The sequence below is a fragment of the Helianthus annuus genome, chromosome 14, assembly GCF_002127325.2.
Source record: "Helianthus annuus cultivar XRQ/B chromosome 14, HanXRQr2.0-SUNRISE, whole genome shotgun sequence".
Classification (NCBI taxonomy): domain Eukaryota; kingdom Viridiplantae; phylum Streptophyta; class Magnoliopsida; order Asterales; family Asteraceae; genus Helianthus; species Helianthus annuus.
The window spans coordinates 89,547,346-89,691,524 of NC_035446.2; the positions used below are offsets into that span (position 1 = coordinate 89,547,346).

The following is a 144,179-nucleotide window of genomic DNA, read 5'->3' on the forward strand; positions in this document are numbered from 1 at the left end:
AAAACATGAAGGTGTAAGTAGATCAGGATATGTAACTTGTGTCATAATCCCACCGTTTAATAATGTAACTTGTGTTACGAGTTTCAAATGTAACTTGTGTTACATTTAACTTTCTAATATAACACATAAACAGATGGAAAAGGAAATTTTATAAGGGTGCAAACACTTCAAATGTAACTTATGTTACGTGTAGCTTCCTAATATAACACCATGAGGTTAAAAACACATTAGCACGTGTATACTCAGGTTGTAGGCCAGAGTCTCTAACATAAGGGTGTAATGTGTATATTATGAGTATACATACGTTACCACTTATGTAAGACATGTAACTCCATGTATGTAAACGTATGTTACATATGTAATTTTACTAATATTACTTGTTTGTTTACTGATATGACATTTTGGATGATGTAATGTTGTTACATATGTAATTTTACTAAGTTTAAATTGACACCAAACGGGTTGACATATGTAACACATGTTTATAACATATGTTACACTATGGGGTAACATATGTAACACGTGTATAACCATCTTACACATGTTACATATAGGTTTTACATGTGTTACAACGTCACTGTTACACATGTTACATATAGTTGTTGCATAAAAAAAATTGTCTTCCCAACAACATCCGTATTCATACTAACAATGAAAATAAAAATGAATTTATCAATAGTTGTAATGCTTCTAAAAATGGTCATCACAGCAACATCCATCTTTACAACACATAGCAGCCAACCAAAAAACACACCATCGTCACCACGAAAACCTGATGATGCGTTGTAATGCTTCGGCGGGCTTCGCTTCTTGATAACCATCTTCATCTTGAACACAAAACATCTTTTCACCTATGAACAAAACAAGTACATCAATATTAAATCTTCTATAGTTAAAACTTATTAATCTCCTATGTAACATGTGTAACGTGGCTATACATGTGTTACCTCTCTAGTGTAACACATGTTACAAACATGTATTACATATGTGCAACCCCCTTTGTGTCTAAAAAAATGGTTGGGGTAACTATAAGTAACTTGTGTAACGTTGTTACTACATATGTAGCTAATTATCTCACAAAAAAACATGACTTTTTATTTGTAAAATAAACGAGATATTCCGAATAAATTATGAAGTTTATACATTTTGTATCATTTTTATATATTACCTTTTAATGATGTTATAGGTAACATTTAATGTTATATTACCCTTTTCTGACATTATAGTTTACGTGTTTCATTGAATGGTTTACAACAACATTTTTATGGTTTACTTTTAATGATGTTATGTGGTACATGTAATGTTATATTACGTTCAACAATACTCCTCTTTACGAGATGTAATACTTCTTCAGATTTTAAGAGAATCTACTTATGTTAACATATGTAACATCTTCAGTTGGTTCCTGGAAGTTGTAATGTAATACATAAGGTAACAAAAGTTGCAAAAGTGTTTTATGTGAACTTAAATATATAAAAATGATCCAAAAACTATTATAAGTTAAAATCTAGCTATGCTTTGCTTCTTGATAGCCATCTTCATTTTGAACACAAAACAACCATTCACCTATGAACAAAACAAGTACATCAGTATAAATCTCCTATATGTTATAATTCGATTAAAATAAGACAGGTTTAACACATGTTACTCTAATATGTTTACCTAATAAGACAGGTTTAACACATGTTACCCTAAAAAAGACAGGTTTACCTAATATGTTTTTGATAAAAATAATGCAGGTTTAATACATGTTACCTAATTTGATAAAAATAAGACAGGTTTAACACATGTTACCTAATCTGTTTTTCTGAGTTGAAATTGCACAGACTCCTACACAGTTTATGGCCATTATTCTCAACATGTTTTCAACAAAAAAAAAAAAAACAAAAACAAACCAATAGTTCATCAAACAACCTTTCGTCCCCTAGAATATTAAGTCAACATCCTTAGCATATAACAAAACTCGAATTCAACATTATTTCAGCCAAGTGAATATCTCAATCCTAACTTTTATAAAACCAACTCTCTAATAAACCAATTAAGCACATAACAGTTGTCATGGGATCCTACTTGAAATCTTATAAAAAATCACAACATCAGTTATGAACAAGAAGACACATATTTCTACTCTCATTCAAAACAACTAACAATTTTGTAGCAGATTAAAAGTCGCAAAAACACGAGACATTCGAAGCTAAACACCTACCGATCGACGAGCGATGAGACAGGTGGTTGTCTGTTCCGTCAATCATCGAAAAAAACCCGTAATAACTACATTTCCGGCGACATTTATCGGAAAAAACGGAGGAAACTTACTTGGTTCTGCACTTGCTTCTTGATTTCTTTCATTTCTGGTGACATTTACCGGATGATAACAACCGAAATGTGGCTCTCATATCTAGGGTTTTCCTCCAAACGAAAAGAAGCGTCGTTTTTTCTTGTTTCTCCAATGATCGTCGTACAATTTTGTGCTCAAATGATCGTCGGCAATGTTTGGATCTGCAGTGCTTTCTTCTTCTTCTCCGGTGGGTTTTGGGGTTTTGAATGTTGAGAGAGAAACAATTGAGGTAGAAAGAAAATGGGGGTTTAAAATGTGGGGTCGAGTTTTGACTAAAAAGGTGATGGATTGATGCCTGAAAATCAGCCATGAAAGATGGGAGAAAGCAAAGGAATTAGGGTTTTTGAAGAAGAAAGTAATGGGGGATAAAGAAGGAAGAAAGAGATGCAAGTTCTGTATATATTGTTTGGTTTAAAAAAGTGATGAGATGATGGGTAATAAATGACTTGATGGGATGTGGAAGAGGGTGAAATGATGGCTTGAACAAATGACTAATTTGCCCTTTTAACATGTGTTTAAAGATATGATGTGGATCAATCTTGACCACACAATTCAGGTTTGCCTAGTTTTCTAGATTAAATGAGTTTTTCATAGATACTTACATTATATATATATATATATATATATATATATATATATATATATATATATAGGGGAATGTTCAAATGAAAACCACTAGTTATTGTGAAAACTCGAAAACTAACTAAAAAAGCCAAAAAAACATACCAAATTTTTTTTTTGCATAATAATTTTCGTAGGTTTTTTTATATAAAAAAAAATTTTCAAAAAAAAAATTTGTGTAGTGTACATGTGTAATAAATACTACACATGTGTACTACAATTTTTTTTTTTTTGAAATTTTTTTTCATATATAAAAACCAGCGATTTTTTTAAAAAAAATTGACAAAAAAAAAATTTGTGTTTTTTTTAGGTTTTTTTAGTTAGTTTTCGAGTTTTCACAATAAAAGTGGTTTTCATTTGAACCATCCCCATATATATATATATATATATATATATATATATATATATATATATATATAACCTGATCGCGACAAGTACTCGACGTTTTAAAGTTACGATAGAATTGTACATATATATTTTTACCTTCTTGTTGTGTTTTGAAAACTTTATCGACAACTTGCATTGTGGGGATCGTCAAAAAACAGAGGAAACTCCGCCCGTTTATATGTAAAAATCCATAATACTATACGTATTTATATTCTAAAAACACGGGGTTCAAGTATCTTTATAAAAATAAATATATTTGGCGACTCTTTAACTCACAACAACGAGTTTATAATGTTTCAACTAATGCAGTTTACAAGATAACGGAACGCAGAAACGTATATCGTATAAACATAATTTCTTATATTTAATTCAAACGTCTGTTCTTCGACAATTATGTAAATAGTATAATTGTTTATATTTATTTACAACGTCTAAAACTCCATAAATTTTATAAAATAAGTATAATTATTTATATTTATTTCGAACGCCTCAATGGTATACGCTATATTACCGAACGATCTCAAGATGTATTGTTAATCTTGTTCTTTGATAACAAATAAGCAAGTCGATTATAACAAGCATACAACCATATATAATTATTTCGATAAATATATACGAGACGTGGGATTATCATTTCGGCTAAGCGATGTTTATATACATACATATATGCGTTTACACACACACACATATATATATGTCAACATCTTACGAAACACTATGACGAGCCGTAATACTATCCGCCAACGGGTAAGGTAATTATACGGGAAAAGGTGTGGATAATATTATACGAGTTTACAATGTATTATTTTCATATCAATATCCTTTACAAGCACGTACGACCATTCGGGATGACTAAAATGATTCTACAAATATATATATATATATATATATATATATATATATATATATATATATATATATATATATATATATAGAGTAGGAGTTGGGTGAAAAGTCTATTCTTCCTAGAAAGTCTAGGAAACAATGAGAATTGGACATGTGACATTGAGTTATTTTAACTAAAAGGGCAACTATGTAATTGCATATTTTAATTTTATTTTTTGAATTTATATTTCATTAACTAACATTCCATGATTTTCAGAATTTTTGTTGTTTTCAAATTCAAATCTGGAGGTCAATGTGTTTATCTGGAAAACTATCAGCATGTCTTGGTGATGTGTTTTACCAGTCAGAGAGGTTGAAGTCAGTGTGTTTTAACACTCTGAAGTCAATATATAATCAGGTTGTGTTTTAACAGTTCTTTTACATTTTTAACACTCTGAATGTGTTTTATGTTGTTGTCTATGTCACATTACATTACATCACATTGTGTTTTTTGATGATTAAATTACATCATAATGTGTTTTACAACAGGTTGTTTTGTACTGAAGTTTAACAAATCTGATTGTGTTTTAAGTCAGCAGGTTTGCTGGAGAATTCTTGATATTGTGTTTTAAAAGCAAGCAGATTTCTTGACATTGTGTTTTAACGTCAAGCAGATTTCTTGACGCTGTGTTTTACCAGCAAGCAGATTGTTGGCCATTGTGTTTTAACAGCAAGCATATTTCTTGACGCTGTATTTTAACAGCAAGCAGATTTCTTGACGCTGTGTTTTAACAGCAAGCAGATTGCAGGAGGATTCTTGACATTGTGTTTTAACAGCAAGCAGATTTCTTGACATTGTGTTTTAACAGCAAGCAGATTTCCTTGACGCTGTGTTTTAACAACAAGCAGATTGCTGGACATTGTGTTTTAACAGCAAGCAGATTTCTTGATGCTGTGTTTTAACAGCAAGCAGATTTCTTGACGCCGTGTTTTACCATCCATGCTAGTAATCCTACCATTTATCAAGAACGGCTCAGAAACCACGGTACAAGCCTCTCTACAATCATCAATTAAAACAGCAAAAACGCAGCCAAGTTACAAGCAGATTAAGACCGAAAACGTATATGCACTTCAAGAACTTTAATCACAACACAAGATATGAATACCTAGTGAAGAAAAGGGGTATGAACAAGCTTTGGAACCGAAATCTGAATGCTTTTTGGGGTCCTGTTTTGCGTCGCCAGCAGCAAGGGGAAAGAGATCAGTTTAGAGAGGGAGAGGGAGAGAGATAGAGAAAGAAGGGGAAATCGCATGATTTTAGGGATTTGGTTATTGATATGGCAGTTTCTTAACTTATTTAAAACACTTCCAATTACCATAATACCCTCACAATATTAAAAGTCTATAATTATATAACTCAGATATTACGAAAATGCCATCCATTTGATCTAAGCCATTAAACACACCAATCGGATGGCCCAGATCGCTTCCTAGACTTTCTAGGAAAAACACACTTTCCACAGGAACCCTACTATATATATATATATATATGTATATATATATATATATATATATATATATATATATATAGGGGAAGGATGTATAGAAAACCCACTTTAATTTAGAAAACCCGGGAAACTCAAAGCTCCCGATGTTTTTTTTTTTTTTTTTTGAAAAAACTTACACATGTTATATACATGTTTTTAAGGGTTTTGGGCAAAAAAAATCAAAAAAGCGCCGAGTAGATATTTAAAAAAAAATAAACAAGTTTTGGTGTAACACATGTTATGTAACGCCTCGCCTTTTGAAAATTACCTTAAATTAGAAAGATTATTCATGTACCCATTCTGGGAAACTTACATCCGTATCGTATTCGTATTTCGTTTCCGTTTTAGTGATTCGTAACTTCGATCATTATAAAAATTGAGTATTTCAATCAAATTATACGTTGTTTATTTATTCATGCCTGTACATTTAAATTCGTTTATACATTTGATACGTACAATTGTTCGGTACACATTCATGCTTCTCTTAAAGAAATACATAATCTTAGACGTTTATTTCATTCCCACACTTGATTCTGTGTTCACAATACACAACCTATACTTTTTTTATATATAAACTTAATACTAAATTTCTTATAAATTAAACATTAATATATATATATATATATATATATATATATAAGCTTAGTAAATCACTTATCTAGTATTAATAGTAGAATATGTTATTTAGTGTATGATTAGAATCAACATAGTGTATGTAATGCATACTTAATAGCATTAATATGTACATGTACTTATCTCACAAAATGTACACTTTTATATCAACAAAGTGAAAAAAATAATAATAATAAACAAAAGAAAGTATGAGGGCATCACATGGCCGACCAACTGTTAAGTTTTCCTTATTTCACTTATGATTCTCCATGCACAAATTATACTATATAACATTTTGGGTATGTTCTTAAGAACAGTTCCCGTTTTTCGGTTTTCATGACCTACATTTGCCGGTCATAGTTCTTGGCTCATAGCGGAGACGAGTGGGGGCTAGAGAGAGAGAAAGAGCAGAAAGTTCCCGTCGCCGACGTTATGTTGGTCCGTAGGCTAGAGAGCCACCGTCACCGGCGGTGTTTGTCAGTCCAAGGGATCCTATGGCGTTCTCTAGAATCCCCAATTCTGGCATAGCAACTGGATTTTAGGGCACCGTCGGAGCTCAAGATCATCGCATGCCTTATGGATTTTGGGGGTTTTCACTGTGGCCAGTCAATAATGGTTAGGCTTTCTTGGCCTGAGATGTTGGTTGTTGCCGACGTCCGTTCAAGGGCACTTATGGTAGCGACTATTATTTCCTCTCTCTGATCACCTTCTTTGTTTTCTGTTGTTGACCGTAGCTATTTTGGCTTTTCGTTGTTAGGTGTCGATGATGGCTAGGGTTTCCTATGCTGAGACTCTAACCGACTTTGATGGGTGGTGATTGCTTTTATCTACGATTATTGATGACTATGGGTGCCTTCATCTGCGATGTTCTTGATTTGAATTTTGAAACCGTGAGTTCGCTTATGTGTTTTCTTTGTTGGCTAGGATTTCTGAAGACCACGTATATTGTATATATATAAATTTGTGATTTGTAGAGTTCCTTTGATAATAATGGAGCTACATCATTTGATCTATGATTCTATTTTTGGCATTGATTTTATGTAACCATTGTTTGGCGTTTTGGTTATTAAGTTAGGCAATGATGATTGCGCGGGTGTAAACCGAGATGAGGATTTACCCATGGCGTGGCGTGGCATGTTTGAGAGATGGTAGATATTCATCTGTAACCTCCAATGCAGCCACAGTTATCTCCTTCGTTTACACCCTCTGAGTCTATCCAACTTGATGGTCTGTAGTGTTCTTTTCGTAATGGAACTGGTTGCATTATATATGTATTAGACGATGATGATTGTGTGGGTGTAAACCGAGATGAGGATTTAACTGTGGCGTGGCGTGTTTGAGAGACGTCAGATGCAGCCACGGTTATATATATACCTTCATTTATGCCCTTTGAGCCTCTGAACAAAGGGTATTTGCAGTTTTTTATATGTTGATGTTTTTGGTCATTATGTTATGCACTAGAGGTGACAATCTCAACCGGTTTGTATGGAAAAAAGGTCTATTATGGTTGTATTACATGGGTAATCTGTCAAAAAAGTAAAATAAAAATCTCAAACAAAACGGGTCAAAAGCTACTGCTTTCACTCAAACCCATTTGACCTATTGCTTAACCTGCCAAATTTCCAACTCTGTTATGCATAGTACTTTTTTTTAAAAAATATTTCTTCAATATGGTTATTTCAGCAATATATATTTAGTTGTTTGATTTAATGGATCTTTATTAGACTGTTGATGGACGGGTTGTCAAAGTTAATGAAGTCCAGACTAGAGGTGGGAGAACAAACTTTGGCCGTCATAATTTTCGTCGCAATAATAACATAGATATGGAGTTTGAGGGGTAGAGATAGAGACTATGGTCGTGAACGTGATCGTTCTAGGGACCAAAATAAGGAATAGTCTCAAGATCATGATTAAGGTAAAGACAGAGGATATGATTGGGCACGTGATGTTAACCGGTCTCGGGACATGGATCAAGAAAAGGAGATAAGAAGTGGGAATAAGTATAAAGATCAATTTGCGGAATTGACCAACTGGTAAGATTAGAATTTAATATAACCTCATACCTACTATATTGTGTTGATTTTAAATACTCATTCTTGATGTTTTTCAACTGTTTCGTATTTTTGTCCTTCAGATGCTTGGAGTTTGAGAAGGCGAAAGAAGAACTTACTAACAAGGTAAACATTAGCCCATAATTTGGTATATATACTCGTGCCAATTTTGGTAAAATGAGTAATATCACAAAAGGGAAATGGGTTGAAGGTGGTTTATCATATAACTAAGTCATAAAACAGATTAATGTAGCCGTATGTTGTTTTTTTTAAGCGTAATCGACGAATTAACTGATTAATATTTTTTTATAACATGTACTTAAAAAAATAAATGTTCATGTCAACCCAAAATGTTTTGACATGTATTAAAAGGTTGCACCTATTGACCGATTATATGTTTCCTTACGCCGACTAGGGATTCAAGATATGTTTGACTTTATAACCAATGAAAATCTGAGAATTTTGTTTGATGGTTCACGTTATGAATTTATATCAGGTGGCACAAGGATAATATTGGCTGAATTGCAGGATGTGGTGAAAGTGGAAACTAACTAGCTAGATGTTAATGTAACATTATGTCATTGTGTGTATATTATTAGTTTGAATTTGAATTAGGCCCTAACTTTTGGAAACCACTTTGTTATAATAGGATTCCTTTTGAACTGTTGGAACTTGTGGCATGCTGAAGGTTTGCCACTGCATAACATTTGTAAACAAACATAGGTTTAACTATGATGGGTTTCATTGTCGCTTTGACCATTTTCCAGCTAGATGATGTGGTAACTGGTAAGGATGGCAAATCAAGTGTTCACTACTTGCAACATGTTTTGTAGCCACGGAAAACCGAGTACTTAATCTGAGCCAATACATTTTTCGAAAGAAAGTGAGAAAAAAAAAACCCCGGGGCAACGCCCCGGTTCAAATACTAGTTACATTCTATGTGCTTTATGTCAAACTTAGGGACTTAAGATTAAAAAAAAAAAGAAATAAAAATATAAAAATAAATAAGCTGTTTACACAGCCAGCGATTTGAAACATATGGCTGCCTTTAATTCCTTTTTGTTGTTCAATTAGCCACCTAACTTACATTAATTCCTCACATATAAATATTAGGGTGAACGGGGCGTACTCGGGGAGTGCCCTCGGTGAGCGATTTCCCCGATCGGGAACACCGCCGCCATCAACGCGGGGTCCCGAATCGGGGGTGATTTTGTTTGTGTGTTCACCGCTTGAATTTGGCACAATCATCGAGATTTGACCGTTGACAACGGTCGGATTTTAAAAAAAAAAAAAAAATCAATTTTTTTTAAACTAATATAAATACTCAACTCATTTTCACCCTTTTTTTATCCACAACCATCTTATTCTCTATATTTTTTATACCAAACTCTCCAACCACAACCATTTCACTCTTTATTTTTTATACTATCCAACCAAACCCCATCCACTTTTTATTTTTATACACCGAGCAATGGAGAACCGACCCCGCGAGGCCAAGAAAAAAAATAAGGGGCGGGTATCGAAACCGTCTCGAGATGGTTCGAGCGGTGCAAATGCTCAACCACAACCCCCTTACGGCTACACTTCACAACCCCCGTTTTATTTCCAACAACCTCCACACCCCTCGTTTTACAACACCCAACAACCCAATTTCGGCTATTTTCAAAATTTGCTATCAATGGACGCTCCTCCTCAATCCCCCGCCTTCGACCCATATGCTTATCGTTCTCCACAAGTTCCTTCTACAAGAGGAAGTGTCGAACGTTCTCTACCTATTGACGAGGACGACGAGGACGATGAGGTAGTGCCCGAAACTCAAAATTTGGGCGACGACGACGAGGAAGATGAATATAATGTGGACGAAGAAGCGGGCAACGAAGAAGACGAGGCTCGAGAAAAAAAAGGGAAAACGGTGAGCGAAAAATGGACAAAAAAACAAGAAGAGGCGTTGGCGAAGGCGTGGGTACATTGTTCTACCAACAAAAAAAAGGGCAATCAACAAAGTCGCGAAAGTTTTTGGGGTAAAATTTTAGAGCACTATAACAAAAGTGTCGGTGGAAGTAACCGGACCGTTCATCAAGTACGGTCTAAATGGAACCCGATGCATTCGAAAATAAACTTTTTCAACGGCCTATACCAACAAGCGGTAAAAATTATATTTTTTTTAACATTGCATATTTTTTATTTTTTTTCTAAGTTCATACTTTTTTAACACTTTCTAATTTTTTTTTATTTTATAACATGTAGGATCGCACACGAGCAAGTGGATGTCAAGATCTCGACGTGATGAAAGTCGCGTTAAAAGAATTTAAAGAAAGATTTCCAAGCGGTTTTCAACACCTCGAGGCGTGGGAGGTCGTTCGAAAACACGAGAAATGGGCACAAGTGCCATTGATGGGCGAGGAAGGTGAAGGTTCGGCACCTAAAAGAAAGCCCGTTGACGTAGACTTTTCAATCCCGGATATGAACGAAGATCCCTCGCCACAAAGACTACAAAGGCGAGACAAGCGTCAAGCTACATCGTCCGAGGGAAGCTCGGCCGAGTTGGCGGCACAATTCAAAGTGTACACCGCCATGAAAGAAGCGAAGCAAGCGGTAGAATTGGAGGCGATCGAAATGAGGAAAAAAAGAGATTCGGAGGCTCGCGAGCTCATATCGGCACAACTCGAGACGATGAAAAACTACAATTTCGATCGAGATATGAAAACCTTCCTTAAGCCGCACGACGATGTTCCGCCAAGTATGTTGCCGATCATCCTCGCCCGAAAGCGAGAAATCGCTAACAAGTACGGGTGGCCATGCGATTTCTAGTTTGAACGTATTTTTTTTTTCTAGTTTGAATGTATTTTTTTTTTCTAGTTTGAATGTGTTTTTTTTTTTCTAGTTTGAATGTGTTTTTTTTTTTCTAGTTTGAATGTGTTTTTTTTTTTTCTAGTTTGAATGTATTTTTTTTTTAAATTTAATGAAATGTCTTTTATATAAATTTTTAAACATCAACAAAAAAAAAAAATAATAATTTCGAACTCACCTAATAGGTGAGTGCCGCCATCAAAAAGGGGAATTAGGGGAGTGTATTAGGTGAGTTGACGTGGCACCATGTGATTGGTTAGGTGTAAGATGGGGGACTCACCTATTAGGTGAGCACCCCTTACACCCTTATACATATTATACATTACATGGCACATAAGTCAATGTTCTAAAACAAAGAAAATAACAATATTTCGGCTGATTAAAGCCAGCCAGTCGCAGCCTTCAAGGCTGATGAAATTGTCTTTTTTTTATTATTTTAATCACCTAACTACCATTAATACTCAACCAACCCAACCCTAAACTCATCCCCTATAAATACACATCTCTCCAAGCCCTTAGACACTTTCACAACTCTTAAATCTCTCCAAAATCACTCTCAAGTTCTTGCAAAATTCTGAAATTCGGACAGATTCATACCTTCATACAAAAGTGAGCATAACTTGCTCAAAACTCAACCAAATCACTTGATTCTTCTTTCTAATTGCTTGGATAATCTTTGGGTTTGATTCCTTGATCTCTCCTTGGAGAAATCAAACCTGGAATTGCCCTAAAAATGTCCATAAACTTTCTGTTGTGTTTTAAACTCTTTCAAAGCTTGTTTAAACTTATCGAACTTGAGTCTAGCTCATCTCAAACCTATGTCCTAATGCTTACAACCTATCTTATGGTTGGTTAAGCTTAAAAACAAGGTTGAGACATACAACATCAGAGGTTAAACCTCAAATAATTTCTGTTTTGTTTAGGGTTTTTAACCCACAAGTCATGTTTAAGCTTCAAACTTGATATAGGAGTGATTATGGAACAACTTGGGTTGTCCAACACAAAATCCCCACATGACTTGATGATATCTCATAGCTTAGATTGTTTACATTCTTGTACTAATCCTAGTTCATGACCCTCCTTGTTTGTTGTTACAACAAGAGTAGTGGTGAACATATACGAGGTGCCTAAATGGAAGCTTGTTCTTCCTACCTCTTACATGACTTCTATGACACATTTTCAGGTACCTAAATGAAGATGTAATCTTCTATCTCATGCTTGAAATACTTGAACATTTGGACTTAATAATATATACGATACAACCTAAATAATATCTATGTACATTCGAACTTTTGTTGTTGAATTCATGTTCATTTGTCAAAGTAGTAGAACATCATCTAACGACCTAAACCTTGTTATGATTCTTATGGGTGTTCAACTCATGAAATCATTATAACCCTTGTGGTTACCAAGTGTCATACAAGTGTTATGTGTTGAAGATGATTATTTTCACATGTTATTCTCATATGTTATTTTCATGATGTTTAATTCCGAATTTCGACTCTAAACATACTTGAACTTTAACCCTTACACATTCAACCTTCTAACTTCATCAACTTCGTCACAATGGATAATCGGAAAGAATATACAATATTGTGAGTATACTTGAACCCCTTTTTCGTTTGCCACTTTTTGGGGTGTAACATGTTGTTTATAAACTTACACACAAACTTTTTCATAATACATAAACATTCCTATTACACGCATGCTTATTTGATTACTTGATACTTTAAACTTGGGTTGAGGACATTATGTGTTAGACTTATCATTAACTTCGTACGAGCCAAACCATGACATATGTAGCGCTATAGGATTAACGACCCGCCCGAGACTTGTGGTTATGTCATGAGCATATTGCGTTTCATTATTGGTTTGATATGTTTGACACATGCCAATTTTATAGTGCACATACACATGTGTAGTATTACACATGTGTAATACAATTTTTTTTTTTAAGTTTTTTTATATACAAAAACCTGCGATCTTTTATAAAAAAAATTGAAAAAAAAAATTTGGTGTGTTTTTTAGACTTTTTTTAGTTAGTTTTTGAGTTTTCACAATAAAAGTGGTTTTCATTTGAACCATCCCCTATATATATATATATATATATATATATATATATATATATATATATATATATAGGGATCGGTTCAAATGAAAACCACCATGAGTTATTAGAACTTTTTGATCCCGCGTGAGTTGGGTAATAAAAAATTTTCACAAACATAGAAGAAAACATTATAAAAACTTATGTAAAAAAAGTAAAAATAAAATTGTCAAGATGGTAGTTTTGATTGATGCATGTTTTTTTAAACAACCTAATACTGACCTAGGCTTACCCTATTTATAACACATAGGGTGACCTAGTTACAAGTTGGGCCAGGCCCACATGCACACTATTGACTAAATAAGCCCAAATCACTTAAATAGCCCACATGGCTTATCCCAATATTATCTAACCGACTACAAGGCTAAGCCCATTAGCATATAATTGTGTTTGATAAAGATAAGCGTAAACCTACTAAATTATATGGCCTTACAATACCCCCCTAGGTTTATGCTGTCTTTATCAAACTCCAGTCTTCATCATGTTTCTGTAGGAGGATTCTTCATCTTTTAATCTTCAAACTTGGGCTTTTAGTTCTTCTTAATCACGATCAGCTTTGCTTGAAAAATCTTGTTGAAAAGAATGCAAGAGGAGGATTCTAAGCAACTCCTTTCTTTTTCAATGTCTTCTCTTTCAAGTAGGTTCACGGGTACTTCTTCAAATGTACTATCACTGTCAGATGATGACTCGTATCTGGTTCTTCTGACTCGGGCACATCTTGTTGTTGTGATGCTTCATGCTTTGTTAGCAGCCAATAGCATCTCAATCCTTAACAACCCCTTTTTCTTGATATAAATCAATTTTCTACACATGCTCAGAAATTCATAAGCAAAATTTCTAAACAACAAAGGAAAATACCACATGAACACTTGGCACATCCAAGTATTTGTACTCGGATTTCACAATTCAAATTTCTTTCGACTTATGACGATCAATCAAATCTTCAAGAACGGTTAAAATTTTTAATAAAACATATAAGCACTCTATTTTTGGATTTTTGATTTTTTTTAAATCTAACAGTATAAACTGAAACAAAAATAAACAAAGAACCTAATATACAATTTACAATTGCAATGGGATCAAATCACAGTGTTTCAGGCCAGACTACACTTATCAACACTGATTTACTTTGGTTGATCCAAGTGATTGCCAATATGTTTGTTCACTTAAACTTATCTCCTTAGGCCTTTTTCATGTATCAGTCTGCAACTGATTTATCATAATTTTTTTTAATTTAATTTATATGAACACTCAATTCAATCACAATCAAAATCCTAGAATTTTAATCAGAACACGCTATCATACATGCAGTTTCCCTACCACATATTTCACAAGCCCGTTCTAGGATTCTGAAACCTTGACTGGGACTGGATTGAGAAGAGAACAGAATAGATCATTTGAAGAGATGGATATAATATACAGATCAAATGAATTTTTCTTTCAATTTGATATAGGTTTTACGGGTTTTTTGGGCACTAGAGGGCCTCTTTCGGGTGTAATTGATCTATAGCGCAACAACGTACAGCTAGGTCTTTGCTCACGCAAAACAGAAGCTGACGTTGCCTAGCACATCCAGGTCTTTGCTCACGCAAAACAAAGGAGATACACGAGTTGGTCAGAAAAGATTTCAGAACTAGAACGAAATTGTGTGTATCGAGACGTCACACACGCATTCAAATAGCCATGTCCTAATTCCAAGTGACGTTTTTTTCCTGAGGTCATTGAATAATATTAGTGTTCTGCACAGAACCAGTCAAAGAATCCAGCCAGCAGGATAAAGGCTACCAACATATCGCTATAGAGTTAGACCATTTCAATATTGGTCTTACATGAGTGAGCCTTAATCCACATAGTGAAGGTTTATTTCATTTCCCATTTATGCAACAAAATATTTGATTTTTCTGTTTTTCGAATGTTTTTTTGTATTTTTCTCATTTTCTCTACTTACAGACATATGTCTCTAGATATCCCCCTAAATTTGTGCGTAAATCTTATGCACAAATTTACCTAAGAACGAAAACGTATGTACAAAGAAAAACACAAAAGAAAATGAAAATATTTTTGTTGTTTTTGTTTAATCGTTCCATCATAAGATTTAAGACTAATCAAATATCAAAATTTAGAACATGAAATTCAAATTTGTACCTCTTCGCTGATCCTGCCTTACCTCTCTTACCTCCTTCAAACGAAACATATCAACTGTAAAGAAATATACATTTTGCAACAGTGAAATGTTACTCGTTATGTTTCTGGAACAACCGCTATCAACATCCAAGGATTGTCAACAGCTCCTCCTTGGTTGTCCCTGAAAAGTAAGGAGATAAGTAAGTCATTGGTACCCAGGCCATCGTGGTCCTGGGTATTCCTGAAGCATCAATATAAGACACTTCTCGAAAGCACATGCCCCCTTTTGATTCAAGGACTGGTGATGTTGCTGAATTATATTTTGCCTTCCAAACTAGTTTAGACTTCTCTAATTTCTTAGGGGCCTTGGGCAAAACATTTTGCTTTTCAACCTTTTTGTTTTCAAAACTTGTTTTGGTTTTAAAGGTTGCTTTCTTTTAGCTTTAGCAGCATTCCAGTCCCCATCAAATGGTTTAACCTGGGGAAGCTTATTTATCATTGCCTTAGGTTTTTCACCCTTCATTGGTTTAGAATAAGATCTATCCCTACATGTAACCTTCTGATGCTGTGTTGTAAGGCCCTATAATTGAGTAGGTTTACGCTTATCTTTATCAAACACAAATATAGGCTATTGGGCTTAGCCGTGTAGTGGGTTAGATAATATTAGAATAAGCCATGTGAGCTAATTAGATGTTTTGGGCCTGTTTGGTTACTATTTGTGCATGTGGGCCTGGCCCAGTCTGTAACTAGGTCACCCTATGTAACTATAAATAGGGTGAGCCTAGGTAATTATTAGGTTGGCTGTTCTATTGTTCTTCTTAGTCATTTTCGAGAGAGTGTAATCGTGTACGAGACGATCCTTTGTGATCGTGTGCCCGTTGAGATTCAATCAATAAAATCATTCTTGTTCATCACTTTCATTAGTATTCCGCGCTTTTCATTGTGATTTTGATATCCGGTTGTAGTCCTGGGACTTACATGTGCATATTATGGCACGTCAGGACGATGTGTGCAATTCCTTGCAATGTGACCGGGTATGCCGCACTTGTAGCATGTTTGCTTCTTAACGTAAGTAGCATAACCCGGTCCATTCGATCCAACTGATGCTGAGTATGAGTTATAACACTTGTTGGATGATTTGTTTGCAGTCTGTTCAACCTTTTCTGCCCTGCTCCATATGTCCCTGTTTACAACAGTTAGTACATTTACTGGATTTAGCATTTTCATTTCTAACTGTTTGCTTTAGAGGCACATATTTAATTGAAGGGCCTCTCAAAGCTGGCTCAGAAACAGCATTTCTCACATATGGATGAGCATTAGCAGATAAATTTGATGTTTTTAAACAAACATCGTCATCTTTTTGACAAACAATATCATCCCCCTCAACCCAATCCTCAATTATTACCTCATCTGCACATGAAGCAGAAGCATCAGTTACGTTCACTTGTTCACAAACGGTGTCAGGCGATGCCGTAGTAGTGCTTATAGTTTCGAGTGACACCGTTGGTTCAGAAGTTCCAGAATCATTATCATTCGAAAGTGCAGCAGGAGCTTTTGTAGTCGTTTTACCATTAGACTCAACAGAAGCTCCTGAAGTCGATTCTGATTCTTTGTTGGTCAGTTCTGATTCAGCTGTTTCAGATGATTCGTTGCTAGATTCTAGAGAATTAACTAACTCCTGAAGTCGATTCTGATTCTTAGAGTCTCGATGTGTTTTGAAGTATCAGCAGATTTCACGAAAGTTTTATTAAATGCCTATTTTTCTAGAACAATTTCGGTTTTATTTGGCCTAGTGATTTTAACTTTCTTTGGCTTAACAGGCTCAACCTTCCTATCCCCGGGCTTCCAATATTTCATTTCAGGTAGATTATCTATCTCCTCTTCAGTCATGGGAAATGAGGTGTAATTGTGATTGTATGGTGGAGGTATGCATACAAATCCCAATCCTTTGTTCCTCACTTCCTTTTTGCTGTATTTTAACTGTTGATTAATCATTTTTTCCACTTTCGCACTTGACACGTCAAACTTTTTAAAGTTAAATTCCGTGTTTTCAAAAGTTGATTTTAAATTTTCAAGTTCAACAGTTAATTTTTCAGACAATTCTTTGAAGTGGAGATATCTACAATTTGCCTCACTCAGATCGTTATGCAACTTACGGATATCACGCTTTTGCGCCTCCACCATATCCTTCAGTTTCTTTTTAATTTTGTAACTATTAGATCTTGTATATTAAAGTTGCATAACGAGCGAGTTTGCCTGCTCCTTGAACCCTTTTACCGTTTCCCTACATTTAGGAGTACAACAAATATCATCTACACATACCTCAGTGGGAATAAGAGTGAAGTCGTGAATTTGAATCGACATTTCTAAGTAGCAAAACTGTGATCCCCCAAAGATGTGATCCCCCGAATATTTGATCCCCCGAAAATGTGTGTTTTAACTATTTCTTCAACACAAGCCCAAAGCAAGAACCCGTGTACTCGCTAACTCAAGCCCTGTGCCACATGCACGAACCAGCTTTTCTATACCGCGCCTCCAAACCTGTTAAAACTTATCACCAGAACAATGACAAACCCCCTCTTTTTATTTTCAAATTATAATATTTTTAACTTTTATTATTTTATATAATAACTTTTATATATATACAGGTCAAGATTTAGAGATAATGGTGAAAAGTGTGAGAACGAAGAGAACGGTTATGGATCGTCCGATCAAAACAATCTATGGACTAGATGACGCGGTGGCGTTTTCGTAAATAACATAACTTTTATTGCTGTAGCGCGCTTCATTAAGGGTAAAAACGTCTTTTGACTTCTCTACACAAAACGCCATTACATGAAATAAAACGCCATTAAGTTACCACCTTAACCTACAATAGCACACACCATCATAATCTAAAAAACGCCAAAATTAATTATAATAAAATCCCGCCTAAAAAAAACCGCCAAAAAACATCCTATATATACAACATCTCAGACCTTCCATTAAAACACACAAAAACCCAAACGTCATATTAAATATATACCATTCGTCTTAGAAACGCCAAAAGCCCAAACATCAAATATCCTCTAAACCAAAACTTTTATTTGAAATTCAATTTGGTTGTTGGTAAGGTTTCGCTCAATGTAATGTACAAAATCCTTAAGTGAGGATATTGTCCATTTCATTGAGTAAAATCTTATTAACTTTATCCTCAACTTCCATCCAATTTATAATGCCAAAATATACAAAAACATTATTGAGGTTTGTTGTCAATAAAGTTTAGTTGTATGGGATGGACAACATTGTTAGACATCTTTCTTAACTGAGGAATAACAATGTTGTCCATCACCAAACAGCAAAACATTATTGATTTAGCATGACCAAATTTAGAGTTTTAAGGTTCTTTTATTTGGTGGCGTTCTTCTTCTCGGTAAAACGCTAAAAAGTTAAAAAAAAATCAAACATCATTCATTGGAAATTCAAAGATTGTTGGCTGAATGGGGTAAACTCAATAACATTTTGCTGCATGAGATGGACAAATATTCAAGAAAAAGAGGCTGATTTCAGAATTTTGAGCTTCCACACGGCGACCAAAAAAACTACTTCAAAAAACAAAAATAAAAAAATCATACGAAAGTCGAAACAGCCAGTGAAGATGCTTCAAAAGAAGAAAGAGACTGGTGACAGTGAAGATTTGGAAGATCAATTGTTTATATATATATATATATATATAGATATATTTTAATTTTCTTTTTCAGTTGATTGTTATATAATAACAATGCCATTATTTTTTCAGTTGATTGTTATATAATAACAATGCCATATGTAATAAAAACGCCACATAGCCAAATGCTTGTCAAAACGCCAACATGCCATAAAACGCCCCAAAAACTACCAAAACATAATGAAATTACTTTGGACAAGTATTATAAAAAAACTCGAAAAATAAAAATAAAATAAAATAAAATAAAAAATAAAAACCAAACTTGAAAATGTAACTAGAAACAGTAACTACAAAACAGTAACACTGAAGAGACAGAAATTTTATTATATTAGAATCTAAAACGTCAAACTTGAAAGATGGGCCGTGTTACAGACTTCAGAGATAAAAGCTTATGAAAAACAATAATTACAAAACAGTAACTGAAACGACGATTACTTTATTATAATAATGCACCGCCTAACCTACGCGCCAAAAAGACATCCTTATAAAATGATACGTCTTAGCAACTTCCATTTGATCAAACCAAAAAAACAAACGCCAATACTACTAAATACCACTCATTGTAAATCGCCAAAAAATAAAAAAAAAATCAAAGATGGCTAATATGGTTTATTGGATTTTCAGCATTGTTCTTCGTGAAGTTTCACTGAATGGATTGTTAGCTGAGTGGAGTAACTCAGTAAGATTTTGCTGCATAAGATGGACAAATATTCAAGAAAAAGATATTGATGATAGTCATATGTCATTTTGTGTTCTTTGTTCTTGAAGAAGGCTTGGATGAGAAGAAGAGATCAATGACACTGAAGAGTGGGATGATTATAAAGATGAAGATCAAGTTAAAGAACAAAGCGAAAAAACCCACCCACACGTCATACATCTATGTCCCCAAACATACACAAAAAGCCAGCTCAACAGACGAGCAGACAAAATAATCAAACCGATGGGTTTGTTAAGTTTTACATAAAACGCCATATATTTGGTGACAGTTCTTGTAGTATTAAAGAAGAGAGAGACTGATGACAGTGAAGATTGTGAAGAGAGATCCGATTAAGATTTTTAATTTATTTTTTTCGCTTCTATTTTTTTTCCCTGTGGTTGTAATATAATTTTAGAATTGTAAAACGCCAAGATAGCACAAACGCCAGAATGTATATAAAAAGTAATAGAATAATGGTCCATCTTGTATAAAACGCCTTGGAAAACGTCATTCAGAGAGATTTGAAAAAACGTCATAAACGCCAAAATGTTAATACAATGAAACCATTAAAACGCCATATAATTATTGAATTTGGTTAACGCCAAAAATCTTAAACCCCAAAAGTAAATCAATATTGTGAAAAACGGAATTGGAAAAGCGGAAGATAAAAGGAAAAAAAAAAAGTCCCTACGCCCTTCTCTATGTCGCGTGACACGTTTTGGGCCAGGATGCGCTCTCACCGTTCTCACACTTTTGGGCGTTTTCTCCTGATCCCGTTTCTATATATACATATATATATATACTAAAAAGTTAATAATAAATTTTTAATTATTAAATATAATTAATATAACTATTGTTAATAATAGAAAGATATTATATTATATTACTAATAAAGATTGTGTAATGATTATCAAATGATCATTATTATTATTATCTATTAATTAGGAATATTATGATTAAAAGAAAACCTAATTATTAGCACGTCTTCTTCATCGCTATGTTCCCGAGTCTCATTTAACAGGGGAGGGGAAAGAAAATTTTCTCTCCTAATCTCTCTAATTTGGGTGGATGAATATATGGTCATATTTATATTATGATTAAAAGAAAACCTAATTATTAGCACTTCTTCTTCATCGCTATGTTCCCGAGTCTCATTTAACAGGGGAGGGGAAAGAAAATTTTCTCTCCTAATCTCTCTAATTTGGGTGGATGAATATATGGTCATATTTTCTTCCCTTTTCCCTCCCCTCCCCATATTAAATGAAACTCAGAAACATGGTTTTTTCATATTTTCATCTCTTTTCCCTCACTTCCCTCTGTTAAATGAGACTCGGGAACAGAGGGCTCGTTGAGGACACAGTACTTCCAAAACCAAAACCCTAATTCAAAATTTCAGCCGCCAAGAACAAAACTGAGGTGATGATGGACTAGATGATGAAAAACGGTGCTGGTGGCAGGTTAACAGAGGTTTACTTGTGACGATGAAAGATGGTAGGTGTCCGGAGGTGGTGGCTGTCGGAGTAAAAAGGTGGTGATGAATGGTTGTATAGTGGATGTCGGGTGGTAATGAAGATTGTGGAAGTGGTGATGGTCGAAGATGGTGAAGTGATGACCAGAGACTAAGAAGGTTTCTGTTTCTAGAGTGACCGGAGATGGTGACAGTTATACGGTGAGCGGTGATGGCAGGTGTTATGGATCGGTGTTGATCGGAGAAGACGGTGAACTCGAAACGGTGTACGGGTTCGGAGAGGTGTGCGAGGTCGGTGTACGGTTCCGGTGTGCGGGATCGAATGGAAGATGATGAACTGTGGTGTCTCAAGGTGAATGATGATGATCAAGATTATTGTTGATGAAGATGTGCGATGATAGTTGATGAAGATGGAGGTGTAATGGTGGAAGACGATGGTTAATGGTGATCAGAAACGAGCTCGTTGAACAGTGGTGGTTGGAGATGGTTTTTGAGAATGCAACTGTGGAAGGAGATGACGATGGAGTTTGATAGAGTCGTATACTATGAAGATGAACTGTACTCGCACACTAAGAAGTTGACGATGATTATAATGTCGCACACTTAAAATTTCCGCACACTTAGACGGGAAGGTATGGGGGCCGGCTTGGCCCGGCGCCGGACCCCCACACCGCCCCCCTGGCCCGGCTTCCATCTCAAACGGCTACCCAATGCCAGGTCCGCCGAGCCTCTTTTCAAAATTTTGACCGTTAATCAACGGCATTTTCCATAAAAAAAAAAATTCATTTCCCTTTTAAATATATACCACTATCTAATCCATTTTTATACCATTTTCTTTCATTCTACTCCCATTCTTCTCCTATTCTCATCCTTTTTTATAAAAATACTCTATAATTTTTATACCATTCTCTCCCAAACATGAATCCATTCAACCCAAACAACCCCAACCCAAACAACCCCAACCCGAATAATCCCAATCCGAACCAACCTAATTTTTTTTCGAGTCCCGCTTACACTCCGACTATGGATCCTTCGTGGGGGGCTTCGCAATTTCCGTTTTCGGGTTTCCAACAAACACCCAACGCCTTCTCACAAATGTCTCAACTACAACAAGTTCAACAATATCAAGCGCTCCAACAAATCATGCAACGCAACACGTTTGAACAACTCCAATCGCAATCGCAACCCCCGGTTCAACTTGAAGATGATGATGAAGAAGTCATCCCCGAATCACCACCGCAAGAGCTCACGCGCAAAAAAAGAAGGGGAAGGGAAAGAATGTTGAACCCGAAACCGCGCAAAAACCGAGAGCAAAGGGGAGACAATGGACGAAAGTAGAAGAGGAGGCGCTAGCTATGGCGTATGCTAAGGCCTCTACTTGCCCGATAGTCGGTATAATTTTTTTTATTTTTATTTTCGGTTTGCTATTTTTTTTATGAAATTTAATTTTTTTTTTACTAATGCACTATTTTTTAAATTTTAGGAAACAACCAATCGGGTAGTAGTTTTTGGAAGAAGACAACGGATAGGTTTAACGCGATTATGGAGCATGGTCCGGCTCTTGATGTCGAATCCGTCTCGGGCAAGTGGCGAAAAATGATCAAGGTTGTCAACGCCTTTAATCAAATTTATAACCAAATTTACCTTTCTCCTCCAAGCGGGAGTAACGAGCAAGATATTCTTAACCTTGCTATCGCCAAGTAGGACTCCCAAAATTCAACGCCTTTCCCGCACTTCCGAGCATGGAACGTTATAAGGAAAGAACAAAAATGGAAGCCGGTTCCAAATGAGGTCGCAACGGCCAAACGCACTAAAACTTCCGAGTCCGGAAGCTATAGTGCGGGAGGCTCCACCGCTCGATGTCAAATCGACATAAACGACGACCCGGAAGATGACGAGGATGTGTTGCCCGTTCACGAGTCGGAACGTCCCCCCGGGAGGGACAAAGCAAAAAAAGAAGCGGCCGGAAAGCGAAAAGTGTCCGGCTCGAGTGGAGGTGGCGGCTCGAATGGAGGTAGAGGCGAGAAGGCATCGTCAAAAATGGACGACTTGATAAACGAATTCCGTTCGTTCAAAGAGTTCGCGACCGAAAAGTATACTCACAAGAAAACCGTGTCGTCCGACTATGCTCAAGCGGAAGATTTTAGGATTATGCGGTTGGATCTCGACTCGGTTCCGGAGGATGAACGCGAGGTTTATCGGAGGATGAAGGAAGAGGTGAAAAAAAAATGGACGTCGTAGGTTTTAGGAAACGTAATTTTTTTTATTTTTTATTTTCGGTTTCTTTTTTTTTTTTAGGAAATGTAATTTTTTTTTTATTTTCGGTTTCTTTTTTTTTAGGGAATGTAATTTTTTTTTATGTTATGAAATGAAATTATTTATGTTGTTTTATGTGGTGTTCTTTAAATTTTATAAAGTTTTTATTAATTTGGTTATTAAATTAAACAATAGGAAATTATAAAATAATGAGGTGGGGCCCCATCCTCCATCCCCCTCCATCCCTCATTTGGCTCATCCCCCACGAGCCGTCTACGTGGCGCCTACGTGGAGGCTCATCCCCGTGGGGATGAGCCGAACCATACCCACTAGTCTTAAAATTTCCGCACACTATATCCTTAGTCGCACACTTTCCAATGATGTTGTTGAGATAAGGAGTTTGACTTATCGTACACTTAATCAATCAAACTCCCACAGTCGCACACTTGAGTTTGCACTTTCCCAGGTCACTTCAGTCGCACACTACCCAAACAATTTAATTGTTGTCGCACACTTTGAATTCTTTGTAGATAAATCAGCCAATCAAATCCCAATAATTAAGGAAACACATCAAAATATTCGAAATTTAAAATTCCTTTATTCTTTCCACCAATAAGCTCCTAAAAATATGCAAACACAACTTTTACCTTTCCAAAGCAGATCAAATACAAAATTTCTAACTGTTCTTGATGTCAGCAAAAATTTATTCGTGTTCTTCGAATCTGAAAATAATTTTCTTGTTCTTCGAATGATATCCAACACAACTGAGCCTTTGAAAGACTTCTTAGGCTCTGATACCAATTGTAAGTCCCAAAATTACCAATCGGATATCAAAATCACAATCAAAAGTGCAGAATACTGATAAAAGTTATAAGAACAAGAACGAAATCAATTGAATAACCAAAGTGCACACGGTTTCTGAGAACCGTCTGGTACACAGAATTCGAAATATGTCAAGAAGAACAGAAATATGAACAACAACCTAATACTGACCTAGGCTTACCCTATAGTGACCTAATTACAAGTTGGGCCAGGCCCACATGCACACTATTGACTAAATAAGCCCAAATCACTTAAATAGCCCACATGGCTTATCCCAATATTATCTAACCCACTACAAGGCTAAGCCCAATAGCCTATAATTCTGTTTGATAAACATAAACGTAAACCTACTAAATTATATGGCCTTACAGTAACACTATATACGCAATCATTATTATTCATGCTTATACCCTTGTATTCATACTTATACTTATACCCGTATGCATACTTATATTCATACTCATATTAATACACTCATACCTATACGTGAGCGTAACCTGAGGGGTTCACTTACGTTGGTCTCATACATACTTAAGCACAAACATGCCTACATTCTTATACGCACACATTCTTATTTTCAAAATTTATGTATATCCTGATTCATACACTACTTGTACAAACTATGCGGATCATGCGACGATCAATATAATCGCGGGTGCACACGAGATTATAATGGTAGGCGCATGAGAATCATAGGGTGTACTACTGTGTACGGTAAGACACGGAACGTAACAATGTAACATGACACGGAATAACGAAACGGACGTAACATGGTCAAAACATGGTGGATACGCTGCTGGTACTTCCTATATATAAGTGTTTTCACCATGTTGCCAAACTTTCGTAAAACGTGCCATGAGAAATTCGGTGTTTTGCAGACCTTGTTTAGACCCGATACACAAACTTTAACAATTCACACTACTAGAAAACGTGTTTTTGTCATGTAATTTTTGGTTACAAAATGGTAGTAATTTCCTTGTTGTCACCAGTTTGCCACCGAAAATACGATGACAAAAACACCCGTGTCAGTTGCCCTAATGCCACCAAATAGCCACCATTTTTATATTCTGCTACCTTATTTTTACCACCACAAAATTGGTCAAAATTATTTGCCACCGCTTCATATTTGCGACGTTCCGCCTTGTTTGCACGTTTTGATACCATTTAGTCATCGACATTACCACCATTTAGCCACCATTTTTACACTATTTGCGAGTTTTGATACCATCTAACCACCGATATTGCCACCATTTAGCCACCATTTTTTACACAATTTGCAACCGAGTTGTGACCACATTGTTATAGTTATTTGCAATCATTTGCTACCATTTACAAATTAGGTTTGGAATATTGGTTTTCAGTTCAGATTTTTTTTCAGATTTTTTTTCTCCATGCTACTTTCATCAAAATTAGATAATAAAACTACAAATAATATAAAAAAAGTCTAATAAAATCCCAAAATTATATAAAACATCTTGTTTTCAAATGCAATATAAAAAGTATCAACTAAAACATAAAATAACTAAAATTATCCTAATAAGTTAAACATCTAAACATTCAAAACCAAGTGTTTATAGCCTATCTTCGAACTGTAGCTGTTAACATAGCTTCAATTTGTGACATCCTATCAAGCATAACATCTTTATCCACCTTATCTTTTTCTTTTTCAGCAAACAACCTCGCAATAATTCCCTTGAACCTTTCTTTTTCTTCATCTTGTTCCTTCACGAGCTCCTTGATAACTAAGTTCAACTTTTCAATCTACAAAACAACCAATGAATAAAATCAAGCAATCAGAATTAACGAAAAGTAATAATGGGTCAAGTTGGTTGCAAAGAAAACAAAATACAATTGTGAGCTACAATTCAAGTGCTAAAAGCTAAATAACATGTTCCAGTTTGTACACATATTAAGAAGGAAATTATATATAATTTTAAAACATTTTTTTGTATGAAACAACCCATAAAGAAAGTGTAATCAAATTATACATTATAAATAAGCAACAACTTTAATCATAAGGTAGTTGTACATTTGGCTATGGGTGAGTTTCAAAAAAAAAGAAAATAGAATTTTACTTTTTAACCCAAGTTTTTCTATTTCTTGCAAATTTAACTTACAAAATTGATTTTGTTCACCTTAAAACCAAAACTTTTCTTCTTTTATAATTTAACCTCACAACTTTTTTAATTTTCATCTCTCGCAAATTTTCGATTTACGTTTCGTACTAAAATTTACGAGTTACCACGGAGCAACGTGCTTGTTACTATAAATAAGCAACAAAAATATGCAATACAAGTTGTACATTGTGCTTTGGAACTTTTTCAAAAAAAAAAAAACACTTAGATGTTTTACTTTTAATCCAAAGGTTTTTACCTTTTGCAATTTTAACCCTACATAATTTGTTTAACTTTAGCCCAAAACAAAAACTTGATTTTTTACTTTTAATCCAAAGGTTTTTACCTTTTGCAATTTTAACTCTACATAATTTGTTTTTTTTTAACTTTAACCCAAAACTTTTCATTATTTGCAATTTAACTTCACAACTTTTGTCACTTATACTTTTCATTTTTCGCAAATTTTCGTTTTACGTATAGTTCTAAATTTATCGAGTTAATAAGATACAACGTACGACTGTGGTTCAACTTTTTTATGTTTTGTTTCAAATTTTGCAAGTTAACACGGCGCAACGTGCATGTGTGGTTCAACATTTTTACCTCTATTTTTTCATGTTTGACAGGTTCGTCGCAACACACAGATCGTAGGTCGACTCAGTGTTGGTGGTCGATGATGGTTGTGTGGCATTAGTACTATTTGACACCGTTTTACGTCCGCCGCAACGCGGGGTGTGCTTTAGGGGGTTTTCAAAGAAAAATGGTTATGCATATGGTTGTTGTAACCTTGGCTTTGGGGATTTTCCAAAAAAAATTGATTTTTTTACATTTCACCCAAAAGTATTTCATAAATTACTTTTAACCCAAAACTATTTGTTTTTTTTACTTTTACACCAAAACTTTTTATCTTTTGCAATCTATCCTCACAAATTTTTTTACTTTCAACTTTGGTCATTTATAGTTTTTATTTTCCACAAATTTTTCGCTTTATGCTTGGTTCTAAATTTTGTGACTTAACCCATCGCAACGTGCGTCTTTGGTTTAACGTTTTTACGTTTCATTCTAAATTTTGCGAGTTAACACGACGCAACGTGCGTGTGTGGATGAACGTTTTTACATCGTCTATTTTTTTCCCGTTTGACAGGTTTAACATAACGTGCGGGTCGTAGATCGACTTAGTTATAACTAAAGAATCCCCGCCGCAATGCGGCGGGTCGCAATCCTAGTTAATATGAATTAGAAAGTTATGATAAATATATAATACTTAAATATATATACTATGTTACATATAAAAACTATATATACACACACAAATATACAGTATATAGTTTTAAACTATATAAATAAAATATAAAAAAATAATAAATAGTAGAAAAGAGGAGCTCGAGTTTTTTTAAAAAAATAGAGCTTTAAAAACGAGTTGTCTCGATTCCTTTACACCCTATAAGTGATACAAATGTTGGTGTATCATAGTTATAGCTATAGTGATTTGGATGTCAATAATAATAGCGAAGAGAAGCTCACCCATGCATGGCAATTCCAACACCAACTCTCGACATGATATGTACTGAACCTTCCATGATAATCGGTATTTCCAGATACCACCTGCACCAATGATTGCAGACAAAAGAGTCATGAGAGTTCTTAGCACTATAATGACATATATGAAATCTATATATATTTATAAGTTTTAGGAATGATACAAAGTTGAGCAATCTATCCCATATCAAGCATTACCTATAAGATATGAGTGCCCAAATAAGCCCGAGACTGCAAGCGTAAGAGTTCGGGTTCTTAGCAAGCTTTAGTCCAACAAGTGTTGCTATAACCAATAGAGAAGTTTGTTTACTTTTGTCATCCACATTAGTGCTTTCACAATTTGTGGCGGATTCTAATGACGAAGCTCCTGAATCGAACGATCACTTTGCGCAATTGGAACTCAAACATCATGAGAAGGACCATTATCCAAAGCATGATTGCCAAATGGAGGCACCCCTACAACAAGTGCATTGTTTAAGCTAGACAAAGAGAAGCATGTAATGGACCAAGCATAGTTTCCTTTCTTAGTAAAATTAGCCCATAACAATATTGCTAAGAGAATGATGGCTTTGGAGATGACATCAGTTGCCAAGAAACGATAGTTCATTTTGGAGATGACATCATTTCTCTTAGTATTATTATTCTGTTAACTTAATATATGCATGATATTAGGGATGAGAAAATGGTACCCGGTACCGGTACCGGTACCGCTACCAAATTTATCGAACCGGGTACATTTTCGGTACCGATTCGGTACCGACTTTTGACCTTTTCGGTACTAGTTCGGTACCGGTCCGGTATTGTTTCGGTACCGGTATTTACCGGTTTTTACCCTCAAATACCGGTATCGAACAGTACCGTACCGGGTATATTCGGTACCGGTACCAGTACGTACTTTTGAAGATTTTCGGTAGCAGTACTTTTGGTCGGTCGGTACTGAGCTCATCCCTAATATATAATATATGTTATGTGGAAATGATATGACTAAGTGTGATTGTATATACATCAATGCAACTAGGTAACGACAAACATATTAATTAATCGTCAAATGTGGTTGCTGTATTGCTTAACATCATATTACCACAGCTGTATTGTTTCCAAGTGAGTGTTCTAATGACCAAAAATCAAAGTATAATCAATTGATGATGATTCCATCTAAGAATTACATATTAATCCTTCATATTCCTACAGATGTCAAAGAACTCCGTAGACACATTAAAAAAAACAACATACACAAATTCAGATATCAAACACATTCTAAACATCCGAAATGGAAGTTAAACCTCCATGGGGTCCAAATTAGGCTAATTTTGAGATAAAAAGAATCCAAATGTATAACTAACTAACCTCTGATGCCTTAGGCACTTCATCACACGCGTATTCACATTTTATCCAATGATCATTTGTATAACAACATTCATACGCTGAATTGTTCGTTCACTCTCATATCACAACCATTTCCAATTATTCCTTCACTTTTATACAAACCTTATTTTGCAATCAATCAAATCCTAAAATACTTCCTTGTTTTTAAACTATCTTCCATCCTTTATTTTCTCGCAAACATACTTAGACAGCCCGTTATTTCCAATATTGTAACCTTCCCAATTCTCACCAATGAACAATTTTCTACTAACAAATGATTCTACAAATGCTCCTTAAGGCCGATAAAACTTTCTTACAACTTACGATGAGGGGCCGTACCTTTTATCAAAATACATACCGTTTTATACGAAAGCTTTCCTTCTTAGGTAACATACTTTAAAGTACCTCTCCATTTGAGCTATTCAAACTTGTTTAAAGCTGACTTTGCCTCCACACATGCACATTTAACTTATGCTTGATGGCTCAAGTCATCTTAGTCAAACAAACTCTTTTTACAAACCAATCCTTCGTACCTCAACGATTTAGTACAAATTTTCAACGTGTCTCGAATCTCCAAATCTCAATTTTAGTCAATTGTTTCAACCAAAATGCCTTTTCAATGTCTTCCTCTTGAATAAATTTCGGGACGAAATTTCCTAAACGAGGGGAGAGTGTAACGCCTTGCTTTTCGCAGCTTTCCATTTTTAGAAAGATTGTATCGTACTTCTATTTTCGAAAACTCGTTTCCTTTGTAATCGTATTTTGTTCCAAACCATTGTAAATCCGAGACTTCAATCGTAATGAAATTGATCCTTTGTGTTAAATACTCATTTTTTATACACGTTTATACATCGATACGTGCATTCGTTTGATACATGATATGTAATTCGCATAAACGTAAGTTTAACTTGTAGGCAATGATCGTGTATTCATAATTCTTAAACCTTCCATACCTTCAATCACTTGGTTATTCGATAGTTATATGATTTTCAGTTGATTAAAGCATTATACAAATCATACATACTTATTACATTGATTTGTGACACACCAATTTCATCACACTTTTGGTTTAATTAAAACATGTTCCTTTGCATTTTAGGCCTTGTGTATGTTAAATAAACCTTGTCACATCATCAATACATAACATATTCAGCTAATATACAACAATTTAATGTAAAAAAAAAGACTAAAGGCTGCCAGAATTTGCGATGACATATGGGCTGCATTAAATCCTTTGTTTGTTAGTTTACTCCCACTAATCACATTCAAAGCCCAACCCACTTAAACCCTAATCATTTCCCTATAAATACCCACTTATTTCCAGCCACTTTACCACTTTTACAACCCTTAAACCCTCTAAAAAACACACTTAAACACAACTGAGTTATAGCAACAAAATCAGAAAGTTCAAAACTTTCTAAGTGGGTTCTAACACACTTCCTTTACTCTTTTCTTTTCATTTCTTTCTTCCTAACACTTGGATTACCTCTAGGAAGGTTTTCACAAGATTACTTGTGTAATCTAAGGTGAAACCTCACCATTTTTGAGGCCCAAAGTGTAATAAACTTTCTGCTCATATTTATTTCTTTGTATGTTCAATTTCATGTTGATAACTTGATGGAATCTTGTTCCCATCAAGCTCCCGATCAAGTCATATTGTGGGTTTCTATTAGGGTGATTACCATCAAAGTTATGAGTTCAAACACTCACTTATTTTTTGTTTAAACTTGATAAACAAATGATGAAAACAAGCACAAGTCATCATCTTCTATATATCTTTTATATGATGAACTTGTGACTTGTGAAGTGTGAATAAATGGAGGCTTTGGCCCTCCAAATTAAGTTACACTCCTTCATTTGAATACTTTTATGACTTGATTAGATTAGATTTACTTTATTGTTCTTCATGACCCTCCCACCATCTTCAAGATGGTGTGTGTAGTGGTGAATCTTATAATGAGGTTTTCTAACCTCCATGCTTGACATACATGATACTATATGACAATACTTGATTGGACTTACTTTTTAGGAGGTATTATTACTATATTAACTTTGTATAATGATATAATACATACTGAGTTTGTGGTGTTAATCAAACCATGATTACCCATCATAAACCTAAGTTATCATATCAAAGATTCTAGAGTTCTTGCTATTATTCCAATGGGCAATTTGGGACCCATGAAACCACTTGTTATGGTGTCATAAACAAACTCTTAGAACTTCGATATTACTTTCATATATACATACCTTTACTACTTTAAATTCCTAATCCCGATTCTAAACACCCCATAAACTTCAACACCGAACACGTTCATTCTCCTATTCTCATTAACTCGTCAATACATGGATAATCAGAAGACTTAGAAATTTTGTGAGTATACTTGAACCCCCTTTTCGTTTACTACCTTTTGGGGTGTAGCATGTTAAACTATAAACTTACACTTAAACTTTATTCCTAAATGCACAAACATTCCTTATACATGCATGCATTCTTGATTACTTGATACTTTAAACTTGGGGTTATACGTTTTGTGTTAGACTTATTATTAACTTCGTACAAGCCTATCCTTGACATATATAGCGCTATAGGATTAACGCACCACCTGTAAACTTTGGGTTATGTTAAGAGCTTATTGTGTTTCATCATTGGTTTGATTAATTAAACACATGCCGATTTTATTGTTTATCTTGTTTCAGTAGCTTGCCATGTGGAATTGTTTAAAACTTATCTTTTATGCTATGTATGAAAACCTGTATACTGGCGAATGCACATTTGTGTGGAACTTTATTTTAAACATGTTACATGTTGAGGATGACGATGCTTGAAACTGAAGTAGTGATGACGCTTAGATACACATATAGACGTCTTAGGTTTTAATATGTTGTATCAATTGTGTATTGTTTGTTGTGTCATTTTTCTTGTATGGAACATGTTGTATTTCAAGTTCCATTTATTGTAACACTTTTGAATGAAATAAAATCAGTTATCTTTAATTCTATTGTCACTTTAGTGTTATGATAAAATGAGCAATCTATCTTCGTCTCACTCCGATGTTTCCGCCATCGGTTGGGGTGTGACAGTGGATTGGGTAGATTGAGGTAATGGTTCAGATGTGTTAAAAGTGTGAGGTGAAGGTTGAGTAGGAGTAGGTGAGAACTGGCTTTGTGGCAACGGATTGCCAGGGTGTTTTTTGGGTTTCCTGAGTTCTCCATGAGTTTAGATATAGGCATTGGAGATTGTAAGATTTTGTTTTCTCGATGCAATACTCGGGTTTGCCGAGCTGTCCTCTCGATTTCTGGATCAAATATTAGTGGTGAAGACTTTCCAGACTTCCTAGTATGATGCATACACGTACGAAATCACATGCACAAACACAAACAAGAAACCATGCGTAATTCTGAACAAAAAGAAATAAACTCTATTTTTGGATGTTTAACGATTTAAAAAAAAAACTGAAAACAAAACACTTTACGCACGACTCCCTGGCAACGACGCCATTTTGATGACTGTAGTGAGTGTAATGCAAACTAAATAACTTAGGTAGCTAGGGTAAGTATGGTATTGAATCCAGAGGAGTATGGTGGAAAGTGTTGTTGATTAAGTATAAAGAAAATAATTGAAGAAATATAAAATCTGTTGTTTAAGTGTTGGATCAAATTAAAACTAATTAAAATGAGTTTCTAACAATAGAAGAAAACAATGGTTCCTCCAGATTTTAGATTCAAAATAGACTTCGATTAGGTATTCGATTGCCACAATCACTTAGACATGATTACATAATTCAATTAATCGGTTTTGATTATCCAAAGACTACTTACTTTGATTGAAAAACAATATAAGGTTATCATACAAATAATTAATTGAAATTACCAACCCTAACCCCTATCAAATATATCCAAATTACTAGAATTCTTGGGAATTGAATGAATTAGAATTGAGATTAAACAAATTCAATCGTTACTATCCAATCAATCGAATCAAATGGTAAAAAGCATCGAATGCTTAGATTACCAAGTTTAAATACAATAAAAAACACATAAGATTGATCTACTTACAAGAATCCTCTACCCGGAGGAAACCACTAAGGAATTAGCCGCTCATCTCGGTGAATTGATCTTCAATCGCTTGAATAGTGATTGCTTGCATCTTCGGTATGGTTGAATTGATGGAAATTATGATGATGAGAGGTGATGTAATGCCCAACAACCTGATACTAGGTCACAAAATTCGTCCAAAAGGTGAATGATATGTTAGGGTTTCAAAAACCCTACTAAAAGTCAACTTATGAGTGCACATCTAGAGCCTACCGTAGCCTATGGCGCTGAGCTGTAGGTTACGGGATGAATATTATGTTTCTTCTCTGACTCCACTTCCTAACCGTAACTTACGAAGCATAAACTGTAAGCTACAGTGTCTAACTGCTGATATCTTGTTGACTAGCATATCTGACCATAAGCTACCCTACATAAACCGTAGCTTACGACGGGTTTAACAACCCCCTTTCTCTTCACAAATACAACTTTCACCAAATGACTACAAGGCCCTTGGACTTTATTCTTCCGTGTTTCTCTTGCATCTAAACTAGCTTCCGACCCGAAACAAATCCCGATCAACATATTCTTCCTTGATTATCATCATCGTGTGCTCCGCTTCATCTCTGAGCACTTTAACTTCACCGATTCAAGCGATTAATCTGCAAAACCACAATCTCTCGTAGTTATCATATTCAAAGCATATAACCACTTAAAACGCAACACAAACCCATAAAATAAGCACATTTACGCTCGGGTTTCACCCTCTCCATCAGTGTCATCCCAGTTTTCTCCGAATTCCCCAAAACTAAATTATTTTTATTAATTTAAACTTTAAACTTTAAACATCACTTCATTTCAAGATTTTTAATATAACTAATAATAAAAACTTCATAATAAAAATTATATAAAATATAAATAAAATTACAATAACTTTAAAAGTAAAATAACCTACAACATTTTAATAAAGTAACCTACAATAACCTAGTCGTTCATTTGGTTCATAGACATACATTTGGTATGGTTGCTCCAAATGATCGATAAGATCCGATCGAAGGTGATTGTGGATTGCTCGTGATCGTAATAGTGAAAGAATATTGTCTTCAACTATTTCTTCGTTTGGAGGATGGTTCACGTGTTCAGGATATATCATCACACGATTGTGCTTCAGTATCGTACTATTTCTTCATTTGCATGTTTAGGATCCTCCCGTACATGATTTTTCTAATCCTTCGAGGATGTTGTAGTTTTACATGTTTTTAAAGTATGTGCCACCTACCTTTTAGGACCCCAAAAGCTCGTTTAACATAATTTTTTGTGTTGTTTCTTGTGCTTTCTTATAGCTACAACATATTAAATCACTTTTCAGAAAATATGACAAAGTTTTCACTGTGGTTGCCCTTCCAACTGTGTATATCTCATCCGCAAGGAAATAACTAAATCTACAATGGACCCCATTTAGTATGAAAGAAACATTGTACGAATAATTATTTAACAAATACGATCGATCGATAATGTTGAACAAATGTGTATTTATGGGTTAAACACACACACACACACATACATATATAGATATAGATATATATATATATATATGTAATGTCCATTTGATTGTTTGAGAACATTCAAACCATTCACCCCATTTACCTTATGATCGGCTGGCTCTCACTGAGTTTCGATGTAAAATCTTCCCAATTTCGAGGGTGCTCTTCCCACCCGGGACTATCAGTCATGAAAATTTTCTAGAGTCCCACTCCTACCTCCCTAATAGTGGAATTAGGGTTTGGCCTAGTAGTAGAAGGCTTTGTTTCTTCAGTGGAGATTTAAGTTCGGTTCCTGCTTGTGTCACTTTTGGTGGATTAAAGCAATGAAGGATTTGAGCTAGGGTTTTTCTTCGTCCCGCCATGTGTTACACCAGAGAGTTTTGCTCTTGTGGTGGCACGATTGTTAAGTGGTAGCCGGTGGTATGGTTTCCCAGGAGAACGCCCACGCCAAACTTTGAAGCCAGCATGGGCCTGGTTAAGACAACATAGACTTGCTGGAGTAGGGCAACGAGACTCTCCAATTTAAGGAGTGTGGTGGTCAAACACATGAAAGTCGTCGTTACAAAAGAAAAGGGTTTGCAGTTGAAGAACTTGAAAAGATAACCACAAGTGATAGAATCAAGAATCGTTCATCTGATACCATATATAATGGTATTAAGGAATGAAAATCATTCGTCTATGTTATAACAAATGGACTGTCTGTATAGTCCCGTGTACATATCGAAAGGAAAAACGTAAAAGTTAAACTAGTAATTGTTTGAACACGCGTAGTGGGTGAAAAAATGGGCGTTTTCTGATGAAGCACGCCCAAGCACGCCCCACATCGGCCCCCGTGGGCGTTTTTTTGCGAAAATTAAGTTGGAGCGTGAAATATTCCACGTCGGAGAGAACTTTGAATTGGCCAATCACATGCAAGTTTAAACATAATGCCCAATAGTATATTTTTGATGTTTTTTTTTAATTTAATTTTATTTACAACCGTTTTAACATAATGCCCAAAATCTCCACTACACCCATTTTAGAAAACGCCCCATAATGCTCCCTTCTTGAATGAACTGACATATGACGCAAAACACCAAAGATGAGATGTTAACCACTACACATGGTCTTACTACCCTTATAAACCAAGACTATTGACTAAGACCATTGACCAAGATTTTTGATTGGTACGATGGATCCGTAATAGCCACCTGGCCCACCTCTATTGACCAGCTCTTTGCAGCCTTGCGTAATTTAAATACCCTACACAACAAATATAAATAAACATATGTATATAAAAAGTGTTGGGAGCCATTGTTTTAGAGTCTAGATGTCAAACCTCCCACTTTATTAATACAAATTGATTGATATGGGTTTTCGAAAAAGAAAAAGACTGTTTACTAACTTTCAAAATCGTTTGATGGAACAAATTAACAACCTCTAAAATTATTTTTTGTTACTCAAAAGTATTTTGGATAGATAACATAATGACCGGCAAATCTCATTCGAGACATTTACGCAAGTTTAAGAAGATGCCTTTTAGTTAGATCCAAAAGAACTAGTTTTATATCTAATAAATCGGTGAACGGTAGCAAATTACTCACAAAAATATAAAATAATAAAATTGTCATATTCATTTATATATAAAGGCCATATAAATAAGAATGCTAGTATGATATATATAATGTAGTGCACAAATTTTCATGTTAGATGCGAGACATTTTAGTTATATGTTATGTAGACCAAACTTGTATGCTTATCGACCTTTTTTATGTTGATGGATACTTTAATACATGTTGTAGGAAATGTATGATGATAATCAAGAAATCTACTTAGGATGAATTTAGATACACACCAATTTTATTTATATATTTCTTTATGTTTCGTCTTGTTACTTCAAGTTGTAATTTCTTTTGAAAGAATATATATCTATCAAGGTTATGAATGAAATGAAATATTGAATTATTAAATTATTGTCACAAATAGTACGTTATAATGTTTTGAATAATCCCGTTCGTCTCACTCTGATGTTTCTGTTATCGATTGATTGGGGTGTGACACTTACTTTGTTGTTTTATTACTTCTAATAACAGTTATGTAATACAATAATTTTTTACGACATAATTTAATAGTTTATAAAAAAAGATTGTATATTTATTAAATTTTTTATATTGAAAATAAAAAAGGTATTAAAATTAATTAATTTGGTTATGAAATATTAGTGTAAAAAGTTGGATGTAAGAATTCTTAAGAATTAACCTATTGTGTAAGAACAATTTAAATTTAAGATTTCAACCAAAGAGTGTTGCCCAACGTATTTTGAATCTCCTTATGTTTCCATGCTTTCACAATCAGATTTTTCTGAGACAATGGGGTTTTTTTTTTTTTTCATAAGGGTGTAGTTAAGAAAATTATTTACCAAATATATGTGATTAGAAAACTATTTATCAAAATAAATATTTTCTTATTTAATATTAATATATTAGAAATAGGGTTATGATATAATAGAAAGTTTATTTGGATAGAAACGTAAGAAGTAATCTTGACCATCCATTTATTTAATCAAGAGCTAAGATTAAATGAGTGAAATTGAAAGAAAAAAAGGAGGCGCGTGGGTTTGGCTATGGGCATTCTAGTCAATCCAATGCAATAGTTTCTCTCTCCTCCAATTCCCTTCATTTTTTAAACGTTAATAACTCTTTCATACGATGTTATTTTTTTATAAAAATTGCACCAAAAACGAGCGTTTTTTATCTTTAAAACGAGTATACTATTGCTATATTTTCGAAAAAAATTCGAAAACCCAGTTGCGTAAAACGCAATGGAAAAAAAGACCTAAAAAATAACATTTTTCTAAAATGCAATGCACCAAAAACACAAAAAATTTCTTATTTGTAAAACAAATGACCAGAAAGCACAAAGAAATGTCTTACTTCTAAAACGCAATCGCCTAAAAACACAAAAGAAAGTGTACTTTCTAAAACACAATAGACTAAAAACACATAAATATGTGTTTTACCTAAAACGCAATTCACCAAAAATACAAACAAATGTCTTCTTTCTAAAACGCAATGGCTAGAAAACACTTAAAATGTCTGTTTTCTAAAACGCAATGGACTGAAAACACATAAAAATGTGTTTTTACCTAAAACGCAATGCACCAAAAACATAAAGAAATGTCTTATTTATAAAACGCAATGGCTAGAAAACACTTAAAAATGTCTCATTTTTAAAACGCAATGACCTAAAAAAACAAAAGAAAGTGTTATCTCTAAAACGCAATGGACTGAAAACACCTAAAAATGTGTTTTACCTAAAACACAATGACTAAAAAACACTTCAAAAATGTGTTTTTATAAAACGCAATGGCCAGATAACACATACAAATGTCTTAGTTCTAAAACGCAGTGGCATAAAAAAACCAAAGAAAGTGTTCTCTCTAAAACGCATTGAACTAGGACAATAGTTTTGTCTGTGAATTGTCTGAACCAGGAATGCAGTTCTAACACGCAATGGCATAAAACTGTCAGCTCGACCCCAGTCAGGAGCTCTGCCCCTTGGACCCCGCCAGGGGCTGCCGCCCCTTGGACCCTACTAACAGGGGCGCTGCCCCCGGACCCCGCCAAGATCGTAAAACGCAATGACTAAATAAAAAACTCAGATCGTAAAAATGAAATTAAAGAATTTCTTACATGGGTCGAAGCCGATTTCTTTAACGATTGACGGAATTTGAATGATAGAAACACTTATCAGCGATCGAATCGAACGGATCGGGTGATTATCTTCAAAATCACGGGAAAAAACGAGATTTTAAATGAAATTAACTAGGTTTTCTTCAAAAAAAAAAAATTGAAGAACGCGTTGATCGGGTGTTTGAATCATTGATTGATGACGAAAATCACACTATAATGTAGTGATTATTGAGATAGTAAGTGAAGAAAAGGTTGAAGATGATGAGTTTTGAAAATGGTGGGTTTTGAAGTTACTGGGGAGAAGAAGAAAAATGAAAGGATACGATTGACTAAATACTCTTTCTCCTTATTTTAAATTTCGTCACATATCATAATTCTATTGTTTTCTATTCTTTCTAGTCAAAATAAACTTTCTATTTGATTCTCACCATTAGAAATAAAAAATTAAAAAACATTTTTGAACAAAATGCATTTTTCCACATCCCGAATTTCACCATAGAACGATTTCAACACCATTTTTGAGCTCCCGCCCAACGAAGGGTTAATGGAATATAGTGGTGATTAAATAAGGCCATGGGGTATGGTGGGGTGGGGGTTGGGGCTTGGGTTGGGGCATTGGTTGACATGTGGAACGGGGTGGCAGACATGGCAAACCCACTAGAACACACGGTATGGTGGGCGGGGGTTTGGGGGCGTGGGTTTGGTGGGCTTGTGGGCTGACCGGCTGGGCTGACTCCAACTGCTCTTTTCTTTGGGCCATTCACAAACCGCCATGTCACCTTGCTCCCCCGCCTCACGCCCGGCTTGAAACCCAAGCCCCAAGGGGCCACGCCAAAACTCCCGCCCACCCGGGGTGGTGACTTGGGCGTTTTACCTCAACCCACGCCCAAACTCCCGCCCCATACCCCACGGCCTAAGTACTAAAAGTGGCTCTTGTCTCGCTATTTTCATCGCCTTTTTTCATGTATCCTCAGCCGAATCCGAATTCAGCTTCAGCTTTGATGGTGTGTTTCAATCATGTCTCAAATTCATGGTGGTTTCCGATCACGATCTCAATTTTTTGGTGGATTTGAGTTATGTTTTTAAGAATCCAGTTAAAGGGTGGCGAGGGGGTGACCTGTGAAATTCCAATCATCAATATTTATAGATTCACTCTAAACTAATTATGCAATTGTACAGTTGTAATTATATGTTTTAGTTTAATCAGAAAATAGTTACATAATTGGATAGTTGGACAAACACTTTAGGGTATATGTAAAGTTTGGTTAGAAGTTGGCTACGAAATTGAAAACTCTTAAAAATGCGTAAAGTTTATGTACGCATTGTATTTTAAATTTTAGGGACGATGTTTGCAATTGTTTAAAGATATTATATAGAAAGACACCAAACATAACGGTTTAGAGCATTCACATTCATTCCATCAAAGTTTGTGTGAAGAGTTTTATAATATAAAGAGTATAAAAAGTGCTTGTGAGTGCAGGAAAGAGAAAATGTTACTGTTCATCTGTATATTTGGGGGGACACTGTTCACCCCCTATAATTTTTTAATATATTTTGAAAGTGATTGTGAGTGGAGGAGAGAGAAAAGGTAATAATAAAGATATAAAAGAATATTTTTTAATTGAAAAGGAGATAGAAAATGTGGTGTTTTTTAGTGTAATTTAAGGTGAAAATATGGTGGAATGGATGTGAATGCTCTAAAACACAATTAAATGTATTCTAGATACGAATTTAAATCATACGAAGAAAGTTAATTAGTGTCTTTTAAATTTTATCCCTAGAATACATTTCATTATATTTAAGTTTGTTACGTTTAATGTTTTCTATATAATATCATATAGAAAAATAGATAATAATAATAAAAAAATCAAAACATCATTTCTAAAATTTAAAACATAATCCTTATATAGACTTCTCACACTTTATTAGAGATTTGTATTTTGCAGCCGAACCCTACTAATGTAAAGTTATTACATAATTAATATGCATACTTTTATTGCAAAATTACAACTGAGAAAACTACTGCAAATCAATCATTTTTTTTCCATTTCTTTTAAGAATAAAGTTAGTATTGCAAAGAAAGAAAGACTTGAAAACCAAGAAAACTAGTACAAACCAATCAATTTTCTTTTCCATTTCTTTTAAGAACAAATTTAGTATTTTAAAACAAAAATAGTAAATAAAAAATTATATGTAGTTCACGAAACTACATATATGTAGCTCGCTAATTAATTAACGTTATGTAATCATGTAATGAGTATGCAAAAATCACGTAACATTATAATTATAGTGAATATAAGAATTACTATGTAATTACATAATGCTATATTATTACATAATACTGGTAATGCTACATGATGAAGATGTATGGAAATAAAGTTTAAATTAAGAAAAAAACTTAGCAGTAGGGGTGTTCATGAGTCGATCTAATCTGAGCGAGGATTTGCTCGTGCTAGGATTGAATTTGAATCAAAGGGATCGTTTTCGCTTGGTTTTATAAGAAGTCATTCTACAAAAAAAAAAAAAGTTCTTAAATTTTTATCACCAATTCAGAGTACACTATACAAAAATGTAAAAGAAAGTTACCTTATAACTAGAGTCATCAAAATAACAGGCTTCATAAACAGGTATAACCTTTGTACACTGTGCACAGATGATTTCTGGTTTAAATAAAAAATTTAACTGTACACACTGTATAACCTGTACATAGGTTATCAAAACACAAAATCGACCCGTACAATTATAATTTCCTTCAAGATTATTCAGAATCATATACTAGATTGGAAAGTATGTGAAGCAAAACTCTTTATTTCAAAACATAAATTCGATCCATATAAAAAAATTGACATTTATTTGAAGATTCAAATTGGGGATGAAGATGTAGGGGAGTCGCTGGAGGTAGGACAGTCGTCGGAGCTAGGTCAGTCGCCGAAGCTAGGGAAGCGTGTGCACTGAGTGTGACTGCGTGAGTGTGTGAAACTGGGCGTTTGAGCGTGAGTGTGTGGCTGTGCTGTGTGAGGCTTGGAACAATGGGGAAGGGGAATTAGGAATTAGATTTAGGGTAAGAAATGGGCTAACTATGAATGGGCTAATGGCTAAGTATGATTGGGCGTTGTATTTTTATGGGATACTTATGCTTATATTAATTAAATAGAAATATTAATTATTTAAAATAAATAATTCGAGCGAATCCGAGTGATCGACGAGCGAGCAGACCTTTGCTCATGCTTGGCTCGTTTTCAAATCGAACCGAGCCGAGCGGCTCATTTACAAACTGAGCGTGAATCGAACGAATATTTTTAGGGCATTTTTCAAGCGATCCTCGATTATCTAACAGTTTGGATAGCCCTACTTAGCAGTACTATAGTTAAATTGAAAATAATAAAATGTTTGTTTTTATTATATAGTTCATTAAAAAATATTAACGTATGAGGAATTATAACTATTTCAAAATCATGAGAAATGATAATTCAAAAGTAAAAAATTGTGACTATTCCAATTTTATCCTGTCATGAATTTTTTTGATACTTGCTTTTAAGATTTTGAAAAGAATTAATCTCAACCAACAAGATCAATTCTTCATATATCTTTCCATCCTTCACACAATTTTTCTTCTTTATATATAATCCGGTCCCTACATATACATATAGCCTTTGAAGCAAGTAGGTAGTCGGAAAAGGGACCAAAACCCCAATACACCTGCTGTAGTGGGGCGCTATATGCCCTAACAAACCAAACATAGCGCCGCATGGCGCTGGCTACACCGGGACGAGGGGGTGATATCGGGGCAATTCGCCCAATGCGACACAATGGTGACGGCGAAGAAGATTCCGAGAAAGAAGAAGTTGAGGAATTCGAAGTCGCGAACTTTGAAGACGTAGGTTTGGATGCTGGAGAAAACGAGGAGGAAGAAGGAGAGAACGACGATGAAGACGAAGAATAAATGTAATTTTTTTAGTGTAATGTTTTTTTTTAAATTTTGTTTTACTGTCTTTTTTTTATTTTATTGTAATGTTTTTTTATTTAATGTAATGATTTTTACTTTTAAAAAGTTAGAAATTAATTAAAAAATTAAAAATTAATTAATTGAGTAATGACGATGTAGGGGTTTTATGACTACGACATTAAGTGACATAACGCTAGGGCTGTTCAAATTGCTAGCTTGATAAATGCTCGGAATTTGTTCGTTCGATTCTGCTCGATTGAAAAAATGCTCGATCCAGATCGGTTTGGTTTGTAAATGAACCAAGCACGAGCAAAGGTCCACACAGTTCGGTTGGACTCGGTTTGATCGATTTGTTTTTAATATATATATATATATATATATATATATATATATATATATAGGGGGCTGCTAGAATGAAAACCACCCCGAGTTGTAAGAACCGCGAGAACTACACCCCACGGAGCGCCGTTCGCCATGATTTTTTTTTACAAGTAGATGTGTGTATTATAAACACAGCCGTAAAAAATCATGGCGAACGACGCTCCGTGGGGTGTAGTTTTTTACACCACAAGTTTGGTGTTTTTAATTTTTTTTCTTTTTTCTTTTTTTTTCACCAAACTTGTGGTGTTAAAAACTACACCCCACGGAGCGCCGTTCGCCATGATTTTTTACGGCTGTGTTTATAATAGACATCTACTTGTAAAAAAAAATCATGGCGAACGGCGCTCTGTGGGGTGTAGTTCTCGCGGTTCTTACAACTCAAGGTGGTTTTCATTCTAGCGGCTCCCTATATATATATATATATATATATATATATATATATATATATATATATATATATAGGGTAAGGTTCATTTGAGAATCACCTTTATTGTGAGAACCGCGAGAACCAATGTGAACACAAAATAAAATGTAAAAAAAAAAAAAATCAAAAACCACTCAATTTTTTTTTTAAATTGCTATATTTCGTTACGAAAAAAAAAATTTTTTTCGAGTAACAGTTATCCATGCACATGTGCATATGTATCATTACTTCGACAAATTTCGTAATACATTATCAGTAATAGACAATTGCACTTTAATTTACAATATCATCCGTAATACACTACTTTTTACATTACCAATATTCAAAATGCACATGTGCATCATTATGTATAACCATGATATAACGTGTTTTGATACAAAAAGTTTGTGATTTTGAATGGAGAAGTAGGCCCGTATACAATGTTTTTGGTTAGTTATATCTAGTGGTTGATAGTTTGGTTATAGTTTTCACTTTATGATGTAATATGCTGATTGGATGGTATAAATGGTGTTGATATACATGTAATAAAGTGAAAATATTGGTAATAGTATTACATTATGGATGGTAGGATGTAATGGTATTGTATTATTGATGGTAGGAAGTAATGGTAGTGTATTATTATGGATGGTAGGAGGTAATGGTATTGTATTATTGATGGTAGGAGGTAATAGTAGTGTATTGTGGATGGTATGATAGATGAAAGCGACAGTGTATTCAAAATAGTGTACCAAAACACTTTATTTCATGTTGATACATATAGATGCACATGTGCATTTCTAATATTGGTAATATAAAAAAATAGTGTATTACATATGGTAGTGTAAATGAAAGTGCAATTGTCTAATATTTGTAATGAATTGCGGAATTTGTCAAATAAATGATACATATGCACATGTGCATGGATAACTATTACTCGAAAAAAAATTGTTTTTTTTAACTTTTTTTATTATTGACGAAATATAGCGATTTTTCCAAAAAAAAAAAAAAGATTTTTGGGTGTTTTTTTAGATTTTTTTGGTATTTTTGGTTGTGTTCACATTGGTTCTCGCATTCTCGCAATAAAGGGTGGTTCCTAACGAATCCTTCTCCTATATATATATATATATATATATATATATATATATATATATATATAGTAGGAGTTGGGTGGAAAGTGTGTTTTTCGTAGAAAGTCTAGGAAGCAATAAGAACGCGACATGCGGCATTGAAGGATTTTATCTAAAAGGGCATTTATGTACTTTCACAATCTATTTTTATTTTAGGAAATTATCTTCAATAACTAACTATCCATAAATTTCGGAATTTTTTGTTTTTGATTTTTTATCTCACTTAATATCAATCATTCCTTCGTTTTCTTGCTGGAATCTATCAGCATGTTCTTGGTACTGTGTTTTAACATTCAGATCCATACAGCTGTGTTTTAACAGCAAGCAGATTCATACAGTTGTGTTTTATCATTCAGATTCATACAGCCGTGTTTTAACAGCAAGCAAATTCATACAAATGTGTTTTATCATTCAGATTCATACAACTGTGTTTTAACAACAATTCAGATTCATACAGATGTGTTTTAACAACAATTCAGATTCATACAGTTGTGTTTTAACAGCAAGCAGATTCATACAAATGCGTTTTATCATTCAGATTCATACAGCTGTGTTTTAACAGCAAGCAGATTCATACAAATGTGTTTTATCATTCAGATTCATACAACTGTGTTTTAACAGCAATTCAGATTCATACAGCTGTGTTTTAACAGCAAGCAGATTCATACAAATGTGTTTTATCATTCAGATTCATACAGCTGTATTTTAACAGCAATTCAGATTCATACAGCTGTGTTTTAACAGCAAGCAGATTCATACAAATGTGTTTTACATCAGCAGATTTCGCCCCAGCAAGCAGAGTCATCCACAACAAACGGAATACCTACAAACATTTGTTATTTTAAACACACACCTAGGGTTCTTGCGACTTCAACTGTGCTTCCAGCAAATTCAACTTTTCTTCCGGCGACTTCATCTCTGCTTCCATCCATCTTGTTCAAATCCCTCTGTTCTTTGAATCTCTTCCCTTCAAACATCAATTACTTCAATGTAGAACACGATTGAACCCTAATCGCCTACTAAAACACAGAACACAATGTTGGGAAGATCTTACGTATATAGAAGTTGGTAAATCTCTTATCTTGATCCATGATTTTAGGTATTTTTGGTATGATTTTAGAGGGTTTTCATTGTGGGTTTAGAGAGAGAAAGAGAGAGAGAGGGAAAATGGCGTGTATTAAGGAGATGTGATATCTCTGACGGTTATTTTTTATTGATTTAAAACACACATAAGGACGAAATTGCCCTTCCTCATTTAAAACAATCTATTAAATATAGTAAATTATTACAAGATTGCCATTGATTTGATCTCAACCCTTAAACACACCAATCGGATGGACAAGATCACTTCCTAGACTTTCTAGGAAAAACACACTTTCCGCAAGAACCCTACTATATATATATATATATATATATATATATATATATATATATATATATATATATATATATATAGGGTAATGCTAGACAAAAAACCCTTAAATTCTTAGAAAACTCTGGAAACCCAAATGGGAACCCATTTTTACCCAACCTCCCGACATTTTTTTTTTTTTTGAAAAAAATTACACATGTAATATACATGTTTTAGAGTGTTTTGGGCCAAAAAAAAACAAAAAAGCGCCGAAGGGATTTTTTTTTAAAAAAATAAACAAATTTCAGTGCCTAACATGTGTTAGGCAAAAAAGACATAAATTTGCTGAAATTTGCTGAAACTTTTTTTTTTTAAATTATCCTTTCGGCGCTTTTTTGATTTTTTTGGCCCAAAAGTCTTAAAAACATGTATATTACATGTGTTATTTTTTTCAAAAAAAAAATGTCGGGAGCTTGGGTTTTTAGGGTTTTTTATATATATAGGGTTTTCTATATAGCCCAACCCTATATATATATATATATATATATATATATTTGTGTGTGTGTATCATTTTTAATGAAATGACTAGAGACCAACATCAACAATGTTTAGTCTAAGATCCAAATAGAGGTCATTTTAGTAATTAGAATTGAAATCTAATACCAATAGTCCATTGTCCAATACTTAAATGTCCATGTGAGTAATTGAGTCAAAATTTCAAATACTAAAATTTGAAGCATCGATCAATACTTGAGTCTCAACCCGCCATTCGACTCAAAAGTACAAGACCCTAATCAAAACCCCTCTTTTGCCATCGTTATACGATTTCTCCATCGCCACTTACCAAGACGCCAACTCGCCAGGGTTTTGCTTCAATCGGTTCATTCAATCTCAAACTTCCGATAGAACAAGGGTATGTTTCAATCGGTCGATGATTTATCTTCCTGCTTAGTTAATCTTGATAAAACTTGTTGAGTTTTTCGCATTCCTCACTACTAGAAAAAACACCTTTAATGACACACGAACGATGACACACACTCATTTTATGATATACAAAAGACGTGTGTCATAAAAAAATGTCATTGTTTCTAAATTTTAAAAAAAATTATGACATATATTTTTATGTGTCATTTAAGTGTCGTAACAATTTTTGTGTGTCATCGTTTCTAAAATCTAAAGAATTTATGACACACTTATCTATAATTATTTGAGACTCTTCAAAATTTCAAATTTCCCTCCTGTAGACTCTTCAAAATTTCTAATTTCCCTCCTATATCCCAAATATTTCCCCTATATCCACTCAAATCAGATCTAATTGTTCTCTATCAATTCTGATCGATATATAACAAAATCTTTGCATCACCATCGCACTACCACACCACCTATTGAGAATGCCTTTCATCCTCGTTCAATAGCCCCTTCAACAGCCCGTATGGATGTTAGGTTCAAGATGATTTATTGTAATGAGTTTGCTTTACTCGCAGGCCATGACTCAACAGACGCTCTCATTTCTTTCCGGTGAACGCCATGGTTTGGTATTTTTTTTTTATTATTCTTCGTCGTTTTCAAAACCCTAGTTTTTTGTGCCTTTTTGTTTCTATCAGGTTTATGTTTGTTTGGATTTGGTAATTTTAATAATCTGTCTGTATTAGAAAATGATTAGGGCACTCTCTTTGAATAGGCGACTGTTAATTAAGTAATTAGTGTGCATAGGTGATGGACTAACAAAAGATTTCAGGCTAGTTTTTTTTACTTTTAATCAGATGCATGTTATTTTTGTTAATTGTTGGAAGGCTGAAACTGTGAAGTGGTTGAAGAAATTGAATACGTTTGCTTGCTATTTGGCTCTGTTTGTTTGTTTGTTTGGTGGGGTTGTTTATTGAATTAAAATAACTAATAATATCCTCAAAACCCAAGAGATTGATAACAACCTTATCGATGTAGTTTTGATTGCCCAATGATGTGGTTAATCAGCTGAATAAATGGAGAATTATGTGCTATATTTTACTTTTAAATACTCATTAAGTGCTGGTGATTGTCTGCAAATATGCAAATCAAAACATACATAAGATGTTTTGTCTAGATTAATAATTTTTGTTCATGTGTGGAATATCAATGACTTTGACATGAACAAGAGTTTTGGTTTTCGACTACATGAATAAGAGATTTGCCTTTTGGCCTTACATTAGATTATATAAATCAGAGATGCCACTTTGATGAAGCCATATTATTGATATTTATATTTTGAGGATATAAAATATAAATATCAATAATTGGATCAGATTGCTCAAAACCCACCGAAGACCCAGAAGACTTTGGCGAGTGCTCTGTTTTGTCGTATCGCTCAGAATATTGGATCAAATTTCTGTACGACCCCTCATCAGAACGCCCTCGTCAGAACGCCGTCCTAGAATGTTTGCGGGGCCCCCACCCCAATATTTTCTATCGGTCATCCCCATCGAGGGCTTAGGCCAAAAGATGTCAGCCGTTGAATGTCGTGCTATCTTAAAATATCGGCTCATGATTCCTATGTTCCCTGATGATGAGCAATGCCCGATTTGCCGGAAAGCTTGCTTAGACCAATTTGGGAAGCATGCTCTGCACTGTAAAGAACTGCCAGGTTTTAAGTATAGGCACGACTGGGTGCGGGATGTCTTGGGGGACATCCTCAAACGGGCGGGGATCTCGGTGAAGAAAGAAGCCCCCGTAAACTTTTTGACAGATCCGAGGGAAGGAAGATCCACATTGCGTCCCGCGGACGTTTTAGTTTTCGGCTGGGATGCAGGTAAACACGCGTGTGTTGATCTACCGGGGTTTCCCCCCTTGTAGGCTTACGGGATACAAGTTTTGTGCCTGGTCAAGCAATTGCAAAGGTGGCAGCGAAGAAAATGGACAAATATGCAAAAGCCTGCGAGGATAATCAACATTCCTTTATCCCTTTTGCCTTTGATACCTTTGGCTCGCTAGCCCCAGAAGCCATCAGATTTCTTGAACGGGTCCAACGGGTTGTTCACAGCAACATTTCGTCTTCTAGAGATCAGGGTTTCGTTTTTACTAGGTTAGGTTTCGCTATTCAAAAAGGGGTAGTGGTGCAGCTTGTTGCCCGCTTACCGGCTATTTTGGTGTAATTATCCTTAAAGTTTTTATATGAAATGAATAAAAAACATCTGGTGAAACATGTAAAAAAAAATTATTTAATGATCATCAACAAGGGGCAGTAATGGTTAATTTAAATGTTGAAGGTTCATAATTTAAATGCTGTACTTTTGACCATTTTGTTGGGTGTTTTACTATCTACTGGGGTGCAAATGAGCCGAGTCTGAGCTTGACTAACTCGATTCAAGTTTTGTTTCTAAAGCTCAAGCTCGGCTCATAGGCATATTGTACATTACACTTTCACTATATATATGATTATTTAAATATATATTAATGACAAGTTATATAAACAGTAAGCTTGCCAGGCTCGCTAGCCGGGTCGGATTTGGTAAGCGAAGCTCGGGCTCCTTTACTAAACAAGCTTGTTTATAGGCTTGTTTAATCTTGGCTTGTCTGGTTTTTTTTTTTTTTTTTTTTTTTGAGCTGAGCTCGAGTAGCTTGGCTCGTTTGTACTCCTACCATTTACTCTATTCTAGCTTGTTTTGGTCCTTCGCTAGGCAAATTGTATTGAATGTTAATCATCTGAATAAATGGAGATGTTTTTATGCTTACTTTTCTTTAAGTGCTAGTTTTTATGCAACAAGATGTAAAAACATTTAATAAATTGTATCGAATGTTAATCTTTTCTCAGGAAAGGAAAAAGGCGATGATAGAAAAAAGCCACCTGAATATGTGAAGATTAAAACCTACTTCAAAAGTTCGGTTGAGACATGATGAAGATAACGGTTTCTTTTGTTCGCGACAACTCGGGCACCAAGAGAATTCGCGAAGAATGATCTATATTTGTGGCAACCTTTATTTTCCGGTGATATTTTGTATCGACATTAATATGATATTGTTAACTTTAAATGTTGTTATTATTTAATGAAATATTGTACCGTGTTTTGCTATTTTATTTATTTTGTATTCACTTGGGAATAGTCGAGTGGTGTTGGTGAGTTAGATAAAATGAGGTTAAATGATCGATCCCCATGGTATGCAAATTTAGCCATTAAAAAAATATTTTGTATTATTAGACATTAATTGTCATTTAATGTGAAAATTAATAATTCTAAATAATTTTTTTTAAAACACCTAAAACCATGACACATTTATGTATCATCTTTCATTTATGACATTGGTATTCTTGACACGTATTCTGTGTTATAAATGTGTCATAAACGCATGTCATAAAAGTGTGTTATAAAAAGATGACACATAAATGCATGTCATTTTCATTTTATGACAGGGGCTTCCTTGACACACTTTTGTGTGTCATATGTACCCTATAATGACACGTATTGTGTGTTATTATAGGTCTTTTTCTAGTAGTGCCTTGTTATTTGTTAAATTTTTACTTGTGTTTTATTGAACGAAACATCAAGGACGAAAACTGCACTTTATTCTAATAACTAGCACTCCCATCATCACTTTCCTTGTTTTTTCTATGACGCTCGATACTCGCTTGACGCTCGTTCGAAAAATGCTCGAATCGAAAGACGCTCGCTCGACTTTTGCTCGGTACAAAAACCGCTCGGTTCGGTTCGGATCGGTTTGTAAACGAACCGAGCACGAGAAAAGGTCTGATTGGTTCGGTTCGGCTCGTGAACAACCCTACATAACGCCCCATAAAGCCCCTAAGTGACGTGACACGACACGTGTCGCATAACGCCCACAAAGGGACTTTATAACTACGGATGGCCTTACAACTTCATACTTTGAATTAAAATTACACCAAGTTTGCCAATCCAACCATTTCAATTTGGATGCATCTATGTTTGAGTTAGCTTGCTTTGATGTCGTTCATTGCCTTTAACATCTTTATTGGTTTGCTGTGGAATATTGTTAGTACACCTCCAAAGTAGCCAAAATGAAATACTTGATAAATCTTTTATCAAAACAAATCAGATTTTATTATATTTTTATTACAAATAACTGAATATGTGTTGGAATCACTAAAAAACCAAACCAAAAAAAAGAATATTAAACAAGTGTTATCCTTGCAATATTCTTTAATAACTATTTAACAACCACACAATGATATTAATGTCAAGCATAATTAGTTGGACCGTGTAACAACAATATTATTAACAGTTTTTCTATCATTAAACAATTCTCACCAATCATTGCTAACCGCAATATTTATAGACTCGTTGGTCTCTAGTACATTTCTCTCAATTCGTACCGACAATATTTCAATAATCCTTCTTTACAAATATGAAGTTATTTCATCCTTACTTGTATCTACTCATTTCCCTTTCAATAACATCAATCTCTGTTTCAAAATACGCCAAGACAGGGTGCAATGATACATGTGGGAACAACGTGACGATTCCATACCCGTTTGGAATCGGTGCAGATTGTTCTGTGAACCCATGGTACATCGTTGATTGCAACTCCTCCAGGCCATATCTATCTGCACTCAACCACCTGGAAATCTTGAGGGTAGACTTACATAATCAAACAATCATTGTTAGTACACCAAGAATCTCTGATTGCCAAAACCCCGTTGAGAAAACCAGTCAGCTCATGAGTATCGATCTTGATAGGACTCCCTTCCTGTTTTGCAGTTATCACAATAGATTTGTTTTTGACGGGTGTGGTAATGCAGTTATGATGGAAAACGGGAGTGCGCTCACCGGGTGTTCCACTTCTTGTCTGAGTGAGAATGTTACCGAAATAAACAACTACTGTTTTGGCTTTTCTTGTTGCCAAACGACAGTTCCACATTTTCTTAAGTTGTACAGTATAAATATCGCGGGTCTGGGTAGAGATGGAGGGTGTGCGTATGCTTTCTTGCTGGATGAAGATTCATATCTAAAACAAACCTTTTCTGTCCAATCTGTTGCGGCTAACAACGCTTATGTACCCATGTCCCTTATGTGGACCTTTCCACACAACGCCACACTAAGTTGCTGTCGAGGAGCCTCAGACCATATGAATATGGAACTGGATACGGGTAATGGTACTTTTGTGGAGTCACAGAAATGTTCCCGTCATATAGGTTACAAAGGAAACCCTTACTTATATGATGGATGTGAAGGTATTATAGCATCTTCTTATTCATGTTTTTAATAATTTATTTTACTAGTTTTTAATTTCTTGTATGTATGATGCGTGTATAGTAATTGAAGACTGTGCAAGCTGCCCTGATTCCTCATGTAACTATGATATAATATATGGTGGGGATGGGTCGAGTACTAAAGTAACAAACTTCACTTGCAGACCTAATGTTTCTCCAACAGGTTTTGGAAGCAAATCATCCATGGGTGTTATTCTAGGTAAGCTTTGCCTGTTCTCTAGAATGTTTTGGATCACAAGTTTACTATATGATGACAAATGAAGACTTTATCAAGAGATGAATGACAAGTTTACTCTCTTGATTTGTTTAGCATTCCCAGTATGACCTTTTATGATATTTGGAGTGGCAAGTGTTCTTAGACCGGTGGGTATGGGGCGTGGGTTGTGGCGTTGAAGGGGGTCTAACGCCGGCTACACCAGCTCGGCTAGGCATTGTGTTTGACGTTGCCCGCTTGGCGTGATATTCTGCCTAGCGTGGCGCAGGGGGCTGGGTGACGTGGCGGGCTGTGGTTGGCTGGTTCAAAGTAAATAGTTTAAACAAAAAAAATCCATATAGCTGCCACGCCCAACTAAGCGACGGCCCACCACACCACTAGTTTTTGAGTATTAGCTTGTGGATCTCACCCTCACCACGTGTCAAGCAATGCCCCCAACCCAAACCCCTCCACACCCCATAGTCTTAAAGTACAATATCTTAATACATGATTAAGTTGGTTTAATTTAGATTTTTATTCTTCCACCTTAGATGTATTTGTGTGTCCTTTGTTTTTGCCAAAAATATCAAATAGGCAACCCTTGAGGGCAGTAGCATTTAAGGACAACTTGTATGTTTATAAATAAAGAGAACAATAAAAGGCAGCACAACATAAATAATTGACTTAGTTTGATATGTTAGATTAGTTACCAACTTGCAATCTTGCATTGTACTTGATTCAGGTGTTAGCCTAAGTGTGGGTGTACTTTTTCTTATCGCAAACATCTACGCATTGTACAAATGGATCAAGAAAGTAAAAGAAAGAAGACAAAGAAAAAGGTTCTTTAAACGAAATGGTGGTTTACTTTTAAAGCAACAAGAAGAAGCTGACCCGTCTTTAGTTGGTAAAACCATACTTTTCACATCACATGAGCTAGAGAAGGCGACAGACAACTTCAATGAGAATAGAATTCTGGGACGTGGAGGACAAGGTACAGTGTATAAAGGGATGTTAGTGGATGGTAGGATTGTAGCAATCAAGAAATCAAAGGTTGTTGATGAGAGTCAATTAGAACAATTCATTAATGAGGTGGTTATTCTATCCCAAGTTAATCATAGAAACGTGGTCAAACTATTTGGATGTTGCTTAGAGACAGACGTCCCTTCGCTTGTTTCTGAATTCATTCCAAATGGCACCTTGTACGATCGACTTCACAAGGGAATAGACGGATCCCCAATTTCTTTGAACATGAGATTACAGATAGCTACAGAGGTTTCAGGAGCACTTGCTTACTTGCATTCAGCAACTTCCATTCCAATATACCATAGAGACATTAAAACCACTAATATACTTTTGGATGAGAAATACAGGGCAAAAGTTTCAGACTTTGGAACTTCTAGGTTTGTTTCAGTAGAGCAAACCCATTTGACTACCTTAGTCAAAGGTACGTTTGGCTACCTTGATCCTGAGTATTTCCAATCTAGTCAATTCACTGAAAAAAGTGATGTATATAGTTTTGGAGTTGTTTTAGTTGAACTCTTAACCAGAGAAAGGCCAATTTCCCAAACTAGATTTGGTGAACATAGAAGTTTGGCTACACACTTTATGTTGGCTATGGAAGAAGGGCGTGCTATGTCTATTTTTGATGCAATGGTGATTAAAGAGGGTACTAGGGATGAACTTCTGGTTGTAGCTAGCCTGGCAATGCGATGCTTAAATTTGAATGGAAGGTATAGACCAACAATGAAAGAAGTAGCTACAGAGCTAGAAGCTATACGAATGTCACACATTCCCTCTACCGTTCAAACTAATACCGGACCCATGACATATGAAAAGAACCAATCGTTTACAACATATACCGAAACATCTTCAAAAATGTTGAGTTTGAATGATAGCTTTAGCCAGTGACGCAAAACATTAAGTCATTAATTGTTTAGTAAACTTACGTTGACACATGCTTCCACTGTGTGTAACATAATAAATTTAACGTTGTCGTAGATGTGTTAAATTCCATCGCACTTTCTCTTTTGCTTTTGCAACTATTGACATTCAGTAATTTTTTTTTTTCAAATTAGTAGATATGTGATGCAAGGGTAGGGATATGATAAAAAGTGTCTAAAATGTAAGAAGGGTAAGAAGTGTTTTAAACCATTGGATATTTGATCTAATGGTTGAGATCAATAGGGTATAAAAATGTAAATTGTGTTTTAATTAGAGGGACCTTATGTAAAATTGAAGGGCAAGAGTGTCTTTTTCAATGTTTGAAATATGGTAACCATATCATACACGACCAAAACCTCCTACATTCACTCCTTTTTCCTTAAATATAGGAATTAATGATTCACCTTAATTGTAGGAGGTCTTTGGTTACATATTCGTCATACATTATCATAAAGAGAACTGTAATCAGATTCATGGCGTGGTGTTTTAAAACAATTGGATAAAATTGACTATGATTCAAGTCATAGTGTTTTATCTGGAGACATTGTTCATGGCGTGGTGTTTTAAACATCTATGATTCAAGTCATGGTGTTTTATCTGGAGACATTGTTCATGGTGTGGTGTTTTAAACATCTATGATTCAAGTCATGGTGTTTTATCTGGAGACATTGTTCATGGCGTGGTGTTTTATCAAAACAAAACATTCCCAGATTTTAAAACACCATGACTATGATTCAAGTCATGATGTTTTATCTGGAGACATTGTTCATGGCGTGGTGTTTTAAACATCTATGATTCAAGTCATAGATAAAACACCACGCCATGAACAATGTCTCCAGATAAAACACCATGACTTGAATCATAGTCAATGTTTCCAGTTTTTTAGAACACCACGCCATGAACAATGTATGATTCAAGTCATAGATAAAACACCACGCCATGAACAATGTCTCCAGATAAAACACCATGACTTGAATCATAGTCAATGTCTCCAGTTTTTTTAAAACACCACGCCATGAACAATGTATGATTAAAAGATGTTGCGATTAAAAGATGATGAAGAATATAAAATAATCAGATGTATAATGTTTCCTAAAATTTCTCCTAATTCAAAATTCAATTCAAACTTTAAAAAACTCATCGGCAGTTTTTTTTTTTTTTTTTTTTTTGGCAGTTATTCTTGGAAATCAATTAAATGATAAAAATGTCAAATTACTAATATACCCTTTTGAATTAATTAGGATAAAGGACACTTGTCACTCCCAAATTATTTCTCACACTTCTCACAAAAGTCCCACTTTTTACAGGATCCTCTACCTGTGATGCAATATACTATTATTGATCTCATATGAGTTATTCGTTGACGAACTAGTCTTTCTTTCACAAGCTTATATAGCTAGGTTGTAGTCAGACTTATTCGGTTAGGCAATGTGTAGTCATAAAGCCCCTTGTGGGGCGTTATGCGACACGTGTCGTGCCACGTCATACGGGGGCTTTATGGGGCGTTATATCACTAGAGCCCGTAGTCATAGAGCCCCTACCCATCATTACCTATTTAATAATTTTCAATATTATTAATTAATTATAAAAACAATAACTTTTTTTATTGGTCCAAGGTTTCAAACCTCCCTCCACAACGCCGCGATATCCATAGCGCTCCCCCACTTTTTTTGCCTCATAACGCCGCCCGTAGTGGTCTTCGGGGCGTTATAGGGGCGTTATGAGAGAAAATGACGCCATATGAAGCCCCACTACGCATTACCTTAGAGTTCTCGATTCATAGTGTGATCTATTACAAACTACTAGATGTAAAAACTATGTAAAAACACGTGTAGTTTTTAGAAATTTTACATACCACCTTTTATTAAACAACGAATGTTTCTATATTAAATGTTCCATTACGTGAATTGAATTGATTCATTACTCGCAATATATAACAAATTTACAACCAGAATAACTACATATAAGGAAAACAATATATACATATACACTAAAAAGTATATCGAAGGCAATGTTGTTTACTGTTCTCGTGTACTCGGTTCATCAAACCATCTTGGGGGATCAAATCCTTATCCAACTACAATTTAACAATAAATTTAGACTAAGATGAGAGATCTCCACTGTGATAAAGTAGAACATAATACAAACAGGGACTTTAGCAAGCAGCTAAACAACCCTAGTACTCCCACAATAGTACAGAATGAAATACAACATGCGAAAAAACAAACTTAGACTAAATTCTTGAACCTACTCCAATTGTCAGACTGACGTCTGCTCCTTTGAGCCTCCTTGTTACACGCCAGAAGGTCACAACCTTGATTTCTTCCACCAACTCTTCCCATGGAAAATTTTGTTGTTGCAATGCAACCATAAAGTCGAAGTAGTTATAAAGTAAATGGCATACAACAATTGTTCCTTTTTCTTAACCAGGACTAAAGGCCTAAACTGAAGCAGTGCAAGATCATCTGATATAAAGATTGGAAGGTCGCCGAAATGGGAACTTTGGTCCACACGAACACCCACCACCAAAATGCCCGAGCAAACATACACGATACATACAATACACAATTAATTGACTTGTTTAAACAAGTCTTGTTTGGTTTGATTCGGTCTCTTATGTAGGACTAGTTTTAAACCAAACCGTTAGATCCGGTTTGAACCGGACCATGAACACCTCTAATATTGCATGGTGTTAATCAAAATCGGATGCTCTTTTAACTATTTCCATGCTACACTAATCTTCAAAGTTTTGCAAATTAAATAAATAGCTTTAACAAAACGTGACATTAATATGAATAAATAAACCAAACCTTCTCTCATGTTTTTCTAAAATTCATTAAGAGTTGGCTCCACAAGATCCTAGCCCTTGGGGTATTTGACCCTGTTTGTCTTCACCTAAGGCATCAATCCAACTGTAATTATCAATCTAACACCATAAATAATAATAATCATGTAATCCTAATACCTTTAGAACGTTTCTTCATGAATCCTCTGGAAAACACATCTCTGGTCATCGATCACAATATATGTCCAGTTACAATTATAAAAGTTGGTTAAAAAGGATAAAAGAAGCCTCTTCAGACTTTGGTGCTAAATCAACATCACCACAAGAAGCGGTGGCCACCGTGTGATCGTTTAATTTTTGTGAACCATTTCCTTCTCATCATCGTGCATTTCCGAAGATGATAAAGAAGTCAGATCTTCATTAATTTTTGTGTTCTCAAGTTTGACACATGTAGCAGCTGCATCAAGCGAACCCATAGTGATTCTAATAAGAAAAGGTAAGAAGACTAAATGAAAAATATAAAAAAATTATAAAACACACTACCTTGACCCATGGAAGAATATGTTGAACAGTAAGTTTCGGACTAAGAATGCAAGAGAATTTGGTGATTTTACCAGCGGCTGTTGTACGTACTTCGGCTTCATTATCATGAAGCAACCTCGCGCATGCCCGAACCGAATCCCGAAGCAATCTCATGCATGCCGGAACCAAATCCATCCTATTTTGTTGATGTAATCATAACCGAATTAGTAAAAAAACTACAAAATAATGGAAATAAGAAGATTACTAAATGATCATATTTAGTATCTGATTTTCAAAAAAAAAGAACAACAAGATATTAAAGGGAAACATACTTGGTAGGTTCGGGACCCACAACTTTACATAGCTCATACAACTGATTTGCAACCATATAACGAACACGCCATCATTTGTCCTAAATTTGAGAACCAATTTGATAATAAGAAAAAAACAAAAAAAAGATATAAACCGGTGTAGATGGCCATTAAATCCACCAATTTAATTTATAATTTGGATCTCGTCATCAGAAAAACCGGTTCAGCAAGTCATAAGCTAAAAGTGATTAATTAAAAACTAATTAATTTTAGACATGCTAAGTTTTAAATTTATACAAATAGACACTCTAATTATGTTTACTAGACTTAACTAACTTATCTAAGACAGACTCGACTTTAACTGTTTTTATGTTTTGAGGGGGTTTTCTAATAATCTAATGCAATTTATTAAAATTAACTAAATTAACTAAAGCGGACGGAGATACGAACTAAGACTGCGGACGAATTCAGATGATGGGAGAGACACTACCTAGACTGGAATCCGGGATTATACTAGTAATGATTTATTATGATGTTTGTTACTATGGAACCGGGATCTTATTATGCTAAACCTATCGAGACACCGGGCATGACCCCTGACCCTTCTCACGAAGACACCTATGAAACTCTAAAGGCTGTTATGGACACCGGTTGGTCTAGACTCCCTCACGGGTTATCTAAGTGGTTTACAAAAGTACCCTAATTCAATCTACTCCCTCACGGGTTATAAACCTAGGATAAACTTAGGTTCTCAAATTGACTTGTTAGACAACAGTCAATAGGGAAATTAGTTCAGACTCCTCACGAAGACCCTACCTAGCAATTTACTGACTTAGATCTAACAATAACCTCGCACCTCACAGCTATTGAGTTAGTAGAACACATAGAGTTATCTAACTATCAATTATCGCTTCTAAGGTATATTGGCCAATTAACCCAAAAGATCACAAAACAATATTATAATATAGCATGAACCTATTATATAGAAGAAATCTACCAAGAATCATACGAAGCAATAAACGACAATTAAACAAAACTAAGCATGCATAGACACCGAACCGATAATTAAGTTGACTACTTTCATAAAGAATCCACAAAATAACAAGCATCCATAATAAAATCAAAACTTTAACAAACCATTCATCTCAATCTAGGTAGTACAAAGAGTCTAGCCAAGAATCATAGTCGAAACAAATAAACAACTCTTAAACAGTACGCAAAACATGTTCATAGTTTAAATAACACAAAAAAACTAACAAGTTGCGAACCCGACAACCTTGAAACTTGAACCAATAGATTTCTCCACCTTTGAAATCCTCCTTCTTCCCTCCGTATGTATATATTTTCTTTTCGTAACAGTGGGGTTTTTTTTTTTCAATACATAGCCGTCTCCCCCTTCTTGTAACAGTGGGGTATATCCTCAATAATAATTCATCTCTTTGTATTTATACGATTTAATTATCCCTACGGTGTCACAATATGCATCCAATACAGACATTCCATGATTTGTAAGCCCATGCGATACACTAATGTCGATTGGGCCAAATTCTTAATGATCCAGAAGCCCACATCGAATTATGAAGTAGGACGGTGGCATCTTGTGGTAATTTTATGGATTTCATTAATGCCATTCTCTGGTCTTTCCGCGTCCTTTTTCTTCTCTGACGTCTCATGATGTGCATAAAACAAATTGTTTGGTCAAAGTATCATGCCTTGGTCAAACTTTTAAAACCCAAGGATTAGTCGATGCGTAAGTCTGTGAATTTGATAGCACCATTCAACTCAATTAGTTAATTAAATTTAATTATAATGTAAGCCCACTTATTTTATAGAAATCTATAGAAATTAACCCATGAACTAAATTAATTAGGCTTGTAAGTAACAACGATGATTGATAAAATTTTGCACCAAGTTTGACTGTTAAACTTCTTATTTTTCTCTTTTAACTACATCTCATCAGTTTAACTCCTTTTAGCTGATTTCCTCTTTAAACTTTTAAAATCGAATTATGAACCAACTAGGAGTCAAATTTAACAAAAAACAACATAAAAGCTACTCAAAAGTGTAGGAAATATTTTATGAAAAATATATCTAATTTAGCACATATCAACAGGTCTTTTCACGGGCTTCATACCCTGTCAAGACATTATAGCAACAAATTGAAATAGGCATACTAGAAAATAATATTTTATCAAGAGTGGTGACAATATTCGAAAAGTAACTACCTTTTCTTCTTCGGATTCATTTTCTTACATAGAGTCATCAAAATCTAACAGAGGATATCAATCCTCTCATCAATCATCTCAACAAATCCTTCCTAAAATATCTCTAACTTAATTGTGTATATTGTGTATTCAAAATGTTATTTGTCTTTCCTTATTATTTGCCATGTAATTAGCCCTTTAAATTGTATTTAATGAGAATTATTCTTACAATGCTAATTAGAGAGAATTCCCAGACTAATATAGTAGTCAGCCTAACTGGTCCTACCCTGTCCTCTCTGTCGATCACTTTTGTCTTCCCTGCCAATATTTTCTTTTTTCCTTCTCTGCTCAATCCGATCCCTTTCTTCAATCATGTCCATCACAACAGGAACCAAACTCCCCATGGCTACCATCCTTCATATGCTCACACTCAAACTCTCCCCTACCAACTACCTCTACTGGCACAACCAAATCCTTCCTTTACTCGCAAATCAGGAACTTGTCGACTATGTTGATGGTTCCATCTCTCCTCCGTCGAAAACAGTTCTTGTCGATTCCAAAGAACAGCCGAACCCTGATTATTCGGCCTGGTTCCTCAATGATCAATAGGCTGTCCCAATGTTGTAGAAGGCGCTAGTCGGGCGGTGAGGTACAGCCTAGGGATTAATCGGGATTAATCGGAATGGGATTTTTGTATGTATTTTTTCAAAATTATATATATATACCCAATAATATAAAAATAATACTTCAAAATTCACATAAGTACTTCAAGTTTCAGATAGTATGGTTTGATTTTGACCGATTTTGACCGCCTAGGACCGATTTTGTCCGACTAATATTGTCCGATTAATCTGATTTTTGACCGCCTAGGACCGATTTTGACCGATTAATTGACCGCCTAGCTCAAAATTAGGCAGTAAGTGACCGCCTAGCGCCTAGGCGCCGATTAATCGGCCGCCTAGGCCGATTTCTGCAACAGTGGGCTGTCCTAATCATCAACTCTTCTCTTACCAAGGAAGCGGTGGCTGAATACTCGGCCTCTCGACCGCACGACAAATCTGGGTTGCCCTCGAGGCAGCGTACAGCAACACTTCTTTAGAACGGATGCACTTGCTCCGTGATAATCTTCGCCAATTGACCAAAGGGTCTTCTACCGTTGCCGAGTATGGTCGCAAATTCAAATCCATCTGTGACCAACTATCAGCAATCAGACATCCCATAAGCGACATGGACAAAACCCACTGGTTCTTATGCGGTCTCGGCTCCACCTTTGAGAGTTGGTCCACCGCCATTCACACCGCTCACTCTTCCTTGCCTTTCCGCGACTTGCTAACCAAAGCGGAAAGCCAAGAACAAACCCATCATCGACCAACTGCCTCCTCATTAACTCGGTTCAGATCTAGGTCCTCTGGATCCGGGTCATCCAGTCATGGACAGTCTTCCTCCAAAAGCAACCGAAGACCTCCACATTGTCAATTGTGCCGAACAAATGGACATTATGCTAATAAATGAACGAAACTTTCCTCCTTTGCGGCCTCAGCTTCAGGAAATGAAGGACTTGCTCATGCCTTTTATGCCCAATGCCATGTTTCGGATGCCAATGCTCCCGACTGGACCGCCGACACAGGCGCCGATCTCCACATGACTGATGACACCGGTAACCTTAACTCCTTTTCTCCTTACACAGGGACTACATCGGTTACTTTTGGTAATGGACATTCCTTACCAATAACTCACAAAAGGCGTGTTACTCTAAATAAACATGTTCAATTAAACAATGTTTTGGTTGTCCCGTCTTTAACTCGCAATCTTCTTTCCGTTAGTAAGCTCACAAATGATTTTCCCGTTGATGTTCTATTCTCTAACTCCTTTTTGTGATTCAGGACCGAAAAACAAGCCAACCTCTCGCTCAAGGTCGGTGTGAAAACGGTCTTTATGTGCTTCGGGACAAGTCTTTCGCCTTTGTTGCTTCCATTTCGTCTAATAAAGCCTCTTTTGAATTGTGGCACAATCGTTTGGGTCATGTTAATTTTGATACTATTTCTATTTTGAACAGACTTGGTTATTTATCTTTTACATCAATTTTTCCTAAACCTATTGTTTGTTCACCATGTCAACTTGCTAAAGCTAAAAAATTACCATTTGACACAAATGACAAATGTGCTTCACATCCTCTAGATCTTGTCCATTGTGATCTATGGGGACCATCACCAATCATTAGCAAAAATGGTTACAAATATTATGTCGTATTTGTGGATGACTATTCTCGTTTTTCATGGCTATACCTGCTTAAAAACAAAACCGAATTTTATACGGTCCTTCCCACCCTTTTGAACCTAGTTCAAACTCAACTTTCACGCAAAGTAAAGGTTTTTCAAAGTGGTGGTGGTACAGAATTTGTAAATAAAAATGTTCGAAAAATCTTTGATGATAATGGCACTTTTCACCGTTTTTCTTGTCCTTATACCGCGCCTCAAAACGATCGCGCCGAAAGGAAGCATCGCCACATTATCGAAACCGGTTTAGCCATGCTCTTCCATGCTAGCGTCCCTATCGCTCATTGGGATGACGCCTTTAACACCGCAACCTACATCATCAATCGCTTGCCTACAAAAGTCTTAAATACCAAATCTCCCTTCGAGATGCTTTTTTCCATCACACCTACATATACCAACTTTCGTGTTTTCGGGTGTTGTGTTTATCCATATCTACGCGATTATGCTCCACATAAACTAGCACCACGAAGTATCCCTTGTATCTTCTTGGGTTATTCTCCCCAATACAAAGGATAGAAATGCTTCGACCCCGCAACATCACGTATGTACATTTCCCGGCATACTAGATTTGACAAAACATTCTTTCCTTATGTCAGCACCTCATCCAACACGAATATTGCCAACCTTTTTCTTTCCACCTTCAACGAACCCACCTCGTTCCCTCAACCGACCACTCCTCAAACGCACTCCTCTCAACCCGCACCTGTTACCACTCCACCATGCTCTTTATGCAAAACAACTCCCACTCTTCCACACACATCCGAACACTCTCCAACAACAGCCCAGACCTCACCAATTAATCCTCATCCACCCGAACCTTCATCTATGGTCCCTACTACCTCACTAAATCCCACATCCTCTACCTCAACCTCACCATCCACCGCCGCAACTACCTCTGAATTACAATAGCCTCCTTCATCCTCTTCCGCACCATCGCACCCCATGGTTACTCGCTCCAAAGTCGACACGTTTAAACCAAATCCCAAACACACATCATATCTTGCTACTGCCATGAACTCCTGTCTTCATGCTGCCCTCCTCACAAATACGGTTCCAAAAGGCTTCAAAAGTGCCTCGAAACATGCGCATTGGATGGATGCCATGCAAGCCGAACTCACTGCCCTTCAACGAAACCGTACGTGGACTCTTGTGCCACGACCAACCTCCACCAATGTGGTTGGCTCCAAATCGGTATTTCGAACCAAGTATCACTCCGATGGCTTACTCGATCGCCATAAAGCAAGACTTTTGCTCAAGGCTTCACTCAAATACCAGGTTTTGATTTTAATCATACCTTTAGTCTGGTGGTCAAAGCTTCCACGATACGCATTGTTCTTTCTTTAGCTGTCATCAACGGTTGGGCGCTTCATCAACTCGATGTTAACAATGCTTTTCTCAACGGTCTATCTTTCCGAAACCGTTTACATGGAGCAACCTCCCGGTTTTATCGATCCTCAATTTCCAACTCATGTTTGCAAGCTAAACAAGGCTCTCTACGGCCTTAAACAAGCTCCTCGAGCCTGGTTTCAATGCCTTAGCTCCTTTCTTATTTCTTACGGCTTCACATGCAGTCGCGCCGATCCTTCACTTTTCATTTTTTCTCAAGGCGATTCCATCATGTACCTTCTTGTATACGTGGATGATCTCATTCTCACCGGAAACAAATCCGTGTTAATCACCAACTTCACTAGCCGTCTACATCAGGAATTTGCCATTAAGGATCTTGGGTCCTTAAACTATTTCCTTGGCCTTGAAGTATTTCATGATACAAAAGGTCTCTTTCTTACCCAAACGAATTATGCCAATGACATTCTTGGTAGGGCCGGTCTAACCAATGCCAAACCTGTCCCCACTCCGTTATCCACATCCGATACATTTACCACGGATGGCACTCCCTTTTCCGACCCCACTCTTTATCGCTCCCTTGTTGGCACTCTTCAATGCCTAACCATTACTCGACCCGACTTGTCCTACGCGGTCAATCAAGCTTGCACACACCTTCACTCACCCACCGAAAACACTTCCAATTAGTTAAGCGGATACTACGTTATGTCAAGGGAACTATCTCTCATGGGTTAATGTTTACACATCCAACCACTTCTACTATCTTAGGGTACTCGGACGCGGATTGGGCACACTGTATTGAAACAAGACGATCAACTTATGGTTACTCCATTTTCTTGGGTGGAAACTTAGTCTCATGGAGTGTAAAGAAACAACCAACTGTATTGAGATCAAGTTGCGAATCTGAGTATAGGGCGATGGCCAATGCTGCAGCTGAGATTGTTTGGATCACACATTTATTAAAGGAACTTCATGCTCTACCACAATCTCGGCCAACTCTTTTGTGTGACAACAAGAGTGCTGTATTCATGAGCCAAAATCCGGTATCACACAAACGAGCCAAACACATCGACTTAGACTATCACTTTGTTAGGGAACTAGTCATGTCCGGCATGCTACATACTAAGTTCATTCCTACCAAGCTTCAACTTGCGGACATTTTCACAAAAAGCTTACCTCGGCCGCTGTTTGAGCAATTTCGGAGTCTACTACGAGTTCTTCCGCCGCCGTTTCGCTTGCTGGGGGATAACAAAGGATATCAATCCTCTCATCAATCATCTCAACAAATCCCTCCTAAAATATCTCTAACTTAATTGTGTATATTGTGTATTCAAAATGTTATTTGTCTTTCCTTATTATTTGCCATGTAATTAGCCCTGTAAATTGTATTTAATGAGAATTATTCTCTCAATGCTAATTAGAGAGAATTCCCAGACTAATAAAATCATCTTCAGTGTCATCTTGCGAATCATCCTCAGAGTCATCTTTGGATTCTTCTTGTATGGTTGCTTTCTTTAATGGTGCCTTTGCCATTTTTGAAGAGAGCCTAATTTTAAACAATGGTAATAATGGTCATACTAACATTCCAACAACAACATCAACAACAAAACCGAGTAAAATCCCACCAATAGCAAGGCATACATCTATCCCAAAGAATATAGAGGCTACTTATTAACATTCCAACAGCAAATGACAATTGCAAAACTAAACAAAAAAAGGTAATGAAAATTATACCATTAGCATTAAAATCGTGTGCTTATTCTTCGTCTGATGAATATGAAACAACATGATATATAATCCAACTTTAGCATGATGACGAATGAAATCATTAATCCACATAAATGAATACTCACCAAAATCATATCCACCATCACCCGTAGATCGACAGAAACCAAACATAACAGTCAAGGGAACAACAAAATCAATAAATAGTCGGTATTCAAACAACTCTAGAACCATATGAAAAGTGTAAACAAAATCTAGTATATGGACAATGACCAGTAATATAAACTGAAATAAGATCTGTTGCAATCATTAAATGGTGTGATTCATCATCTTAAGCACTGGCAGTAAACTGACGACGTCCTTTTTTTGAATGGGTTAGAAGTATTTATATCAAAATCTCTTGGAATCAGCTCAACTCAAACCTGAAATATGAGTACCAAATTGATGTGCTGAAAATGGGTTAATTAAAACTAACTAAATTACCCTAATTCTAGACTCTCTAAGCTTTAAATTTATAAAACTAAGACTCTCTAAACCCTAAACCACACAACCGGCAAGTGTACCGATCGGTGTAGTATAGCCTAAGGAAGTCCGAGTATCGAACCCAAGAGACTCTACTGATTACGCTAACGACTCTATCTAGACTTAGACTGACACGACTCAACTAATTGTTTATTGATGGGGGGGGGGGGTTTCTAAATATCCTAAAATTATAATTAAAGATTAACTAGGTTAATTAAACGCACTGGACACGAACTCACACGAAGGCTGAACTCAAGGATGATGAAGGAACTACCTAGACAGGAATCCTTATTGCTTTTAGTTATGATTATATTTGGAAGTTGTCTGCTATGGAACCGGGATCTTGAAATTCTCACCCCTCGGGAAATCTAAGGACCCCTAATCCTTCTCAAGAGCACGCTAAGATCCCCTAAAGGTTGTTAAATTACCGGTTATTAGACTCCTTTACAAGACATCTAATGGGTTTATAAAAGTATCCTACAAGGTTCACTCCCTTACGAGACCTAAACCTAGGATAGGCTTGTTTTCTCAGCTAGACTTGCTAGACAACAGCCAAAAGGTTAACTTCCTAAGAAGGACCCACCTTGCGGTTTAATCACTTAGACCTAGCAATAATCTCACACCTTACAGCTATTGATGATTAGTAGAACACTTGATTTTATAAGATTACCAATTATTACTTCTAAGGCTACTTATGCAATTTTCACCCTAAAGGATTAAAGATTTATTATGTGATATAGACACTCACCAAAACCTAAAACCCTAGCCCGACTCTATTATGTGATAAAGACCGTCACCAAGAATCGAACGAAGCAATAATCAATATTCAAATAACATCAAGCACGCAAACACATCTAACCGATAGAACAAGCCGTTTACAATTTATAAATAATCCATAGCTTCCATAAATCCAAAATATAAATCAAAACATATAGCAATCAATCAACCATATCTAGGTAGTTAAAGAAAATTAGCCAAGAACCATAGTCACTAAAAAGAAATAAGTCTCAAATAACAAACAATTCATAGTATCAAATTTGATGACAAAAAGTATATCAAAACTAATAAATTAATTATTTGCAAACCTGAGATTAAATCTTGATCGTGTCTTTGAACCCTCGAACCAATCCTTTTTCTTTCCTCTTCTTGATCGCAGCCGTTAAAAGAATTATAATTTTCGTTGATCGAACTCTACGTCTTGCTGCCGTCTGATCCCATTATAATATATTTTTCGTCCACCTGATATATGGTCCCCTCCTTAAAAATAATAGCCGTCCACTCAACCAATAAGGATTGCCGCCCCCTTAGCCAATCAGGGCTGCCGCCCCTATAGCAAATAATGGGCCTCCAAAAATTTGTTCCTGCAATGTTTCCCTTTCTGCCGTCCACTAATTCCCTCATGGGCTTGCGGCCCATTAATTTCTTCTGTCTAACTCTCCTTTTCCGAAAACAATAACAATTGCTTTATGTATATCTTGGATTTCGAAAACAATAATAGGTGTACCCCATATGCCTCTCTTCTCTTTATTTGTCATGACCCATTTTAATCTCTTTTGATATTTTATTCTTTCCTGTTTCTCGAGCACACCTTTTCAATTAATTGTCATCCCATTTTGCCTTCCATAATTGCCGCCTCAAATCCAGTTAATGTAGGCCCAAGTAATGTATTCCATATTATTATGCTTTCTTGACAATAAACATATATGTCTAAAGGCCCATCTTAACTTTCAACCAAATTAATTTTATAGAGATAAGTGCGCTCGACTCAATCAAGAAAAATAGTGGCGATTTTAGTTCAGTCATTGGCGCCCTACTCTACTCAACTGGCAGGTTATGTACTCATTACTCGTTTTTGCTTCATTTGCGCCAGGATCTGCCAAAACACAATATAATATAATATCATATTAAAACTTACTAAAAAGAATAAAAAACTATACAATAATTATACAATTTACACGGGACAAATATGTGTATTTTAACCTACATCAAATATCCCCACACTTAACTTTTTTTCGTCCCCGAAAAAGAATTATGCAAAACGGAATCATAGTCAGAATAGTCGTTCGGGACAAAACTTATGTTAATTAATTAAAACCGAAACTTGTGTTAGCCGTGATTGCAAGTATAATGATCCTTTTAAACCCAACCCGGTTCCAAGCCCTTATCATGTAATTTTAGTTCAATTATGGTCAATCTACCTAGGGTCTCACACTAAAAATCGCAGGTACACCTAATCCCACCTCAAACTTATAGCACAAAGAGAACGATCACTGGACCAATTCCCAACCGTCTTATATCAAAACCAGGAGAGTTTACAATCAAAATTTTTTTCTTTTTCTCTTTTTTTTTCATATATTTTTTTTCTCCATTTTTTTCGTGAGTCTAGACGGTGCTTTCCCAAAACAAGAGGCAATCCGGCTGTAGAGTCGCTATCCCCAACCACAGACTACTTAGTTTCGGTACTTTTTATTATTTGTTTCTTTTCATAGCTTTGCACGGTCGATTTCACACACCCTAGCGGTAATCCGGCTGTAGAGTCACTATCCCCAACCCAGACTACATAGGAATGGCTACTTTCATTTAGTTTCTAGCTCACTTTTTATTCCATTTTTTCAAGACCACAAACTCTAACGGTTTTAACTTATAACGGTGCCCCTTATGTTATTTTTGGTGGTTTCAATTTCCCCACTTTCCCTAGATGAGAACCCACTAGTAGACCGACATTAGGTATATTAAGATCAAAGGAACCCAGAACCGAATCGAGCCTACCCGCATATCCCAAACTAGACACAACCTCAATTATATTATCTCATATTATTATTATTTGAACCCGAACAAAAACCCGACTTTTCTATCATTTTCCGTTTTTATTTTTGCAAACTTCTTGTTTCAAAGGACATTTTCTATTTTTTTAATTTTTTTGGATTTTTCAATTTTTTATTTTTTTTGTATTTTTATATTTTTGACTCAAGACACACTAACTAGACACTAAACAATCGTTCCCATCCCCACACTTAAATTTTACATTGCCCTCAATGTAAGATGGAAACCGACTCAAAAACTAAAAAGAAATAAGAAATAAAAAAAACTAGGGCAAATCGGAAAGGACTTAGCTGGTTTAATTAATGTGTAAGCTCTAAAACTCTCGTCCAATCCAGCTCGATCGTATAGCATTTCATTCGCGATCGGCTTTGACACTGACTAACATGCTTGATAAATGCCCGAAATTTGAATAAACAGCTCCAAACTCACCCAAATGGAGATTAAGTACAGGTGGTACATATTCGAACCTGCATCAACAAAAACAAGCAAAATACCAAAGCAATACTGACTCTAAAAAAATTACTCAAAAACTACTAACTAAGACTCAATAAACAAAAACTACGACTCAAAATACAAACTCTACAAAACCTCCCCATACTTGAATTTAATCAGGAGGTTTTTCTTTGATCTGGACCCTATCCAACCCGTTTAATTCCACCTGATACTCAAAAATATTTAAAAATATAATGGTGGAATAATAAAATATTTTAAAATTTTCAAACGGGTCAGACCACCAAAATTTAAACATACCTGGAAGAGACCGAATGCGTGACATGTAATGAGAAGACCGATCGTTCGTGAACGGCTTCTTCCTCTCCATCTCTCCCCAACCTTCGATCCTCTTCCGGTTCAGATCCTTTATCTTCCTTTTCTTTGCCCTCTCCCGTGGTGTTGTTGATTTTTCAGCTTCACTTAGTACTAACACCAGGGGCCAGCTGTGGTGCTCTTCCTCTTCCACCACCACTTCTTCTTCTTTAATGTCCGTCATTGGGTTTCCTTCAAGTAAAACTTCTAAGTAAGCAAGGTCTCCCTGCGGATCAAACTCCTTTACCTCTTCATCTACCGGCAACCCATCTAGTTCTTCCTTAAATTCATTCTCCCAAGTCATCTGATCTTCATTAGATGGTTGCTCAACTTCTACCTCCTCTTCTTCTTCTCTTTCTACCTCTACTTTTTCTGCCTTACTCTCCACATATCCCCATATCGTCTCCCCATCAGCAAGCTCGGGGATCACTATCGCCTTATAATATGAGCTTTGAACTGTAATCCACTCATCATCATAATCGCCCCATTGTATTTGTTGCTTCTGCTCTCTGTTTTCCCAACCCATTTCCAACCGAGCAGCGATCGCACATTCTTCATACCAGTGTGGTCCACCACATTCTTCACACCTTGGATCCCTTTGCCGACTGAGGTCACACTCTATCATTGGGCCTATTTGTCCGATCATTCGATCAAGTATGCCGACCATTTTCGGAAACCTTGGATCCCCGCACTTCCGAAACTCTTTTATTATTCGCACGCAATTCATAATTAATTCCCTGAGCTCGAAAAAATGGGGAAACCTCTCCTTAGCATTTGTGGGATACCCCTGCAAAGAATATTGCTGTGGCTGCACAAAGGGGTTAGTATCATAATCCGCAGAGGACCCCTCATACTGGGGGCATTTAACTGTAAAGTGAGGCCCTCCACAAATTTCACACATATCTACTAGACTCAAGAAAAATAAAATAAATAAGAAAACAAAAAAAAAAACACGGACAATTAGACTCCTATGACTCAATCTACAAAAACACTAGCACGTATGTGTCAATTAAGTCCAAACAAAGTAATCAACGCAATCGCCAAAGAGTCCCCGGCAACGGCGCCAAAAACTTGATGTGCTGAAAATGGGTTAATTAAAACTAACTAAATTACCCTAATTCTAGACTCTCTAAGCTTTAAATTTATAAAACTAAGACTCTCTAAACCCTAAACCACACAACCGGCAAGTGTACCGATCGGTGTAGTATAGCCTAAGGAAGTCCGAGTATCGAACCCAAGAGACTCTACTGATTACGCTAACGACTCTATCTAGACTTAGACTGACACGACTCAACTAATTGTTTATTGATTGGGGGGGGGGGGGTTCTAAATATCCTAAAATTATAATTAAAGATTAACTAGGTTAACTAAACGCACTAGACACGAACTCACACGAAGGTTGAACTCAAGGATGATGAAGGAACTACCTAGACAGGAATCCTGATTGCTTTTAGTTATGATTATATTTGGAAGTTGTCTGCTATGGAACCGGGATCTTGAAATTCTCACCCCTCGGGAAATCTAAGGACCCCTAATCCTTCTCAAGAGCACGCTAAGATCCCCTAAAGGTTGTTAAATTACCGGTTATTAGACTCCTTTACAAGACATCTAATGGGTTTATAAAAGTGTCCTACAAGGTTCACTCCCTTACGAGACCTAAACCTAGGATAGGCTTGTTTTCTCAGCTAGACTTGCTAGACAACAGCCAAAAGGTTAACTTCCTAAGAAGGACCCACCTTGCGGTTTAATCACTTAGACCTAGCAATAATCTCGCACCTTACAGCTATTGATGATTAGTAGAACACTTGATTTTATAAGATTACCAATTATTACTTCTAAGGCTACTTATGCATTTTTCACCCTAAAGGATTAAAGATTTATTATGTGATATAGACACTCACCAAAACCTAAAACCCTAGCCCGACTCTATTATGTGATAAAGACCGTCACCAAGAATCGAACGAAGCAATAATCAATATTCAAATAACATCAAGCACGCAAACACATCTAACCGGTAGAACAAGCCGTTTACAATTTATAAATAATCCATAGCTTCCATAAATTCAAAATATAAATCAAAACATATAGCAATCAATCAACCATATCTAGGTAGTTAAAGAAAATTAGCCAAGAACCATAGTCACTAAAAAGAAATAAGTCTCAAATAACAAACAATTCATAGTATCAAGTTTGATGACAAAAAGTATATCGAAACTAATAAATTAATTATTTGCAAACCCGAGATTAAATCTTGATCGTGCCTTGAACCCTCGAACCAATCTTTTTCTTTCCTCTTCTTGATCGCAGCCGTTAAAAGAATTATAATTTTCGTTGATCGAACTCTACGTCTTGCTGCCGTCTGATCCCCTTATAATATATTTTTCGTCCACCTGATATATGGTCCCCTCCTTAAAAATAATTGCCGTCCACTCAACCAATAAGGATTGCCGCCCCCTTAGCCAATCAGGGCTGCCGCCCCTATAGCAAATAATGGGCCTCCAAAAATTTGTTCCTGCAATGTTTCCCTTTCTGCCGTCCACTAATTCCCTCATGGGCTTGCGGCCCATTAATGTCTTCTGTCTAACTCTCCTTTTCCGAAAACAATAACAATTGCTTTATGTATATCTTGGATTTCGAAAACAATAATAGGTGTACCCCATATGCCTCTCTTCTCTTTATTTGTCATGACCCATTTTAATCTCTTTTGATATTTTATTCTTTCCTGTTTCTCGAGCACACCTTTTCAATTAATTGTCATCCCATTTTGCCTTCCATAATTGCCGCCTCAAATCCAGTTAATGTAGGCCCAAGTAATGTATTCCATATTATTATGCTTTCTTGACAATAAACATATATGTCTAAAGGCCCATCTTAACTTTCAACCAAATTAATTTTATAGAGATAAGTGGGCTCGACGCAATTAAGAAAAATAGTGGCGATTTTAGTTCAGTCATTGGCGCCCTACTCTACTCAACTGGCAGGTTATGTACTCATTACTCGTTTTTGCTTCATTTGCGCCAGGATCTGCCAAAACACAATATAATATAATATCATATTAAAACTAACTAAAAAGAATAAAAAACTATACAATAATTATACAATTTACACGGGACAAATATGTGTATTTTAACCTACATCACAAATCGTTTATAAAAAACCAAATTCTCATATCTTTAAAAGCATAGAAAACCATCATTGTTCCCATTAAGCTAGTGTTGATTAACATTTAGTCAGCATAAGGAGGTATACATTATGCTATTACCCTACAACACATGATGTGTTTTTTTAGCCATCATGAATCAGCAATATTAATAATTCTTAAGAGAGGGAAATTTATCAACTATTAACTAATTACAATACAAAAGGTTAAAAAAATAAATAAAGTCAAACTGGTGCAAGTGAAAAATGGTAAAAAATCAACTCTCTTATAAAAAGGGTATGTTTGGTAAAGTTAGTTGTAACATTAATGTTTAAAAAGAAGTGTCCTGTAGATGTTTGAAGAAGTGCTTGACAAAAGTAGTTGTAGCTGGAGAGTGTAAGATATAAATAAAAAAGACGCGTAATTATACCTATACAACGGCAAAATTGCATACATGTTATTATATGCACGTGATGATAATATATACTGGATATTCGTTTAATGGTTTACATTTATTTGATACATATAAAGCTAAAGTTCAATAACTCAAATGGTTTCACTATTTGTGATAAAACATGACTTTAACCAAACCGTGTTTTCTTTCTGGCTTTGATAAGTTAGTTACCTGAAGAGGAGAAGAAACTGTTGGCGTTCTCTTGCCACTGGTATGAAATTACTAAACATATAAAGCTGGTTCCAACTCATCGTTTAACCATGCCCCGAGGTCTCACACATTGCAGAACTTCCCATGTGATCGTAACAACTAACTAAGTTCTCATGAGTGACTAAACCATATTCCTACAAAGTGAAGATCACAGTTGGTATTGTAACTTTTATACATGCTAACTAAAAGTATGCATTGAAATATGATTATACACATCAAATAATCCATGCATAGTTTCCTTCTTATTGTCATGCAGCTACCACAGTGGAGAAAGTGAAATAAATATATGTCAATATGTACTCACTAACTAATCACTAATACCTTTAGAACAGCCTCACTTCCAAACTCTTTAAGATCCACAAGCTTCATCACCTGCAAAATCCCAAACGAATTCTTAGATTTTTAAAGATGCTTTTTGATCTCACACTTACAATAACTAATTTGCTTATTGAAAATATACAGAAAGTCTAAAATATAGACAAAAATCTGTGACAACCGGTGATTTACGGCTCCTAATTATGCGATTAACAAACATTAGGACGATAATAAATAATGTTTACGACGCTAATTAACTTAACCAAGCCCTTGGAGTCCCAGGAACGTTTATTCGACTATGCAGTGCGCGTGTGGTGGTTTACGGAAAAATCTGGTAAATATTAAGCGACAACAAATTGAAACTGAACAGAATACTGACAACGCCGACAAGTATGAATGTTACACCAAAGTTTTATGCTTATGAAATTAATTTTGTGAATTTATTGGGCGTCGTGCGACATAAATGCAAACGTGGACTAAAAACGCGACGGTAGGAAACGCATCGGCAACGAAACGGAAGCGACGGAAACGCCTATCACCTTCGAAACTTACATTTTACGCTATGTTTAGCTCCGTAATTAAATTTTAGTAACCGTGTTCGAAACCGGATCGAAAAACGGATTAAAAACGATGCACAAAGCATTTTAAGCGCTTTTTACGTAACCGACGACTAAACGCACAAACAACGACTACCGACCGTATTTTCGTGTTTTAATACTAAAATCTTTTGATGTTAATGGAGTTCAGGATTTGACAACGGGTCTCGTAGGAATTACGGATCACTTACACATGAGATGGGCTTGTGGTCCCTGGGCCCAAGCCCAAAACCCACAAGCCTAAACCTGCACATAATATACTAGATCTTTTTCTTGAAGATCTATACAAAGTCTTACTAAATCTATACAAAATCATACTAAATCTCTACAAAATATTTGTAGAGATCTTGTCTCAAAAAAAGTAACATCTGACCTGTATATAATTTGAATACCCAAAACACAATATAAACCTTCTATCATCCCCTCACTCTATTAATACACAGAACTTGACCCTCTCCTTCTCATCTACAAATAAACCCAAACTCCTTCATCACCTACATTTTGAAGAGAACCTTATCTACAACTCTGAATTACACGTACATAAGCTAAACACCCTCTCGGTCACCACTCACCCTCTCTCTTTCGAAACCTTCTGCGCACCTACAAAAAAAATGGAGCCCCCTTCCTTCCAAAATTCTCTGCAATTACCACTTACACACACAAATCAATGTCACCCCCCCAAACTTTCACCCTCTGTCTCCTCTCCCTTCTCGGCGAAGACCAGGCTGGCGGAGCTCCGGTTGGTCTGGCGGTGCGGCGGCTCCGGTGGTGTTCCGACAGTGACAAGGTGGAGGGTTGGAGACGGTGGCGTGCGGCGACGGTTACGCCGTCAACAGGTTCCGACAACACACCCCCAACCATTCTAGAGAGAGAAATGGCGAAGAGAGAGAGGAATCGAAGAGGCAGGAGTCGCCGGAGATGGAGCAGCACCATCGTGAGCGGCGGCGGCAGGGGAGGCGACGGTGGTGAGTTGTTTGACAAGTTTCTCCGACAGATTTTCCGATATGGTCAGGTTTGAGGTCAGCGGGTTCGAGCTTTGGTTCAAACCATCGGGTCAACAGGTCCGGTTCGGTCAGTGGTTCGGGTCAAGCGGCTTCGGGTCAGACTCAATCTCGGTTTCGGTTGACTCGGTCAAGCCGAGTCGACTTAGTCAACAGATGGGTTCGGGTCAACACGGGTCTTGGTTCAGTTCGGGTGGTTCGAGTTTCGCGGCGCGGTCGGTTCAAGTCAACTCAGCGGGCTGACTCGGTCAACTCAGCGAGTTGACTCAGTCAACTCAGCCGGTCAACTCGGTTGACTCGGTCAACTCCGTTAGCGTTCGATACGAGAAGATGGTAAAGTTTTAACGGCGAATATGTTGTTTTTATATAGTTTTTAATTGAATACGCGATATCGAGCTTAAACCGAATAGATTAGTGCTTAATTTATATTCTGTCGCTTTTACAAAATTATTTGTGCTGATTATTGAACGTTGATTGAATTTTGATAAAATAACGACAACTGGAGTTGTCGGGGGCGTCCAAAAACAGAAGAAACTCTCCCCGTTTTTCGATAAAATCTGTAAAATAAAGCGTCTTTACGAAACCTAACCTTCGATTCAAATAATTGTTTTTAGTAAAACAAATACAAATATCGACGACACTTCACAACATCACGAAAGCGACAATTCGGAACTATTTACGACAATAAACATCGTTGTTATATTTATTCTAAACTTCGAAATTAGACAAGTCTTTTATAAAACCAATATACTTATTTATATGGTTTCAAACGGCGATAATCCGATTTCATTATTACGAATAAATATAATTTCTATATTTCTTTCAAACGTCAAACAAAAACGACGATTCCTTTATAAAATAAATATAGTTTATATATTTACTTCGAACATCAATTAATTCGATTCTTTTATAAAAGTAAATATATTTTATATATTTATTTCAAATAACAAACAACACGAATTCACTTATACAAATACATATAGTTATGTATTTATTTTCTGACACGAACAAGTCGAATTCTTTCATAAAATAAATGTAGTCATATTTATTTTCAAACACGACAACTCAACGATTCTTTTATAAAATAAATATAACTTTTTATATTTATTCAAACGCCGAAACGGCATATACATATATTTTGGAAAATATATACAGGACGTAATATATATAATACAAGTTTATTATATGTTACTCTCATACGAATACTTCTAAACGCACAAACGACTTCTCGGGTCGACAAGCGATGATAACGATATATTTATATATTTTCATATAAATATTTATATACTCTAAATCTCTCGAGAATTAAGTCTTTCTAAGACTTATTAGTTATTACCGACAATAAACGAAACTTAACGAGTATAACTTCCTCTTTTCCTTCAAGATAATAACTTACCGTCGAATCGTTCGATTAACGATTCGGTAGAGCTCGGTGACACGTAGACTAGTTACCGCCTTTATTTAGAAACTTATAAGATATTCCGTGTTAGGAATATTGTAGAATGCACGCTAGCAAGTCAAGCCTTGGAAGCGACATTAAGAAGTCGTAAATTAGCTAGCTTCGCACAGGAATATTCAGGTGAGTTCATAACCCCACCTTTTTACGGTTTTACATTTTTGTAAATGTTTTCGGGGTGGAAAGACATGCACGTTTTACAGAAAACACACAAAGTTCTAGATGAACAAAGATTGCATATTTTTAGACAATACACGTTTTGCAAGAACATACAAAGCTTTTGAACGAACGAAAACTCATATTTCTAAATCATACTACGAATGGATTTCGAGGAACTCAAATGGTTTACGAATGGATTATACTAAATATACCGGTTTTTACAAAACAAATGCGTATTATCGAAATGTGAATGATTTTCATGGCTAGGGATGGATCGTCTGGTGATAATATAGAGAGACTGGGGAGTTGGCCTTAGAGGCTGGGGAGGTTCAGCCTTAGAGGCTGGGGAGGTTCAGCTTTAGAGGCTGGGGTAAAATACATGTTACAAATATTTCAGACATTTTATACATGGTATGATTAGCTTAAGGAGGGTTTACTACTAGATGATGTGAGTGGTGGGCACAACACTTAAGGCCATTAATCCTCATCGTAGGACCGAGGGACATGAGTGATAGATCGATTTGGGTGTAGCGAGCCCACACCCATGAGGCTGGAGCGGCCCATAGAGGTGACTATGTCTTCCAGCCGGAAGCCCGGTACAAATTTGCTAGGTTTGAGTACTTCCTGCACCATTTCACACATACCAGTGGCTTTGCAACCCATTGGTGATCTCTTTTTTCTTATTGCTACATACCAGCGATTTACATACTTACAGAAACACTTAAATTATACAAATTAAATGCCATGTTTTATACAAATTCAAAGCATAGGTTTATGCGGGATGAAGTCAAAGTCAGGGTGGGCATTGACGGTTATACGAAGATTACCAATACGAGAGTTTACAAATACATGGTTTTACGGACATAATGCGTTGCAAATACATAGTTTCTATATAACTTGACAAAAAAATGATTTTTAAATTCGTTTTCTCAATAATATTTCACAAACCGGTTATTCAAAAGATTTATTTCAAATCTTTTACAAACAAATTATGAACTCGCTCAACTTTATGTTGATTTTTCGCATGTTTCTTTCTCAGGTTGCATTTTCAAAACTATGGAACGGTTGGAATAGGAGAACCATTGTGGACTTGAGTACTTAGCGGCGTTCGTTTTCTAAAAGTCTTCGCTTATTTGCTTCCGCTATGTAATGAAGATACCAGTCCAGTCACGCCAGCTCTGATAATTTCGGGGTGTGACAGATTGGTATCAGAGCCATAGGTTACAGCGAATTAGGTTTCTGTAGAGATACCTAGGCTCTAACCTCACTTTCCTCTGGGAACTTAGAATATTAAAACCTGAATACATACAAAACACATAGTACTCGAATATGGTCTCCAACCGTTGCCGAAAAACAAACAGTCAAGATTTTGTTTTCAAACATACGCTATTGTGGTGTTTTATACACGGTACACAAAACAAATACATACAATGCACAAAACCTTGAGAGCTTAGGAAACATGCATTTAAGACCTTCGGAAACTTATGTCTAAGTTCATTAAAGGTCGTCACGTAGGAACCACGAATATAAACTCGGGCAGACACTATTATCCATATTGTCTATGATATTTTAACTTCCCGAGCAGGTAACCTATGCATAACGAAACGCTAGTGCACAGGTATACGTGAAACTTAAGCTATACACCAACGGAGGTTGAAGTACGTCACATACGACTTTCGAGGTGAAGTCACTACAAAGATACTATGGGGCATTACAGCGATGATGCTAATCCTGTCAGCACGAAAACTATCGACCAGGAAGCGGCGGTTTGGCACGCGGTCCTGCAACGACACATGTCACGCTAAGGAGAAGACGCATGTCTTCGTATTCCCCCTTTCTCATAACGACGAATACACTATGTTCAACATTCCATGGTAATGTCACCTAACAACCGGTCATCACATAAAACCCCAGGTAAAGTCCTTAAATTTCTTTTATTGAAATTTCGACTTTCACATTTACTGAGTGGATTTTCGTATCTCTACTCCTCTTAACGGTCATTGTATCACGATCATTTCTTTCAGTATAGCGAATATTCATTTGCTTCATTTCGTGAAAATTCATATGTTACGCATGCATCGTTTGTTACACATGTGGCTTCATTTCGAATAAGCGTTTCATCAAAGTTCAAATATTATTTCGCTAAATCTAATTATTGATTTGTGATTCGAATGACCCGCATTATTGTAATTGTTGGCTCCTTTGTTATCAAGTCAGCACATTTCCTTGAAATTTCTTGTCTTTTCAAGTTACATACATGGTTTTCGTTGTGACCATGCCGAAAGTCTTTCTTGTCGATACAAGTATTTATTGGCGGATTGTGTTGAAACTAAGTTCGTTTGTTTGAACTTGTCCATTAAACATATTCAATTCAGAGCATCATATGTTGTATTGGGAGCAACATATTCAAAATTCATTTTAACAAGCGTTTCATTTGTTCTGAGTCGTAGTAGATTTGTTTGGTCTGCGACTCCATTAAGTCGTTTGTTGATTTCGACACCTTGTGTTGGTGTTTTCATTAATTTGAAGCTTGTGCTAATCTCATTTACGCATCTCATGCACGGATTTAATTATTTATTTATTGATTTGCTTTAAATCCGCTTTGATTTATCACATTTAAGCGGTCTTAACACAATTGTGTGTTAAGGCAATGGTACACAAATTCATTCTATATTCCGGTGTACCTACTAAAGTTTCTTTCAACATCGATCGAATATTTTGCGATATTTATTGCTTCTTCGTCTTCGATCAAAAACACTATTTCTTTGATGTTCCATTTTCAATTGAAAATTCTATGATGTCATTCGAAACAAACTTTCAAATTCACTTTATTGCGCTTTCATTTGATTTCAAACACGGTGAATTTGTTTGATCACCACTATTATTGAATTATTTAAATCACTACGACATCTTGTGGTGTCAGTACAAACTTGTAGCTTGGGCTAATTATGATTGAGCCTTTCATGCAAAACTATTTCGAGATTGTTGATTCTAAGTTCATCCAGTGGATGCTATTGCTTCTAGAACTCAATTACTTATTGTGAACGTTCATATGAAATTCGATTGGTCGAAGTTCCTATTCATTGTTGGATCCCTGTTAACTTAGTCACATTAGTGACTGTACCTATACGTCTTGTTTCCTTTGACATCAATTTCTGAAACACATCTCTTTTAAACCGTTGGGTTCTTATTGTTGAGGAATGTCATTAAATTCACATGATTCGAATAAGTCTTGTTTCGATTACGCGGTCATTCACCTTGTTATTATTCGGACTTACCTAGGAACAACACAACTCTAAGGAGATAACATGGACTAAATTTCGAGGACGAAATTTCTGCAACAGGGGGAGAATGTGACAACCGGTGATTTACTGCTCCTAATTACGCGATTAACAAACATTAGGACGATAATAAATAATGTTTACGACGCTAATTAACTTAACCAGGCCCTTGGAGTGCCCAGGAACGTTTATTCGACTATGCAGTGCGCGTGTGGTGGTTTACGGAAAAATCTGGTAAATATTAAGCGACAACGAATTGAAACCGAACAGAATACTGACAACGCCGACAAGTATGAATGTTACACCAAAGTTTTATTCTTATGAAATTAATTTTGTGAATTTATTGGGCGTCCGTGCGACACAAATGCAAACGTGGACTAAAAACGCGACGGTAGGAAACGCATCGGCAACGAAACGGAAGCGACGGAAACGCCTGTCACCTTCGAAACTTACATTTTAAGCTATGTTTAGCTCCATCATTAAATTTTAGTAACCATGTTCGAAACCGGATCGAAAAACGGATTAAAAACGATACACGAAGCATTTTACGCGCTTTTTACGCAACCGACGACTAAACGCACAAACAACGACTACCGACCGTATTTTCGTATTTTAATACTAAAATTTTATCTTTTGATGTTAACGGAGTTCAGGATTTGACAACGGGTCTCGTAGAAATTACGGGCCACTTACACATGAGATGGCTTGTGGGCCCTGGGCCCAAGCCCAAAACTCACAAGCCTAAACCTTCACATAATTTACTAGATCTTTTTCTTAAAGATCTATACAAAATCTTACTAAATCTATACAAAATCATACTAAGGGCATGTTTGGGTAAGCTTTTTGAAACAACTTATTGACTTATTGACTTTTTGAAAAGTTATAAGCTCTAAAATGATGTTTGGCAAAGAGAGTGTATGTGAGGGGAAAAAGCCAATAAGTCAATAAGTCACAAAATCCTGACTTTTCCAAGAACCAATAAGTCAATAAGTTGTTTCAATAAGCTTACCCAAACATGCCCTAAATCTCTACAAAATATTTGTAAAGATCTTGTCTCAAAAAAAAAGTGACATCTGACCTGAATATAATTTAAATACCCAAAAGACAATATAAACCTTCCATTTTCCCCTCACTCTATTAATACACAGAACTTGACCCTCTCCTTCTCATCTACAAATAAACCCAAACTCCTTCATCACCTACATTTTGAAGAGAACCTTATCTACAACTCTAAATTACACATACATAAGCTAAACACCCTCTTGGTCACCACTCACCCTCTCTATTTCGAAACCTTCTGCGCATCTACAAAAAAAAATGGAGCCCCTTTCCTTCCAAAATCCTCTGCAATTACCACTTACACACACAAATCAATGTCACCCACCAAACTTTCACCCTCTGTCTCCTCTCCCTTCTCGGCGAAGACCAGGCCGGCGGAGCTCCGGCTGGTCAGGCGGTGCGGCGGCCCCGGTGGTCTTCCGACAGCGACAAGGTGGAGGGTTGGAGACGGTGGCGTGCGGTGACGGTTACGCTGTCAACAGGTTCCGACAACACACCCCCAACCATTCTAGAGAGAGAAATGGCGAAGAGAGAGAGGAATCGAAGAGGGAGGAGTCGCCGGAGATGGAGCAGCACCGCCGTGAGCGGCGACGGCAGGGGAGGCGACGGTGGTGAGTTGTTTGACAAGTTTCTCCGACAGATTTTCCGATATGGTCAGGTTTGAGGTCAGCGGGTTCGAGCTTTGGTTCAAACCATCGGGTCAACAGGTCCGGTTCGGTCAGTGGTTCGGGTCAAGCGGCTTCGGGTCAGACTCAATCTCGGTTTCGGTTGACTCGGTCAAGCCGAGTCGACTTAGTCAACAGATGGGTTTGGGTCAACACGGGTCTTGGTTCAGTTTGGGTGGTTCGAGTTTCGCGGCGCGGTCGGTTCAAGTCAACTCAGCGGGCTGACTCGGTCAACTCAGCGAGTTGACTCAGTCAACTCAGCCGGTCAACTCGGTTGACTCGGTCAACTCCGTTAGCGTTCGATACGAGAAGATGGTGAAGTTTTAACGGCGAATATGTTGTTTTTAATTGAATACGCGATATCGAGCTTAAACCGAATAGATTAGTGCTTAATTTATATTCTGTCGCTTTTACAAAATTATTTATGCTGATTATTGAACGTTGATTGAATTTTGATAAAATAACGACAACTGGAGTTGTCGGGGGCGTCCAAAAACAGAGGAAACTCTGCCCGTTTTTCGTTAAAATCTGTATAATAAAGCGTCTTTACGAAACCTAACCTCGGATTCAAATAATTGTTTTTAGTAAAACAGAAACGAATATCGACGACACTTCACAACATCACGAAAGCGACAATTCGGAACTATTTACGACAATAAACATCGTCGTTATATTTATTCTAAACTTCGAAATTAGACAAGTCTTTTATAAAAACAATATACTTATTTATATGGTTTCAAACGACGATAATCCGATTTCATTATTACGAATAAATATAGATTCTATATTTCTTTCAAACGTCAAACAAAAACGACGATTCCTTTATAAAATAAATATAGTTTATATATTTACTTCGAACATCAATTAATTCGATTCTTTTATAAAAGTAAATATATTTTATATATTTATTTCAAATAACAAACAACACGAATTCGCTTATACAAATACATATAGTTATGTATTTATTTTCCGACACGAATAAGTCGAATTCTTTCATAAAATAAATATAGTCATATTTATTTTCAAACACGACAACTCAACGATTCTTTTACAAAATAAATATAACTTTTTATATTTATTCAAACGCCGAAACGGCATATACATATATTTTGGAAAATATATTCAGGACGTAATATATATATATAATACAAGTTTATTATATGTTACTCTCATACGAATACTTCTAAACGCACAAACGACTTCTCGGGTCGACAAGCGATGATAACGATATATTTATATATTTTCATATAAATATTTCTTTACTCTAAATCTCTCGAGAATTAAGTCTTTCTAAGACTTATTAGTTATTATCGACAATAAACGTAACTTAACGAGTATAACTTCCTCGTTTCCTTCAAGATAATAACTTACCGTCGAATCGTTCGATTAACGATTCGGTAGAGCTCGGTGACACGTAGACTAGTTACCGCCTTTATTTAGAAACTTATAAGATATTCCGTGTTAGGAATATTGTAGAATGCACGCTAGCAAGTCAAGCCTTGGAAGCGACATTACGAAGTCGTAAATTAGCTAGCTTTGCACATGAATATTTAGGTGAGTTCATAACCCCACCTTTTTACGGTTTTACATTTTTGCAAATGTTTTCGGGGTGGAAAGACATGCACGTTTTACAGAAAACACACAAAGTTCACGATGAACAAAGACTGCATATTTTTAGACAAAGCACGTTTTGCAAGAACATACAAAGCTTTTGAACGAACGAAAACTCATATTTCTAAATCATATTACGAATGGATTTCGAGGAACTCAAATGGTTTACGAATGGATTATACTAAATATACCGGTTTTTACAAAACAAAAGCGTATTATCGAAATGTGAATGATTTTCATGGCTAGGGATGGATCGTCTGGTGATAATATAGAGAGACTGGGGAGTTAGCCTTAGAGGCTGGGGAGGTTCAGCCTTAGAGGCTGGGGAGGTTCAGCCTTAGAGGCTAGGGAGGTTCAGCTTTAGAGGCTGGGGTAAGATACATGTTACAATTATTTCAGACATTTTATACATGGTATGATTAGCTTAAGGAGGGTTTACTACTAGATCATGTGAGTGGTGGGCACAACACTTAAGGCCATTAATCCTCCTCGTAATACCGAGGGACATGAGTGATAGATCTATTTGGGTGTAGCGAGCCCACACACATGAGGCCGGGGCGGCCCATAGAGGTGACTATGTCTTCCAGCCGGAAGCTCGGTACAAATTTGCTAGGTTTGAGTACTTCCTGCACCATTTCACACATACCAGTGGCTTTGCAACCCATTGGTGATATCTTTTTTCCTTATTGCTACATACCAGGGATTTACATACTTACAGAAACACTTGAATTATACAAATTAAATACCATGTTTTATACAAATTCAAAGCATAGGTTTATGCGGGATGAAGTCAAAGTCAGGGTGGGCATTGACGGTTATACGAACATTACCAATACGAGAGTTTACAAATACATGGTTTTACGGACATAATGCGTTGCAAATACAAAGTTTCTATATAACTTGACAAGAAAATGATTTTTAAATTCGTTTTCTCAATAATATTTCACAAACCGGTTATTCAAAAGATTTATTTCAAATCTTTTACAAACAAACTATGAACTCGCTCAACTTTATGTTGATTTTTCGCATGTTTCTTTCTCAGTTTGCATTTTCAAAACTATGGAACGGTTGGAATAGGAGAACCATTGGGGACTCGAGTACTTAGCGGCGTTCGTTTTCTAAAAGTCTTAGCTTATTTGCTTTCACTGTGCAATGAAGATACCAGTTCAGTCACGCCAGCTCTGATAATTTCGGGGTGTGACAAACCTATTATGTAGGTTTTTCCCACTTCCTCGGGTTTGCTAACGACCCTTACTGACGTTGTCAACTTATGGCTTGAACGATCCCACCCTAAGGTGCTAGCTGAGTTTGTTGCCTCCGCCCCCTTACCCCTTTATTGAAACCCGAAAAAGGGATTCGACCTATTGCTGTGGGGGGTATCTGGCGAAGGTTAGTTTCCAAGGTGGCAATGAAGAAGGTCGGGAAAAACATGGCCCATTAATTGGGAGACTTTCGATTTGGGGTGGGGACGTCAAACGGTGTAGAGCCGGTGCTTCATAGTGAGAACAGGTTTCTCAACTCCTTTCATGCAGATGGTTCCTTAGCCTTGCTTATTGTGGACTTCTCCAATGCGTTCAACACGGTTGACCGCACAACCTTGCTTAAAGAGGTTCATCAACATTGCTCGTCAATCTATCGATGGGTCCAATTCCTTTACGCCCAGCTTGCTCGGTTTTATGTTGGTAATGAGTGTATTGGGGCTACTACCGGAGTGCCACAAGGGGATCCCTTAGGGGCCCCTTCTCTTTTCCCTTGCCTTACATCCCCTCATTCTCCGGGTGTAGGACCGTTGTAACCTCCCGTTTCATGCTTGGTACTTGGATGATGGGACGATTATCGGCAACGCGAACGAGGTTGCTAGGGCCTTAGATATTATCAATGAGGAAGGGCCATCTCTAGGGCTTTACCTCAACATTAAGAAACAGAGGTTTTTTGGCCGACATGTGATGGGCGGAAAGTTCAGGATGGGCTTTATCTGAGAGGGATTGGTAGACTAGAGGGGGGTTAAGCTCCTTGGTGGAGCTGTTAGCCATGACCCAAGCTTTATTGGGGAGTTAAGAGGGCGGAGGGCGGCGGGCGGCGGGGGCGGTTAACCTCATGAAACTCTTGCCCTACCTTAGTGTAACGCCCGGCTCTTTTGTACTTTCCATTTATAGAAAGTTCTGTTCGTATTTCTATTTTTGGAAACCTTGTATTCTTGTAATCGTTTCCTTTCATTGTAATCATTATCAAACCGAGACTTGGATCATTAATGAAGCTTGTATTTTGTTACACTTATGTTATACACACTCTATGTATGCTCGTATGTTCGATTTGGTGAATCAATCGATGTTTAATCGTTATTCTTGGAAACTATGTGCGAAACTTGTAATTAATCTAAACTTATGCATTGAACGTCTTTCGAACGAGAACAATACTTGGTTATGACATTTATACGCTTAAACATACTTGGTTACGATCATCATGCTTAACTACACCTTATACTATGCTTTTATATCAAAACAAGTCCCTAAACTATCAAAAATGCACCTAATAGACTCAAGCACAAACTTCAGGGGGGTAAAATGCAAAATTATGGAACATAACGGCACTAGGGCGCCGCGTGACGCGAGGGTCCTAGACGTCACGCGAGCCCCTTGTTTCGGCAGAATGTGTGTTTCTTTGAGCTGCATGCACGAAATCCCAATAATCCAACCCACCCAATCACCTTTAATCCACCTCTAATCACCTCCAATCACCTTCTAACTCATTCATTATAAATACCCACCTTCTCCAACCCATTTGACACTTTCACAACTCTCTAATCTTCACAAATTCACTCTTAATCTGCAGTAAATCTGAGTTTTTGGACAGATTCTTGTAACTTCATTAAAGTGAGTGTAACTTGCTTATTTCTTAACCAAACTACTTGGTTCTTCTTTCTAATGCTTTGATATGTTCTTGGGTTTGAATCCTTGGTTTTTCCTTGGAAGAATCATGCTTGGATTTGCCCTAAAATGGACTAAAACTTTCTGTTTTGTTTAATATTAATCAACAACTTGTTATTTCCTATCCAACTTGTGTCTAACACATCTCACACCAATGTCCTAACGCTTACAACCTCTCTTATGGTTGGTTAAGCTTAAAAACATGGTTGAGACACTTAAATCAGAGGTTAAAACCTCACAAACTTTCTGTTTTTAATTAGGGTTTTACCCACAAGTAGTGTTCAAGTGTGAAACTTGATGTATGTGTGATGATTGGTTTAGCCTAGGCTATCCTTCATAAGAATCCACTCATTACTTGATGTTTTTCTATAGATTAGTTGTTGTTATTACCTTAATACTAGTATGTTCATGACCCTCCTTGTTGTTTATAACAACAAGTGTAGTGGTGAACAATAGAGGTGCCTAAATGGAAGCTTGTTCTTCCTACCTCATGTATGTATTCTATGACACAAAGAGGTACCTAAATGGAGACATTAATCTCCTACCTCATGCTTGAATCATAAGACTTGTAAACTATATAAAATCTAAGTTATTCTATATGTATACATCTAAGTAACTAAGACTTGATGATGACTTAATAGTTATTTGTTAAGAGGACGTTACATCATCTATGACCATGCCCTTGTTACGACTCTAATGGATCTTAGAATCCATGAAATCATACCAACTCTTTTTGAGTTTCAATAGTGTCAAGAACAAGAGTTATGTGTACAAGATGATTATTTTCACCTATGTTACTTTCTATATATTTTAAAAACTCCGAATCTATAATCTTCCGTTGTACGCCAAACTCACACACCTACGTTTCCTTGTGTAGAAGGACAAGGTGCTCCGAACTAATTCATCTACAAAACTTGCTCTCGGAATTTCAAGTCACCACTTGTAAACCGTGAGTATACTCGTACTTTTCCCCTTTTTACATTTACCACTTTCGGGGTGTAACATGTTTACCTATTGAAACTTACACATGAACTTTTGTCTAAACACATGAACATTCCTATAACATGCTTGTATATGTGATGGCTTGATACTTTAAATTTGGGTGATTCTTATGTGTTGAACTTATCATTAACTTCGTACGAGCTAAACCTTGACATATGTAGCGCTATAGGATTAACGACCCGCCTCTACTGAAACTTTGGTTATGTCATGAGCAAGTTGCGTTTCTTTGGTTTGATATGTTAGACACATGCCATATTTAATGTTTATCTTGAATCGCATGCTTGCTATGAGGAATTGTTCACACTTTTATCTTATGCTATGTATGTACCAAACTTGTATACTCGCCTTTGCTTTTGCATTGAATTGTATTTTAAACATGTTACAGGTTGATGATGATGAAACGAAAGAAGTAGCACGATGCCTAGATACACACTTTAGACGTTAGGTTTAATATGTTGTATCGAATTTTGGTTATGTTGATTTGTTATTTTGATTAAACTTGTTGTTATTTGGATCTTGTATTAATGACTACTTGAAGTTTAGAAATGAAATTTGGATTATTAAATTATTGTCACAAATAGCGTTATGATGTCTCGAGCAATCTTCACACTTCGTCTCATCCCGATGTTTCCGCCATTGGTTGGGGTGTGACACTTAGGGACCCTCAATGTGAACTCCTTCTGCTAATGTCTTGCATGGGGGTTACTAAGTTACTTTTTGGGCTGCGGACTTGTCAACCTCATTTGATGGTGGATGCGGCATCCCGGTTTGATGATGGCCTCCAGGAGGCTATAGAAGAAATAGTCGTGGGTGGTGGCCCCTTCTTTGGGGACCTCCAATGGCGTTTGGCATCTCTGCCAATGCGTCTAGGTGGTTTGGCCTCCTCTCAGCTCGAGATGTTGGGGTTTATGCTTTTGTGGCGTCCAGAGCCCAGTCTTGGGAACTACAGGATCATATCCTTCGAAACAGTGGGGTTGTCGGGCTCGACAGGGACTATCTGCAGGCGCTCGAACGCTTAAATGTCTCTCTCCCAGACTTTGATATCGGCGGTTTCTCTAACAAGGGCACCGCCCCCTCGAAGCCACAAAAAACTTTGGCGAATGCTCTGTTTAGCAAAGTCGCTCAAAGCCTGGGAGAAATTTTTGATTTGTCATCTCGCTAGAAGGCAGTGTGGGAGTGCCTGAAGGGTCCCGATGCTCAGGATTTTTTGACCGTTATGCCAATTGAGGGGCTGGGACAATGTATGTCAGTAGTAGAATACAGAGCCATTCATAAATACTGGCTGATTATCCCTATGTACCCAGAAGATGAAACATGCCTGATATGTCGTAAAGCTTGTATGGATAAATACGGAGAGCATGCGATGCATTGTAAAGAGCTCCCTGAATTCAAATATCGGCATGACTGGGTGCGAGATGTTTTATGGGACATCCTGAGAAGAGCTGGAATTTCGGCTAATAAAGAGGCTCCTGTGAATTTCCTTATGGACCATATGGAAGGGAGATCTACTATACGACTAGTGGATCTGCTCGTCTTTGGTTGGGCTAGGGGGAACGTGCTTGTGTGGACCTCACGGGGGTTTCGCCTCTGGTTAGTTCAAGGGAAAACGGGTTTGTAGCAGGACAAGCAGCAAGAAAGGCAGAATTGAAGAAAGTTGATAAGCACGCTAAAGCTTGTGCAGAGAACCAACATGTTTTTGTCCCTTTTGCCTTTCACACATTTGGCTCCCTAGCGCCAGAAGCTATCCTATTCCTGATCAGGGTCCAACGGGTCATCCACAACAATTGCTTAGCCTCAGGGGGACGGGGTTTTGTCTTTGGTAGATTAGGGTTTGCAATTCAGAAAGGTGTGGCGGCGCAACTTGTTGCCCGTCAACCTTCTATTTTGATGTAACTTGGCAAGTATTGTTATGACTGAAGTTTTATTAAAAAGTAGTTAAAAACAAAATACAAGATAAAACGAATAAGTCAATAAAGAATTGACGTTCTTAAAAAAGTGAGAGCATTCAATACAAAAATAAAAGAACAATGTCAATTACAAGTTAAATGCTAAACAAACAGGAAGATTGAAGATCAAATATGCTTGACAACAAACCCTAATCAAATGCATAATAAAAATTAGGGATGAAGAGCAACGATGAATGGGACAACTGGTACATGTGAATCAATGCTCCAGGCTAGCATTGTTGTTGTGAATGCCATTGGGAAACCGAATTGATGTGTCGCCGGCATCATAGTATACATTAAACCTTCTAACACTGCCCTTCCCACTGTTGGTGCTCTAAATGTCTGTTAACTACGTCTGTATCGAGTCTTAGGTCTAGATAGGTTAGATTGGAGCATGGGAATCAAGATATAGGTTTTAGAGGTTAATTTCACTCCTAATGACATGTGGGTCATTAGAAGTGAAATCAGATAGACATGTAATTTCGCTCCTATGTACTTGTTAGTTGATTTCGCTCCTAGGTGTAACTAGGAGGTTTCGCCCGAGATGAACACATGGGGGGTTCGACTCCTGACTGTTTGGAGCGAAATTAGTCATAGTATATATATCCTAATGTGTGATCTCATTTGATAACGGTTGGAGCGAAATCTGAGTCAAGGTGCTGCCGAATTTTTGTCAGAATTGTTGTAAAACGACTCAGAAAGTGTTTATAAAGAGGAAATTAAAGAAGAATAGCTGTGTAACTTCATTTACATTGATTCCGCCTTTGTATCTGAAGATGAACTGCCTTATACTGACTGTTTAGGGTCACGACAACGGTCCAACAAGTGGTATCAGAGCAGGACGAGGAGTTCATACTACTACAACTTGATTCTACCAGATTCTCTTACTTCTACTCACTTCTTCTCATACTTTTCTGATTTGAACTAGTTCCTACGGTGGAAATGGCCTGAATTTCGAGTATATCGTGTAAAACAAAGAATTAACAAACCCTAGAAAGAATCAGGTTAAAATAAGGAGTAAAAATGGTAAAAATATACTAAAAACCTGATTTCGCTCTTAAGACACATCGAAGGTTTCGCTTGTAATTACCTGATTTCACTCGAGAGTCACTTGGCCATTAGAAGCGAAATATCTAATTTCGCTCGTAGATACAACAAAAGTTGATTTCGCTCGTGTGATACAATCTGTTTCCGCTCGTAATCAGTCAAATTCTGATTTCGCTCAAAACGTATCACCTAATTTCGCTCCAAATCAGAGATTTTCTGATTTCGCTCGAACCGTACTGTCTAATTTCGCTCGAAATCAGAACCTATCTGATTTCGCTTGAACACAGTTTGTTTGATTTCGCTCCTATAGCTGATTTCGCTTGAAATCATTGTTTTTCAAAATTTCGAAAATTTTTCTAAGTGTTTGCTGATTTTTCAGGTATAGTCAAGATGGATGATATTTTCATGAACCCGTTTAGCGACATGTATGCATTTGCTGGAAATTCAGGAGATGATACATCCTCAAGCAACAAAAATGAGAATCCGCCAAATGCAAAGAAGAAATTATCGGATGCTTTGGAAGTTGAAAGTGCTTTCGGAACTTACAACAAACCACCAAAGTTGATGGCTATTAAGGAGTATAGTCGGTGGCCAAAGAAATTTGAGGATTGGTTAATGGCTTTTGCATTTCCTAGTTGGAAGAGTCTCAAAAATGGATGCGATGCTGGAGGCAAAAAGGGTGAAACTTTATCAACATCTGATGAGATAGAATCGTTTGTTGCTGAGCAGAAATGTGTTGCGTTGCTGTTTCAATCTGTTCATGAATATATAATTTCGTTGATCGAGTACAGCAGTGCTAAAGATCTCTGGGAAAAGTTGAAAGACAAATGTTTAGGGAGTGCAGAAATAGTGAAAAACAAAAAGAAACTACTTAAAAAAGAGTTTGATTTGTTTGGGTGTATAAAGAATGAGTCAGTCTGTAAAATGATTGAGAGGTTTGGACATCTGAAACTGGAACTAGCGAGACATGGAATTTCTTATCCTCAAGATGAGCTAGTTGACAAATTGTTCGATTCGTTACCGGATGAAATGGATTGGCAGTACTATGCGTTGATGCTGAAGAATACGATCAAGCCTACAGATCTTACTGTGGATTTGTTGATTGAGAGACTTGAAAGTCATGAGTTGGAGCTAAAGAAGATATACAAAGTCAATCACTTATCGTACCAGCAGAACTTGGATTTGTATTATCCAAAGAGCATGATGCCAAAGAACAATTCTCCCAAAACTGCGTTTTCTACTGAGAATGTCTCCACAACAAACAAAGAAAGTCAAAGCAGTGGATATCACAGTGGATCTTCATCAAGTTCAAACCAGTCTGATGCAAAGAACTTGTTTCACTGCAACATTGCTGTAGACATGAAGAACGCTCAGAACTTCAGCGAAGAGTCAGCAAAGCAGCAGATGGTTTTCCTAGCGTCAGTGTTGGAATCGTATGAAAGTCTTGTAGCAGGGAAGATTGGCAACACCAACCTAACAAAAGAGGACTATGATCAAATAGATCCTGAAGAAATGGAACTAATTGACATAAGGTGGTGCATGGCCAGTGCTGTTCGTCGAGCACAGCGTTTCATGGAGATAACCGGCAGGAAGTCAATTGGTGGACCATCTACCAAGTTGGGGTTTGACAAGTCCAAGGTGACATGGTTCAAATGCAAGCAGAAAGGTCACTTTAAGCGTGAATGCCGAAACGCGTATGCTGATGAATCAGAGAACTCGTTCAGAGAAGACTATTACAAGAAGGCGATATATCATCAGAACAAATCGGAGCCGCCAAGAATGAAGCAGATTGAAGAGAACAAAGAAAAATCTAAAGCTCTTGCGGTGATTTATGATGATGAAGGTTACGACTGGAGTGAGTTGCTACTGGAGGAAGATGTGGTTGGATACGCTTTCATGGCAAGAATGAACCTGTTCCTTGGAAAGACAACAGAACTGAAGAACAGAAGTATAATTACAGAAGGTTGTTGGCCACAAACAGAATGATCAGAATATCTGGTATCTTTTCGGAAGCAAAAAGAGCAAATAGATGGGATCCAGATAGGGAGTGTTATCTTGATCCATATGAAAACATTGCTATTGACCATAACACTCTTGATTTAGAGGCCATAATCAAAGAGTTAAAAGATGATGATGATTATTGGCAGAATAAATGGTGGGGAAGTGGAGACAAAAAAGAGAAAGAACAGAAAGAGAAGACGCAGTTAATATGGTAAATGATAAATTATTACGTGAGTTATTTGTGTTCTTTTGTTTTTTTAATCATTAAATACAGTTTATTATTATTGTATTGTTTAGATCTTTTCACTATAATTATAATTTATTTTCCATTTGTTTGTTTTATTAGTCCATTCCAGATGACGATGCGTGCAAACTATGGGGTGTTGATAAAGGCCCTACAAATGTTATGATACACACTGAAGATGGCCGAGTATTTAATGTTTCTTTAAGCGCTTCTAAAGGAAAGTTATTCTTTTTCCATGGTTGGTCCAATGTTGTAGAACATTTGTGACTAACCAAAGGCTGTTTGGTAGTATTTAATCCTGCAGATTCTACTATGTTTAAATTAACATATTTCATCGATGGGGTTAGTCGTGGCTCTTTCTGGACATATCTGCTCCCTCCATCATCTCATTTTTATGTAAGCTAAATTCTAGTTTTATTTTTCCTAATGTATTGATGTATTACTTTAGTTATATTAAAACTAACCTTTTTTTCTTTTTTTTCTCATTCCCACAGGTCATTCCTGAATGTATTCTGCCAAAAATTTATGATTATTCCTCAAATGATGTAATCTCTACTGTAATTATAGACAACAAAACGTTTAACGTTGCCATTGAAACGTCTGACGGTAAAGTCGGTTTTACCGTTGGTATTGACATAATTGTTAGTTAGTTACAGTTGGAGGTTGGTTGTTTTTTGTTATTTACAAAAGCTTTTGGTAATTTTTTCCATTTAAAAATTTTTGGGAAAAATGGTGTTAAAATGAATTTTCCTGATGTAGATGTCGATGAGGTAAGTTACGTTTTGGTACTTATTTATATATTTGATATATGCTAATGTAACACATGTTATATATTTAATTTAGAGGCTGAAGTTGCACCTATCGATGCTGAAAATGAAATTGATGAACAAATACATGGTGGTGTTCGTCGGTTTGTTCGTATGGCCGGTGAAGATTATTTTGTAAGTTTTAATATCATTTTACAAACTTCTAAAAAACAAGTGTTCCAATTTTTTTTACTTAATAAACGTTGTTCTTTTTAGTTTCATATTTATTATTAATTTTATTTTTACAACAATACAGAGGCTTCCTGATCCTGTTTCACAGATGACTAAATTTGATGAAGGTTTAAAAGATATCACTGTCAGACTTATGCATCTGGATCCGCCACAGCAGATTACCAACGGTACAAGACGTGAAAGAAAAAGCATAGGAGGTTTTCGATACGCGTTAACCCGTTGGAAGAAGTTCATGAAAGCCGCTCAATTTAAGGTCCGTGACACGGTTCACTTTTCTTTTGATGAAAATGAGCAGGTGTTGAGTGTTGAAATGGTTGTACCTTACGTTAGGCGTAGTTATTAGTTATATGACATTTAGGGCATGTTTTTTGCCTTTCATACGGTATATATTAATTTTTTATATGGTTATTGGTTTTTAACATTGGTTATGGTTTTGAATTTCAAGTTATTACATTTTTTCATATCTTAACTGTGCTTTTAACCACTATATGCCATGTCTTGAAAGTTTAGTCTATGTTTTTAGTAGTTTTTATTCCCACTACACATATGATAGATCAAAAACGATATTGAAACAACTTTTAAAGATAAAAAGAAATTGATATATTCGCATATTAAGATTGCTGATTATTGTTTACAAATAAAATAGTGTTTATATAACTCAGTGTTGAATGTGTTATATATATCTAATAAAATTACACGTATCATAGATCAAAAACGATATAGAAACAACTTTTACATATATAAAGAAATTAATATTAATATATTCAAATAATAATATTGCTGTTTATTTTTTTAAAATATATTATCATGGCTTTTTAAAAATATATACAAAATTTAAATTTTAATCAGGAAAGTCAATCATATTTATATCTGATTGATATTATACCTTTAAGTAAATAAATTAACCAAAAAGAAGTTCATATATTTATTTAAATAATATTTAAATTATTTCAAATTTAGTTGAGTGTTTTCTTAAATTTTATAAGTCCTTAACTGATGCTAATGATGTTAATAATTTCTTCAAAAAGTATATTCTTATTTTATTATATGTTAATCAATTAAGCATTTATCATGATTTAAAATAATCAGGATCCCATTCTTTCTTTTATCTTTATCTTTTCTGCACAAAGAGTATAGTATTGTTATTATTTAGAAGATAGTATTATGAACCTTTACTACTACATATAGAATAAATAGATAACACTATGATTGTCATTTTTAAACCTTACATTATAGTTTTGACCTGTTACATTATAAGCTTTTTATATAAGATTTAACATAAAAACCTATTTATATTCATTTTAATTATAGAAAGTCAACTGTCACTTAATAGGTTGCAATTTCAAAATTTCGTCCTTACTTTGTAAGTGATTAATCATAAAAATTTCGTCCTTACTTTACAATTTCAAACTGATAATTATGGAAACTGATTATTCATAAAAATTTAGAAAAATCTATTTTTTATATTTTAGTAAAGGTTGACAATTATAATTAAAATAAAAAATATCGCTACCAAAATTATGTGCTCCCTTTCTTCTATAAATAAGTCTCATTTCTTATCTTTTATACACATCACATCTACTGACTTTGTATATTTCGATATACGTATCTTCTGGTATGAGTTTTGTGAGTTTCATTGTAATTCATATACTTATTTTATTCCTGACTTAACATATGATGTTTTCCATGTACTTTTCTTCAAAAATTGTTTTATATCATCATCAAGTAACTTATCTTAATTGTTTTTATTAATTGCAGAGATGGAACAGCCTGCTATCACACTTCTTAATAATGTTGATCTTAATGTTGATGATTACACTATCAGAATCCGCATAGTCCGGCTATGGACAAGACCTACCTTCTACAATCCTAGAAAGATTTATTACTACGACATGATATTCATGGACCAGGAGGTTTTTTTAGCCCAATGCATACATTTTTTCTGAATTTAAAATTAATGTGTTACTGTTTATAATTAATTATAAAACGTTGTTTTTCAGGGCACCAAAATGTAGGCATTTGTTTTACAGAAAAACACAACTGGTTATGAGCATTTGCTAAAAGAAAATCAATGTTTAACTATTCGTAACCCTTCCAGGGGTGAAAATCGTCAAAAAGTTAAATATGTTCATAGTTCGTTGAAGATCAATCTAAATGACAACACTACTGTCGAAGAATGCAACGAGCCTGTTGGTGCTGAATGGGGATTTGATTGTTCTCCATTTGATTCTGTTGTGGATGACCCTCATGATGATGGCAAGTCTTTCAAAAGCCCGATTGGTACTTTATTTTTAAATTTTTTCTTCAATTTTATTAATTTAATATTATATATTATATGTAATATTAATTTCATTATTTTGTATTCTTTTGATGTTATTGGTTTTGTGGTTAAGTGTCTTCCGTCAGAGGATAAAAGTGAACATAATAACGGCAAAGACGAGAAGAAGACTACCTTTATTTTGGAAGATTTGCAGTACATTCTTTTATATATATACATACTTTTACTTATATATTTCTCCCATTTTATATATTTTTTACAACTACCAACTTACATATTTAAATTTTATTTTGTAGACACCATCAGATTTACGTGATGTTATGGGGTTGTTATGCTGATCAGATTTTAGAATTTGAGAAGAACAATAAGGATGAAAAAAATGTTGTGGTCGTTGTTCAGTTTGGGAAGTACAGATTTTGGGGGGGTATATTCTATACCGACACTCTCACTTTTCATTCAACTACATATTTAATTTATTCAAGTTGTCGTTTTATTTACATGTTGCTATAATTAAACAGGTAATTTGTTTGTCTCCAATTTGTATAATGTAACTCGAGTCTTCGTAAACTCTGAAGTAAAAGAGATTTTGGATTTCAAGAAAAGTTTTGTAATCTTATTACCTTTTTTTATAATATCTTTTCAATATGTATTACTTTTATAACATTCATTATTTTTCCTGTAAACTTTCCTTGCTCAGCTTACTGTTTCAACGTCTTCCGGTTATTCTGGATTGAGTTCTTCTGCTATCAAGTCAACGACTGAGGAATATCTATCTAATGTTTCCTTTAGTACAATTGGAGCATTAAGCGAAATCTCCGAAGTATTGTTACAATAATTTATTGTTTTATTTTTTATACGTATTATTTTTTTTCTTTCAGAATGTTATAAATTATCATATATGTATACAGCAAAAGTTTGTTATTATCCTGGGAACAATTAAGAGCTTTGCTTCAGAAGAGTCATGGTTTTACAATGCATGTAAGAGTTGCAACAAAAAGGTTCTTTACAACACTATTTGCAAGGACAAGCAAGATGGAAGTGAAGGATATGATGAAGTAACTGTCTTGGAATGTCAGACTGATCGTTGCAATAAAAGGACCGTTGTGTCTGTTCCCAGGTTAACTTAGTTGATTCATTTATTGTCCTAAACATATTAAATGATTGTTAACAAATTCTTATTTAAAATTTTGACAGGATAAAAGTTCAAATTCGTGTTCAGGATTGTATCGGAATTGTCACTTTGACATTGTTTGAACGTGAAGTTCTTAAACTGTTAAAGGTTAACGCAAACCAGCTTTTGGATAAAAACATTGAGGTAAGTTATATCGTCGTAATAAGATTTTGTTACTTCCTTTATACATTTTAATGTTTATATTTTAAACTGGTATCTTTATAAATTATGTCTCGAAGTTATGCAATATGACACTCTTAATGTTTATCCAACAGTTAGCCAGCGATAGCGATGGTAACTTTCCCAAGGAGCTGAAGGCATTGTTAAATCGCCGGTTTGCGTTTAAGATAACCATAGGTTCGTTTAACATAAAAAACAAATCAGATGGCTACTCGGTGTCGAAGTTGACTGAAAATCCTTCAATCATTGCTGATCTTGATAGGCATTTTGATGACTTCCAGGTTCGACATACCTTCAATACGTTAGTTGTACTTTTTTATTATAAAATCTTATAGCACGTTACAATGTTTATTGAAATATATGAGATAAATACAGCCTGCTGATGATGAACCTTTAAATGCTGTTCCGTCTGATTCAAATGCAACTGGTAACTTTGATGTTAAGGTATGTCTTAGAAATTATGGAATTCACTATTGGTTCAATATTTTGTCATTCACCTTATTTTATCAATTTTTTGAACTTTTTAGTTTTTATTTACAGGATTATGTATCCCGTACTGGTGATGAAGACACTCCGGTGTCTGATGTGAACAAAAGCATGTTTAGCACACCCTCTGGAGCTGAGATGAACTGTTCTGTGGAGATGGTTGAAAATCAACTTAAGCGTAATTTGGATGCCGTCTATGATGTGGATTTATGTTCTTCGCAGTCGTCAACTAAACCCCGTAAGAGTGACGGTGATAAAGATGAAGATGTGAATGTGAATGCGGGGCTTTTGAAGCTAAAGATTGAAAAGTAGTGTGCCGAATCTAATAGTCATCTCAGTATTTTACAAAACTTTTCTATGTTTTTTTTTTTGTTTTTATCATATTCAGAACATTTTATGGGTTTACTTGATGTTGGTTTTTGACCCACTATGTTATGCCTTTTATCTTTGTTAAGTTTATATTAATAAGAGATGACATTATTAATCAGATGTTTTGTATGTACGTCTATTTCTATTTAATTTATGTTGTCTTTTTTTTTTCTATGCTATGACATGATGTTACTTTTTTAACGACTCTGTATTATGTTTTATGTTTATTGTGGTTTTCCATTGTTATATCAATTGAAGATGATATTATTAATCACTATATTGTGGTCTGTCCTAATAACATTCTTAGAATATTAAAGTTTGATTTAAAATCTTAATTCGTTTCCATTATTCAAAAAAATAAAAAAAAAAATAAGCATAATATTTATATTAAAGTTGTAATGTTGCCATATAAACCAAATTTATATTTGGTAAATAGTAAAATATAAGATCTTTTCAATGTTGAAATTAAGCATAATATTTATATTAAAGTTGGAATGTTGGAAAGTCATTTATATATAGTAACTTTTTTCGGTTTTTTAAATTTAAATTCAAAAATATTATTCAAAGTGTTGATTTTCCAATATTAAGAAATTAATCATTAATATCATAATGAATATACTTAAATGTTTACATTACTAATGTTTCCTTAAAAACAAAATTTACAACATATAAATCTCTTCATCTCATTTCATCTCATTTGTAATTTTTAGTTCAACCACTACATCCCTTTCACTACAAGGGTTATTGTAAGCCAGTTTGAACAATCGATTACTTTCTTATTCCAAAAACGTATTCCGCATTGTATAAACGGTCAAAGCATGGTTCCAATACTTTGGGAAATCAATCAAACCAGGAAAACACTTCAAGTTGCGATTTTTTATTTATCTTTCACATTGTTTATTTGTTTATATATAATAATAACTTTAATTATAATGTAATTCATTTTTCTTTATTACAATGATAGCCACTTTAAGAAAATCCAAGCGTAGATCTTCATGTACGTCCAATAATGCAGTTGATATAAACAACTCAACAGGTAACACCATTTGGAATCTGGTATGCTTTAAACAGTTTATGTTATGTTCAGTAAAGATTTACATTTTGTACTTATTCAATGGTTTTTTAATCAACTGCAGTGGTTACCCAGAGACTTCATGCAAGAGCATTTCAACGGTGATAATCTGTTTGACAATTTTGTTATTGATTTTGACAAAAACCACACGTGGACTGTTAGTATGAGAAGACTCTGGGATATCAACCATTTCGTTGTTGATTTTACTCAAGTTTCCAATGATCTATGTTTAATAACTGGCGATGTTATTGTTTTTGAGTTGGTTAATGATTATGTCTTTAGGATTAAACTGTTCCGTCCTAATGGTCTTCAGTCGCTTAGTCCCGACCTTGCCGTGCCAGTGGTGGAATCCATTAAGAATGAGGTGCAAAATTTTGTTTTAGACCGAGGATTTTATATTGTTATTGCGGATTCCTCAAAAACCGAACAGGTAATGGTTTTTTAATGAACTGCTATTTGTAATCTGTCGAGCGTATGAGCATCAACTAATGTAATCCCTGTTTCTAATTTACAGTCTCTTCCTTTATGGTATAATAAGTTTGACAACTTGAAGGGGTATCCGATTGGTCCTGTAGTTATGACAAATGAAGAGGGCAATGAGTGGACTGTTTTGGTGAAATCTACTGCCACTGGGTATTGTTTCTCGAATGGTTGGTCTGCTATGGTTCGTGATGTTGGTCTGGAGGATAAAGATGTTATTGTTTTCCATGTTGTTGATGCTCAGATGCTAAAGTTCACTCATTTTAAGGCTGATTGTCTTTCCTGTGTCAAGAACAAGTTGTTTGTAGAGATGTTATTTCCCGAGAACGCTAACTTGGTAATTTATACTTTACTACTTAGGATGAAGAACCAACTGACCTTTTTATTGACGATTGCATTTATTCTTTATTTAGTGGTTACCGAAAGAGTTTATGAACAGGTATTTCAAAACGGACACTTTGGACGATAACTTTACAATTCGTTTTGGAGGTACATACATGTGGAATGTCAAAGTGAATAGGCTTTGGGGGATCCAACTACTTTATTCAAGATTTCTCACAAATCACCAAAGATCTTCATCTCATATCAGGTGATATAATCTTTTTTGAGTTGGTTGCGAGACGTATTTTCAACATTGTGCTTTTCCGTCCTAATGGAATACAGTCTGTTGTTCCCGAGGTTGCCAATAGTGTTGGTGTTGAAGAAGAGGAAGACACAGAACAAATGGATGTTAGTGAAGATTTGTTATTAGACGAGGAAAATCAAGACATGGAAGATGACATTGTAGACGTTGAACATGATGTGCCAGTCATTGAAGCGGATCCTGTGTTGGAACCAGTCTTTGTTGGCGTTCCACAGATTCTGGCCGTTGTTCATCAAGCCAACATATGCGAACTAACATGGTGTCTATCTTTTCGTTTTGTAAGTTTTTCATACTTTAAATGCTTTATTTTAATATTATGTAACGCTTTCAAGTTTGTATTTTTCTTATTAGTTTTTAAATTTGTTTATTTTTTCAGACTTTAATGCAGCGGATCCCAAAGGCATTTGCAGCAAATGTAGATTTATCTGTCTTTGATGAGATGGTAGTTCAAACTGAAGACGGGTTTTCAATGACACTAGAGATCCGGCAAGAAACGACACGTGGGAGACCTCGGTATGCTTTCAGAGGATGGCGGAACTTCATGCTGCAGGCTGGGTTGGAAAATGGAGCTGAGTTCTTGCTGCGATATTATAGGGATCAAAACAAGTTGCGAATTCTTAATCCGGACCCCTAAGCGATGTATCTATTGGAAGATGTCGTCAGAAGTAAACACTTAATATCGTTACCAAGCATGTCGTATGTGTGGTAACAGTTTTGAAACAATTATTACTATATATATTTTGTTTACAGAAACTTAATGTGTAACGAACATTATGTCGATGTACTTTTGGGATGTGCTAAAGTGTCTCAAAATATTAGGTTTAACAATCAAAGTTTAACGTTTCTACGTTTAAATTATTTTATGTGTTTAGTTGGTGTTAAGCCACCCGCGAAGCTCGCGGGTTCTTAGGCTAGTTTATTTTTTATAATTAATCCTCCTAAAGAAAAACTCAATCTCATTTTTAGATTTGTTTATTTTATCTTGGAATTTTGAAGATATTGCTTGGATTTGGAGAATTTTTTTACGAAGATTGAACAATAAATATATTCCTATTTGTTCATAAGGTACATGAATGATGAATTTTTTGATATTTCATAAATATATTTCCAATATTGTTTGTGAAATCATATATATTCAGGTCGCCAGTCATGATTTATTTCGCTGATTTATTTTCTTTTGTTTTGCAGGCGGTTATGTTCTTCATTTGCAAGATTTTTGACAAAATTTAAAACGTAGGTATGTAATAAAATTTTAGATTGAATAATAGTAATTTATTTTTGTTTAGGATTTTGATTTTTTTTTTCAATTTGTACATAATTCAACTAACATGTCATCTGCAATTTGACCCGTTTACTTGTGGATAGATCAATTAGGGTTTTTATTATCTCAAAGGATCAAATCAAAAGACTAAATTAAAGTGGATCTGGTCAAACAGGTGAAAGTTGCTCAAAGTCGATCTTTAATACACGCAACCTCCTAAGTTGTTCTATTTAAAGATTCAGATTATTGTATGTGTTTCAGATCATTCTTAACTTGTTAATTATTCTCAAAAAAGAAAAAAAAAATCAAAAAGTGTTTGCCACTTGACTGTGGAAGGTGTTGCTAAAACAATAATTTGCATCCAATACTGTTTAACAGGCTGAAATGCTTCAGAATCAAATGGAACATTATTAATTTGATTTTGACATGGGGTACGCATTTCTATTTGTGGACTTTATAATTATAATAAAAAAGAATTTGAAGTGATAGTTTCAGAAGAAGATGAATTTTCTTTTCTGTTGGGTTAAACAAGCTTCAGATCAAATAACTAAAATGAAACAGAAAAATGAGATGAGAATCATATGTAGAATCGTGTGTTTGATTTGTTAATGATGTAAATCCTACAAAGTATTTGGCTAATATTGGGTATAACAGGTGGGTGGCGGACCAAAGTATCTTGTATCACTTATACAATCAAGTTTCATATATGTCACTTGATGAAATATCTCCATTGACATTCAGCATTGGAAATACGATGAAACGAATATAAGTTATCGTTTAATCTATCATCATCTTCCATACACCTATCCAGCGCCAATCAATGCTCTTGGAGCTGCAATTGCTATTTTTGGAACTTTTGTGTATTCTCAGGTACCCTCTTGCTCCTTTTTACTATTACAAATAGTTATATTTTGTTTTCAAGTTTCCAGAAATTTAAAACCAGTTCTTGCTAGCTTGATATTATTATGGCTCGGGTAGACCAGATTCACTTGTCAAATTTGACCTATCTACTTTAAAAATGGGTTGATTCAGGTATGTTTGAACTCTAACGGATGACATAAAATAAATATAAAAAACGTAACAAGAAATGTGTCTACTATTTAAGAGATTGAAAATCGCCTGAAACTCTAGTTAAATTTTTTAATTAAAAAAATCTTGATTATTATTGATTTTTTTTGGTAATCATATTTAGACACAGTAGTTATTTAAAACAGTTTTGAGTCTTTTGGACAAAAAGTGTTCTCCTGAGCCAATCCGTACAAAATTACCCATTTTGACCCATTACCGACCTGGGATATTGGAGGTTTTGTGACCTTAACTTGATTTTTTTTCTAAAGTTGCAATAAGTTTAATATACATTACACTATAGGGGATTTCATGGATTGTGAGATGCTTTTCGTTATAAGCATGATAGCATCCATAAATGTTTTGTAGTTGAGGAAATGTTAAGCGCTTAATATTTACAAATAAATAAAGGAATCAATGTTTTTAGCTAGATGGCATTACATACCTGAAAACAAATCCTTCAGGCAATCGAAATCCTTTTGTTTTCCTTGGTTCTTGAAAATGAAGTGGTTTTAAAGATCGATGATTTTTCGTCTATGCACCTTGAAATATCCGAAACAATGGAGAACAAATATGATTTTTGAAATGCTTTTGGTGTTTATATACGAACTTTATATATAAAGGAGTGATAAAATATACTAGAGACAAAAACTAAAAAAATGAGAAATCTTGATAATAAATCTGCACCACTACAATGTGATAAGGTTAGAGTCCGTGATTTGTTTGTCTTAGCATATGTATTATCTTTTTGTGAAAAAATTAAATCAGCTCATCGTTTGACCATTTTTTAAAAACAAGTTGCGCCTTTGACTAGAAAATGAAACTTGGTAACTAACAAGAAAAGTCAGTGGTCCTTTTGTCCCATGGCCTATTGGGTTACCTTTTAAAAATTGAAGTGACTGATGATTTTTTTGGTTAAAGCTGATGCTTGTGGTTAAATTACAGAGTGAACAAATGGGTAAGTTAGATAACGGGTCAAAATGGGTAAATGTCAAAGAAAGACGGGTTGGTTTGGTTGACCCAAAAGACTTTTTCAAAAATTTCTAAAATTTATTATAAACACTTAGTGTTGATTACAATAGTAAAGTAATATTTCAATATATTCTTATTTTTGGATTAGAAGCACACTTTGGGTCACCAATTTTTTTTCCTGTTCTGCCCATTTGACCCGTTTCAATTTGGTAAATCTTTGTATGTTTTATTTTTTCAGAAAAGGAGGTGGTACATAAAAAACTTGAATTGACCATCCTTAAGTAGTTGGTTGAAATTTCCATATATTTACATGTTATCTTTGTGTCTGTGATATTACTCTCTTTTTATTGCTTTTGTTGTGTTTTTTTATTCTTTCTAAATTATTTTCTTTTATAACTTAAAAAAGGTGAAGTGAAGAACGAAGAACAAAGATTCAAGAATTGCGAGGTTGCAGCGTTGATGTTGATGCGTTTGCATCCATGATTGCATAGAACGAAGGTGAAATTGCAACTTGTAGATAATAAGCATGGATGAGTTTTAATTACTAAGATGTAAAGGATTAGACTTTGTTTAGCCCCAGGATTGTGAGTGGTAGTTAAGTGAGTTCTGGTTTTCTTTCAATAAACATGGGCAAATTCAGTATTAATTTTTCAATAATGACAAATTCTGCTTAGCCTTCATACAATATTCTATTAAAACTTGTTTTAGGCATCATTTAGCATTTACTCTTGTTATTAAGAGACAGTGATTAAGGGTAGAGGAATTGAAAGTGTGGCTTGCGTGAATCTGTGTCTTAAAGACATATAATTATTTTTTTGTACAAATGTGCAGGTGGCATATGGCGGAGTTGCAATCTGTCACACATCATGCGAGGCAGAAGCGAAAATTGACAAACTCGAAAGACATACCCTTCTAGAAAATTGTTGGGCGGAATGGCTTTGAAAAACTTGATGTCCAAATTCTCGTATGCCATTCGTCTTAAAAATATAGTAATTAGTTACTGCTGAGCGCCCAAATTTTTACCCAATCTGTCACACCCCCAAAATCCACCCGCGGATAACACCCGCTTCGAGGGCGTGACTGACCAGGATCCAGCCACCAATTATACTGAGCATTGAATTAATAGAAGAAACATTTAATATCCAAAGTAGTTAGCAACATCTTAGTTTAAGTTCGATAATTAGTTTAACAAAACAGCGGAAGCATAAACCAAAGTAGTTCAAAAGATAGTTCTTAGTTCAAAATAATTAACCCAACACACGGGTTTGACGAACACTACACATCCCCAATCAGCAGCTCCTAAGTCACTGGTTACCTGCAAAGCATGCAGTAAGGGGGTCAACAATAATGCTGAGTGAGTTCACTTAGTTGTCCAGTTTTAGTTTACCAAAAACTTAAGTTGTTTAGATAAAGCATTTATAATCACGTTGTGGGGAGCTACCCCATCTGTAAGCTCACTAAACTGTAGATACCAAAACTGTTGACGGAATATAAATATTCGTGCCCCGAGTCAATGTCTATCGTCATTGACCATGTTGCAAGGTCTACTAGTTCACGCCCGATCCCCCCCGGTCACGGTGTGAGGTTGTCAAACCTAATAGCGCTATTAACTAATAACCCGTTCGCCCCCGGCGATTAATCGGTACTGTAAGCAGGGACTTAAAGTGATAGAGTTTCGTTTAGCATGGCTAGTTGTGATTTATAAATAGTATCCAAACGTATCTCCCCCGGAGATAGTAATTACCCATTCTGTTTTCCCCCGGAGTAATGGGTCGAAAGTATTTTCCCAAAGTTGGTAGTTTGTTCGTGTCCCTCCGCGGGACGCATGCTTTTAGTGTGTGAACTCACCTTGGGTTGCTCGGCAGATTGGGTTACTTGTCAAACACGTTGGTCACCACGTCCTAACATGGTTACCGGTATAGGTCAGGTTTGGCGTACAAACAATCACGTAAAATCCACACATAACTAACACGTTGCATGCATAAAAACATAGACAGTGGGTTATTGGGCCGGCCCTAGCATTTAAGCAGTCAAACAGTAACACGCAGATCAGTCAACAGGTAGCCCATATTAAACATACTATGGCCCAATAACCTAAGTGGACAGCCCAGTCGCAACCAGATGGTCTCGAGTCGCAACCAGGAGGTCTCGGCTTGTCACGTTGTGGTTGCGAGTCGCAACCGTGTGGTCTCGAGTTGTCACGTCGTGGTTGCGAGTCGCAACCATCGTAGTCTCGAGTCGCAATCGTGTGTTTCGAGTTGTCATGCTATGGTTGCGAGTCGCAACTACGTGGTCTCGAGTTGTCATGCTATGGTTGCGAGTCGCAACTACGTGGTCTCGAGTTGTCATGCCTTGGTTGCGAGTCGCAACGGTGCGGTTGCGAGTCGGAATGCTGTCCCTTTCATGTACACGTGATGATGCAGATGCATCAGTCCAATTTGTACCATGTATTCAGGCCCAAATCGGGAAACAGCCAATGAGGTTCAACTAACAACTTTGCCTAATCTGACTATTAGTAAAAATAGATCAAACTTAGCCATTTTTGAATCTTCAAGTCATATTCAACTAGTTCATCACAAGTTCATAAATTCTAGGGTTTTCATCTTTAACATAATCATGCATTTTTGAACCAAAACTCACATATTTTACAAGATTATCATGCAAGAACAAAGAAACATACACTTTTGTAGCCGAAATCTTATGTTCAATAACACCATTTTGCAAGAAACAATGAAGCATAGATTGGTTGGCCAAAATCATTCTTAAACTACCATTTTCTAGCCATTTTAACATGTTACAAGCATTTTACACATAAAAGTTTACACATAGTCAAACTTCACAAATCATCCTAAAGATCATGCATAATACTACTAATCAAGCATTCTAGTCCATTCAACATACATAAGTCTTATGCACAAGACAATCACTAACCGGTTGTGAAGAAGGAGCCGAAAACAAAGAGAAAGGAACCGAGAAGATGGAGTGTCCGAGTGATGGTCTTGACCGAGTTTCTTGTCCGAGATCCTTGAGCTTGAACCGAAAGTAGAAGAAGAGAAATGGGTTGTTGTTTGGGGTTTCTAGTTGAGAGAAAGAGTAGAAGTGTTTGTGTGTGTAAAATGAGGGAAGGTGGGGAAAGGTGGGATTTATACAAGGGGTCTTTGAGTTGGGCTTGGGGTTTCGGCCCAAACCGGTTACGGCCCAAAGGCCCACTCGAGACCGAGTGGCCCACTCGCAACCGAGTGGTTGCGAGTCATGGTCTCGGGTCGTGGTCTCGGCTCTCATAAATATATATAATACGTACATACAACACACATTATGCAAATAAAGATCACGTTTTCATTTAATAACCTTTATATACACAAAATATTACAAGGTGTTCGTTCGGAAAAAACCTAGAGTGTCACATTATCCCCAAGTTTTAAGAACTTTCGTCCCGAAAGTTAAGGCAGCCACTGTCAAGCTAGAGTGTTTCAACGGGGTGTCACATCATCCCCCCGTTAGTTTGGAATTTCGTCCCGAAATTCGGTTGTAGCTTCAGTGCTGGGGTTTTCGTTTGGGAACAACTGGGGATACTTGGACTTCATCTGGTCTTCCCGCTCCCAGGTAAACTCTGGGCCACGTCGTGAGTTCCAACGAACTCGCACGAGAGGTATCTGGCTACGTTTGAGGGTTTTGATCTCTCGATCCGTGATCTCAGTCGGTTCCTCAGTAAAGTGTAGCTGTTCATCAATAGTGAGTTCCTTGAAAGGAATTATGAGTGTTTCATCTGACAGACACTTCTTCAGATTAGACACGTGAAAAACATTGTGCACTGCACTCAGCTCTGCAGGCAGGTTCAATCTATAAGCAACCTTACCGATTTTCTCGGTAATTTCGAATGGTCCAACATATCGTGGATTCAGCTTGCCTCGTTTACCGAAACGAACCACACCCTTCCAGGGTGAGACTTTAAGTAGAACCCGGTCCCCGACCTGGAATTCTAGCGGTTTCCTACGCTTATCAGCGTAGCTTTTCTGACGGTCACGAGCTGCCGCCATGCGTTGTCTGATCTGGGAAATCTTTTCCGTTGTATCTACCACCAGTTCTGGGCCTGTGAGCTGACTATCACCGACTTCCGCCCAGCAGAGAGGTGATCGGCATTTACGACCGTACAATGCCTCAAAAGGTGCCGCCTGAATGCTAGTGTGGTAGCTGTTATTGTAGGAGAATTCCACCAGCGGTAGATGCTTCTCCCAGTTCTTGCCAAAATCGATCACACATGCTCTAAGCATGTCCTCCAGGGTTTGGATGGTGCGTTCAGACTGCCCATCCGTTTGTGGGTGATAAGCGGTGCTCATGTCCAAACGTGAGCCAAAGGATTTGTGCATAGCTTGCCACAACTCGGAAGTAAAACGAGCGTCTCGGTCGGAAATAATAGAAGTTGGCACCCCGTGTCTCGAGACTACTTCCTTTAAATAGATTTCTGCCAAGGTAGAAAACTTGTCTGTTTCCTTAATGGCCAGAAAGTGTGCAGACTTAGTCAATCGATCTACTATCACCCAAATAGTATCATTCCCGCGTTGGGATCTAGGTAGCCCCGTAACAAAATCCATGGAAATTTGCTCCCATTTCCACTTCGGGATTTCCGGTTGCTGGAGTAGGCCTGCTGGTTTCTGATACTCAGTCTTGACTCTTGCGCAGGTCAAACATTTACTAACGTAAGCTGCTATGTGGGCTTTCATGCCAGGCCACCAGTAAGTGGTCCTTAAGTCGTAGTACATCTTATCTGAACCAGGATGTACTGAATAACGGGACTTATGGGCTTCGTCCATCACAAGCTCTCGTAGATCTCCGTAAAGGGGGACCCAAATGCGCCCAGCCACATAGTAGGCGCCGTCTTCTTTTTGTTCTAGTCGCTGCCTCGATCCTCGCAGGGACTCAGCCCTGATGTTCTCCGGTTTCAGAGCTTCAATCTGAGCATTTCGAATCTGGGTAGGAAGATTAGACTGGATGGTAAGTTGCAATGCTCGCACGCGCTTGGGCGTAGTGTCTTTTCGGCTGAGGGCGTCTGCCACGACATTGGCCTTGCCCGGATGGTACTTGATGGCGCATTCATAATCATTCAGGAGTTCGACCCATCGACGTTGTCGCATGTTTAATTCCTTTTGCTTGAAAATATGCTCGAGACTCCTGTGATCAGTGTAAATGGTGCACTTGGTACCGTACAGGTAATGTCTCCATATCTTAAGCGCAAAGATCACTGCTCCTAGTTCCAAGTCATGCGTAGTGTAGTTCCTTTCGTGCGTCTTAAGTTGTCGAGAGGCGTAAGCAATAACTTTGTCGCGTTGCATTAGCACACAACCGAGCCCATGGATGGATGCATCGCAGTAAACCACGAAGTCGTCCGTTCCTTCAGGTAACGAGAGAATAGGAGCACTACAGAGGTTATCCTTTAGTTTCTGAAATGCGGTTTCCTGAGCTTCACCCCATTTATAAACCATACCCTTCTGAGTAAGAGCCGTGAGAGGCTGAGCGATCTTTGAGAATCCCATGATAAATCTTCGATAGTATCCTGCTAGTCCCAAGAATTGGCGGACTTCAGTCGGAGTCTTTGGGGTAGGCCAATTCTTTATAGAGTCGATCTTTGCAGGGTCAACGTGAATTCCATCTTTGTTAACCACGTGTCCAAGGAAATGGACTTCTCGAAGCCAGAAGTCGCATTTCGAGAACTTGGCATACAGTTGCTCATTGCGAAGGAGTTCGAGGATAAGGCGTAGGTGCTGTTCATGCTCTTCCTGACTTTTCGAGTAGATCAGGATGTCGTCGATAAACACGATCACGAATTTGTCGAGGTAAGGTTTGCACACCCGGTTCATGAGATCCATGAATACCGCAGGCGCGTTGGTCATTCCAAAGGGCATAACGAGGAATTCATAATGACCATATCGAGTTCTGAATGCAGTTTTGGAGATGTCTTCATTACGGACCCTCAGCTGATGGTAGCCTGATCGCAGGTCAATTTTAGAATAGTAGCTCGATCCTTGCAACTGATCGAATAGGTCGTCGATTCGCGGGAGAGGGTAACGATTCTTGATGGTAACCTTGTTCAGCTCACGATAGTCAATGCACATTCGGAACGTGCCATCCTTCTTCTTAACAAAGAGTACCGGTGCTCCCCAGGGTGATGAACTAGGGCGGATAAACCCTTTATCCAATAGTTCCTGTAGTTGAGTAGAGAGTTCCTTCAATTCTGCGGGGGCTAGTCGATAAGGCGCACGAGCTATAGGCGCTGCTCCGGGAGCTAGCTCGATTTGGAATTCGACCTGACGGTGGGGAGGGAGTCCAGGTAATTCCTCAGGAAATACCTCGGGGTAGTCACGCACTACCGGAAAATCTTCAATCCTCTTTTCCTTTTCCTGCGTGTTGGTGACGAGTGCTAAGATAGCGGTGTGCCCTTTTCGTAAACACTTCTGGGCCTTCAAGAAAGAGATAACGCCGGAGATTTCTCCGCCTTTGCCACCTTGTACAATGAGGGGTTTGCCAGAACGACGGGGAATACGAACTGCTTTCTCTTGACAGAGGATCTCAGCGCGATGCTTGGATAGCCAATCCATACCAATAACGACGTCGAAGCTTCCAAGAGTAACAGGGAAAAGATCGATACTAAATGTCTGACCAGACAATTCTAGTTGGCAGCCTTTGATAACATGTGAGGCCTCGATGTTTCTACCATTAGCTAACTCGACGATATGAGGAGAACTTAGTAACGAAAGCGGACGCTTAAGCTTCTTACTAATACGTAGGGACACATAACTAGCATCGGCTCCAGAATCAAATAATACAGAAACATAACGATCATCGAGTAGGAACTTACCCGCCACGACATTGGGGTCATTCCTTGCTTCTCCAGCTCCAATCACAAAAGCCCTTCCTCTAGCCCCATTCCCAGCATTGTTGTTCTGATCGTTGTTTCCAGCTCCCTGATTGTTGTTGCGGTTCTGGTTCAGTTCAGGGCAATTCTTCTTATAGTGCCCCTCAGCTCCACACTGGAAACAACCCTTGGCATTCCCGTGATGTTGTTGCTGCTGGTTCTGCCCCACGGGACGTGGACTCCTACAGTCCTTGGCCTCATGCCCCATTTTGTTACATCGCTGACACTGACCTTTCCCACACGGCCCGCTGTGATGTCGATTGCACTTGTTGCACTTGGGGTGGTTACCGCGATAGCCACCCTGTTGTTGAGTGCCCTTGTTGTTTTCAGTTTTCCTTTGCTGAGCTGGGGCCTGAGTGGGGTTAGCATCCTTGCTTTGATTTCCTTCCCACTTACGCTTGTTGTCACTAGAAGTTCCGACAGTAGCACTGATCCTTTTTGGCAACCTGCCCTCTTCTACGGCCTGATCAGTGAGTTTGTGAGCAAGTCGAACGATCGGCTGAATGGTAGTGTGGTTGGCTGAAGTTACATGGCTTCGAATTTCTGGAGCCAAACCCTTGATGTACAGTTCGATTCTTCGATACATAGGTCGAGACATGTTTGGGCAAAGAGCAGCATAGTCGTTGGACAGCTTGGTGTAGGTTTCAATCTCTGACCCATCCATCTTAAGCGCATAGTACTCGTTCTCAAGTTTGTGGATGTCATCCCGGTGACAGTACTCCTCCTTAATCATGTCCTTGAAATCCTCCCATGCCGTAGCATTAGCAGTTTCCAATCCAAACATCTGAATTTGCGCCTTCCACCAAGAAAGCGCGTTTCCTTCAAGCGTAGCAGTAGCAAACTTCACCCAATTCGCAGGGGGACACTCACAGACAGCAAAGACAGCTTCAACTTTCTCAATCCAATGCAGAAGACCTATGGCACCCTCAGTGCCGTTGAAAGGGAGAGGCTTGCAATCCATGAAAGTTTTGAAGGTACACACTGGTGGTTGCGCAGGTGCATGCTGACCTATTCGTGAGAAGCGAAGCGCATAGGTTTATAGGCGAAAAGACGATGTGGCGGTAGGATCTAAACATCCTAAAACAACGAGCTTACCTATAGGGTGAGCTGCGAAAGCTGCAGCCACTGTGTTGAGTAGGTTAGTGAACTGAGCCTGTGTCATGTTGATGTTTCCTCTTCCGCGTCCACTCATTGTCTTCATAACCAGAAAACACAGTATGAGTGTGATGTCGTAATGTAGCGAGAATGAGATAGAAGAGAGAGGTGTATCTATCTAATTAGGCACACTAGTACGTATAGCAAAACAGGAAACATAAGGTAAACAAGCAAGTAAACACTAGTCCGAGCTTTGAGGTCAAATGTGTCGAGCCTTGCACTTGGAGTGTAGTGTCGTCGCGAGTTACAGGTTATAGTCTGGTTTTCTCCAAAAAGATTTTTCCCCTTTTTAAAACCAAGTTCACTATAACCAATGGCTCTGATACCAATCTGTCACACCCCCAAAATCCACCCGCGGATAACACCCGCTTCGAGGGCGTGACTGACCAGGATCCAGCCACCAATTATACTGAGCATTGAATTAATAGAAGAAACATTTAATATCCAAAGTAGTTAGCAACATCTTAGTTTAAGTTCGATAATTAGTTTAACAAAACAGCGGAAGCATAAACCAAAGTAGTTCAAAAGATAGTTCTTAGTTCAAAATAATTAACCCAACACACGGGTTTGACGAACACTACACATCCCCAATCAGCAGCTCCTAAGTCACTGGTTACCTGCAAAGCATGCAGTAAGGGGGTCAACAATAATGCTGAGTGAGTTCACTTAGTTGTCTAGTTTTAGTTTACCAAAAACTTAAGTTGTTTAGATAAAGCATTTATAATCACGTTGTGGGGAGCTACCCCATCTGTAAGCTCACTAAACTGTAGATACCGAAACTGTTGACGGAATATAAATATTCGTGCCCCGAGTCAATGTCTATCGTCATTGACCATGTTGCAAGGTCTACTAGTTCACGCCCGATCCCCCCGGTCACGGTGTGAGGTTGTCAAACCTAATAGCGCTATTAACTAATAACCCGTTCGCCCCCGGCGATTAATCGGTACTGTAAGCAGGGACTTAAAGTGATAGAGTTTCGTTTAGCATGGCTAGTTGTGATTTATAAATAGTATCCAAACGTATCTCCCCCGGAGATAGTAATTACCCATTCTGTTTTCCCCCGGAGTAATGGGTCGAAAGTATTTTCCCAAAGTTGGTAGTTTGTTCGTGTCCCTCCGCGGGACGCATGCTTTTAGTGTGTGAACTCACCTTGGGTTGCTCGGCAGATTGGGTTACTTGTCAAACACGTTGGTCACCACGTCCTAACATGGTTACCGGTATAGGTCAGGTTTGGCGTACAAACAATCACGTAAAATCCACACATAACTAACACGTTGCATGCATAAAAACATAGACAGTGGGTTATTGGGCCGGCCCTAGCATTTAAGCAGTCAAACAGTAACACGCAGATCAGTCAACAGGTAGCCCATATTAAACATACTATGGCCCAATAACCTAAGTGGACAGCCCAGTCGCAACCAGATGGTCTCGAGTCGCAACCAGGAGGTCTCGGCTTGTCACGTTGTGGTTGCGAGTCGCAACCGTGTGGTCTCGAGTTGTCACGTCGTGGTTGCGAGTCGCAACCGTCGTAGTCTCGAGTCGCAATCGTGTGTTTCGAGTTGTCATGCTATGGTTGCGAGTCGCAACTACGTGGTCTCGAGTTGTCATGCTATGGTTGCGAGTCGCAACTACGTGGTCTCGAGTTGTCATGCCTTGGTTGCGAGTCGCAACGGTGCGGTTGCGAGTCGGAATGCTGTCCCTTTCATGTACACGTGATGATGCAGATGCATCAGTCCAATTTGTACCATGTATTCAGGCCCAAATCGGGAAACAGCCAATGAGGTTCAACTAACAACTTTGCCTAATCTGACTATTAGTAAAAATAGATCAAACTTAGCCATTTTTGAATCTTCAAGTCATATTCAACTAGTTCATCACAAGTTCATAAATTCTAGGGTTTTCATCTTTAACATAATCATGCATTTTTGAACCAAAACTCACATATTTTACAAGATTATCATGCAAGAACAAAGAAACATACACTTTTGTAGCCGAAATCTTATGTTCAATAACACCATTTTGCAAGAAACAATGAAGCATAGATTGGTTGGCCAAAATCATTCTTAAACTACCATTTTCTAGCCATTTTAACATGTTACAAGCATTTTACACATAAAAGTTTACACATAGTCAAACTTCACAAATCATCCTAAAGATCATGCATAATACTACTAATCAAGCATTCTAGTCCATTCAACATACATAAGTCTTATGCACAAGACAATCACTAACCGGTTGTGAAGAAGGAGCCGAAAACAAAGAGAAAGGAACCGAGAAGATGGAGTGTCCGAGTGATGGTCTTGACCGAGTTTCTTGTCCGAGATCCTTGAGCTTGAACCGAAAGTAGAAGAAGAGAAATGGGTTGTTGTTTGGGGTTTCTAGTTGAGAGAAAGAGTAGAAGTGTTTGTGTGTGTAAAATGAGGGAAGGTGGGATTTATACAAGGGGTCTTTGAGTTGGGCTTGGGGTTTCGGCCCAAACCGGTTACGGCCCAAAGGCCCACTCGAGACCGAGTGGCCCACTCGCAACCGAGTGGTTGCGAGTCATGGTCTCGGGTCGTGGTCTCGGCTCTCATAAATATATATAATACGTACATACAACACACATTATGCAAATAAAGATCACGTTTTCATTTAATAACCTTTATATACACAAAATATTACAAGGTGTTCGTTCGGAAAAAACCTAGAGTGTCACACAATCGCCCAATGTTCCATTAGTATTACTTGCCCTTTTGTATTGTACACATAGAGGTCGAAATTTCAATTCTATTTACGATTGGGTTGATTATGGTTGTCTTTTATATCTTAACTGGTTAAATCTTCTATCTATATATACAACTTATATAAAATTTATGTTCCCACCCTGTCTTGTCGGCTCCGCCGCAACGCGCGAGTTTCCCACTAGTGTTTTTTAGTAATGAATAAAACCATAGAGAATAGGATTAAGTTTGTTAGTTTGTTAGGGCTCCTGCGTTTGCAGTGAGAGAGGGCGTAGCCCTGGAATTATCTCTGTAATTTCCGTTTCCGTTTGTTCCTATTAATGAAATCTTCCCTCCAATTTCTCATTCTCTTTCAATTTCAGATCTGAGTTCACAAATTCACCTTCTGATGTCTATCATGCTGCTTTGTTGAAGAGCTCATCTTTTGATTCTCAAACTAAATGTTTGGAAATGTCTGATTCCATTAAGATGGTGAGTTTTTGTTTTGTCTTGTGTTATAACATTTAAAGATGTTACCCTTCTTTCATTTTGTTTTGACAATAATTAAGGTTAAACAAGTTTAACTATTTTGGGTGTTTTGTATATGATTACAATTTCAGACTTCTCTGGACGCTGGAATGGTCAGACTCAGCCTAGCAACAAAGTTGTAACTCCTTTGTCTTATGCTTTTATGGTACCAACATTGACTTATCATTCCAAAGGTTACCCTTCCAATGTGTATTATTATGGAGGTTTCAATGTCTAACGTTAAGTGGTCAGTAGGCCCGGTTTCTTAATCGTATGGATCTTTTGTAGGTTATGATGGGAATACAACCTATTGAAACATGCTTTGAGTCAGGAAAGGAGATTATTCGTGTCAGTGATGAATGCGGATTTTGAGTAGTATCTAACACAATTGTGCATTGCCAACAAATGTAGTTGGATTAGTTGTTGCGGTCGACCCGATTGGCGCTATTGTTCTTGCGGTTTATACGATTGTAAACTGGTCTGGAACTATCAAGGAAAATGCAGGTAGCTGCTGCAAGGATCATTTCAGTTTTTACTTTTTTCTTTTTATTTCTACTCTTAACAGATCTGATACAACACTTGCTAAATGGGTGGGTCTCCGGGTTCGGCGGGTTGACCTATCTCTGAATATTGACGAGTCTAAGTGTCTTACACTCTAACCTAATATCCCATTGATAGCATGCAACTCAAATCACTTATATAGTTTTTATACCCTTAATCATTTTTTGTGTACTGTTATGCCATTTTTTTCTGCAGATGTGCGGATTCAGGTTATGTATCAACTTCTAGATTCTGGGTTTATAGGATTGATTTTTTTTTCATTTTTCATTGAAAATCAATACAAGGTTTGTTCATGTGAATGTTGTTCTTTCAAAATTTGCTCATGGACTACAAGTAAAATTCAATCTGTGTGTTGTGCAATTCTGTTGACTATTAAGATGAAACTGTCTCTTTTGGAATAATCTAATAGAAGAAGATTCATAAACTTATATATTTTTAAGAAATATTTATTTCTACCTAATTCATTGGCATTTAGCAAGTAGCTTGTCATAGTTAATAAATGAATAACATTATGATCTTTTATTAGAATGGTAATGGGTTAGATTAATTAAATTTATAGAAGAAACGGTGAACCGATTATTAACATAAGTTTGATTTGTCTGCATATTCCTTTACTTTTATTTTTTTGATTGCCTAGACATGTTTGCCAAAATTCAGTATGATGATTTCCTAATTACATAGATCCAAAATTTAGTTGATGGTTGTTGATATTGTTGATTAGTTAAATGTTGTTGATCCTGTTGAAGCGGTGGACGTGTTGGTGGATTTGGGTAATGGATCATGCTAAACCAGTTTGACTTGACTCGATCTTTTAATCGCGTTTGTGAACAAACTATATTTGACCCATTCACATATAAACAATATGGATATGTAATTTAATCTTTATTTTTGCCTATGACAGTTTATATATTTAAATCTATATCAGAGTAAATAACATATGATTTTATTTACTTTCAAGGTTCTCATGGTTCTAATGTTTTTTGTTCTAATTTGATTATATAAGTAGGTAAACATGAAAGACCTTTCTCCGTTACCTTTGGTTAATGTTTTTTAGATGATTATGAATGGATCTATTAATTATTTATGAAATCGTTGTAATCTCCGTTCATTTTCATGTCATTGTAGGTTATCTTTAACTGTTTAGTTTACTCAAAAGGGAGGGAAAGTTGATACAAGAATAAGGTTAAGGTTACAGTTGGTTGTGTAGTTATGCAGTGACTAGGCTATTTAATTATTTTATCTATATATGTTTCCATATATATATATATATATATATATATATATATATATATATATATATATATAGGGTTAGGATCATGTGAGAAGCACTAAGCTAATTGAGAAAATTGAGAAGCATTCTGAAGCACACATTTTTCCTAAGCTTTTCATAATATACACATATGTATAGTTTAAAATTGACTATATACATATGTGTATAATTCAAGATTTGACAATATACATATATGTATATAGTTAATTTTAAACAATACATATGTGTATATTACGAAAGGCTTAGGAAAATGTGTGGTCCAGAATGCTTCTCAAGTTTCTCAAATAGGATGGACTTCTCTTAGGATCCCTACCATATATATATATATATATATATATATATATATATAGGAGATCGCTAAAATGAAAACCACCTCTAGTTGTAAGAACCATGGGAACCACTTTCTGGCCCTTAGATCAACTAGATGGATGGATGTGATTAAAAGTAGTTAATATTAATATTAAAAGCTTTTTGTCTTATTATGTCTTTAATATTATAATCCAAAAGGGTATTTAAGTAAAATAACTCTATTTTGTCTTTTTATATATATTAATTTTAAATTACCTTTTTTGTCCTATTCATTAATTAGTTTTTTTTACTTAATTATTTTTTATTTATAAACATATTTTTTTTTTGTAAAACATTTTTTTGAAATCAAATTTTTATTATAATTTTTTTAATTTTTAAGATTTTTACGCCCGACCTTTTCACGCCTCGTTTTTTGACGCGCCATTTTTTCGCCCGGCTTTTTCACGCTTCGTTTTTTCAACGCGCCGTTTTTACGTTTTACGCCTCGGTTTTTTAAGTTAACGTTATTTACGTTTTACGCGCCGGTTGTTTGCGTTTTATGTCCCGGTTTTTTACGTTAACGTTATTTACGTTTTACGCGCCGGTTTTTTGCGTTTTACGTCCCGGTTTTTTACGTTAACGTTATTTACGTTTTACAAGCCGTTTTTGCGCCCCATTTTTTACGTCCCGTTTTAACGCACCATTTTACCGTCCCGTTTTTATGTCCCGTTTTTTACGCGCCGTTTATACGGCCCGTTTTACGCCCTGTTATTTTCACGCCGTTTTTTCGACCGGGTTTTTACGTGCGTTTTTTATTCCCGGTTTTACGCGTCGTTTTTACACTTTTTACGTTTTACGTTAAACTTTTTAGACTTTTTACATTTTAAGTTTTACATTAAACTTTTTACGTTTTACGTAAAACTTTTTACGTTTTACGTTAAAACTTTTTACTTTTTACTTTTTACGTTAAAACTTTTTACTTTTTACGTTTTACGTAGAACTTTTTACTTTTTACTTTTTACTTTTTACGTTTTACGTTTTACGTTAAAACTTTTTACGTTTTACGTTTTACGTTAAAACTTTTTACGTTACGTTTTACGTAAAACTTTTTACACTTCACGTTTTTACGTTTTACGTTAAAAAAGTTTACGGTTTAATTTTTTTTAACAAAAAATTTTTTACGCAAAAACGAACGCACCCAGAAATTGCAAAATCGGGAGGTGTCTCAGATATATTGTTATCGTCATCGACGCCTAAAAAAAAATAAAAACCCAACAAACAAAAATAAAAAAAAACGAGTGGAATCTTAAAAAAACGATGTTTTGGCTCAGATTTTCCGATAATCAGAGGCTGCAAAGTAGGGTTGCAGGTTCAAAAACCTACCCTCCACCATCCTTGCCGCGCCCTCGTCTTCAAAATATACGGTTTTTTTTTTTGCATCATCATCGCCCAAAATCCAATACGGATCAAAACCCACATATTCAAACATTCAAAAGCACCTGATGAACATCATTCAAAACACATTCTACATGTTCAACACAGATTCAACAGATTCAAAAAGCATCATATTCAACAGAATCTAACCCCCAACAAGATCACGTCACCGAAACCAGTTACCAAAAACAGTTACCAGCAAAAATTCACGCCATCGACCACCACCTCCCTACAAAGATCAGAACCAGTAAAAAGATCAAATTTTTAAAAGATCAAGAACCCTAATCCAAAACAGATCAAGAACCCCCACAAAAAACCCTAATCCAAAACAGATCAAGAACCCAAACAAAAGTAAAACCCACTTGCATTAATAGTAAAAAGATCAAATTTTTAAAATTATGGAACAAAAGTAACCCTAAAGAAACATACCTGTAGGGTGATAAACTAATAAAGATCAAAACTTTAGGGTTTATGTTGAGGTATAAATCAACAATGAGATGTAGTGACCGTCGCCGGGAACACCCACCGCCCATCTACCATGTCCGCCGGTAACCATGTCCGACCGCTGCCGGAAACACCCACCGCCCCTCCACCATGTCCGCCGGTAACCATGTTCAACCCCTAGACAAACCCCATCAACATCTGAACCATCACCATCTTTGACCGCCCAGTTCCATCACCCCTCCACCACCGCAATCATCTCTCTTTGCCCAGTTCCACCGCCCCTCCACAGTCGCCGTCGAAACCCACCACCACCGTCTCCAGCAGAGAGACAAAGAGGTGGGTGTGGTGGTTGGATGAGAGATGGTGGTTGGATGAGAGATGGTGCTAATATGAGAGAAGGTCTGCAACTTCTAGAGAGAGAGATAAAATGAGCAATATAAAAGAAAAGACAGAGGAGAGATGCTAACTTTAAAAGAAAAGACAAGGAGAGAGAAAGGATTTGACATTTGGGGTAAATGACCATAATACCCTTTGGGTTGTCATATTCTGATTGGTTGAGAGTAGTTCTCGCGGTTCTTACAACTGGAGGTGGTTTTCATTTTAGCGGCTCCCTGTATATATATATATATATATATATATATATATATATATATAGGATTAGGTTCAAACGTGAACAAAATCCCAAGAGTGAACTGCGTGAACTGATCTGGGCCCTTGATTTTTATGATCTTGAGATTAAAGTGAGTGGCATGATGGTAATTATTTGGTTAATTTTTTCCATTTAAATACAAAAAGGGTATATGTGTAATTTCAATCTTAAATTGATTGCATAAATCTCTCACAAATCAAGTAATGAATTATCTTCTTAAATTGATTGCATAAATCTCTCACAAATCAAATCAAGGATTAGGAAAGATTTAACTTAATTCAATTATTAAAATAATTATTTGTTTAAATGCGATGTACACATGTGTATTCTGATTTTGCCATTTTTAATGCGATGTACACATGTGTATATCGTCTGTTTTTGTGATATCATAGAATTTTTTTTGTATTGAATGTTGATGTACACCTGTGAATTACTGTACACATATGTACGATGCTGAGTACACATGTGTACTGTTCTATTTATATCCAAGTACACATGTGTATACCGTTGAAATATGAAGGTTACGTGGATCTTAAAAATCAAAATTTGAATTCTGGTGATGAAATCTGAAATAAGAATTAAAATTGAAATCTAGTGATTTGTTGTTTATTTTGATAATTATCTTATTAATAAATAAACATAATGTGGATAATGAATTTAAATTAGGAAAGATGTAACTTAATTCAATTATTAAAATAATGATTTAAGTCTAATTTTTTTATATAATTACAATCCTACCCTTAACAACTAAAAAGGAAATCAAGGGTCCATATCTGTTCACGCAGTTCACTCTTGGGAGGTTGTTCACGCTGGAACCCTACCCTATATATATATATATATAAATATATATAGGGTCAGGATCTGGAGAAAATGGTAGAAAGTGTGAGACGGTGAGAACGCTTATGGGTCGTCCAATCAAAACAATCCATGGACTAGATTGCGCGGTGGCGTTTTTGTAAATAACATCAATTTTATTATGTGGGACGCGCTTCATTAAGGGTAAAAGGGTCTTTTACCGCTCATATTCAAAACGCCATCAAATGATAACGCACCATTCAAAAAAAATAAAACACCATTAAAAACAAAACGCCAAAAATTAGTAATAAAACGCGTTGGATATTACAGGATGATGAAACAACACACTAACTGAATTTCAGTTGTTAACATTATTCCCTCCTAAATTACGCGCCAAAAAAATCATTATATAAACGAGGTAAAACATAGCTTCCATAATCACTTAAATCTATCCATTTCTACAAAAACATCTTTAACCAAAAACGCCAACTTAACCAAAACGCCAAAAATGGCAACAATCGTTTCGTGGAGATACACTCTGGCAATCAGGCGATTCGTCCTTCGATTTGACAACAGAATGAGGGTGTATGTTAAGACGGTCAGGGCAATTTTGAAGATGGTAGAAGAGGTACACAGGGCTATCTTATCCCTTGGCATCGCTCTAGACAACGAATGCCATGAAACACATATGCTTATGAAAGCATTAACCAGGAAATTTGGACTAATCAAAGCAGATGTGAAGCCGGACCCTGTCATGACATCATGACGTTTTGATGATGAAACAGACATGGTGACCGTTACACACGACATCGGAGAGCAGGAAGTCTACTGGCTAGAAAACATCATGACAAAGCAGCGTCTTGGATTCATGGAAGAATTGCATAACGCCACTTGTACCAACACAGAAATAGACTCAAAATTGGAGTTAATGCAAGACATGTTCAAGTGGAGGCTTCAGAATCTTCAGGAACAAGAAGCTGATGAAGGTGAAGGTGTTGACATGGATGAAGATCCAGATGAAGACTCCAAGGAGGAAGAAGATGACGCAAGTGATGGATACTTTTCGGATAAAGTACCTTCTGACGAAGGCTTTTAATTTTTTTTCCTCTTTTTTTCTTCTTCTGTGTAATCTTCTTTTTTTTTAAGATAAGTAAATGATATATTTCTCTCTTTATAAGCAAAACGCCAAAAAAATACTAAAAATGGTTATTCCTTACAAAACGCCAAAAATAACAAAAAATATTTTTCCTGCTTAAAATTTAATTTACTCCGTTATTGTATTTTGTCATCTTGTTCTGCATAACGACATTTAAAAAAACGCCAAACTTAGAAGATGGGACGTCTATCACCTACAAAATTGATAAAGCTGATCAAATCAGTAAATACAAAAACAGTAGCTGAAAAGACAGTTACTCTATTACTATCATTTATTACAATAAAAAAGTCCCGCCTAAACTAAGCGCCAAAAAACTCCTATAAGAGAGGGGTCTATACACATTGAATTGATCACAGCCAAAAAAACAAACGCCATATCCTCTAGAAACCACTCACTTTAAAACGCCAAAAAATGTTAGTTAAAATAACCACAGATGGCAAAGCTTTCACTGAAATGGATTCTTCTTCTGAGTGGGTTATCTCAATAATATTTTGATGAATGAGATGGACAAATATTCAAGAAAAAGAGACTGATGACAGTGATATGCCATCATGTGAGCTTTGTTCTTGATGAATATCGGCATGGAATAAAGGGATCAACACAAGTGTAAAATGCTATTTTGGACTCCATTATTATAAATAACATCAAGCAAGAGTTGACCTTCAATGACATGCCACCAAACAAGAATAACACACCAAAAAACAGGTTGCCACTAAGCAGCTTCGACTGAAAAAGACGGGGTTTATGTAGGAAAATTGGAATCTAGCTAAGATATTCAAAAATGGTTCGAAACGCTAAAACAAATTCAAGAAGAAAGAGGCTGATGACAGTGAATATTCGGAAGAGAAATTAGATTACCATTTTTTATTTGTTTTATTTTCATTTTATGTTGTTTTGATATCAAGTTATATGTTGTTTTGTTATCTAATTCTCTATAAATAAAGTACATTATTATATAAAACGCCAAAAACTACAAACATCAAAACGCTAGTAGTATCAAAACTGTGAGAACGGGTGCTGGCAAAGCACATTGAAAAATGTATTAAACGCCAAAACATTCACTAAACGCCAAAAAATTTTTTGGTCTTACTGTAATCTTATGCAAATATTAATGACTCATAGTTAATTATTATACAAAACGCCACAAAACGCCAAAAAAATTGACTAGAAAACGCTATAACGCCAGAAAATTATCTATGTGACACAAAAACAATTAATTCAACGCCAAAAAGTTTAATAAATACAATTAATTCCAAAAAAAAAGACTTTGTGACAACCCGAATCTCTAAGGTTAGCGTTACTTAACTCCACAATCTTTGGCATTGGATTGCACGTGTACATCACTAAATATTTATGTGTGCATGTTATCTATATATGAAGTCGTTAAACGTGTCATATGAGTTAAACGTGTTTCATGTATTTAATTACCTCACTTGGGCCGAATTAGAGTCTTGTGCGGCAGCCCAAGGATGTGGGCTTAGGCCCATTTCGATTTCCTTAATCGCCCAAACCAAACCCTTATGATTTAACCCTTATAATTTAACTTCATGTATTATGTTTTGCTCACACACACATCTCCCTAATTGGTTTATAACTGACCTCAGCCCAAGTGTATGTTAGGCCCGCAATGCATTAGATATGTTGGGTTTGCATATTTAATGATTAGTGGGAATAGGGGCATGAAAAACATAAGAAGCTTTACGTAAGGGAAAACCCTAGTGAACTTGGTCAACGATCAGCGCCCCTCATCTCGTGAGATACCATCCCGTAAATCAAAGATCTGGTTAGTGATTCCATACCATGTTAATTATTATTTGATTATTCTTTATGTGTTTATTCATGGTTGACTTGTGATGTAAATTGTTGCACAACCTTGTCTAAGTTATTGTATTCGGTTAGTATAATTATACTTGTTTCGATCTGAATTAATTGTTTGTTATTGTGCGCGATCTTATGTGATGTATGTGCTATAAAACATGACGTGGTGATATTGATCTTGTAAGTGTAAATGACCGAATGATTGAATCAGATGGTGTGTTATGTGATATTGTATGATCGACGATTATGGTAATTAGGTGGTTGTGATGTGGGCCGATGATCTAGGGCCTTAGGTAACATGCTAATAGATTGTGTTGTTTACATATATTAGCGATGTCGGACGACATAGAACACGTATACAAGATTAGGTACTGAAGATTGTTTGATTATGCATAAACTGTTAAACGAGATCAAGATGTGAAGAAATTGTTGTGGATAGATCTAATACAATTGATTGTGAATTATGATTCCTGACATTTGAATCTGAATTCAAAACATGAACTGACACTCCTTGAATGTGCTCAATGTTTCACGTGGATAACCTTGGGCCTCTACAATTTTGCCTAAAAGTTCGGTTCATGCACATGGGCCGTCAACCCTTTTCTAATTTCATCAGACACAAATTACCACAAAGCAATATATGGGCCGCCACTTTAGTTTAATTGGACCAACAACACTTTATCAACTTGAATATTATCGAAGACCACCAAGTTGAATAATGTCCTATTGAGCCTAACAATTGCATGTGATTCCTTTGACAAGAATTGATTGTACTCGAACCAAGTGATTGTTGTGGCAACACACTATTCCATTCTATAGGACCGCTAAACATATGACAATTAATGAATTCATAGTAGTTTCCATACAATTAAACACATATATGATGACCCTTATATGTTAAATGAGTTTGGTGTGTGACATGTAAACTGTTAAGGGAGTTTGTAAAACTTGTACGTATAGGGTGAATTATATGAGATGTGAACATCTATTCAGTGTTATACAATAACTTTCATGGTATATGCAACCTGCTAAGTATGTGATCTGAATGTGTGCGTATAAATGCATATATATATAGATACGAGTCTGATTATCATTGGTAACTATGTTAGGAAGGGGGGGGGGGGTGACCAACTGTAAATAACGAACGTAACATACCGAGCAATCTAAGGTGAGTTCACTACTTTTAAGCATGCGTCCCGGTGGTTGGGACAATCAGTGGGTATCCCGTGGACGGATAAGTCTTTTGGGTAAAACTGGAATATTGGATAATAATCTCATCCTATCACTTTTAAGTCCCATCTTTTGTTACCAGGGAGGTAACGGGGTATTAGTTGGTAGCGCTACTTAGGTTTGGCACCCTTACCCCATACCGGAGAGAACGGGTGTGAACTAATTACCCAGTCATGCCCAGTGCTTTGATAGGAGCACTGGGGAACGGGCAAATCATACATCAGGAGCTGTCTTGTTCAGTATCGAGATATTATCAATATTACTTTCGGATTTAAATTCAATGGATTAACTAAACACTTGGTAACCAACGTTTTCATAAAACTATGAACTCACCAGCGTTGTATGATACACTTGTTGCATGCTCGTAGGTCGTTAAATATCTTGGATTTGGGAACTTGCTGTCTGGAGAAGCTGGAGTGGTCATGGGTCGACTGAAGGGATTCATGTGATTGATTTCTTGAAACTATACATTGGATTTTGAAACTGTTTAACTTTGGTTTATTATTTGCTTCCGCTGATCATATTGGTTTTCATTTAAACTTGTTGAAGGCATTTTTCATTAATAATTGAGGGTTTTATTTATAAACTTGTATGGGTTCAATGTAATTAGTGGCTCGTTGTTGGTACGTCACCCGCCTAGCAGGGACATTCCCTAGGTGGTATTTTGGGGGTGTGACAGTTTGGTATCAGAGCCACTGGTTATAATGAACTTGGTTTTAAAACGTTTTTGTAAAACCAGACTATAACCGAACTGATCTGAATACTTGAATACGACCAAGACACTCAGCTCTAGATTGCAAGGTTCGTCTTTCTCACTTGTTGCATACATTACATGATTAGTACACAATTTCTTATGACACAACATACGAACACACACTCGTCACTATAGCATAACTGCATGAATTACTTGCTTATATTATAACTCATTTTGAAAACCGTGAGGGGCAGACGCTGAGAGCGTGCTGGCTGCCAAAGCGGACAATATCATGGTGCAGTATGCCATAGTCTTTGGATTCCTATGATTTTATTACCTTGACAACCTCCGTTTGACATTTGAGTGTGAAGAACCATTTGAAATGAGCTAGGAGGAACTGAGATGAGCATGCAAATCACAATATTATTATGGGTGCACACATAATAATAATGTGGGGTGCATGCAAGTCCCAATGATGCTTAACAAGTGAAAAAGGGGTTCCGTTCTGTTATTTGATCGATGTGAAACACAATAGTCTATAAGATTCATAGCAGTGATTGTCTCTTACTTGAAAGTGATCTTTTCACTCCACTCTGAATCCTTATGAATCTCGATGCTATCGAGTATTACCTGAACGGCCATCTGAACGCCTAGCACACTGTGTAGAATGTTAGGTGCTTGTACAAACATCCCTGAGTTGGATGTTGCAGCGTCGAATGATTGGTCGATACCTTTCTCACTCCACTTCATTGGCTGGAACACAATGTATTGACGTCGTAGCTCTCGAAGTGCGATCACTTCTGCAACACTCTCGCCACATACCGTGTATTTGGACGAGAGGATAGGCGTAGTACTTTACCGACTTCAGTATTTGGACGACCCTGATTACCAGCAACAAACTCCAGCAGATTGACCTCAACCGAATCCTTAACCCTAGTAAGCACCTAATGGGAGTCGACTGTTACGAATCAATCGGGACACGAAATGTGTAACTTCCCACGCAGTGAGTAGTGCCTTAGGACGCGACACGGAATGGGACAAGATGGACCATGTTGTTGAAAGATCGCAGGGCCTCGTTTTAAGCAACGACAGTAGAGGCAACGGTCACGACAACATCAAGGAACTCATAATCATAGCTTACAGTATGGAAACGAAGTTGACCTCGACAAGGATTGACTGTGTTAAGTCAAAGTTCCAACATCCAAGGGAACAAAGACGGTACTAGGAATTCTCGCAACGAAAACAAAAACACTGGAAATGATGCGTACGGAAGGGTATTTAGGATTGGCGTAGGCGACGCCAGGCATAATAGCAGCATGGTAACTTGTACAAGTAGCCCTGTTTTAGTAAACCCTGATGCTTCTTGAAATCGAACCTTGGGTGGCAGCAACTGATGGAAAGTCAAATGGAACCTCATATGTTCGTTGGGATGTAAACTTGACCTTGTGGGACAAGTGTTCGACGTCAACGTTCTTTCTGTCATCCTCGATAATTTGATGCAGTAGTTAGTATGGATTGGTTATCCATACATCGCGCAGATATACCCTGCGAGAAGAAAGCTTTGCGTACCCCTCTCCCTAGTGGAGAATCGTCATCTGTTCCAAAGTACCAGAGTTGTGTAGAGGTTAGCATCAATTCTGCAATGAAAGCCCAGAAGTGTCTATGGGGGGAGGGGGATTACCCCGCTGTGTTAGCAACTGTTTCTGATTGTCAGGTTAAGGAAAATAGGATCGGGGATCCACCAATTGTTCGTGACTCCCCTTGGTGTGCTACTCGAGGAACTTTCAGGTTTACTTTCACAACTGTTAGTCGGAATCTCAGTTGATCTCACGACAGAGGCAGCTCTAAATACTCATACATTGTACCATCTTGCACAGGAGGGTTGCAAGAACTGTTTAATCAACTACATGAAATACTTGACAGGAGTTTGTCAGACCTAGCTTTTCGCTTTGGGGAGCCCCAGTTATATCCGTGAAGATAAGCCTTTTCGTATGTGTACTGATTATCCAAAACCTAACAAGGAGACAGTTAAGAACCGTTTGCCTCGATCATGTATTGGCAACCTGTCTACCAGTGCGAGGGTCAAGCTTCCATTCGAGGAATGACTAATGAATGAACTATCATCAGATAGGAGTCCAGAGGGGAGAATGTTCCTACAACGGCATAGCAGACGCAGGGCGGCCATTGCGACGTTGTATTCCAAAACCTCTGGGCTAATCATCACACCGGCAGCTGCATGGATCACATGAATCGATTATGCTTATTGACAACGTGTTGAATCATTTCCAGGAGGAAGGAACATCATAGACGACAACTGTATCTTATTTTAGGGCTCTTGAGGGAGGGGCCATTACGTGCGAAGTCTTGTTTAGTGTAACATCTAGATTTGAAAGATGCATTTGATCATGTAACCAACGAAGTGGGAATACACGTGGATCTTGCTAGGATCCGTTTTGCTAGAAACTGATTGACATCAAGGATTCCTTCGGGGATGCAGCGATTTTTTGGTTTCGCTGGATACTATCGTAGATTCATCACAGGATTTTCGAAGATTTCGCAGCCTTAACCTCTTTAGCACAGCGGGGAGCTGTGAACTCATGGGAACCAAAATAGGAGGACGTCTTCTCAGCTTTTGAAACCCAACCCTGTAACGCACTGAGCATCCCTTCTATCCGAGGGTACTGATGATCTGGCGGTAAACCATGATGGTTCGAATCAGAGTCCCAGCTACACACCGATGCAACATGAGAGGGCGATGGCTTACATGGTGGACTTACAGGAAGAACTGCACGAGTCACGACCTATGATGGAAGCCGTAGTCTTTGGATTTAAATTGGAGGCATTTCTTGGACGGTACCGAATGCACCACTTAGACCGATCACAAGGGCCTCCCGTGTACCCTGGCTGCGAGAGAGTTAAATCAGTTAATGGCATCGCTGGATGGAACTTTTGAATGAATACGACCGTGAAACCTAGACGTGCGCGAGCTTTGCAGCTCGCTATCCACTCTAACATACCTGATCAGACTCGCCTTGTTCAAATTGAAGAACTGGAGGAAGAGAGTTCTCAAGATTGACCCATGTGGGGCATGGGGAAGCAACCTTTGGCAGGTCGGACGATATTTGCTACTTCATGGAACGGATATGGACCTCACTATACAGCAACCTTAGGGAACTGGTGCAGGCAAAGCACGCGGGCCTCGATATCCTATTCATCGGAGTTTTGATGGAATGTATTGAAACCTGGAGACCATATGCGGGTGACCGGGCCTGAAGGCCCACGTATGCGAATGAAGTTTGACATGTGGGAAAGTCAAGGTGGGATTTTAGCAACCAGAAACGCATGTATGGAAATGAGAACAGACTGCCATGGATTTTGTCACTAGAAACGGAAACATTATCACCTGGGTGATCATTGATGGACTCAAGTTGCCAGCACACTTTCTTGCAATCAAGAAAACTGACAAGTCTTCACAGTTGTGAATGTTCCTCTGAGAGAGACGACTTTTAGGTACGAGGTGCCAACTCCCGTTCCCTCTGGATTTGATCTATGCATGATTTATGTCAGGCAATACACAACACCCTTGGCTCATATCAGGACCAGAGCATTGCTTATCACCGTTGGGCAAACGATCAGAGAAAACGAACTCTCGTAGCAGTCGAAGACATGCTGCGAGCAGGTGTGTGACTGGCTTTGGTGCAAATTGGAAGGAATCTTACCTATGGTTGGGTAGTACTGCGACAGTTATCATCTTGGTAACCAGAGAGCTCTGTTGAGGCATTACATAGACAATAATGCCAACCTTCTTGTTAGACTGCGATGGTTGACAACTTAATTACTGGTCCAGGACTGGTACTCGAAACCCTTGGGAAGGTTGTTTGGATCGGGAGTCGATTGGCGGCAGCGCGTGACCGTCAGGAAAGCTGATAAACTTGGGAAACGCTGGAAGATCGCTGTAGGCGATCGTATCATGATGAAAATCTCACCCTGGGAGGGTGTGGAATGCTTGGGAAGCATAGCGAGCTTAACTGACGTCACGGCAGACCATTCAACAGTCTGGGAAGAATCGGTAGCGTAACCTACAAACTCGAGTTACCCGACGAATCGGGTAACGTACGCGATGTCATTTATGTTTCGGATCTAAGGCAGTGGTTGTCTGATGAAACACGTGCGATACTTTTACCGGAGGAATTTATCGAACACATGGACCAGGAAATCAAGGTTCGTTAACTTAGTCGAATTCCAATCTTGAGTGTTCGTTGGAACTCAAGACGTGGACCGGAGTTCACGTGGGAGCGCGAGGATCAGATGAAGCTCAAATATCCTCAACTCTTTCCTAATGACCAATCTAATTCCGGTACTACTGGTGAATTTCGAGACGAAATTCCATTTCAAGTTGGGGATGATGTGGTACCTGAGGAAAACCTGCAACAATCTTGATTTATCACTTCACTTCTTGGTGCTTACTTGTCAAATTTCAGGTCGAAATTTCTTTCAAGTTGGGGATGATGTGACAACCCGAATCTCTAAGGTTAGCGTTACTTAACTCCACAAACTTTGGCGTTGGATTGCACGTGTACATCACTAAATATTTATGTGTGCATGTTATCTATATATGAAGTCATTAAACGTGTCATATGTGTTAAACGTGTTTCATGTATTTAATTACCTCACTTGGGCCGAATTAGAGTCTTGTGCGGCAGCCCAAGGATGTGGGCTTAGGCCCATTTCGATTTCCTTAATCGCCCAAACCAAACCCTTATGATTTAACCCTTATGATTTAACTTCATGTATTATGTTTTGCTCACACACACATCTCCCTAATTGGTTTATAACTGACCTCGGCCCAAGTGTATGTTAGGCCCGCAATGCATTAGATATGATGGGTTTGCATATTTAATGATTAGTGGGATTAGGGGCATGAAAAACATAAGAAGCTTTACATAAGGGAAAACCCTAATGAACTTGGTGAACGACCAGTGCCCCTCATCTCGTGAGATACCATCCCGTAAATCAAAGACCTGGTTAGTGATTCCATACCATGTTAATTACTATTTGATTATTCTTTATGTGTTTATTCATGGTTGACTTGTGATGTAAATTGTTGCACAACCTTGTCTAAGTTATTGTATTCGGTTAGTATAATTATACTTGTTTCGATCTGAATTAATTGTTTGTTATTGTGCGCGATCTTATGTGATGTATGTGCTATAAAACATGATGTGGTAATACTGATCTTGTAAGTGTAAATGACCGAATGATTGAATCAGATGGTGTGTTATGTGATATTGTATGATCGACGATTATGGTAATTAGGTGGTTGTGATGTGGGCCGATGATCTAGGGCCTTAGGTAACATGCTAATAGATTGTGTTGTTTACATATATTAGCTATGTCGGACGACATAGAACATGTATACAAGATTAGGTACTGAAGATTGTTTGATTATGCATAAACTGTTAACCGAGATCAATACATGAAGAAATTGTTGTGGATAGATCTAAAACAATTGATTGTGAATTATGATTCCTGAAATTTGAATCTAAATTCAAAACATGAACTGACACTCCTTGAATGTGCTCAATGTTTCACGTGAACAACCTTGGGCCTCTACAATTTTGCCTAAAAGTTCGGTTCGTGCACATGGGCCGTCAACCCTTTTCTAATTTCATCAGTCACAAATTACCACAAAACAATATATGGGCCGCCACTTTAGTTTAATTGGACCAACAACACTTTATCAACTTGAATATTATCGAAGACCACCAAATTGAATAATGTCCTATTGAGCCTAACAATTTCATGTGATACCTTTGAAAAGAATTGATTATACTCGAACCAAGTGATTGTTATGGCAACACACCATTCCATTCTATAGGACCGCTAAACATATGATAATTAATGAATTCACATAGTAGTTGCCATACAATAAAACACATATATGATGACCCTTATATATTAAATGAGTTTGGTGTGTGACATGTAAACTGTTAAGGGAGTTTGTAAAACTTGTACGTATAGGGTGAATTATATGAGATGTGAACATCTATTATGTGTTATACAATAACTTTCATGGTATATGCAACCTGCTAAGTATGTGATCTGAATGTGTGCGTATAAATGCATATATATAGATACGAGTCTGATTATCATTGGTAACTGTGTTAGGAGGGGGGGGTGACCAACTGTAAATAACGAACGTAACATACCGAGCAATCTAAGGTGAGTTCACTACTTTTGAGCATGCGTCCCGGTGGTTGGGACAATCAGTGGGTATCCCGAGGAGGGATAAGTCTTTTGGGTAAAACTGGAATATTGGATAATAATCTCATCCTATCACTTTTAAGTCCCATCTTTTGTTACCGGGGAGGTAACGGGGTATTACTTGGTAGTGCTACTTAGGTTTGGCACCCTCACCCCGTACCAGAGAGGATGGGTGTGAACTAATGACCCAGTCATGCCCAGTGCTTTTATAAGAGCACTGGGGAACAGGCAAATCATACATCAGGAGCCGTCTCGTTCAGTATCGAGATATTATCAATATTACTTTCGGATTTAAATTCAATGGAGTAACTAAACACTTGGTAACCAACGTTTTCGTAAAACTATGAACTCACTAGCGTTGTCTGATACACTTGTTGCATGCTCGCAGGTCGTTAGATATCTTGGATTTGGGAACTTGCTGTCTGTAGAAGCTGGAGTGGTCATGGGTCGACTGAAGGGATTCATGTGATTGATTTCTTGAAACTTTACATTGGATTGTGAAACTGTTTAACTTTGGTTTATTATTTGCTTCCGCTGAACATGTTGGTTTTCATTTAAACTTGTTGAAGGTATTTTTCATTAATAATTGAGGGTTTTATTTATAAACTTGTATGGGTTCAATGTAATTAGTGGCTCGTTGTTGGTACGTCACCCGCCTAGCTGGGACATTCCCTAGGTGGTATTTTGGGGGTGTGACAGTTTGGTATCAGAGCCACTAGTTATAGTGAACTTGGTTTTAAAACGTTTTTATAAAACCGTGACACTCAGCTCCAGATTGCAAGGTTCGTCTTTCTCACTTGTTGCATACTTTACATGATTAGTACACAATTGCTTATGACACAACATACGAACACACACTCGTCACTATAGCATGATTGCATGAATTACTTGCTTATATTATGACTCGTTTTGAAAACCGTGAAGGGCAGACGCTGAGAGCGTGCTGGCTGCCAAAGCGGACAATATCATGGTGCATTGTTAGTGTTAGGATCTAAGGCTGTCTGTGATTGTGTTTGTTTGCATAAAACGAATAAGTGCAGCGGAAATGAGTAGCAAACTTTGTAAACACAAACAAAGGAAAGTGTAGATTGATAAACAATTGCTTTTCATTGAGTCAAAAGATTTACATAAAAGCAAAAGATTACAGTGCAGGCTTACAATCTAAACTCCCCCTCAGCCTGATACACCAGAGTTGGTTGCACAAGATGAAAGGATGAATTGAGGAGAAAAACTCACTCAAAACGATCAAGTGTAACAGTACAGAGTACTGTCATACTTATAGGCAAACCAAACTACTGATATGCTTCAGCTGACGTCACCATGATAGTGACATCTAACGACCTAACAAACTATAAATACTGTTCTATACAAACTACTGTTATGTAACATCTGATAATCACTAAAGTACAAAACATAAGGAAACTACTGCTTCACGTTCCACTGTTGTAGCCTTAGCACAGATGTTGAGTCTTCAGTGCTTTCTTCAAAGGTGATCAGTCATTGAGAGGGCAGTGCTTGAGTCTTCAGCAGTACTTAGGATTCAGCAGTAGATAGAGCAACAGAGTTTGTCTTCAGCAGTTGTTAGATAATCATCAGAGTTTGGTTTATCAGTTGTTGTAGTTGAGCAGCACTTAATATCCATCAGCTGTTAGATAACCACTGTCAAGGGGAGAGATTAGAGTAAACTGCTGCTTATTAATTGTCCACTGATGGGATCCGGTTTTGGCTTTACATTATCTGTTCCTCTGTTAGGGTTCAATCCCAACAATCTCCCCCTGGAACAGATAATGCCAAAACCATTCCTTATTCAGGACCTTTATTACTCATCAAGAGTGCCCTAGCTTGTTCCTTAAATTCAGCTTCAAATTCTTTGGCACTCTGGTCATCTACATCCCTGCACAGTGAAAGCTCAAGGAGATCCTGCAAATCTTGAACACTAAGGCCTAGTGCTTCTTTCCTTGATATATGCTTCACCTCACCATTGGATCTGAGCAAAGTCAATACGTGGGTCTTTTGATCAGACTTCCACTTTAGTATTTTTGAATCCAATGGGTTTCTTGGGAGAGATTTATTATCAGATGAGTTGAGGGATAATGGCCTTGAAAACATCTGCAGACTTTTAGACATTCTATTGAAAGCTTCTTCAATGACTCTGTCTGCTGCAGCTATATCATCTGCAGTTTCTTGTTCACTAAGCTCTTGTCTTTCAACTTCTGTCTTGTCTTTTGCAGTGTCTGGAGATGCAGGTTTGTTGAGTACCTTCTTAAAAAGGTTTTGAAGCTTTGATGAGCTGTCTTCATTTAGACCCATTTTTAAGATGGTGTCCTTGAGATACTCTGCTTCTTTTTCTATGACCTCTTCTTCAGTCAGCTGTTTGCCTTCATCTTGATTTGACCCAAGAGTAGGACTGTCTGCTGATTTTAACATTGTCTTGAGGTTTTCAATTTTCTGTTCAAGCTTCATCATCTGTTCTCTTTTCTTTGAAGCATCTGAAGCAGTTTTCTTCGTTTTCTTTAGCCTCTCATAGGCTTCATCAGTTTGCTGCCTAGACCATTTTGATATGGCTTCAACAGTGTCCATCTTAGCATCCACTAACTCCTTTTTCTTTCCTTTATATTCAGCAGTGAGATCAGCAATGAGTCTTTTGTACTTACTCCAGTTTGGAGCAGTTTTCTTCTTTGAAGGATCATTTTTGATTCTTTGGATCCTTTCAGCCTCATGCTTCAAAGCTACTAAAGGCCATTCTTTAAACTGGGATTCTTCAGCAGAATAGAACTTTTCTTTCATGATGAAGGCTAGAAGTTGTTCTCTCAATCTCTTCTTTTGATCAGCCTTTTCTTTGTCTAGCTCTTGTGCATATTCTTCCATCTGCTTAACCTTTGCAAGGTAGAACTCCAGTCTATTAGCAATGCCTTCTTCGCTTAGCCTTTCTTTCTCACTGTCAACCTTGGCTTTAACTTTAGCTTGCCTTGCCTTTATCTTGAGATAATCATTTATATCTTCTGGAGCTATATAGCCTATGAGCGAGGAGAATTTTCTTTTTGAGGGATCTGTTTCTGTATAAAACTGCCTCATCTCATTTTTGACGGCTTCAAGCTCCAGTGGATACTTTTCAGCATTTGGATCATGTATCCCTTCATCGGCAGTAATAGGCTTTCTTTTTCTGCTAAAGAACCTTGGTTGAGATATAGGAAAGGATAGAGAAGTGGTGGATGGTTGACAAACAACTGATGAAACAACTGGTGTCTCAACTGCTGCTGTCATTACAACTGCTGATGTGTCAGCAGATGTCTTCTGCTTTTGAGCAGGGGTTATTGTGGCAGTTGTTTGGGAGGTGATCAGTGGTTGACTAGCAGTAGTTGAAGCAACTTGTGTTTCAACCACTGTTGCCATTACAACAGATGTTGTAACATCTGTTGTCTTCTGCCTTTTAGCAGGGGGTGATGATGGTTTGGCTGTTTGTGATGGTAGGGGTGGTTTTTGTGTTGTAGACACAGGTGGTGGTGGTGGAACAGTAGTTGTGGTGGTGTGTGATGAAGTGGTGTGTGTTGGAGGTGTGTGTGTTGATGAGATAGCAGCTGTTTGGCTACTGACAGCAGTTTTTGTAACTACTGTTGTATCAGCTGTTGAAGTTTTTGTGGTTTTGGGTTTCTCAGGTTCAATGTGCATCCCATCTTCTATACCTTTCTTTTTCAACCTGATTTTCTCCCCCTTTTTGGCATTATCTGCCAGGGGTGTATCCATGAAGAAAATGGTAGATGGACCTTTGTCACTTTGAGCATTCTGTTGTATGCTGGCCTTTATAGCCTTGATGTCTGCTTGAGTGTCTTTGAACCGAGACTCCACCATGTTGGTCAGCATTTGTACTTGATTTACGTGCTGTTTAGCAGCCATTTGTTGCTGATGTTCAAGCAATGGTTGGAGAATATTCCATAGCTCATTTGTAGCAAATGCTTGTGGAGCAGGTGCTTGAGCAGGAGGAGCAGAAGATTGGGCTATTTGAGCTTCTAACAGCTGCTGCACCATATCTTTTATTTCGACAACAGAAGATTCTAGATTTTCAACTCTGGCCGTCAATTCGTTGTATCTTGAATCATCACCTGATTTAACAGGATCATCTGAATCCCCACCAGTGGTGGTTGTATCAATGTGTGACTTAGGAGCTGTAGCCCAAAAGTTATCCATTGATGCCCCTTTTTCTTGGTACTGGGGACTTCTTTCTTCGGCACTCGATAATCCTTTGATGTTACCAGCAGTTAAAGATAACTCACTGGTGGTTACCGATGTTGCCATGGAAGAAATTGCCTTCAAGGGAGTCTTGGTTATGTAACAACTGTCCAACTGAAGATCTGTTGATCCATCAGTTGTAGTTGCTGCTCCACTTGAACTACCACCGAGAGTTACTTATAACTCAGGGGGTGTAACCTCCTCAGCTGTTGCTGGGATAGCAGAGGTAAGTGCATCAGACCCAGTCACTTGTGGAGGTATACTCTCAGAAATGGGTGATAGAGAGGAACTGGTTTTTGTCTGTGCCATATCAACTGCATGCAACAGGGGTATTATTGATTGTGGCAATATTATTGGTGAGGGTATGGGTGTTGAAAGAGACATGTCCTTGGGATCAGGACTGTGGAAGATGGATCCGAGTGGATACAGAGCTTCATAATGTGGTGTCCCTGTGCTTACAACTTGATCCTTTTGTGAGGATGCAAGAGGAGTTTGAGGCTGGGGTTGAGATCTTTCTACCAACTGCTGTGAGGAAGTAGCAGCAGTGGTTTCTGGTGACTTTTGTGCTGTCACTGGCAGTTGCTCTGGGATCTCATCTTCCAGAGTTGCCTTTGTTTTGGGTTTGGTGGGTTTTCTGGATGGTTTTCTTTTGGTCTTTTTGGTGGTGGCAGGTGTGGGTTTCAGAGCAGTGGGTGTGCTACTCTGATCACCTGGAGCAGTGGGCTCAGCAGTGGTTTCTTGAGGGTCAGTAGCAGTTTCTAAAACCTGCTCCGCCTCTTTTGTTTTTAATTTTATTGGTGCCATCATTCTTGAAAAAGTTTCTATTGTTAAACAGTTTATTTTGAATGAGACACCTTGCTTGGGCACTTCTGCCTCTTTCCCGACAAATTTTTATTCAAAATAGTAACTTAGAAACCTCGGAAAGAGCAGAAATGCCTTATTATCAACGTTCTTTACCAAATCATCAAATATTTCCTGGGAGTAGTTATAGTTTTCACTGTTCAAAATTGCATACCCCAGGCATTGGATTTTTGTTGGTATCTCATTGAAGGACGTTGTTTTATTTGAAACACACATGAGTAGTGTGTGAAATAAAAATCTGGGTGCATGTAAGACCCAGCTTATAAAACCAGATTTATATACATAAAAACCTTGCATTAGATGTCAAAATATTGACTTAACAAAAACTTTCATCATTTCAATCCATCTAAGCACCACAAACTTGTACAATCTTTACAAAATCATAACCAAGACATTAACTACAATTGTTTACATGGTTTTTAAAACAAAAGGTTATATGCGGAAGCGTTTGCTAGAGTGTTCGGTTCGAGTTAACTAGCTTGATCTTCATCCTTCACTTGGTACCTGAAAGCTATCATGTTTAACAAGCATTAGTAGTGTTAACCATGGAAGTCACGAAATTGGATTAGATTCGAAAACTTATTCAAAACGAGAAATAAAGTTCATCAAACAGGGCTTCACCGTAATTTACGGTGTCACCGTAAATTACGGTGGCTCCTGAACATTTGGGGGTCTACCGTAACACAGTAGAGATCCACCGTAACAGAGTTGCAGGTCACCGTAAATTACGGTACCACCGTAATTTACGGTAGACTCTGCACATAACTCCCTTGTTAAATATGCAGGATTCTTGCTGATTCTTTATGTTACAAGACAGCATAGTTTCACATAAATCAATAGACGGCTGGGCTAGTTTTTCATGTATGTATTTCGGTCATCACATTCCTCAATTACAACTTAATTGGGCATGTAACGGGAGTTAACATTCACTCTAAATTGCAAGATTTCCATTTATTCTTTCGTACTACAATCATGCATTCTAACCAAAACGTAGCATCTATAATAAGAACAAGGTTTAAGAGTTTATCTATGGTATTCACTACACGGCCTATGCTTCAAATGATATTCGCACAATACATTAAGTCATGCTTCGTGTTTATTTCCAGAACTTGTTTGACCCGTTTAGGTGCTGAAATTAGACACCTTACGGATGCTCAATTTTTCATGCTTATAACTTGTTTTAAGGCAATAGCCGATTTCATGATATAATGGAAATTCTCGGTACTCATGCTTTCCTTTCTTTCAAGCAACGCATAAAGCTAATAATAATTATAATGTGATGAAACAATAAAATTTCATACCTTTTAGAGCGCGTCTTTTCCTCGTGAATTCCCTCCGGCTTGTCCGCTAGATGAACCGGACTCCTTGCCTAGAAAATTCAGTTTTCATAACATGTTTAGAACTCCTTTTTATGACCATAATCACATAATCATGGACCATTATCAAATCTGCGTTTTTATTCAAAATTCACATTTAATTTCCCACTTAGGCATTTCTACAAACACCTAGCGGGTCGAATTTTCCCACCTTCATAAACAAGTTCATGACTTTATGATTTGCCATCAAATATCACTATAATAGAAATTTTTGCATACATTTAGCATCAATATCACTGGAATTACATCTTATAATGGACTTTATACTAGGATTACACTCGAAATCCCAATATTCATCATCAACATACAAAACCCATAACTTAACATCTATGGATTCATGGAATTTTCCTGAATTAGGGCATGATTTCACATATAGTTGTCTAGGTTTTAATCCTAGACACTATATCATCTTTAATCTAACTAATTACTATCATGCATCAACAAAATTTCAGATTTGCTAGATTCATGAGAATTTCAAGTAGTGAATTCTCACAAAATTTTACATACCTCTTAACCCTCTCGCGATGAGGAACACGATTCTAAGCTCGGATTTTGTTTTGGTTAGGATTTGAGCCTTCAATTCGCAAGAAATGGTGATGTTAGGGTTTTGGAACAATGGGGGTCGCCCCTTGCCTTGCTTCTGTCGACCAGACACACTAATTTGGTGTGTTTGGTTTAATTTTGTTACAATTAACAATTTACTTTTGATTCTTGGCAAGATTAGTCCCTTAGTTACCATTTCTTTTTAAATACAAGAGTTTTAACTAAGTGTAAGTTATTTTCAAGACTTGGAAACTTTAACTAGGTTAAAGTTTCTACATGTTTATTTCTTGTTTATGAAATCCTTATATTCTTATATAAAGATTTATATTTTTGGGGTGTTACAGTGCAGAAGGGAAGTAACCCTTTTGTAGGGTGTCCCTGTTTGGTTGTTCTGCATAGCCCCTATTCATGAAATCCTTTACTAACTCGTCTTTTGTAAAATAGGTTTTTCCATTTAAATCATCGAGTTTAAAGGTTTCAGAGATGGATTTAGGTGAGATTTTTACCTTCTTACCCTGTATCGAGGAGTTGATGGCAGCGATGATATCTCCTTGTTTTTCAAGGGTGGCATTTTTCCAGAACTCTCTCTGGGTGTCAAGGTAAATAGGAGCGTCTGCTGTTATCAAAGTTTTGTACTTTGATGCAGAAAGGATGTCAAGGATGGAGTCGAAGGTGTTGTTATCGGTAGGTTTTGTGAGTATACCTACATAATTGTGTGGAGCTTTGTAGCGGATCTCCGGTGTTTCAGCGGCCATTTGAGTGGCTTCTGCTGTTTTGGAGTAAGATGATGGTTTTGATTTTGTTTTCGATTTTGGTTTCGTCATTTTGATGAAGAAGATCGAAAAATATTTTTGGAGTTATGAGAGGGAAACTGTTATGAGTAAAGAACTTTTGGAATTCAATTCGACAGTAAAACCCTGTTTTGGTGTTAGGGCAGAGTTTTATTAAGGAAAAAGGTGAATGCTGATGTGTGTGAGCGGTTATAATGATCTGATGGCTAAAAACTGACCACGTGTCAAACATCTGATGAGATGGTAAATGATGGAAGACAGTTGTTTTAACAACTACTGATGGATCAAGTATCAGTAGTTACAACGGTAATAAAATGAAACAGTGGATGTATCAGTGGATGAAACAATGATTTTAAACATCAGTGTTTTTGAAGAGCAGAGGTTGACACTTTAGCAGTGGACAGACTTTAGAGAGCAGATGTTAAAGCACAACAGCATTTTAGATACAACAGTGGTAGAATAATGAAGATTTTTGTCTCAACAACTGATAGTGCAGCAGTGTTTCAACTCTTGACAAAAATGTTAGCATCTGCTTGTTCAGATGTAGAACTTGATTTTGCTTTGTGAAAGCACAGTATCTTATCTAACATCTGTTTGAGCATTTGAAATGCTACTCTTAACAAAATACATTTTAGATGTAAATTATCAAGATTAAATTGCCAGCAGTTGTTTACAGGAATTTTTGTTCTAGGTTTTGCCAAGTGTCTATTATTTAGACAATGGTTTAGCATCCTAGATGATGAAGACATTTCTACATGAGCTGCTCATTTTGTGTCTAATTACTTGAACTAGAGCATGAGTATCTCAGTAGTCTAAGTCAATTTACAATCAATTTATGATCAGTGAAAACCTAACTTGAGCTCAACCTGACCTTGGTATGTATGTCATTTCCTTTTGACCAGATTTAAGGATAGTAATTTCACACAAAAAATAAGGAAATTATATCCTGACCAGAGATGAGCTTTTACTATTAAAAATGAGTAAAAGAACAAAATATATTTTATAAAGGAATGAAATATATCTGGTTTTTATTTTAGAGGAAAACATCTTAACAAAAATCAAAGGAAGTTTTGAAAATAATCAAAAGGATCCGACAATTTTCTAGTAAATTCATGATCATATCATTCTCAAGTTATTTTGACCATTGTTTGGGTCAATTTCTTGTCAATTGATTGTAAATTCCTTTTAAGCACCATCACTGAAGATGCTATTGTTACCAGAACAATTCCTGTATTGATGAATGCACACAGTTGCACAATGACCACTGATGATCTAATTTGAACCTCAAGAGTGTTTTATGCTTATACTCTTTTGCTTTTGATTCAAAAGTTTGAGATAGCCACACTTTAAGATTTGTTCATTTTCCTTTTCCCTTTATACCCAGTTTATTCATATGTTCAGAAATACTCACTAGGAGATTATATTTTGAACATACTTTGTCCATAATCATTTTGAAGCAATGTTTTGAGAGATCTGACCATGTATGAGCATGTTTTATTACAGATCTCACATTACTTATGATTAGGACTGATTTGACACCTTATTTTCTCAATGTGTTTTGGACAAAATTGATTTGGTCCTTTTGAAGGTTCTCAACCTGCCTTTGAACACATGAGAAATTTTGACTAAACATCACAAAAATCAACACAACAATTGAAATCAATTTTGAAAACATCGAACGATCCCATAATTTATCAGATATTTTACAGATCTGAAAACTATGAGTGACATATGTATGAAAACGCTTGTTGTGTGAGATTTGTGTGTCATATGACATCTTGGTTGATTTTCAGAGTATTTGAATATTCATTTAACCATGATTCACTCGTTACTCTGTTTTTCAACTGAATACAACCAACCTTGGTATCAATGAATTTTGAGCTGAACTGTTATGTCAAATTGATTGTAAGATCGAATTTGACTGTCTAGGCTCTGATACCAATTGTTAGGATCTAAGGCTGTCTGTGATTGTGTTTGTTTGCATAAAACGAATAAGTGCAGCGGAAATGAGTAGCAAACTTTGTAAACACAAACAAAGGAAAGTGTAGATTGATAAACAATTGCTTTTCATTGAGTCAAAAGATTTACATAAAAGCAAAAGATTACAGTGCAGGCTTACAATCTAAACTCCCCCTCAGCCTGATACACCAGAGTTGGTTGCACAAGATGAAAGGATGAATTGAGGAGAAAAACTCACTCAAAACGATCAAGTGTAACAGTACAGAGTACTGTCATACTTATAGGCAAACCAAACTACTGATATGCTTCAGCTGACGTCACCATGATAGTGACATCTAACGACCTAACAAACTATAAATACTGTTCTATACAAACTACTGTTATGTAACATCTGATAATCACTAAAGTACAAAACATAAGGAAACTACTGCTTCACGTTCCACTGTTGTAGCCTTAGCACAGATGTTAAGTCTTCAGTGCTTTCTTCAAAGGTGATCAGTCTTTGAGAGGGCAGTGCTTGAGTCTTCAGCAGTACTTAGGATTCTGCAGTAGATAGAGCAACAGAGTTTGTCTTCAGCAGTTGTTAGATAATCATCAGAGTTTGGTTTATCAGTTGTTGTAGTTGAGCAGCACTTAATATCCATCAGCTGTTAGATAACCACTGTCAAGGGGAGAGATTAGAGTAAACTGCTGCTTATTAATTGTCCACTGATGGGATCCGGTTTTGGCTTTACATTATCTGTTCCTCTGTTAGGGTTCAATCCGAACAGTTAGTATGCCATAGTCTTTGGATTCCTGTGATTTTATTACCTTGACAACCTCCGTTTGACATTTGAGTGTGAATAACCATTTGACATGAGTTAGGAGGAACTGAGATGAGCATGCAAATCATAATATTATTGTGGATGCACACATAATATATATATATATATATATATATATATATATATATATATATATATATATATATATATATAGGGTAGGGTTCCAGCGTGAACCTAATCCCATGCGTGAACTGCGTGAATTGATCTGGACCATTGATTTCCTTTTTAGTTGTTAAGGGTATGATTGTAATTGTATAAAAAATTATATTTAAATCATTATTTTAATAATTGAATGAAGTTACATCTTTCCTATTTTAAATTCATTATCCACATTATCTTTTATTTCATTTTTATTTTTTAGATTTCGCCACCAGAATTCGGATTATGATTTTTAAGATTCACGTAACCTTCATATTTCAACGGTATACACATGTGTACTTTGATATGAATTGAACAGTACACATGTGTACTCAGCATGGTATATATGTGTAATTAGCTACATAATACATACATATAAACAAACAAAACTTGTGAACCTATTTTATATTAAGCAAATAACAATTTCCATAATGTTTGCCAAACCAAAAAAAACATACAATTACAAGTTCCAGTTTCGTGAAAACAATAAACGCAACATAATCGGAAAAATAAAAAAGACATAGTCTTTTACAACTATTCGCCGCGTTGTATGCTGAATCATCCTTATCGACCAAGCAAACAAACATACGTGAATCATCCTTATCGACCTCATACGTGAATCATCCTTATCGACCTTCCATCTCCACTTTCCTCGTTTACGACGTCTCCTATAATAACACAAAAAAAAAACTCAGCAACTAATAATTTGCATAATTCAATACATAAAAAGTTATGAGATATCACAAAAACAGACGCAATACACATGTGTACATCGCGTTAAAATCAGAATACACATGTGTACATCGCATTAAAAACAGAGCAAAATCAGAATACACATGTGTACATCGCAGTAAAACCAGAGCAAAATCGAAATACACATGTGTACAACGCATTAAAAAACATAGCAAAATCAGAATACACATGTGTACATCGCATTAAAAACAGCTTCCGCTGACAACTTTAAGAACAAAATAGGGGCTTACCGAACTAGAACAGCTGACAACTTTTTGCCGGAAAACACCAAACATCGCTAGCTTCAAGTTTATAAACTGTCAACTAAATAAATACAAAAAAATCATACATTACCATAAAATGCTCAAATATTATTCCATATAATCAAAATACAAAAAACGGCTGCTTGTCTATCCATTTAAGTGAATCATCAGTGCATGTGAAGTTGTCTAATTTCGTGTGAAATATTATCAGGTCACGTGATATCATTTGATAGGTCCAATCAGATTGAGTTAAACATTAATGTGGTCGGTTCATTGAAACAATGAATTAATAATTGTTCATATGTCCAATACATTTGCATGTGCAATGGTAAAAGACGGCTGCTTGTCTATCCATTTAATTCAAGTGTGCTAGTGAACAGCTCATGTGTTGTGACTGAAAAATTATTATCGACCCAATCACTTTATTAAACATCATTTTAGCGGCCCAATTGGATTGTGTTGTGTAGTAGTTTTGTCTGCCACCCACTTTGATTCAATACACAAAGTATTAGAATTTAATTGAAAGTATCATCTGATTGTCATGTGAACACCTCGGCAATTGTGATTTCATTCTAAAAGTCAAGAGGTCAAAAGTTTTTTTTAAAAACATTGTAAATCACGTGAACTATGTATATTAGACATGAAACAAAAGAGTGAACACTGTATACATCAAAAGAACCTAAAAAAAGGGAAAATCATGATCGAATACACACCTTCTGCTTGCACCCCTGCCACTGTTGTTCTCGTCACCGGCGCCGCCATCTCGGGCCGGTGCTATGTGTCGTCGGTAGCCGCCGGACACTACTATTGTTCCGATGTGAGCCCACCGCCGTCATCTCTTTCTCCTCCACTTTCTTTCTCTGACCGATCTCTCCCTATCGGATCTGAAAAACCACCGTCGAAGTATAGGAAGGAGGGTTGGGGGGTTGTG

At 36.7% G+C, this 144,179-nt stretch overlaps 3 protein-coding genes and 4 long non-coding RNA genes across 12 annotated transcripts; 5 read left to right on the top strand and 2 right to left on the bottom strand.

Annotated features, from left to right (window-relative positions):
• The first annotated feature begins 6,602 nt into the window (after positions 1-6,602).
• LOC110908600 lies at positions 6,603-9,140 on the top strand. 3 transcript variants are annotated; one of them, XR_004878139.1, is made up of 5 exons: positions 6,604-7,005; positions 7,088-7,738; positions 8,055-8,363; positions 8,465-8,507; positions 8,878-9,140. It is a non-coding gene; the product is annotated as an uncharacterized LOC110908600 (long non-coding RNA). The 3 variants fall into 3 exon arrangements; XR_004878140.1 differs by having other exon boundaries at positions 6,606-7,005; positions 7,088-7,478; XR_004878138.1 differs by having other exon boundaries at positions 6,603-7,005; positions 7,088-8,363.
• A 37,966-nt stretch (positions 9,141-47,106) lies between these two features.
• LOC110908599 lies at positions 47,107-49,958 on the top strand. Its single transcript, XR_002574739.2, has 2 exons — positions 47,107-47,419; positions 49,672-49,958. It is a non-coding gene; the product is annotated as an uncharacterized LOC110908599 (long non-coding RNA).
• Positions 49,959-51,236: 1,278 nt separating this feature from the next.
• On the top strand, positions 51,237-52,094 carry LOC118486512 (wall-associated receptor kinase-like 8). Its single transcript, XM_035983005.1, has one exon. It carries the CDS (start codon positions 51,237-51,239, stop codon positions 52,092-52,094), a length of 858 nt encoding a protein of 285 aa, XP_035838898.1.
• Positions 52,095-52,150: 56 nt separating this feature from the next.
• LOC110906884 (wall-associated receptor kinase-like 9) lies at positions 52,151-54,217 on the top strand. The gene is made up of 2 exons (XM_022151947.2): positions 52,151-52,300; positions 53,037-54,217. The coding sequence occupies exons 1-2, from the start codon at positions 52,285-52,287 to the stop codon at positions 54,200-54,202; spliced, it is 1,182 nt and encodes a 393-aa protein (XP_022007639.2). The 5' UTR covers positions 52,151-52,284; the 3' UTR covers positions 54,203-54,217.
• Positions 54,218-56,345: 2,128 nt separating this feature from the next.
• Positions 56,346-103,343, bottom strand: LOC110908598. Of its 4 annotated transcripts, XM_035982558.1 has the most exons (8): positions 103,113-103,335; positions 73,676-73,726; positions 73,316-73,488; positions 67,010-72,575; positions 57,875-57,954; positions 57,564-57,738; positions 57,201-57,477; positions 56,346-57,130 (listed from the first exon to the last, which is right to left on the bottom strand). In XM_035982558.1, the coding sequence occupies exon 4, from the start codon at positions 70,450-70,452 to the stop codon at positions 69,352-69,354; it is 1,101 nt and encodes a 366-aa protein (XP_035838451.1). In that variant the 5' UTR covers positions 70,453-72,575; positions 73,316-73,488; positions 73,676-73,726; positions 103,113-103,335; the 3' UTR covers positions 56,346-57,130; positions 57,201-57,477; positions 57,564-57,738; positions 57,875-57,954; positions 67,010-69,351. The 4 variants fall into 4 exon arrangements, with proteins under 4 accessions (XP_035838451.1, XP_035838454.1, XP_035838452.1 ...); XM_035982561.1 differs by lacking the exon at positions 73,316-73,488 and having other exon boundaries at positions 103,113-103,343; XM_035982559.1 differs by lacking the exon at positions 57,875-57,954.
• Positions 92,775-98,920, top strand: LOC118486262. Its single transcript, XR_004878141.1, has 2 exons — positions 92,775-93,060; positions 93,159-98,920. It is a non-coding gene; the product is annotated as an uncharacterized LOC118486262 (long non-coding RNA).
• A 33,650-nt stretch (positions 103,344-136,993) lies between the features above and the next one.
• LOC110905548 lies at positions 136,994-137,965 on the bottom strand. Its single transcript, XR_002573219.2, has 2 exons — positions 137,924-137,965; positions 136,994-137,133 (listed from the first exon to the last, which is right to left on the bottom strand). It is a non-coding gene; the product is annotated as an uncharacterized LOC110905548 (long non-coding RNA).
• Positions 137,966-144,179: the final 6,214 nt, after the last annotated feature.

What these genes read in the sequence shown, in the direction of transcription:
- LOC118486512 (XM_035983005.1), top strand. Translation starts at nt 51,237, where the DNA reads ATGAAGTTATTTCATCCTTACTTGTATCTACTCATTTCCCTTTCAATA.
- LOC110908598 (XM_035982561.1), bottom strand. Translation starts at nt 70,452, where the DNA reads ATGTGTGAAATTTGTGGAGGGCCTCACTTTACAGTTAAATGCCCCCAG.